This window comes from Lampetra planeri, chromosome 33 (assembly GCF_965212315.1).
Source record: "Lampetra planeri chromosome 33, kcLamPlan1.2.h2, whole genome shotgun sequence".
Taxonomy (NCBI): domain Eukaryota; kingdom Metazoa; phylum Chordata; class Hyperoartia; order Petromyzontiformes; family Petromyzontidae; genus Lampetra; species Lampetra planeri.
In genome coordinates, this window is record NC_136139.1 from 10,121,275 (window position 1) to 10,265,453 (window position 144,179).

General features: G+C 50.8%; 1 protein-coding gene across 1 annotated transcript; it reads right to left on the minus strand.

Moving 5' to 3' along the window:
* Positions 1 to 5,881: 5,881 nt before the first annotated feature.
* LOC144729776 (homeobox protein Meis1) lies at positions 5,882 to 100,363 on the minus strand. The gene is made up of 13 exons (XM_078610265.1): positions 100,266 to 100,363; positions 99,573 to 99,799; positions 97,763 to 97,904; positions 95,877 to 95,927; positions 92,631 to 92,681; positions 89,098 to 89,247; positions 68,936 to 69,050; positions 55,252 to 55,397; positions 37,548 to 37,624; positions 16,361 to 16,419; positions 14,219 to 14,308; positions 12,630 to 12,723; positions 5,882 to 9,099 (listed from the first exon to the last, which is right to left on the minus strand). Exons 1-12 carry the CDS (start codon positions 100,275 to 100,277, stop codon positions 12,665 to 12,667), a joined length of 1,179 nt encoding a protein of 392 aa, XP_078466391.1. The 5' UTR covers positions 100,278 to 100,363; the 3' UTR covers positions 5,882 to 9,099; positions 12,630 to 12,664.
* Between the last annotated feature and the right edge of the window lie 43,816 nt (positions 100,364 to 144,179).

The following is a 144,179-nucleotide window of genomic DNA, read 5'->3' on the forward strand; positions in this document are numbered from 1 at the left end:
AAACAAATATACGCACACTGATGAACACAAACAAATATACACACACTGATGAACACAAACACATATACACACACTGATGAACACAAACACATATACACACACTGATGAACACAAACAAATATTCGCACACTGATGAACACAAACATACTTACATAAATATACACACCGATGTACACAAAGCGCAAGCATATACATACGCGCTCATTTACAAAATAAAGACAAAGATCCCCCGTATAGGCTTATTGGACTGTTGAGGCAATTGCTGTTAGCGAGCACCTATGAAGTCCGGTACGGCACACGATGGGCTTGGTGGTCAGCACCACGCCCGGCCGCCTTTGTCTCCCTCGTGGCGATGTGTATGCATAGCACCAGCTACTCGCTTCAAGCTGAGTCGACCTAGGGGAAACTGAGTAGGACCAAGAACTGATTCAGTTAATTCTCACTGGTACTCGAACTCAGAAATCGCCGGGTTCGTAGCACAGCGCGCTAACCGCTACACTGCCGCTCCCCATATACACATACACGCATATATACATACACACGTACATACAGACACGCATACATACAGACACCCACGATTACACACACATAAGTGCACGACAAAGACCCCCCGTATAGCCTTCACACACCTTTGAGCAAAGTTCTGTTAGCGAGCACCATATGAAGGCCGGAATGGCACACGAGGTGACCAGCATCACGACCGGCCGCCTTTGTCTCCCTAAGCGGCGATGTTTACGCAAACGCAGTAGCTCCTCGTCTGAGGCCGAATCGGCGTTCAGGGAGGCCCCTGAACCACTTCAGAATCATCGTCGCTGATGTTGACGAGTGAGCCCGGAATCGAACCCGTGCGCACTCCACGCTCGCTCCCACACTGAGCCGAGTTCGCATGGACGCACGGCGCGGTTGCGTGGTGTGGTGTGTGCGGTTATTTTTTTCTCTATCTCTCTGTTACGCAGAAAATTGTATGAATCGACTGTGGAGCTTCCCCGCTGCTGCCGATGTCTACACGCGGAAACGTCCGCTACTTATGACAGTATTTATTATCCTCCACAGACTGTGAGACAGCCCATCCGCAACGCCGGGGCTTGGCGCGGAGTGTCCGAGGCCTCTTCTCGCGAAGTCCTCGCCGTGTTCTGAGCGCGCGCCAATCAATCCATCAAACCACGGGGGCCGTTCGAGCGTTTAAAAAAAAAATCAGAGATGGAAGACACATTTAAAATAGGATCATTTTAAAAAAACATGTAATTTGAAGCCGTGTAGTAAAATACATCTTACATTTTGACTGATAATATTTCGTAAGTGTGGTTTCGCAGGCTATCAATCATCTAAGCGTCGATGTAAATGTGGGCATATTTTAACCGACATTTCTTCGTGTAAAAAGCTTATTTTGCTGCATGTACGTTAAACTTTCTTCGCACCGTACGTAGTCAACCGTGCTAATTTGAGGTGCCGGGGGAACGACAACACGATGCTTACACGAGGGTAACTTTAATTGCGCAAAAGCAACGTGCGTTATCTGTTACGCGTTAGATACCATCGATGTGTAAAACGGACGTGATGGTGGTGTGAGTCACACGTTACAATAAATACCACCGCCATCCAACTAGAACTCTCGCACAAAAACAAAACACAGTCACGCACGCGCCATTCATACCACCCGCAGCAATCAGATCATCAGCATGACCATCACCGCCCGCGCAATCACATAAACGCGCATCATTATTTGTATCCGTAAACGACGAAAAACACCCCCAATTTGTGTTTTTGTTTTGTTTTCAAGAACGCGAGACGGCGGGGGCAACGGCAGAGCCTCCGTCGCCGTTCTCAACGCTCAAGCGCTGCGTGCGGAATTCTCCAAAAGAATTTGGACGCGGGGTGTCCATCCCGCCGTACCCCCCGACCGGTCCACAGCATCCATTACCTCGTGCCCCTTCGGTCTCCGCTCGGCTGCCACGCAGACGCATCGAAGCTCTCCGCGGCCGTGGGGCCTCCCCGCCCGCCCCCCCCTCCCCACTCCAACTCTTTCACAAAAGCCGATGTCTTAGGTGGGTGGATATAAATGTTAGGCACACATTTAGCTATTAAAAAAACAAACCAAACAAAACCACCTCCGCACCCCCGCCCGCCCCGTACACAAAGCGGACCACGCAAACCTCCTTCTTGCCGTTGGAGAATCGTCTGTGCCCCTTGAGCCGATCGCTGCTGCGCTGCGTCGGCAAGCCGGGAGCGCCGTGTCGGGCAAAAAGGACCCAGAGCGAGCGACGCTGGGAGGTTTGGACGGGACACGCACGCACGCGCGTGTGTGTGTGCGTGTGTATGCGTGTGTATGTGTGCGTGTTCACTGTGGAGATGTTTAGGAGGCCCCCCTTTTTTTTACCCGCGCATTAATCACAGCTATCATAAACCTGTCCAATTGTGTCGAGAAGCGAGGTGCCGTCTTCTTACGGCTTAAACCACCACCACCTTCTTCTCGGCTGCAACAGCGGAGAGAGAGAGAGAGACGGAGAGAGAGAGAGACGGACACTCGCCGCCTTGGACTTTTCCAAAAGGGTACGAGAGTAGTTTGGAAACGCGTGCGTCAACAAACACTGCCCTAAAAAATAATAATAAGAGTAAGACGCGACGTTTCGAGCAATGCCCCGCATCTTCATAGCAGAGAGATGATCTCGCTGACGTTTTTGACAAACGTGTCAAGCTTGTTATTTGTTTGTCGCTGTTACTTGCGCTTCCGCTGCCAATGCAGCAGCAGCAGCATCGGCAAATAATTGATACTTTTATTTTTTGTCAAATGAGTTCATTGGGATGAAGCAAGCGTGGTCGTTGACGCCGACCACGTGCGCGAAAACATTCACACACGGGCACGCGCACACGCGCGCGCGCATTCCCCATCGCGACAACGGAAAGACAGGGGGAGGATCGTTCGCTGTGCGCTGCAGCGGCACGCCGCCGTTCAGCTTGCCCGGGATGGTTGTTGAGTAGCGCAGTTCGCTCGCTTGGCTTGGCTTGCTCGCACAGATGGGGGGGGGGGGGGAGGTTCGATTCCGACTCAACGGGATGCGGCCTCCGTTCAAATGAACAGAGCATCCCCCCCCCGCACCCCCTTCTTACCCAACCGTGTAGCCTACACACGCTGTTGGGGCAAGTGCTGTTAGCGAGCACCTATTAAGGTTCGGAGCGGCGCACTAGAAGGTGTAGCCCAGCACCACGCCAGGCCGCCTTTGTCTCCCCACAATGCTGACGTGTGTTGTTTTTTTGCATACGGCAATAGGTACTAATTTAAGGCCGAGTCGAGCTAGCTGAGGTCCGTAATCGGTTCAGAAAATCGTCGTGGGAATCGTAACTCGGGTTCCTATCGGAGTGCGCTAACCACCGCACCACCACTCTTCGCTCAACATACACACACGCACGGAACGCACCTTAGCTAAACACACATCCGCACTCTGCTTAAAAGAGAGTTCGCCGTTACAAAACAGTCAGTTGTTACTGCCTTTCCTTAAATTCATTATTTAATGATTAATTAAAGACATACAGTGTTGTGTATTTAAATCGCTATGGTGAGTCTGCAAATGCATTGCGGGGTAGTCGCGTGAGGGTCACGATTGTAAGTGATTCATCTTGTGCAGTAGGTATATATGTTCGTAATGTTTTTTTTTTACATCTCAACGAAAGTGTTCATTTGTTCACAAATAACATAATTAAGCTTGTGCATCAACAACAGAGTTGACGTTAAAATGACACACAATTGTCAACTGACGCGCTCACACGGACACCTCGTGTGGTCTCCCCCCCTCCTCCGTCTTTGTATCCCCTTTGTGATAATAATCAGCAACACTCCAAATTGTCCAGCCTCTGAGCAGACCCAGTGGCCCTGATGCATCCCGTTACGGCACTGCCGCTGTGTTAATCCACTGCTGGATGAGGGCGTCCCCACGTCGCATCGGTGGTCATGGGGGGTGGGTTGGGTAGGGGCGTTTGACCATACTTCACCTTTTGCGGAGCGCAGGCCTTTGTATGACCTTCAGCCTCGCTGATCACGGATCGTAATAATGATGCACTCGCGTCATGGCGGGTGTCATCATACTTGCATTGCAATTAATGAACTGTTGTTGTTGTTATTGTTGTTGTTTTTATTCACGCAATGGTTGGAGTATCGATTAAAGCACCGTCTTATGAACCCAGCTTCCTCACATCGAGTCTTCCTCTCATTTCATCCACTCGTACTGACCAGCGCGGTGAAGTATGGCTAAAAATCCCGTAACCGACACGGTGTGGGGAGGGCCTTCACCCAGCAGTGGACTCAGACAGGCTTGTAAGTGATGTTTTAATAGTTAATGTAATTAACAGTGTCATGTACATACATCTCAACTAATGGAAACCAGCATTTTATCCGTAGCTGTCCACCTTATAAAGTTGGTGTTGCGTGTATAATGTTATTTTAATTGAATGCCGTGTTTTTTTTGCTCACGATATATCATTTTACATTGATTTTTAACTGTTGGAGATTGTTCTAAATACATGTTTATATAATTGATGCCTCCTCTGGCCTTGCTTAGACATGTGAAATGTAAGTGACTGTCCATGCACGGACCTTTTATCGAAAACATCCACTGCTCCCCCCATGCTATTTGAGTTAATAGGGGAGAGTTTAACCATACTTCACCAAGCTGGTACAGTGCAGGTTGGTAAAGGCGGGGAGGGCGGGGACAGCCATAGTCGAAGTCGTGATACTGTAATAATAACAACCTCTACTTTAGAAAGCTCCTTTCATATTGAAGAATCTCAAAGGGCTGCAAACACAAATGGAACTGCACTCACCCAGCGAGAGCTAACATCTACGCGAAATAGAAAGCTGATAATAACAATATCGACGGCTAAACTGGACGTCCCAATAAAATGAAGAACTATGATTTAAATAAAAGGGATACTGACGAGATAAAAAATGAGAAAAAAATCATTTTACCTACGTGACTTTACCGAAAAAAAAACCCTAAGAATATGAATCCTTGCAGTCACGAAAGCTTCAAATCTAGAAATAAATACTGACGAGATTTTGGGTACATGCTTCCCGATTCTGCGCACCACATTATCCCCAAAGGCTCATAGCGCCTGGTTATGCACGGTTCGTCAGGTCACCCCATGCAAGTTGTTATCCTAACTAAAAACCCTGCGGACAAAGTCTTTGCTGTTGCCAACAGCACCACCAACTTTGTAAAATTTCCCTAAAAACATATCCTGAAGCAGACGATTAGCGCTGGATGCATACAACCGCAATATGTAACTTTCATCCTTATCCGCCATGTTATCGACGGTTACATTTTAATGTGCAATTGTATTGAGGGGCTGTGATGTCGTTGTCTTGGTGTGGTCTGGGACTGTTACCCTTTGGTTCTTTCGGTAAAGTCACGTAGGTGTAAAATAAAATTAATTAAATCACCATTATTTTATACCTACGTGACTTTACCGAAAGAACCAATGGATCCCTGCAGTCACGAAATCTTCAGGTCTGGGACTGTTCTTGCTGTTGCTCCGTTGCCTTGCCCAAGCTTGTGTATTGGTGCACTTATGCAATTTGAACTCAAATAAAAATTGTAATTTGTTTACCTCTCCAATATTTTGCACTCCTTTCGTGTTTTTTGTTTGTATTGTTCGTCGTCGAAACTTTCTGACCCCCCGCCCCGCCCCTACTGGACATCTGTGGAAAAAAAGCTTCGTGGCCCACGCGATTCATCCAGGACAAATAAAGTTTCTAATTCTGATAGCGTCCGAGATGTGACAGAGATAAGGGGCGCAATTCCGGGTGCTTTGGTCACATGCTCTTACCTCGGTTGTGAGCGTCTTCCACTGATCGACAGCGTCATAAATGAGCACATTGGATAGGCCATTCATAGAACAAAATACGTTTATTAAATCAAGTTCAATTTACATTGCTGTACACGTCCAAAGTTTGCTGTAAGACGGACAAATTTAGTAAAGGTGTTATCTCGGGAGACCTATAGAAAACTGGAAATGTGAGTATGCACATGTGCAAGTTGAGTCTTCTTTATAAAAACAACGATTACAAAGAAAAGAGATGTTCTCCAAAACGATCGTTTCACTGCACGGGGTAGGGGGTGGTAGTGGGGGGGTAGTGGTGGGGGGTAGTGGTGGGGGGTAGGGGGGGTTCTGGTTGCTGCGAGGGGGGGGGAGTTAAGAGATCTTGAATTCCACATTGGCCACGTTTCTTTGTCTCTGCAGAGACCCACGGGAGGGAGGGAGGCACGCGCACTGTGTTACACAGACACCAAAAAAATATATAATAATCATCGCCAGCCAAGCCTATGATGCGGCAAACACATCGCACATGGTAGGGGGGACGGGGGTACACGTGGCGATACCTGTGGTAGCGCAACAAGACGACGTTGTCAGAACATCAACACCGGTGGCGGTTGGCCGCCGAGTGTGCAGGCGGTGTAACTGCCACCAGGGCCCGCCAGGTGCCCTGGGGCTACGGAGAGGCGTGGCGGACATTTTTAACAGGGTGGGGACGAGAGGATCGAATTTCATTCCTTGCAGCAGGGACCCATGTCCACCGCACTCCACCACCACCCTACAGCGCACGCATGGGAGCCGAGTACACCCCGTAGCTTTAGACCCATGGACCAATTTCAGCCAGCTGTATGTCTGGGTCCGCAGACCTGCGACATATTTCGCACGCCCGGCACACCACATCCAGTAACGCAGTCGACCTCTCGGCTCTGCTTACACCGCCGCACACGTGGCGGGAGTGCGTATGCAGCATTTCGGATGCACCTGTAAATACGGTGGCGTGAACTCAAGGTGTGTGTGTGTGTGTGCGCGCGACACACTTGGTGGACGGACTAACACCGGGCGCTCGTTGGGAGCACGCGGCAACGCACGCAGATAAGTTTGGCAGGCAGTTTGGAGAACGCGTGAGCCCGGACGAGATATTAATTTCACCCATTGGTACCATCCGACACTGCAAAAAGCTAGTTGCGTGGTTGAAAAGGTCGACACGGCGATGGATTCACATTTAAACGCACAAGCATTTGGAATGGGCGTCACACATTAATTAACTTTTATCGGCCAATTCGAGAAATGTTATACGACGTTTGCGGCAATGAAATCGGCGAGCGTGCCCGAGCCAGAGAGGAGAGCTTGGGCAGGGGCTTTCATCCAGGAGTTGATGGACAATAGCTTACATTGTTGATGGATGACGCTTATGATGATGATAATAATAATTTTATGCACTTTCAAAACCGTATTGAAAACTCATTTCTTTGCAACTGCTTTTTGTGTTTAATTTGTCGTCCTTCCCCCGCACCTCCGATTAGCACGGTTGGCTACGTACGGCGCAAACAAGTTCAACACACATACATACAATGAAAGTTGTGCCATCTTAGCTGGAACCAATGTCTTCCCTGGTCCGTGGACCAACACGGAGCCACAGGAAAATGCATTTTTGCGATGAAGGGTGAACTTCATGGCAAGAAGTCACTTCCAGTCTCTTAGGGTACACCTTTTCAACGAGGCCCTCCTCTCCTCTTCCTACGACCCTTGTTTTTGTACCTTGCCATCGCTCATCGTAGAAATGTTTGCAAATATAATTGCACGGTTTAATTTTTGCCAAAGTTCTCGTTCTAAAAAATATCGACGTATTGCAAATCTGCGAGGTCGTGATGTTTGCAGGAGCTTTTTGGCGACCGATGACTTTTCAAGGAACCTGCAGGTGCGACGCGCCAGGGGGCTCTGGGTGGCCACAGGGATCGGAGTGTCGGGGGGGGAGGTGGGCAAAACTCAGGAACTTGAGGCCCCCAATTTGCATTTCTTGCACCAGGTGCCCCGACGCCAAATCGCCGCCGCTGCGCAACGCCACAGCCCCCGGTGTCGTCTTTCTCCGAAAACGCGTCGTAAATTTAAAAAACACAAAAAGGAAAACCCACCACACACACAAACGCAATTCACAGCAGGCTGGGAATTCGGTTGGAAGCGTCAACAAGTAGAACAACACCATCCCTCGGATACGTTGGTAGTGTGCAAAAGGATCAGATAGGTAGCAAGGCTAAGTGGGAGGTCTGAGCGGTAAAAAAAAAAAATCTTTCACCGGCGGCAGCAGACTCACTCCAATGCAGTTTTACATTTTGTACACGTCTTTTTTGTTTCTTTAACTAAGAAATAATTTAACTAGACAACACATCCCTACGTAACTGTTTAAGAAGCATGCTATTAACAAAACAAAAAAAAACACTCTTCCATCTCTCTCTCTCTCTTCATTACTAAAGTGACATTAACTTGTATATTACAACAATTTCTCTCTCTCTCTCTCGGTTGTTATGGAGGGGGGTACAGGGCAATGTCACAGCAACACACATAGTGTGGAAACAAATATCTTTGTTTTCCTTTTAAAAAATCTGACGAGAAGATAATATGGACTACCGATCAGTAGGCTATACAACATCTCTTTATGACATTATACAGTAGTAAAACAATGTCCTTTCCCCCCCCAAAAAACCCCTTAAAAGTCATTTCTGTAGATACACGTTTAAAAAAAAGAAAAGTTGCGGCGGTTTTTTGTGTTATTATTCCGACGTGCAAGTAAGGAGGACTGAGTTGGTCCTTGGACGGTGCCCAAAGTTCCAGTTCCTCTGGTCGCCTCGTCGGCGAATCACATCGAAGAAGTCCACGCCCCTCCGAGTTCACCGTTACCGCTTAGAAAGATTCCACGCCGGCGCGACAGCGTGGCGCCACTGCAACAAATCCATCCAGACACGCCGAGGCTCCGAGCGCGAAGACTATGCCCAAGGTTCCCCCCGTGGTCGTTGTTGGTTTGAGGTTGGCTGGGAGAACGAGGAAGGTGGAGGATGATGAGACACGCACCGCCCACCCCCCACCACCGCCAACGTGGGCTGCAGCGAGAAGCAGAAACGAAACGAGACGGCGGTGGTACACCGCGTCCCGTCGACGACAGGTCCCGCATCGCGGAGGTGCCACCACCCCCCCCCCCCTTCTCCTCGATCCGCGAGCCGTGGTTGGATGGGGTTGGGAAGAAGCCGGGCGCCTGCGAATTCTCCACGCCCGGTCCTTGAGAAAACCTTGAAGGATCTGCGGAATAATGACGTCCACATGTGCGACCTGGTGCGGGCGTGATTTACGAGCCACTCTCGCAAAGATTTATGCCGAAACTCCTTAATTAACAACCGCTGTCCCAAATTGTTTTCCTATAAGCGTCGCGAAAATGCGCAGCCGCCTAAAAACGGCCCCTGGCCGATGGACTCGCGATCAGCACGTCCTTACCGAGTTAACACTTGTGCAGATTCAGGTTTTTAATGTCTATTTTTTTTTTGAGGGCCTACAAATTGCGATTTTCTGCACGGCTTAAGGAAAAAGTGATGAAAAATGAGCCAGGATGATGCAAGGCTCTCCACATCGTATACTTTTGGTATAAACGCGGCCAAGGAGAAAAAAACGCGATCGGCACGTTAATAAGACACAGGGCCAGACGAGATCCTCCCTTCGAGCTGAAATCGCCCATCGGAGCTCACATTTAACTTGGGAACACAGCTCCGCAGAGCCTCCGCAAACTCCAAAGCTCAACCAGTACCTTGAAATATTTACAATCTATTGAGTCTTCCCATGGCCCAGAAGGGAATGTGTTGCAACGCAAAGGGTAAATCCATCATTTTTTAAAAATTCTATTTTCATCCAAATGTTTTCATTCACGCAAGGAGTATAATAGTACATCAACAACCTTGCTGCTGTCATCATAATCCAGCCTTTTAAATAAGCAGCTCGGTTTTATGGAGTACACGTGCATATCGAGCAAACGAAATAATTTGCTCTCAATAACGCGACAGCTTTTTTGGGGCCATTCCAGTACCTCGTCAAGAAACGGCGACAGTTACGGACATTTCTTCAACTCCCACTCCCAATTTTTTTTCTTTTTCACGTCGCAAAAGCAAGAGGGCGAAACTTCACTCCCATTAATCAATAAGCTCGAGATGCGGATCATTCTAAAAAACACTTAAGCCGGTACTTTTTAATGCAAATACTCACGACGCACCCGCGAGACCTCCGCCGCCACTACGCGGAGGCGCAAGTGGTCTCGCGTGCCCGACGCGTATTAATATTCATCCATTTTTCGCTGACTCGAAAAGCCAAACCCATTTGTCACCCCCGCATCTTGATGGAATATTTAATTAAGATGGAGCCAATTAGCTACAAAACCGCGCTCACTTTCCTCCGCTATCCCTTCGCAACGGCAGGCAGCGGCAAGCCCCGGCCTTCCGCATAAACTGCCCCCCCCCCCCGCCTCCTCCTCCATCCCCACTCACTCCTCCGCTGCCGACGCAAGCCCCCTCTATTTTAATTAACGAGCAAAGAATACAAAATTACATGCAGGGCCATTTTGCAAAAGGATTACGCCCCTAGCTGGGCGCCGCGCATTGTGTGTTTACCCAGGAGTTTGTCTAGGCTGGCCGTATTATCCGGTAATAGAAGCAATGCATCACACGCCGGACGACAGATTTAAGGCACGTTTGGGACAAGCTCTTTCTTCTCTCGCCTCTAATACATGCGGTTGCCAAGGCAACTCGGTGCCCCCCTCCCCACCGCCCCCCCCCTCTCTCTCTCAAACCCTCCCTCGGTGTGAAGGGCCCCCCCTCCTCCCTCCCTTCAGAACCATTATAGGCTTTATGGAGCACTATGTTTAGCTTCAAACAAGGCCCCGTTAAATAATTATTGAATCAAACAATCAGTTGATTATGGACATAACGGAGAAGAATGGCGGGGGCCCGCCGCTAAAGCGTATGCCACGCTGCGCCAGATTTGTTTGTTGCCGTCCGCGGACGAGAGTGCGGAGTCACCGTCGCCACCGCCGCTACTGCCACCGCAGAATTGCCGCGGCAGCCTCGCGGTCGTCTCACTAGCCGCGGAGGTTTTTGGATGTTGTTGTTGTTGTTGTGGAGAGTCTCGGCCACCCACTGGACGCGGCTAAAACTCGTATCTCCAAAGGCGAGGACTCCCCCCCCCCCGCGCGACAATGCGCGCCTTTGTAACGCACCTCCCGACGACCCGACGGGGCCTTAGCCGCTCCAATGGATGTCACCGCCCCGATCACTAATTTCTCGGCCATGCGAGCACAAGTGGCTTTATCTAAACCTCTCTGTCGAGAAAAGTGAGCGGGGAGGTGGGGGGAGGGCATCGGGAAGGCGCACATCGCTGGAATGGGACACTTCGCGTTTGTTTGGTATTTGTCCATCGGTTAGAATCCGAATTCCCTACGCTCGTGATACGCGCATCGAACTGTGAGCGCCGGAGTAGATTGTTGACAATTGTCGTTGCGTGCGCGTCACGGGAAGGGACGCGCACGCAACGTCGATGGTGGAGACAGAGCGAGGTGCGAGATGGATTGCCATAATGCGGGATCACGGGGTATTGTGAGGGCTTGAGTAGGCCTTCCTCCAGGAGGTGATTGATACGGGATGATGTGGGTTCGATCCCGACCTTGACGCCTGCTGTATATTTGGAGTGTGCATGTTCTCCCAGTAGTTGTGTGGATTTTTTCTCCGGGTCCTTCGGTTTTTCCCTCCAACATTCAGAATCAACATCGCGCGTTTCGAGTATTTAGCTGCTACTATAAATTTCCGCGCGACGGCAAGCCACTTCGTTGAGCTATCATTTGTGACAGCCAGGTCTGCCTCTGAAAAAGAGCCATGTAGCTCAGTGGGGCCTTAAAAAAATAGTGAAGTTAAGTTTCCTTTACACAGAGAAATGGCATGAGGGGGGTGCAGGAGGTGGCTATTAGGGCACTAGAATTTGAAGTTGTTTGAGCCAGGCTGTGGTGGCTACGCTACACGTGGCAGCTGCCTGTAACCCAGCGCTGTGGAGGCAGCAGCGAGGGTTGGTGGACCACCGCACACAAATGTTGTTGTGAAACTCCCTTTCCCGCGGTTGTCCATGAGGTGCCTGAACCTGGCTCGCCAGGAGAAGGCAGTAGAGCAAGTCGACTAATAGCTAGCCATCTGTGTCCGTCTGTACGGGGATAGAGTGTTGCCCCCTCTCGCGCAAGGTGAGGGTTTTCTCGAGGTGCTCCGGTTTCCCCACACATAAATCATTAATTGGCTGAAAACATCGTGAAATGAAATCTCAATGCAGGATCCTCCTGAAAATAAAAGTCTGAGAACTCGCTGCTGCTCTCCTGGACAAATAACTAATAAAAAAAATCCACTTAATTGAACTAAGTTCAAACATCTTAAGTTGTATTGACATGTGACGAACACTGTTTGGCAGGGCATGAAAAAATAAAGTGAATTCAAAAGTAGTTCTGCGACATCAACTTCCGTGGCCATTCTCCAACGCATGGCGGCGTTACACCGCCCGTGACTTTATTTGATCGTCCGTGACTTCATTTCAATTACTGCTATGGCACTTTTAAATCACCTCGATTGAAAACTAATTTCTTCAAACTGCTTTTTGTGTGCTTAGTTTATTGTCCTTCCCCCGTACCGCCGATTAGCACGGTTGGCTACGTACGGTGCAAAAGAAGTTTAACGTACATTCATACAAAAACGCACAGAGATACAATTCAGAAGAGAAATACATGAAATACATAACGGAGAACGGTCGTGCGGTACCTGGCTGTGCTCCTTGTCTCTGCGAAGGGGGCACTCTACATGTAGTGCCACTGGCCCTCCATGCCCATGTTCATGCCCATGCCACCCATCGGCCCTGCAATGACAGCAACCACACAGGGCTTGTAACAACACATCAAAGCATCGCTTTATTAACGATCATAATAATAAAAACATTCTTAAACACTCATTAATTTCCGGAAAACATCTTAATGTTTATGGCTCCGTAGAGCTTGGGCAATTGTTGGTTGCGCCAGCTCGCCGCGTGGCTCCTGCTGCCTTCCAGCTCGTCTGTGGTTCCTCCTGGCGCCTTTGAGTTGTCCCCTCTCTCTCTGAGTCGTCCTCTCTCTGTCGTCCTCTCTCTCTGAGTCGTCCTCTCTCTCTATGAGTCGTCCTCTCTATCTCTGAGTCATCCTCTCTCTCTCTGAGTCGTCCTCTCTCTCCTCCGAGTGATCCTCTCTCACTCTCTGAGTCATCCTCTCTCTCTCTGAGTCGTACTCTCTCTCTCTATGAGAGCGAGCGAACGAACGGCACGTGCGACAGCGGAGCGTTGCGAGTTAGAATTTGTATTATTCCTACGATTATTAATACATTGAATTGATTCGTACGTGTAAAAAAAATCTAATATTTGTGATTCATACAAATAGTGGGAAATTGAGAGCGCTTACATGTTCAATGGGCGATTTCAACCCTTTGTAATTTAGTTGCTTTACATCACCTTACGTGCATGTCGAATGATTTCCAATCGCGCTGGATTTAAACAAAGAGCATAAACGTGCCCCCCCCCCCTTTAACCCCTGTGATGCACACTCCCACAATTTTATGTCCAGCGTCGTGAGTTGTGGTTGTATTTCGACAGTTTCTAAAGTTTTTCGTCGGCGATGTATCACAAACAGCGTGCTATTTCACGCATTCTGTTGGAACTTGCACAAACAATACAAACGGGATGGTGTAAAAACGAGTCGAGAGAGCGTCGAATGATGGAACGCATCGTGACACCGAATCGTGACAATCAATCTCGGGGCTCGGGGTGAATCGTTACTCACTAAAACCCGTACACAATTTGCGGTACGCCCCGGTTGACCCGTTAAAACTTGATGCCCTTTAAAACTAAACTAAACTAAAATATTATTTTATTTGACCAGGTAAGGCTCACTGAGCTATAGAGCTCTCTTTCCCAAGTGACCTGGCCACAAATGATAGCTCAAATAAGTGGCTTATCATCATGTGGAAAATTGTATGTAGCCAAATACTATGAACGCACGTTGATTCTAAATGTGGAGGGGGAAAAACCCGAGGACCCGGAGCAACATCCACGCGAGCACGGGGAGAACGCGCAAAGTCCAAATATACAAAAGGCGTCAAGTTCGCGATCGAACCCACGATCTCCTGAATTCCAGGTGAGGTAGTTAACATCTCCTAGCCACCGCGGTGCCCGATGTCAAACAGGTACACAGCAGAGGAATAAACAAATGGATGGACGAACGAGTGGATGGACGGGCGGGCGGACAGGAGGGATTGCCGCAGTCCTCTGGCTGGTGTGTTTAGAGTGCCATGCCGACGTGCTGGGGGTGATCTGTGCCACTCGTTACCGGGAGGACGCAGGCCCATGTGCTGCTGGCCGTCCATCACGAAGCCTCCCAGGTGCTGCCCGTCGGGGCTGTACCCGGCTCCCTGGCTCACTGCACAGCCGGCACCGCACCACACACACACATCGTTAGAGCCAACTCATTTAAATAGTAACAAATATATAAAAGCGTGCTTATATATTTTCATACATTCATATCCCAATTGTGCCAACGCTGCCATGTTACGAGATGAACTAGCCATTCGGATTTCTCGCAGACCAGTGTGAGTGAATCTGGCCACAGAAGTGGCTATCACAGAGGTACCTTTGAGATCTATTCAAGCACGCATTTGGGTCCACACAGTTTAGAGGGGGCGGCGCTTTTCCATCGTAGCACGACAGTCAGAGCTGGAATTCAGCCAAATTAAATGCAGAACCACATTTAATATTGCGGTGCCGAGCTGAGACCATCAACTGGCGACAACACGAGGACCCCGTTATAATTAACACAGCCACTAAGGGCTTCCCTCCTGCAATCCGCACCCAGGGTAGGGGTCTCAGCGGTGCCAGCTCGGCGCTCTGACCTCCACCTTCCTGAACCCGCACTTGTTTGTAAAGGATGCAGAGAGTGATCATAGTATTGTTGTTATTATCACCTGGAGCGTGCGGGCGCAATGCGTGCGTTACACCTATCTCTGCGCGTGCGGCCGCTCGTCTCCCAAGTGACTCGGCCAACCGTCATCTGGGTCTTTACAATGCTGGGCAGCGGCCAAGAAATAATCCTCTAACGCCTATTTCGGATTCATGCGGTGTAATTAGGTGCTTATTCTTTGCCCCGATCGCGTTTAAGAGCCTTTCATAATTGCCGTCTCGTGCCCCGAACATCTTTATGCGTGAGTGCGTTGCTAAAGGTATAGTTCCACGGGAGGCGGTCAAAATGTTTCGTAGAATAGGATGAGAGGAAAAAGATAGAAGCGGAGCCTTGATGGAAACCAACGGACAACGACGTCCCGTTACTGTTAATTAACTTTAAGCGCGTAGGTTTTACGGCGTGACTATATAAGATCGTTAAGAATTTTAAGGGAGGGCTTACGCAGGGTCCGTGGATAATTTTAATATCACTCTCAAGCCACTTTGACCACATTCCGTACGTCTAATTTTATTGCGTCACAAAGGGAAGCCGTGCGTGTGTGCGCGTGAATGTACCGCAGGGGTGGTCGGTGTGACTGACCATGCCAGTTCCACCCTGAACGCGCTTCCAAACTCAGAATGTTTTTCGTGATGCTGCTGCCCGTTGGCAGTGGCGCACGAGCACACGTAAGGAAAACTCAACACGTTCCTCGATAAACTAAACGATGAACTATTTTGTTAATTTTTTTAGCATGTAAGGCCCACTGAAGTGGCTTATCGCGTGGAAATGTATTGCAGCCAAATACTCTATAAAAGCGTGCTTCTCAATGTGGAGGGGAAAAAACCGGAGGACCCGGAGATAAATCCACGCGACCACGGGGACAGAGAACCCCAATACTGCGGCCCGAAAAAGAAACATATATAATAGGTGCCGTTAGGGGGATGGCTCTTCAATCTTTCATAGCCACAGAGATCGAGTGAATAACAGTTGGACAAAGCACTACCTACATAGACCACATACACCGCGTGGCCCTGACAGCAGGTTTCTTACAGAATGTTTCCAGCCGACGTTTTAAATCGGCGATATGAACGGTTACTCGTGAGCAAACGTTGAAGTAAAAAAAAATCCTTCCAGAGTATAAAATGCGAGCATGTGTGCATATTTTGACATTTGTTACTGGCCGTTAGACATTTTTGGGCTCTTGGTGCCTCCGTGTGTGCCTCAGCAAGGTGCGGTAAAAATCAACAAACCTCAACAATGCTCAATTGCACTGCGAACGGACGAAGTATTCTTTGTTGCTCACGTGTTTTTGTATTTTTAATGCATTGCGTGTGTTTGCGTGCAGATGTAGATACTCGGCAACCCGAATATGTGTTTTGCGTGCGGACGAAAAAAAAAATATCCATCGGAGAGGCTCGTGGATTTAGAGCGTAATTAGCGGCGAGGCCCGCTTAGCGTTAGCCCCGCCACTTTGCTCGGCGTCTGATTATTATTTTCAGATGTGCGGCGCGATTAGTGTTAATGTTCGACACTTGCCTGCTCGGTTGGACTGATCAATCATGGGCTGCACTATTCGGCGTCTTGCGTTAATAAACCTGTAAACGGAGAAGGCGGGCCCCGGGGGACCAGGGGGGAGGGGCAGGGGAGAGAGAACGAAAAAGAATTTTAAACACTGCCCATTAACTGGCCCTTCATAATGGGACCTCGCATACTTTTGTTCCTTCCCGATGTCTGCGAGACACAACACCAACAGAACTGACAGCACAAGATAAATGACCACCGGGGTCAAAATGTCAGCGAATGACATCATCGCCGTGTCGGCTAATGGGAAGGGACTCGGTGGTTTGGGTGGAGGGGGGAGTGTGCAGGGGAGTGGTTGTGTGGGTGGGTGTGTGGGTGGGGGGTGGTGGCGGTAGTGCTCATGAACATGTGCGTCGGAGTTTACGCGGCGGTGGTGGTGGCGGTGATCGCGGAGTGGCGGCTGTACGGCGACGCTTTTTAAAAACAAGTCACAGGCGAGAAGGCCACTCACGACGGCGATGTCGTCGTCGCTTGTGACTTGGGCCAGGAGCTGTCATTGAGCCGGGAGCAGAGTTCACAAGTTTCGCCTTTCAGTCGCCATTGTTATGTCAGCAGACTCATCAATTAGCCTGTCCCCGAGACTTTATCACCGCGGGCACCCCCCCACCTCCCACCTCTCTCTGGCCTGGAAGAAAAGGAGTCTGCTTTTTTTTACTGCCGCCCATAAAAGCCTGGGGTCATTGCGAGGTCGCGCCAGGTTTACTGTAACCTTTAACTTTCTCATTTTGGCAGCGGGTTTTGAAATATACAGCCAGCGGACATCTTATGAAAGCAATGCTGGAAAGTATTCCCTCGCATTCCACGGAGTGTGTGCGACCGACGCTCGGGTTGGATTATTTTTTTGTGTGTTCCTCGTCGTCATAAAAATGTAAGTCGCGATTTACGGCGAGCTAACGCCGCCCGCATCGTGCCGCAGCCGCGTCGCAGGTGGAGAAAGGCGCAGCCCCTGAAATGGCTCGCTCACGGAGCCCTGCTGGTGGCAAGGGGTCTCTCCACTCGAGGGGGGCCTCTATCGATGCTATTTTAGACCCGACGCTTTCCGCACGGGCCAGACGCCTTGCAAGAGGCGAGAGGAACCCACACTTTACCCCATCACACGCGGCTCGCCGGTCTACGAACTGCGGTGAACCCGGTAACACTGCTGAGCGGACGGAGGCGGTGGTGGTGGTGGGGATTCAAGAAGCTTTGCGCCATTGTTTCGACTGCTACATCGGAGGGGGATGGAATCGAATCGGTAACCTCTGGCTTCCAAGCCCAGAACGCCGTTGGCGATTACTCCTACTGTGGCAGCAATCCGAGTGGCTGAGCCGTAGCTCAAACGCACATTCGCTTTGACACGTTACAATAAACGGAATCATTACAATTAATTTGATCACGCAAACAAACACAAAAAATTCCCGACTGTCCGGAAAGGTGGTCGACTTGGTTTGTAACGAGTCGACGCCAACTCCGCTTCCAACTCAACGTGATTACGAATGGACGGCAATGCCAGGCACTGTTTTTGTCACGCGCAATCAAAGCCAAAAAACAAACTTGAGATGTCGCACGCCGATTGCCGCAAACGGGGCGTTCTCGCTTAAACGTTCCATTCAGCAAGCGAACGGATCGCGCGTGCACCCACACAGGCCTCGCCGGATGAGACAGCACCATGACGGGACTAGGAGCAGGGGGGGGTGTTCGCGTATCGTGAAAACCGATCACCCATCCCGCCCCCTCCCCTCCCGCCCTCCCCGCAGCGTTCCCCGTGCGCTACGCGGCACCGACAGGACGACCACAGCCGCCGCGACATCGTCGGACAAAGAAAACAAAAAAAATAATAAATCGGCCCCCGCTCTGAACAAACGGCACAGCGCTGCAGATACTTATACACAAAGTGGGTTTCCACAGTCCGAAGTGACGTTGCTACCACCCCCTCCCGCATCCCTCGACCCTCTAACCGCTTCCACCCCCAAGCAGGTATCCAGTTTGCAACGTGCTAAAGAGACTGCTCTGTCGCGTTGCTTTCTCACCTGGCGCGAAAGGAAAGCAACCCACGGATTTACTCTGACGGTCTCGAGACCGCAAAGTACATAATTGGCAGGATTTATTAATGCCGAGGCGAACATTAACATTTGGGAAGGGGGGGGGAGATGGAAGTCGTGTATTCAGTTACACTTACACAGTTTCTTTTTATAAGCATTATAAAAACAACAAACATAATGAAGTGCTTTATTAAATAACGCATGAGAAAATTTGTTCAGGATTTGATCCCCTTGGCTTCACTTTCTACATCCCACATTCACGCCTTTGGCTCGAGTTCCGCGAGGGGGAGGAGGCCACAACATCCAGCGGACTGACAAAGGCCGCTGTACACGTACAAGCCAGGAGGTTGTTGGGTCCAAAGCTTTAGTCACCGTTAACAACTTCACAGCACTCAACCGTCGCAGTATCCAAAACGCCACCAATGAACGAAGCGAGGCATCGATCGACCCCCAAACCACCACCAAACCACCACAATCAAGAAAACCATCACCAAACCACCACCACAAAATCATCCGCCACCACCACCAAACCATCACCACAAAAGCGAGAGTTCTCCTCCCACCACCTTTGCCTCCTCCCAGACCTCAACTCCTCACGTCAACCGTTTCCGACAACCCCGGGACGGCCCAGGCCATGGTGGTGATGAGGATGATGAAAAAGAAGACGACCGAGTGCCCGCCACCATCAACCACGCAATGTTTTCCCGTCTGACCCCTGTCAATGGCCACGCTCCCTCACGGATTAAGCCGGTGCCGATTGGGCATATCAATATTAGTAGTTTGCAGACACGGCCCCGTCCCACGCTCGCATCGTCTAACTGTTGTCGTCTGGACGCCAGTGTTTGTCCCATCATCATCATCGTCATCATCGTCGTCAGCAGCAGCAGCGCTCATGTGACAGCCACCGTTCGTCCGCTTCGGCCAACGGCAAAAGCCTCGTCTCCCTCCATACGTCGCCCGGCCGGCGGGTTAACGTCCTGTGCGGGGGCGGCCAGGGGGGTCACGCTGGGGTTGGCCGTGGGGCATTTTGGGGTTGGCGGGGTGGTGAAGGGGGGTCACACGGCGATGGGGGGTCGTGGTCGAGTTGTAGCCCGCGCAACGTAAACAGCTGTAAAGCTGCTGCTTGGCATGCGGGTGGCGCTGCTTCTTGGAATGGGGGATTAGGCGCGGCGTGACAGATACACTTCTGTGTTCTAAATTCCTACCTTGGAGTGATTTCTAAAAGTAGCGCCCCGGCCAAAGCCACCCTTCCCCCCGCCCCCAGAGAAGGCAGCTGAATATGCGCTCGTCAACCGATACCGTAAGAGATATGGGCGCGCGCATCTACGCGGGAATACGTCCACCGTCTTCGCAGATATCTCGTATTTTGATAAGTGCTGTCAGCACAGTTTTCTTCCCCGAGTGAGTTTAACTCGACGGAGCGTCCGTGAGCCTTTTACTTTTCATCTGGCGCGGAGCCGCCACCGTTTATCAATCGGCTTCCGTCGGGAGTGCGCACTTCACGACGGGACTTGTGTTTTTTTTGTTTTGTTTTACGAGACGCTTAGGGTAAGTTTCCCACGCATTTTTGAATCCATTTACCCCCGAGCGCTTGTTATAATTATACAAATAATCAGCGGGCCCGGCGGTTCTAATGGAGCAGGTGTTTGGAATCTGGCGATGAGGGCTTTTGTAAACTCAGATTACAGCAACAACCAAAAAAAACCAAAGCGCCGTTGCAACCACCACTGCACCGCACGCACGCGGACCCCAACCCGGAGCGAGCGCTTTCGATAGCGGAACATTTTAAGCGAGGAGCTGTGGGAGTTCATGCAACACACCGACGCTGTCGGACAATACGACCCACAACCATTCTCGGGATCCTTTAGCGCGTTGACAAAATGCTACAATACAGCTCGAACGTTCGGATTACTACGGAAGCCCCGATTCTTTGTCTCCCACGTGCTAATCTAATCATCGTTACCGACGTTCGGAGCGAGCGGCCGCAACGACGAGATGAATGAAGGGCACGGAAACGTTTGACTGGGCCCCCCACCCCGTACCCAACCACCCACCCCAGAAGGGGGGGTTGGTTAATGCACAGAGGTGAGATGACCCCGAGTCTCTATCACATGACGTCTCATGTGGCGAAGCGTTCCGTTCTTTTACATTTGCTTTGCCGCGTTTATCTTTGCGAGATTAGGCGTTGTGATTAATGGCCTCGATTTTGTTTTGTTTGCGCCCAAAGACAAATATTACACGCTCGACTTAAAATAAATATTCCATCACTATAATCAGCGTCTCAGATAACGTTGGCGGTGGTGTTTGAGCCGTTTATACGACTCCGCGTTTGCATTGTACTTGCGCTCGGGATAAAAGTAAAGTCGTGAGAAATTTAGAATAAACATTGCACAATCTCTGATGCTAACGTAATGGAGGGGGGGGGGGGTAATGCGTTATTTGGTCGTGCATTATATTTTAACAGCAATGCTACTTTCAACTACTCGACATAAAACGTAGAACACACAATAAAAAAGAACAAAAAAAAGATGCCAGCGAACAGAAGAACAGATCAAATAACCCAAGAGGTTTTCTCTACGAGACTCTTTAGAAAAAATGTTTTATTCCAAAATAAACTAAAATCACAAGCCGTGGTTTCGTGGTTACCAATGACTGAACGCTCTCTCAAGGGCCACAAATGATCACGTGCGCACCACTTTCTCGTCACGCAAACTTGGCAATATATTATCATTATTATGCACAGAATCTATACGTCGTACTAATTTGTAATTGTGTAGAAAGCTCAGTATGCAGCCTCATGAGGAGCGCGGGCTATCAATAATGAACGTAATGACAATACAATATTCATTTGCAGCCTATTCCTAGTCAATATGGAGCATTGGGGCAACATTGGGCACCCCATATTCGCAGGGTTGTCTATGTACGGTCCGAAAGAAGTTCAACATCCGAATCAGAATATTAATGAATTTCAGAATCAGAATATTTATATTGGAAGCATCCGATGAGCGATAAAGCTCTTGTTTAACAGATGTTTAGCAACGCATACATAACGGTTCTAACCACGTGACAACGTTGGCCACACTTGGCAGGTTGAAGGGGTTGTCTACCCATTGCTGGAAGAAGACCTCCCACACCCGTATAGGCCCTGGGTGTCGTTTGACCATACTTCACTACCCTGGTCAGTGCGGTTTTGGCGACGGCGGCAATACCCAAAGACCAGGTCAGCGGGTCACTCGCCGCCAACACAATGAGGGCATCGCCAGTGAGGAAAATATTACGGACGTGGAATTCGTCATTATCATCGTCTCGTCACCATCACCGCGAGTTGGTATCCATCAACTGCTGGATGAAAGCTGCCCCGAGGTGCGGCCATCTCTCGCGATTCTGTGACGTAACTATCCATCTCGCCGATGTCACCACGCGTGTGCGTGTGTGTATATATATAAAGATAATGCGTGGCTTCATACACCGCACATTTCGCGACAAATACACGTTCCCTCTAACGCCGCATAATTACACTCGACAGTAGAAAAGACCTCCAGCACGGTTGAAGCAACGTAAAACTTTGCCGAGTGCCGTTGGAAAACATCGCTCTCCAAAGGGCACTTTGGGAGAGGAGCGTGCGATTGTTACGGAGAGACCCGCGACGCGCCAGAGCCTCCGGCGGCCGCTGTCAGCGTGGGGCCGCGTGATCGTCACCTAAAGAGACAGCGGCTCCTCCTCGTGCAGTGGCCGGGCCGGCAGGGCCACGGTGCACAGCCACACGCGCCCCAAGCAGCACACACGCAGAGACATTCCGTTCGGTCCGCCCCACCGCCCTCACCACTCCACCACAACACCCCACAGCCCCATCGCACCAACACACCACTGGCCCTCTGCTCTACCACCCCACAACCACAACAACCCACCGCATCAACATTCTACTACACCACCACCACCCCACTACTCCACCACCGCACCACTCCACCCCACTACTCCACCACAACACCACTCCACCACTCCACCACCACACTACTCCACCACACGTGTGCCTGCCCCCTCATCCTCACCCAAGCACACCCTCACTCCGATCCCCCCCCACCCCCCCCTTACAAACTCACCACCTCCTTATCATCTCCACCACCTCGTACCCACCCACATAAAGACAAAGATCCCCCTTATAGTCATATAGGTTGTTGGGGCAAGGGCTTTTCGCGACCAACTATGAAGGCCAGAACCGCATCCCTATAACGGGGGTGGTGTGGCTGGGACCATGCCAGGCCACCTTTGTCTCCCCAGCGCTGATGATTAAGCACCACACAGGGTACCAATTGAATGCGGAGTTCACCCATGCTAGCCGTGGCTGGGAATCTAACTTAAGTGAACAGGTTCTTAAAGTACAATGTGCTTACCATTATGCCACCGCTCGCTCCACACACACTTACCCTGGGCGCTGGGCTCCGGTCCCCACTACCCACCCCTCTCCCCATCACCCCCCCCCCCGCCCCCCACATGCTGAGCCGACTACAAATTATGACAGGTCAGAAGCCTGAACATGTTTCTCCTTCGGGTGCTCTGCGCCCGGCAGCAGTGACAAGGCGGAGCCCATGTCTTGGGCCTTGGGAAAATGAACTCACACAAGGTCCCAGAGGCCCCCACAGCCAACATCACAACACAGCGGGGGGGGGGGGGGAAACAAAAATTCCACAAATGTAAGTTGAAATTATAACTTTTGTAAAAAAATATTACTAGATAACTTTGACTGATCGCAAAGTGGAACATTGTTCAAGCTAAAATGGAGAGACTTCTGTTTGTGGCAGCAGCTTCAAAATATAATTTCTTCTGTCAGCCGATAAAGCCTTCCAGGCTCATGGTAACCAGCAGCCCTTGCGTGGACAAGGTTTCAACCTTCTGGGCATCGTCAGCAGTGTCAGGTTTTGTTGAATGTGTCGGCTCGTAACGCACGCGTCAAATGGCGGGTGTAGGAATCGATGCGATTTGATTTGCATATGTGGCAAATCAAATCGCATCACATGACACCACCAGCAACTAAAAGGCCAGCGAAAGAAGTTCAACGTACTATAATACATTTTACGATGCAACAGCGTGTGAGGGAATTGCATTGCGTCTACATGCCACTGCACCACAAGAAGCTTCACAGAGACAGTGTGAACAATTGTTTTGTTTGGCAGTCAATCATGGGCAGAGGATTAAAAAAATGGAAGGTCTTGAGTCTGGACTTGAACAGGGGCAGGGAGCCAACAGCACGGATGACTGTGGGAAGAGAGTTCCAGACTACAATGGGCAGCAGAGGAGGATGAATAACCAGCCAACAAATAGATTTGATTTTCTTGAATAAAAATAGCAAACCCTGAATTGCAACAATCGAGACAAATTCTATTTTTTTGTACATTTTAAAGTAATACGACGGTGGCCTGAAACCCTATCACTGACATTCATCAAGAGTGTTGCACGGTATTCCTAAACATAAATGTTTATGCACGGGCAGTACTCGACGTTGCTTTCAATTAGCGCCGTTGCTTGTCCACAAAAGGACCGACCGACCGAGCCCCGTCTCATCGCAGCTGTCCCCGAATACGGAGAGATGAATCGGACTTTTATGACTTGCGTGTGTGAATCAAACCGGCATTGATGGGCCCTTGAGGTCAAGATATAAACCAGCCTATTATACCAGGCCAGAGTTAAACGAATACAGGAGAACAAAGGCAATGAGATCGACCGATAAACATTCACCGCAAGCGGCGCAAGTTTTTCAAGACGCCGCATACGCCATCGGTGAACCGACGCCCTTGATCCAGCCAGGCCAGGTGCTCGGTGCATTCTTACAGGGCAGAGCCGTGAGTCATGGCGGTGGCTCGGTGGTAAAGAGGGAGGGAGGGCTTCATCCAGCAGTGGATTGTTCACGGCTGACGATGATGACTCGTGAACGTGAGGAATAACCAGCGCGTGCCGGTGCTGCTGCTGCTGTTGCCGTCGTTTGACAAGTCTAAAGCGCCAGCTGGCGCTCCGGCACGATAACCATCTTCCGTCATCCGTGCCCCGTGAGGATGATGTTCTGTGGTATGGTGGCTTGGCGATTGACCATGGCTGATAATGACGATAACGACGACGATGTTGAACCCATCGAGAGTCGCTTTTCTTTTGAACGCATCGCAAACCGATCGGCTAAACCTACGCAGAGACGCAGCGACCTAAACCGCCAACTATCCGGGAGCGAGCGGTGAGGATGCGGGTCGACTGCACGCTCGGCGGTACAGTTGTTTATACACAAAACACATAATTTAATGGACTAACTTTGGCTCTGGAATCTAGTTTCCTCTTTCCTTTTTTTTCCCGCGTGTGTTTCTGCGGCTGCTGGTGACCCAGGGAGTGCGCGCATTCCAGCGCGAGTCTCTGCGGATGGTGGTAAATACGGCTCGGAATGCCGTCCGTCCTCCAGGTCCACACTCCCACACGCCGGCATCGTGCTGTCGCCACTTACACCCCCCACTCCACCCCCCGCCTTACCCACTTATTTATTTTTATTGTTACAATAATTTGCCAGAGCTGCGCGCATTTTATAAACAAAACTAAAATTGCCGCGACTAAAAATTTTCGGGCCCTGCGATGATTGCACGCAGCTGCTCTTTGCGGCCCATGGAATCATGGGGGGGGACCGAAGCGGCATCAGTTTAAAGATGCCGCGTGCCTTGCTGATGAATCTCAGTCTGGGTCAAAACCAGAGCGAAGTTGTCTTCCTTAAATAAACGCCGCTGGGAACGATTAATATGGAAGAAGGCCCAGACGCTGACAAATAAAATATATCTTTTTTTCAGTGACTTAACAAACCAACTTTTTCACTTATGTATTCTGGGACCGTCACCGGCGTCTAGAGATCAGCCGAGTGTGTCAGCGCTCGATACAAAGTTATGGGTTGCCTACATGTACAAACTTCCCATGATCCTGAGCATTTAAAAAAAGATAGGTAAAATCTAAGTTTCCTTCTTTGTGTTTTTCGAACACAAAGTAAAGTCATCGAGACGGTGCTCATCTCTCGATTGCAGTCCTAAGTGAGATGTGGAAATTCCTCATTCCTATGGCAGGAGCGAGTCTCTCCATAGGACCACCACCATTGACTTTCCTCACAAAGTGGTACCAATTTTATCTACCCCAGAGGGTTGACGGGGCCCCATTGAACCACCCCTCCACAGAACGTGAACTCGCTACCTTCCGATTGCAGCCGAGCTGCACACAAAGGAAATATACGAATGACAAAGAAAAATAATTTAAACCATAACGGCCATAAATGTTCTGCGGTCAGCGCCCGGCTTCCTGTGACGGGGGCCCACGGATTTCGTTGAAGAAAAAAATACATATTCTCTCTCTCTCTCCGGGCGAGCGCGCGCTTATGGATTCTGCAACGAGGTTGCTGCCCCGCGCGCCACCGCTGGCTCGGTTTCAAGCCGTGTCAGGAGACGCGCGCAGGCCCAAGGGTACCGGGGACGTCGCGCATTAGGCAGACACGGTTTTATTTCTCGGGCGATTTGGCAGGAGACTGCGCTCGTCTTTGAAGGCGCGGATGGCGCGTGCGTGCGTGCGTGCGACGGACGGGCGATACGGGAATGATGACGGGCGGAGGAAGGGGGGTGTCCGTCGGTTCGTCAGCCCGTCGATGGGAAACGAGAGAAGCGAGAGGTGCGCTCTCGAATAGCGAGCGTAACGCGGCGACCGCAGAACTCAACGGTCTCCCGTTTCGGGCCAGTGATTCAGCGCGCCAAAACTCCCAGCCGTGCGCTCTATTTGACACATTCAGTAACTTGGTATCGGTCAAACATCCCAATGCTGGAATATGACTTGCGTATATCTCGGTTGGGATTACAGCGTAGGGGACATCGGCCGTCCATCTACCGCAGAAAAAACTTGGCAGGACCCTCCTGAAATTGAGTGTTTAAACTCGGTGACGGCTTTCCCGAGTAAACAAGTGGAATAATGAATCACAATAAATCCTCCTGGACTGCCTAAACACGCAAAAAACTAAAAATTCAGCTCGTATTTTTCCGCAATTGTATCCCGTCATGGGTCGAAGGATCCATTCGAATATCTCAGCGCGTGGTGGAACCCTCCACATTAGAGAATAGCCCGCAGAAGTGGATAAGACGGAACTAATTCTGAGATCTTTTCAAGTAACCTCTGGTCCACAAACTTGGGGACAGTATTTGTCCGCCTGCCCTTGTGTAGGGAAGTAATATTTATCCTATGACACAGCTGGAATTTAGCAAAATTCAATGCAGAACCAAATTTTATTGATTTATTTAACGGTCATAGGTGGATGGGCTGAGACCATCAAATTAACCGGCTACTCGGCTCCGAAACCAGGTGCTTGGACCTTTGAGCCACCCAGCCTCTTCTCACGATCCACACTTCTGCTAGGTTTCTCAAACCGGCGGAAAGGTCCCCGTTACATCGACTGCATTCGAGAAAACTCCCCAATTGCTTTCCTGTTTCCTTACGCCAAACCAACTTGTTTCCTTTCTCACAAATCCTACAGAGGCCTTGCTCCTGCGTAGCGCTCTGAGCTCATTCCCCACCCCAGCCGCTCTCCCCCATTCCAGCAGAAAATACCGCCATGCAGCGTCTCTATTCATCACGGTCATTTCCACCGCCAGCCAAATTCTTGGGCCAACGGTCCTTTATTCATTCTTTGCCACTATTGACCCAGCTTTCAAAAAATTGCTACACCGCAGCGGAGCCGATTGACAAAATTTGCTTGCAGCAGGGTAAAGTGGGGGTACCGAACCCAAATCTGGGTTGCGCAGAAAATAAACATGGACAAACTTGCGCAATTAATTTTTATACTTTTTGCCAGCATTCGCTGGAAAGTTTTCAGATTTGCTTATTCTAATATAATGTGTCAAAACTAATTTGACATGTTCCTTCGGGCTTGCTCGGCAGCTGTTTGGAACAGCGAAAAATAAAAATCGAGGCTTCGGCAGACACGGAGCTGACGTTGGATGGGAGACGTACCGCGGTTTGAGCACGGGCGCGCGAACCGCGGCGCTAATTCGAGCGCCGTCCGACGCGATTATCCCACGGTCGCAAGCTGCGCCCAGTCACGTGCGTCACGTCGAACGTCGGCTCTATCCACATGGCTGGCGCGTTTCAATTTTACTTTACTTACAGCCCACTATTCATTACGGAGGCCGCTGCGGCCGCTGCGGCGTAACGGTTCGCGAGCGGGACTCGCGATCCCGAGGACGCCGATTCGATTTCCTTTGCAGGGCAGCGGAAAACCGTGGGGCAGGATTCTTGAATCCCGTTGCCCGTGTTTCTCCCAGCAGCATAAACGGGAACACCGATGGTTAACTGGAGCGGCGGATCTTGTGGGGCTGGTGTAAAGTGTCGCCAAGATATCGTCTAGAGGGGGCTCTCAATAGCTTCCTCTAGCAAAAGCCCTTCTGGAAGAGTAGGCCAAGGCACCTTCTAGAGAGGCTCGCTGGAGCTTCCTCTCGTAGAGGCCCTTATTTTAGCAGTGGCGTGAGCGAACAACCGCAGGGAGGAAGCTGTATCTGTCACACGGCGTGTGTGCACCGCAGTGTGCAGCTTGTAAACTCATTTCTTTAGAACTACGCTTTGTGCGTATTTCGTTGTCCTTCCCCCCGCACCTCCGATTAGCGCGGGTGGCCTACGTACGGCGCGAACAAAGTTCAACAAACGTACGCACATTGCCAGACAGGGGGGCAAGACGTGCACGCTGTCGCGACTGGTGACCGAAATTGCAGGCCAGACACAAAAGTGCGGCTACGCCACTCGCTGCCACCAACCCTCCCCCCTAGGGATGTTTCCAGGAGAAAACAGCCACAACCATTTGCCGATCTGGCAGTAATAGGATCATTCCTATCCTTCTCTCTCTCTCTCTCGGCCTCGCTCGCTCACTCGCTCTCTCACTCGATATATATTCTCTCTCTCTCTCGTGTCTCTCCAGCCGTCTTTAAGGGGCTGACATAAAGGAGGCGAGCGCACGGTAATGACGCTGAAAAACAACCTTCCTCCGCAAATGCTCCGACCGCTGCATTCCTGAAGGGGCGATGTCAGTCGCCCATGGTCCCCCATTCGGTTGATTGCTCTTCTCAAGACAAACAAGAATTGGGGGGGGGGGGGGGTGTGGGTGGGGAAAGAAAATGAAACCACCTTATTTCCGTTGCCACACCTTTGGCTTTCAATAAGGTGACAATCGAAGCAGGCTGGCCCCTCGGCAAGAATCAGAAACCTCAGAGTAAATGCCAGCAGATGTAAGCGAAACCCAACACTGGCGAAAGCGTCGCATTGGTTGGTCCTCCGTTCATTCTGGGGGGGGGGGGGTTGCTTTGCCAGCCTAACAAACGTATGCTACCTTCTTCATTGTTGTACAGAAAATATGGAAAATCGCTATAGTTCCCAAAATTATTATTTTCTTAAGGCTCCCACGTGTGCTCCCAGCTCCCGCAGCCTACCCCCCCCCCCACCACCCCCCCCCCCCCACTTTTGCACATGCTTGAAACGAAAAATGCGCAACAGTACTTACATTTATTTTAAATCATTCTTTACCCCCCCCCCCCTTGTTTTTTTTACACCATCATCTGAACGACGACGACGGCGGCGAAAACTAAATTGGGAAAAAAATATCTAGAAATCTTTCCCAGGCCGCCCCCCCCCGAGTGTTTTCTCTCCCCCACCTCCCCCCACCGTCTCTGTCCCACGCGCTTCCTTGCCAAGCGGGGTTACATTGGGTGGGGAGGGGGGGGAGTTCCAAACGGCACCATGGGAAATGCAAAAGATGCCGCACGCACGACAATCCACGAGTGTGTGCGGTAGTGTAGCGGTTAGCGCGCCGCGCTACGAAGCCGGTGGACCCGAGGTTGATTCCCGCTCACGGCCAAAATCAGTGACGATTATCTGAACCGGTCCTGGGCCTCCCCTAGGTCGACTCAGCCTCAAATGAGTACCTGGTGCGGTGTGTAGTAAACATCGCCACTGGAGAGACAAAGGCGACCGGGCGTGGTGCTTGCCAGACACCCCCTCGTGTGCCGTTCTAGCCTTCATAGGTGTTCGGTAACAGCACTTGCCCCAACAGTCTGTTACAGGATATTTTTTTGTCTTTATGTGCGTGCTGTTTGCGCATGCTGTGTGTGCGTGCTGTGTGCGCACGCGTACGTGTGCTGTGTGCGTGCGTGCGTCCTGTCGAGCCTCCCGTTGGCATACGGCACGATGGCTCTGGCGGACGACACTAAGGAACTGAGGCACAAAGCGCACCGAGCAAAAGGCTCAGGAGACCCAAGTTGCTCAAGGGCAACCGGATTCAGGAATAAAACACTGGGGGTCAAATGGATATCAGCAGGAATTGGCACTCCGGCTAAATAAATACACATAATTAGCTAATTGACATAACAAGCCAGTCTATCTAATGTCACTCTCTATCTTGTCCGAATGTATCTTCTCTCATCTCCTTTGTTTTCCTCTTACGCCCAACTCACTACGCCCACCCAACTCCGCTTTTGTGGTCCACATTTCTCTTATCTCAGAACTTGGGCTATCTCTTTCCTAAATCTCTTCTGCCATCTCACTCGGATTTTATTAATTGTAATCCCCTCCCCCACCCTCGCCACCTCCACCATCTCAAAAATATTCATGTTCCTGTTTAGAGCCTCCACACCATATGGACTTTGTACCACCAATGGAGCTAGTCCATGGATCCAGCTCAATCGTTTGACTGGCTGCTACCAGCTGAGTCGTACCAACATCTTTAAACCGCCAGTAGAAGTGAATTACGTAATAACCTTCCTCAAAAAAGTCACACAGTGCCGCCTGTACTCGCCAAATTACAGAAACTGGTCCCAATCACCATTTCCCAAACCCCTCGTGGCACCGACTTCTGCTGCGGCCCACGGACAGAGCTGGCCGTGGAAGCTACGACGTCCCCCTGACGTCCCCTTGGCACCCCCCTGTTCGGCGTGGGAGGCTTGAGGCAAATGATTGTGGAGAGGCCAGAAGGGTGGTCAGAAGAGGGAGGAACCCCCCCCCCCCCGGCGTTTGGGGTTCCTCCATGCGACCACCGCCAAGGTTTAATCACCCGAGCACGCCGCTCACGTCGCCCACGCAAAATAAAAAAACGCACTCTTGCACTGCACGTGCAACTTATTGGTGCTGTTTGTTGCCGGTGGCTTGGAGGTTTTGGTGGTTTTTTTATTTAGGGGGGGGGAGTCCACGTGCCTGTGCGTAGTAACCGCGAACTACTTATTTAATATCTCAAAGCTACGCGATATTATTGCGTTTACAGATACCTGCCGTACCTACACATGATGGGAAGTGGCACGGAGTGCGTGCGTGCGTGTGATCGGCAACGCCAACGCGACGAGTCATCTCCACCGTACAGAGTTGCACAAGAGCTCATTCTGGCCGTAAAAAACGAGGGAAGTATGGTAGTGATGATGATGGTGATGAGCTTTTGCGGGACATATGACCCCGTATGTAAAAAAAAAACACGACAGAGCGTTGTCGCGATACGCCGCTCTTATATATATGTTTAAAAAAAAACGTTTTAAAAATTGTTTCGCATTTCTATTATTTTTTTCATTTTTTTTTAGGTGAGAGTTGGGAATAATTTTTTTTTTGCAAAACGAAGAAAAATCTGGGTAACACGTGGAGGGGACTAATGCGGTCTTTGGAGGCGGTGGGGGGGGGCACTCAAAATCATGACATTTCATGGGGCATTTCCCAGTTTCTGTTTCGTTTAGAGAATTACTCATTTGTCCAAGGCATGTCTATAACCTGAAATAACTACCATACATTCGAATAACGCATCTGTTTTTCCACTTAAATTTCTTTATTTTTTTAAAGGGGAAAGAGCTGAGCCAGAATAATCTGTTTCATTCCTGGGCAATGCATTACCCCTCTCTCTCGCTCTCCTCTCTGTCTCTCTCCCTGTGTCCGTCCATTGGATACTGGACATCTGTGAAAAAGAGCTTCATCGCCCATCGGATTCCTCCGGTATAAATAAATATCCTGATGATTCTGATAACTGTTATAAAGGGCTAATATTTGTCTGCAAAATCCGGCACGGGGAGACAAGGAGGGCGCTGCCAAACTAAACTAAACTATGTTTTATTTACCAGGTAAGGCCCACTGAGCTATACAGCTCTTTGTCAGAAGCGACCTGGCCACAAATTAAAACTTAACGAAGTGGCTTGTCATGCGAAATGTATGGGAGCAGCCAAATACTCTAAACGCACGTTTCTAAATGTGGAGGGAAAAACCGGAGGACCCAGAGAAAAATCCACACGACCATGGGGACAGGGACACGCACACTCCAAATATACAGCAGGCGTCAGGGTCGGGATTGAACCCACGACCTCCTGCATACCAGGCGAGGCAGTCAGCATCTCGCCACAGCGGTGCCCGGACCGTTGCGACGATGCCCCTTTTCCTCCTCACCTCGCCCTGGGGACGTCTCGCGGCACATTTCAGGAGTGAAATGTTGGGAATCGGGGAGTGTGGGAACCCCAGGGGAGGTGGGAAAGAGGCGATCGGGCTGCCACGCAGGGAAGTAAAAACAAGCAGAAAATTGCCGCGTGGGACCGATGCGGTGGAACTGATTAAAGTGACTCACGGCCGAGTGAGCTTGCAGGGACGTTTGAGAGGGTGGTGGGATGGGGGGGGGGCATGGATCGGAGTCAAAGCTCAGCACAAAAACGCCAGGGTAGAAAAACACTCCCTGTTCTAAAGGCCGAAGTGCGGCGGCGATTGTTGGCCTCGTTAAAACGTCGTTAGATAGCTCCTCGATTTAAATCTTCATCATCGTCGTCGTCATCATTTATCTTCATCGGCCGCGATCTATCCGCTGCTGGACGAAGGAATCCCCCAAGCCGTCGCCATCCATCACTGTCGCGCGGAGGCAACAATAACACCTCGCACCTGCACGCGAGCTGATCTTGTTTGCTCCATCTCCGCGGTGGACGTAGCCCCTGGGGTGCATTCCGTCATTCGTGCCCCCCCCACCATCATCATAGTCCCCAACAACCCGGCCGTCGTTTCCATCGAGTTGAGGTGTTCTGCCCCAGATAAATCGATCAGTGCGATGTCTCTTCGCTCGCCATACGCTCTGTGATCAATATATGCGTTCGCGCATTAGGTAGTTAGTTAAAGCCCATCATGGGCTGCTGTGGAGCAACGTGTGCAGCACAGAAACAAACGGACCTAAAAAGTCCACCCATCACAAATGGTCTCTCCGTCCCGTTCGCCGATGGATGTTCCAGACGACCATCTCGTGGCAGCGCTTGTTGAAGGGCGGCAAACTTCTGGACCCGGGCTTCAACCCTTGCGGGTGCCATCAGCGCAGTCGGGTCTGCTGGAGCGACACTCTTACATTGCCAGATGTCACGAGGCAGAAGCCATTGACTCAAGCTCCGCGGTGTTTTGGTTTGGCTCATTCGTGGCAATCGACGCCAATTTGCTCGTCAACACCGGCGCGTGCGGTCGCGATGGCGACGCGTCAAAATAAACACGGGGGCCCTCCCGCGATTCATTTCAGCTGACGATGTCGATGTGCCTCGGCGACTTGTTTTCCTCCCGATCTCACGGCGACAAACGGCGACGTCCGACCCCCTCCTCCGACTCCCCCCGTTGGGGTCAAGAGGAGAGCGAGGCCCTGAGCCGCTGAGTACATCTCCGTCTCCATTACTGTGGAGTAATGAGCTAATACCCCCCCTCCTCCCCCTCCCCTTTTGGTATTGTCCGATGGTTTGTAAACACTTCAAGTGGTAAACTTCCTCAGGTTTGATCTTTTAAGCCGCTTTAGAGCCGAGACGCCCGGTCACCTCGAGTGTTTGCTCTGCCCTGCAAACCCCCCTCCCACACCCGCTCGCTCGAGACAAACACACACACACGCGCACGTACGCACACACGCCGACACACACACACGCACACCGACACACACACGCACACCGACACACACACGCACACCGACACACACACACGCGCACGTACGCACACACGCCGACACACACACATGCGTACGTACGCACACACGCCGACACACACACATGCGTACGTACGCACACACGCCGACACACACACATGCGTACGTACGCACACACGCCGACACACACACATGCGTACGTACGCACACACGCCGACACACACACATGCGTACGTACGCACACACGCCGACACACACACATGCGTACGTACGCACACACGCCGACACACACACATGCGTACGTACGCACACACGCACACCGACACACACACACGCACACCGACACACACACGCACACCGACACACACACGGACACCGACACACACACGCACACCGACACACACACGCACACCGACACACACACACGCACACCGACACACACACGCACACCGACACACACACGGACACCGACACACACACGCACACCGACACACACACGGACACCGACACACACACGGACACCGACACACACACGCACACCGACACACACACGGACACCGACACACACACGCGCACGTGCGACGGTTCGGCTCACCCCTTCGCCCCCCCGTTGAAGAGGTTCATTTTTTCTGCTGTTTGCTTTACGCGGTCCCTTTATTTTGCTCCAATCGCGACACAAAGCGGGAGCACGATAACATAACAATAACACAGCACGTGTCGTCACTTCTCTGAAGCGGCGGAGTCTTTTTGAGCACCTGTCACGAGGCGATTAGACCTGGCTGGCTGCCCCCCCCCCCCCGTTCGTGCGCTCGACAAAGGCACTCGGAAGTGAATAGTTTTGCTCAGGAAGCCCACCGCTATTTGCGGCGCTCTTGTCCGAACGTCGGTCACGCCGCCATCCGTCCAGAGAGTTTATCTTCTTCGTGACAAACGGCCGTTACCGTAATGCCGGCAGCGTGCGCGTGCGTGCGTGTGGTCGACTCAGCCTCATGTAAGCATCGCTACTGGGGAGACAAAGGCGGTCGGGCGTGGTGCCGGCCACCCACCAACCTCGTGTATCGTTTCCGGCATTCGTAGGCGCTCGCTGACAGCACTCGCCCCAACGGTCTGTCAAAGGCTATACGGGGGATCTTTGTCTTTTGTCTTTGTGTGTGTGCGCGCGAAGCCCTGAGCTTCATGCGATCGCGCGCGGGTCTCGGCTAACAAAACTACAAACACGACGACGACGCCATTAGAAGCCGCTTGTTTTTTTTAAATGAGCAAATTTTGTGCCGATAGAATGCAGGGGGGGGGGGGTTGTCCTTTAATGGTCAGGACCTAATTTCATCCCAAAGTGCAATAAGTCGGCCCGCAATAAAACAAAATAAGATCGGCCGAGCGCGAGGAATCGATTGCGAGGATGGAGAGTGGCAGCTGTCTAATGAGTGTTTGTCTTGGTCACCGCGATGCCACTCCTGCCCCCACCCCGCCAGCCTGTCGTGACCCCCCGTGGGACCAACCTGCATCTCATTTCGGGGCCCCACACCCGGTTCCCCCCCCCCCTACCACCGCTCAACCTCGGTGTGAACCGGAGCAGCCCCTGCCGCTGCCTCGTCACTTTGAGAGGCCGGTAAACAAAACGCCAACAAAAAAACCCACCCCCGGCTGATGAGAAGGGGAGATAATGAAAAAAATGAAGCTGTTCGAGAGACCCTTTCCAGAAGGCCACGCCATCGCCACCCGCCTGCCGTTCACAAGGAGAAGCGTTTCTGACACTCGTGGGGGGTGGGGGGGGTCACTCATCGCGTGCCTCTGGGTCGGCCACAATTAGATGGAATCGTTCGGCCGCTCAACCGGAGGCTGAACCGCGCCCACCCGATTGTTGTTTCTTTCAGCCCGACTGTTCTCGGCGACTTGGATGCTGTGTTCGTTTTCACGGCGCGGTGCGAGCATCCGTGGAAGGTGCCAACGTCTGTTTTATTTTGGTTATTTGGCTGCGATAAGTGTTTTTACGGGTGATAAGCCACTTCCTTGAGCTGTCATTTGTGGCCAGGTTGCTTCTGAAAGGGATGCTAATAGCTCAGTGGGCCTTACTTGGTAATACTGTATATTAAAAAAAAATTCGTTTTATTTGTATATATTTTTAAGTGATTTGTTGACCTTTCCTATACTTTGCCCTCCTGTCGTGTTTTTGTATTGTTTGTTGTTGTAACGTTCAGACCTGCCCCGACTGGACATCTGTGAAAAAGAGCCTCACGGCTGATCGGATTCCTCCAGTGTAAATAAATATTCTCATTCTGTTTCAACTTAGCTGCACGCTTGACTATTTCAATCAGTGCGCGGGCGAATTCGTTGGCGACACGTTCATGAACTGCCCACGGATCGCGTTTCGTTCTCTTCGTTTCGTTTCAAACCGAAACGCTCCGAGTGATCTTCGACGGCGATCGAAAACGACCGCAGCTGAGACACTGGCGAGCACCCAGGACTGACTTCTCAAATCCGGACGCGACGAGAAATCGCCGACGACGCCAATAGCGGACACGTGGAGGTTACGAGCGGTGAAACTCGCACGATACAATCGGCATATTACTGGGAGTGAGTGCGCATCGGTGGCGGCCAGCGATATCTGAACCGGTCTTACCTCCCCCCACCCCACTTCATCAGCCTGCACTGACCTTGTGGTGAAGTATGGTAAATAAAACCTCATGAATGGGGTGGAGTGGGGAGACCTTTATCCATTGGTTGATGGTCCAGGACTGCAACGTTTTTATTTTTATTTTAAGTGTGCGATTATAGTTCTACCTAACTCAAACTGCCTTCCAATTATACTCATTTAACATTGGACAATCCGTTTCTAAGGGACCCAGTATGATTGTTGAACTCTCGCTGGCTACTTTGCCTCAGAGTGACTATTGCACGACGGCCATCTCTGTCTACACCCTGTTTAGCGTTTGGGGTTTGACATGCCCTCGCATCCGACTTCTGACACACACGGAAACCACGCGGTAACCTACGGGCGTTACCTTTCAACAGGTGGTAATGTTACCCGAGATTTGTTAACATCTCATGCACAGCTCTCTCTGGCGTGTGCTAATAAAACCGCTCCGAGCCGCGTAACCCGGGTGAACCGGCGAGATAAGGGGGCGGCGGGCTTCTTTTGGGGCAATTATTCGGGTTCTGGCCTTGTAACCGGTGTCTGGGTCGGTGCCAGATAAGGCTGAAAAACTCCATAATTCTCCAGATGCGTCTCCTCACGCTGTGATACAGCAAATAAAACGGGATAAAAAATGAATGAGAGCAGAAGAGAAATCAATTGACCCCAGGCTGTGGATGGGGCCAGAAGGCTGATAAAGTTGTGCGGCTCAGGAATGTTTGTCTATCTGCGGCCCGCAGATAAAGGGCTCTGTAAATGAAACATCTCAGATAAATACGGCGGGGGTTAACTGTAAATGAAAGGGCCACCGTGTCATTTCTGGGAGGCGAAGCCTTGGATGGAATTATCGCAGATTGCTGTAATTACATTTTAGTGGTGGAAAAAAAAAACCCGTTTAATCTTTCCAAAAACCTTCCACCTCAATACGAGGAGTCGGTGCTATTAACCCTGTGAGATAATTGCAAAAAAAAAAGGGGGCTTTAGTGATTTGGGTCAAAATTTGAATTATAAAGAAGAAGCTGAATACAAATGTGCGGCTTTTGTTGCGCTTAATCTGTTCCAAAGAGACGGGGACATTCTCATTCTCCTCCTCCGAGCGCACGCGCGCTCGCACGTGCGCTGCCAGTCGGGAGTGATGTATCAATATGTTTACACCGTTGATTAAATAAATCGCCGTCCAATCTGCACCCTCGCGTGAATATAAAGTATCCCTTGGTCTTTGCAGAATTACGCTAACAAGCGGCATCTGGTTCAAACAAATCGTGAAGACCAGTACAGGCCTATGGACTGAACAATACGCGAGGTTATGATTGGGAGCTGAGTTCGGTCGGTTATTGAAGGCGCACCGGAATCAAAATTATGACACACACACACACCTGACGGATTCTCAGACGTACCCCCACATTTTACTTTTACAATATAGAGGGGGGAAAACGCGTCATAATCTGGATAATACAGTAATATAAAGTGGTAATACATCTAATAATGTTTTTTTCTCCCCGTGGCAGTAATATAAATACAGCACAGCGAAATAAAGTTGAGTGTGTAATCGCTACTCACCAGTTGTTGACTTGCAGGATGGTGAGCCCCGTGTCCTGCGCCAGTTGCTTCTTCTGCTCCTCCGAAGGGTACGGGTGCTGCGGAAACGACATCAAACACCAGCCTTAGGACCACCACCATCATCACCATCGTCATCAGCATCACCATCATCGTCGTCATTATCATCACCATCATCGTCGTCATCATCATCACCATCATCGTCGTCATCACCATCATCGTCGTCATCATCATCATCACCATCATGGTCATCGTCATCATCGTTGTTATCATCATCGTCATCACCATCAGCGTCATCATCGTCACAGTGAGTCTCTGCTCAAACGAGCATTGAGGCACCTTCTCTCTACGTCCCTGAGCCAGCGGCGGAAATTCAACGTTCCTATTTATTGCATAATTATGATTACTGTTAACTTCCACACAAAATGGTACCTATTTTGACCAACCCCCACACCCCTCCGAGGGAGATATGATGGGCCGAGTCAACTCTGATCCAGGATTTGAACTCCGCAACCTTCTGATTGCGAGCCGCTCGCTCTCCCCAACGGATTTGCCGTTGTCAGCCGTGGTCAATCCACTGCTGGATGAAGGCCATGCCACACGCGCCCATGTTACTGAATGACGTCGTAATCGCAAGGTAATACGCACACAGCACACATTGTAAGTAGTATTTTAGTGTGGTTTTAATTGCATAAATTACAATTAATTATTACGGTAATATAATTACACGTATATAACAGGTTTAGTAACGGTCAAATATCTTTAGGATTACTACACCATTAAAATAATTTTAATGATCTGTACTTGGTCATGAAATAGAGCACACACGCTCGCACGCACGCACAGACGCATGTCTAAAGCGCATATATATAACATCTTTAGCCAAAGCAGACTCTTCTCTTTAATTAGCGGGTCAGTGATTGATGATGGGAAAGGCTGTAAATGAGTACAGGCGGAGAGTATGAATAAATCAGGCCGGTTGCCGGGGCTGGAATTTTCAGAAATACTCCAGAGGACCATTTTGTGCGTTAATTGCGAAAAAAAAGCCAGAGTGCCTTTGGCTGGAAGAATGGCCATTCCGTTGCTATTATTTTTGCTAATGAAAACCTGGGGACTTAGGTAAGCATCCTCCGGTGTCTTTTCGCTCGCAATTAAAGACAATTTGAAAAAAAATTAAACTTTTTTTTTTGTGCCCACGACACACAAAGATATATTTAGGCAAAATGCACTTTAATTATTTTTTATTATTAAACCAAAGGCGCTTGTTCGGCGTGTGTCTTCTTTCACTTCGGGAAGGGTCGCCGGGTTTCAAAAGTTTTTGTGTGTGGGGTGGGGATGGGGTGGTGGGGTGGACGATTCGGAGCAAAGTTAATCGAGTCGACGCGGGAACCGGCACCCCGAGGCTGCACCAGAGGCACCCTCCAATTCAGCGACGCGACACGCGACCACGATGCGCACCGCACGCGCCCGCCCGCCCGCCGCTGTATTTGCACAAGGGCAGCTGCCTTTGTGATTATGCTCTCACAACAGATATTCCGCAATGTCCTACGCAAGCGGAAATTTTCTTCTCGAGCAAGAAGGAACCGTTCGTAATGATAAGTAATAGTAATAATATGTAACATGGTAAATGTGCAGCCCTGTAATGTCTTGCTCACGCCCACTGCTGGCGGTAGAGACTCCACGAGAGGGAGATCTGGAGAATTCCTTTCAAGCGAAATTTGGCCTACTCTTCCACACTGGGCAGATACCCCTACCCCCCCCCCCTCCAGAAGAGGGGGGAGTACCTGCACTTTACCCCACCGCATGCGACCTCGACGGACTATGGTGCCCACATTGATAGCGCTGCGTGGACAGAGACGTGGGGCTGGTGGATTTAAGAAACTCGGCTGAGCTGGGAGATCCAACCGAACTGGCAGACCTCTGAATAGCGCTCCCAGCGTGCTCACCGTTACTCTGCAGTGGCAGCATCCCAATAATAACGATAATTCGGACAATTACAAAATATTTTTTTTATTTTACCAGGCAAGGCCCACTGAGCTATGTAGCTCTTTTTAAACGATGTCCACAAATGATAGCTTAACGAAGTGGCTTATCATGTGGAAATGTATAACAGTCAAATACTCGAAACGCATGTTGATTCTAAATATGGAGGGGAAAACGGGAGAATAATCCACACGACCACGGGGAGAACATGCAAAATCTAAATATACAGGCATCCCCAGGGTCGGGATAGAACCCACAACCTCCTTCATACCAGGCGAGGTAGTTAACATCTCGCCACTGCAGTGCCACGACGAAGATGAAATGAATATAAAAATAAAATACTTAGCAGGAATATTATCACTGACTGCCATTCAGGGACTCTGGTCCTCGCGTTACGAGCCGTGTGCTCGCACACGCAGAGTGATAATAATAATCCCACACGGGCGATCGCGACCTTCCATCGGCGAGCGGCCGCGTGGCTTCGCGCCAGCGGGCCGAGCGTGGCCGAGCGCCACGGTTGCGCGGTGCCACGTCATCATCAGAGCCGGGGGCCGTGTTTACCAGCACCGCGGTGGCAACGGGCCACTGCCCCGACCGGTGGCGTTTGACGCGCCGGGTGGCACGATCCTCAGATAGATAACGGTTTACAAATGAATAATTCCGCTGCATTGCTTGTGAAAGAAGTTTTTACTCGTGGAGGGGTGAAATAAGTTGGGGGTCGCCGGGTGGTAGCGTAATCGTAACACGTGTGCCTCACTGCAAGAAGGACCTGGGTTTGATATCAAGACTCGGGAGGCATTCTGTGTGGAGTTTGTATGTTCTCCCCCTGCTCTGCGTGGATTTCCTCTGGGTTTTTTTCTTTACCTCCCATATGACGAAGTGGGGGGCTTGGGCAGAGCGCATTAGAGGGAGACGATGGCCCGGCAGTCGAGAATAACGATGGAATGGCGGGCAAATTAGGGAACTCTCACGTGGGGACATTACCCATGGAGACGGAGCAATTAAATCAGCTTATATTTGGGTTCTGCATGGATCATTGCATTGTTGGACATTGCGGGGTGGCTTTGGGGGACCGCAAACTAGCAGTGGATTGACCATTATGGATGATGATGTTATAATTAAAATCCAGCTGAACCTTTTACAAATTATCCTAAGATGCTGAATAATATATTTGTTACCTACAAAAACGGTAATGCTATAACTTTTCATGAATAAAATCAAGATTAAAAAAGGCAGAGGAATGTATTTAATACCGGAGTACAAATTAATATTTTAAAAGTCTCGAGGAAATTAATAAGTGCAATTTAGACAATCAAGTCAAGGTGTGATTATTACAAAATAGAAATATCAATGGACTCGTGAATCAAAATTAGTTTCTGTTTGGCTTCGATAATGTAGCTACAATGTTCCTATTTTTGAGTATAACTGCCCACCACCCGGCAGAGCCAGAGTGTTAAAAAGTAGCATTATACCCGTGCGCTCTAATGCAACAGGAAACGACTTAAGCATCATAGCATTGGAAGTGAAAGCACACAAATAAAATTAATCAACTTATTCAGGTCTCCGATTGGCTTCAAAAACCACCTTACGGAAATTAAAGCAATTCATTAACCAACTCATATTTTACAGCCAAAGGGAACGCAGCATTGAGTTGGACCCACATCAAGCAAAACATTCATAAGTCTAACAAAAACGTGAAAAATAAAAACAAGAAAAAGTATTTTTGGGTTATTGCTCCCAAAATGCGATGCGATTATTTATTTAATTCTTGCCAATAAAAAAAACTATCCTGCATTTAAAGCCCAGTGGCCTCCACCACCCCATCTCTGGGCAAACGTTGGGCAGATTTTCAGGTCTAACAAATCAAGCTGAGTTATTGGGCAGAGCTAATTCACAGCCAGGAACTCTGTTCCAGCTTCTAATATTTTTTTTTAGGGAGGGAAAAGGCTCTGTAGAAATTCCCCATTTATCATTCAAAGTGCCCTCATGGAGTGCGAGACATGTGGGCCTCCAAGAGTCCTGAACGCACGTATACGTGCATAGACGGACCCAAAAAAGCAAAGACAAAGATCCCCGTTATAAACTGAACAGTCTGTTTGGGCAAGTGCTGTTAAGCGAACTACCTACGAACGCCGTTACGGCACAAGAGGGGATGGGTGACCAGCACCACGCTCGGCCGCCTTCGTCTCCCTAGTGGAGATATTTACACACCGCACCAGGTATTCATTTTAGGCTGAGTCGACTTAGGGGAGGCCCAGGACCCGTTCAGATATTTGTCACTGATGTTGGCCGTGAGCGGTAATCGAACTCGGGTCCCTCGCGATCGAGGGCAGTGCACTAACCACTACACTACTACTTAGATGCACATGTACGTTACACTCACATGAACACACAGGTACATACAACTCACGTGCACACACACGCTAAACATTCACATAAACGCACGCATGCAACAGACATTTTACTGCAACACACGCGTGTAGATTGTTGTTTCGGTTGGTCATTGCTATTCAGCAAAAATGTGTGAGGTGTGTGTGTGTGCACAAGTGTGTGCGCTGTTGCCAGAGCGAAACAAGAAAAGTGCATCTATTGACAAAACACTAGCTTACAAAGCAATCTGAACCACAGTTGTTAACGTGTTAAAAGTTGCACATTGGCATGTTTATAGCAAATAAATAAATAACGGGCCAAACGCACCGCCACTGCCACACGGCTGCTGCCAAGGGGCTACTCCTGCTAATGGCGATTAATTAAACGGGGGAGGTGGGGGGGGACGATGTTTCCTCCATGCGGTCAAGGGGCCGAATTTCGCCAATACGTCAACGACCGCCGATGGTCGCCGCCGGGCTGACGAGCTCAAGTGGGTCCGCAGCGTCGATCCTCGCGGCCCCTCCTGGCGTCGCCGACATGGGGAGGGGGGCGTGGCCGAGTTTTCGGCACCTTCACCGCGTCGCGAAGTGGCGAATCGTCGAAACGCGAGCTCAATCGTCGCCCGGCGAGGGAACCGCGGGAGCAGCGAGTTCTTCCCAACGCTCTCCTGTTCTTCCGCTAGATTTTCCAAAGAAGACTGACGCGTCGTCCGAAGCGCAGGGGTCAGTGACGTATAAAGAGTGGTTGGCATATGCCCTGTGTTGCCATGTGAGGCCTCATGCCTCTTTGTAGCCTGATACCTGCCCCCCCCGTGGGCCTGTGAGTCCCGGTTGCAGTGGCAAGTCGCCTGCAAACTCACTTCGATATCACTACGCCGCAGCCTGGAGTCACCCACATAGCAATCATTGCCTCCTACTGGCGCACGCCGATGCCCCCACAGGCGGTCGCCCTTGCGAGTGAGACTCATCCCTGCTCTCTTGAGTTCTCAACCTTGCTTAGCAAAGATGAACTTTGAATCCTCAAATGTCAAAAGGACCCCCCCGCTCCAGGGGGCTGGGCTAAAGGGCTCAAAAATGGCAGAATTCCACCATCACAATACGAACACTTGGATTTACATGTTAAAGTATTCCCCCCCCCCCATCATCATGAATCATGGTCAATCCACTGCTGGATGAAGGCCCATGCGTAATAGCTGCACAAATGGCAAGGGAGGGGGGGGGTGCTCACTACACGTCAAGATTTTGGCGCAAATTCACTCGCAATGAAAGGCGTCCAGTAATGGCCCGGTCTTGAAGTGCATTTCTCTTCTTTGCAACCATGTGGTTTATTATCAGCATTAGCGCATACATAACAATCATTCGTGCATGCATTTGGAGTAACAAAAAAAAAGCGCTTTTCCTGTGATTTGATTTAAACCACAGCAATTTGTGACAGCAACAACTTATATCTGCTTTCCACGCTCATGCGAAACCCCACTCCCCCACACACACACACGCAGCTGCAACATTGCAAGGGGGCGATGATGTATTTTGTGTCCGGCGCCTTATCGGCCGCGATAGCGCGCACATCACTGCGCTCTGTGTTCAGGGGCCACGGTGCAAAGCAGGCCCCGTTGCACTCCCACACTGCCGTTTCAGAGCGAATGTTTTAGATAATTCCTCTCCAGGACATTCCGTGGCCAGGCCCAGGAGAGGCCAGGAGACGCTTTCCCGGTGGCCCCATCGGCACACGCGGGCAAGCAGAGCTCCTTCCTGGTGCTGGGTTTGCACGATTCCAGCGGCCGGTTCTAGCAGCCGGTTAGTGGTGCCCTCTGTGTGTCGTTAAACCCGCCACCACCCGACACAGCCAGTAAGGCTTGGTCACGTATAAAAACACACAGCAATTCGTTACTACGTCAGCACACCGGTGTGTTGGAGAGTAAACCCCGCAACATTTACAATTTTAGTAGGACGTTTCAAGGGCGATTCAAACAACCAGCTTCATCAGGCGACTTGCCAGAATTGTGAATAGGTGTTCCTGTTTCGGTCTTCAATAGATTAAAGATTACGTCGTCACTGTGAGTAAATCAGGTGCGAAGACCATTGGCTGTGTCGGATGGTGGCGGGTTAAAGGCACAAATATATTTACGAGATGTAACCCAAAATAAAAATATTCTTATAAATAACTAGCGTGTGTCCATGGACATTAACGCCACTTCCAGTGATACATTTCCCACTCAATACTTGACAGAATACTGCTAGGCTATGGCTTTGAGTAGGGAATTAATAGTGTAAGGCACTCCCACTAGATTACAAGTTCTGCCCACCTGGTATAATCTAATATTATTGTAACCTAACATTCCTGTCATTGCAGCCTAATATTGCGATAAAAACCTATGAACGGGGTTATAACATTACGGTAAGATGGATGTGGCATGCCAAAATAATTCCCAAAACAGCATTCTGGACTATTCCAGCTGAAATTGAGCACTAGTCACTTCTATAAATGTGACACAGTGGTTGAGGAGTGGTTCTCAAAATGGAATATCATGTTTTGTTTTATTTGTTTTTTGTTTAACGAGATTTTCGGAGAGAGAAAAAAAATCCGCCTTGTCTCTCAAGAGTACGAGCACTGGCTTACTGGCATCATGTCACAAAAACAAAGGATCCATTCAGAAATCTCGGAGCAGTGCACCCCGGCTGCCAAGGAGCGAATACAGAAGAGGTTTGCACTGGATACCTTCGGAGGAAATCCTTAAAGCAGAGTATATTTATCCTTTACACAGTAGGGGGCACACTTCCCTGCACACTCTACTATGAAATTTCATCGCAGTGTTGAAAACGTAGCCAAATTAAATTGGGGGGGGGATACGATTGGGGTTTTTTGTTTGTGTGTGTGTTTGTGCAGTCATTGGTGAACGGGCAGAGATCACCACCAACACGCTAAGCTTGAGAACTCCATTCAGTCATGGGTGGCTGAAACCCCGATTCAATCCCAGGATGCTCAGAGGAGCCGGCTCACTGCCTTGACCTGTCAGCTACCCGGTCACATCTTAGTAATTTTAAAAAAGCATATTCTAAACACGCATCATTGTCAAAGAGAGGTTACTCGATACGACTAATACAATGCGTTTGGTTCATGGTGTCATGAACCATTCATTCACTGATGCTATGCAACAATGTGTCCCTGCCAGGGCTTGCTACGAAAACATTGACACTGGGTGTTTTATGAATCAATCACTTCTACAAATCTGTTAGCGTGAAAATATTTTTTTTCTAACTCCACAACGGAACAGGAAGAAGAATAACAAAAAAACGTTAAAATATAGATGTTTTTATCCCTTTAACTCGTGCCAGTCAATCAGTACAGGACCGTGGCCCAAAAACAGAGCGAGCTCATTTTTCTCACCGCCCCGTAAGCAGATGCGAACGCAACATCAACAGTTTTATAAATGGGCCGAGACGTAAAATAAACAGATGCCTCCCGATACAAAGCGCTTATTTGTTCAAACGGGGAAATGTTGATGGACGGCTTCATTAAGCGATTGGCTGACCACAAACTGGGGGGGGAGGGAGGGGGCTCCTTGTTTTTTTCTTAATGGCTATGCAAACAGCAGGCGGTGGGTCGCAAGCAGCCTTGTGGATTTTCCCTTTGTCCTGGTACACAAAATGTTTCTACATTGAAAGGAATAAGGGCTAAAAAAAATTATCCACCAGATAGAGATGCCCATCGACGAACACTCTCGTTGGCTCATTCTCCACTGGGGTGGATTGCTATGACTTATAAAAAAAAGTGGAGAGAGGGGGGCGCGGAGTCAAGGCTTGATTCAACGCTCAAATAAGCATCGAGGCGTTGGTACATCGAGGCGTTGGTACATCGAGGCGTTGGTACATCGAGGCGTTGGTACATCGAGGCGTTGGTACATCGAGGCGTTGGTACATCGAGGCGTTGGTACTCATCCCCTGTTCATAAGCCTCTGCGGTGGCAGTGGCGGAAATTCCACATTTCCCATTGCCCCGGGGGGGGGGGGAAGTCTATGCATAGGACAACCAAAGTTGATTTCCCCACAGTGGTATTCATGTTATAACCCAGAAGGATGATAGGGCTGAGTTCAATCCCCCCAAAGCAGGATTTGATCTCACAGCCTTGTGGTTGCAGGCTACCCAGCTGAAATACATACAAATATATGATCCGTGTAAAATTATATAAGCCATTTGTTCTACACGTTTGGAGGTAGGGGTGGGTGTCCTCAAAACCTCCACTGTTTAACGAGTCACTAATCTGCTATTGAGAATGGACTCCAAAGAGAAATACGTACAATCTTCCATTGTGGAGGTGGTCACATTTTATAATTGGGAAATCTCTGCCTAGCCAACAATAAAAACAATTATGGTGGAGCCTCGCAATGACTTGCTCTAGCCAGCGCCAGGAGAAGGACTCCTTTAGAGTGTATTTGGTCTACTCTTCCACACTGACCAAACACGGGAAAAAGTGCTTCATAGCTCACCGGCTTCCTCCAGTCTTGATAAACATTCTAATGATTCGGGAACGTCTCGGACGGTGCATTAGCAAATATAGCAAAAATAGCGAGAGCAAAAAAACAGCGCAATGAAAACTTCTCTGTCACACGCTTGGGAAGGCATGGCCCAGAGAGAGCCCACACGACTGTTTCTTGTCCATTATCTACGATCACACAGATGGACTCCACTGGTTCACGGCTGACACAGAGAGCAATTCACCGGGGAGGCTGCCCTTCATTTGGATTGTCCTGGCCCCGGCTATACAAGTCAAATTAACTCCTTTGTACCGGCCAGAGCTCCGCGCTCCGTTATTCTGCTGCTCTGTATTCAGCCCCTCTCCCCCGCCTGCGAACATGCCTTCTGAGACTTGGGGCCAATTGACAGCGTTTGATTTGCTTAAGCACTTAATAACTACAGAGTGGATTAAACTTATTTGGTTAACGTGCTTTCACGACTTAGGATCTCATTGCCTGCACTTTCGAGAGCAACGCCAATGGCCATCCCCTGACCCCGTCGGCAAGACGGAGAAATTTGCTGTACTTCCGTCTTCACCAAGCCTCCCAGCCATTCTCCCCCTCCACTCCCCTGCCGACCCCAACCCCCAACTCCCCCACACACCCCACGGTCTCGCTTGCACCCTCTCCCACCGCCCCAACCCCCTCACAAGCCAGCCCCCCTATTCATCTCCCATGGGCCTGTCAAAGCCATGTAATTAATGATGCTGGGCACTGACCTGCCACACTTAAACAAAAATCTGCTTTCTAAATAATGCAGCTTCTTAAATGGACGAAGCGGGGAGGCGCGCCGCCGGCTCCGCTGCCGCCTGCGAAAACGGACACTTGCGTCGCGGACACTCCTCGCAAAGCGGATATTTGCGGACACTCGCAAAGCGGACAATCCTCGCAAAAGAGACACCCAAAAAGTGGACACTCACAACGTGGACACTCACAAAGTGGACACTCACAAAGTGGACACCCACAAAGTGGACACTCACAAAGTGGACACCCACAAAGTGGACACCCACAAAGTGGACACTCACAAAGTGGAAACTCACAAAGTGGACACTCACAAAGTGGACACTCACAAAGTGGACACTCACAAAGCGGACACCCACAAAGTGGACACTCACAAAGTGGACACTCACAAAGTGGACACTCACAAAGTGGAAACTCACAACGTGGACACTCGCAAAGTGGACACCCACAAAGTGGACACCCACAAAGTAGACACTCGCAAAGTGGACACCCACAAAGTGGACACCCACAAAGTGGACACTCGCAAAGTGGACACCCACAAAGTGGACACTCACAAAGTGGACACTCACAAAGTGGACACCCACAAAGTGGACACTCGCAAAGTGGACACTCACAAAGTGGACACTCACAAAGTGGACACTCACAAAGTGGACACTCACAAAGTGGAAACTCACAACGTGGACACTCACAAAGTGGACACTCACAAAGTGGACACCCACAAAGTGGACACTCACAAAGTGGACACCCACAACGTGGACACCCAAAATGTGGACACCCACAAAGTGGACACCCACAAAGTGGACACTCACAAAGTGGAAACTCACAACGTGGACACTCGCAAAGTGGACACTCACAAAGTGGACACTCACAAAGTGGACACTCACAAAGTGGACACTCACAAAGTGGAAACTCACAACGTGGACACTCGCAAAGTGGACACCCACAAAGTGGACACCCACAAAGTGGACACCCACAAAGTGGACACTCACAACGTGGACACCCACAAAGTGGACACTCACAAAGTGGACACCCACAAAGTGGACACTCACAAAGTGGACACTCACAAAGTGGACACTCACAAAGTGGACACCCACAACGTGGACACCCACAAAGTGGACACCCACAACGTGGACACCCACAAAGTGGACACTCACAAAGTGGACACCCACAACGTGGACACCCACAAAGTGGACACTCACAAAGTGGACACCCACAACGTGGACACCCACAAAGTGGACACCCACAACGTGGACACCCACAAAGTGGACACCCACAACGTGCACACCCACAAAGTGGACACTCACAAAGTGGACACCCACAACGTGGACACTCACAACGTGGACACCCACAAAGTGGACACTCACAAAGTGGACACCCACAACGTGGACACTCACAAAGTGGACACCCACAAAGTGGACACCCACAACGTGGACACTCACAAAGTGGACACCCACAACGTGGACACCCGCAACGTGGACACTCACAAAGTGGACACCCACAAAGTGGACACCCACAACGTGGACACTCACAAAGTGGACACTCACAAAGTGGACACTCACAACGTGGACACTCACAAAGTGGACACCCACAAAGTGGACACTCACAAAGTGGACACTCACAAAGTGGACACCCACAACGTGGACACTCACAAAGTGGACACCCACAAAGTGGACACTCACAAAGTGGACACCCACAAAGTGGACACTCACAAAGTGGACACCCACAACGTGGACACTCACAAAGTGGACACTCACAAAGTGGACACCCACAAAGTGGACACTCACAAAGTGGACACCCACAACGTGGACACTCACAAAGTGGACACCCACAACGTGGACACCCGCAACGTGGAAACTCGCAAAGGCCCCCGCCGGTAGCGGTGGCGGGGCCCTGCCAGAGGTTGTCTCCACCTGAAATATTGCCCGTGTCTGCCTAGTTTGCATTTTGCACTCGGATTTCATGTAGTCCCGATGTTCTTGACACTTTTTTTAATGTTTGGTGTTTTTTTTTATTAGTATGCATATGCGTGTTAAAAAAAAATCACCAAAATACACCTTAAAATAAATTGGCCAAACAGCACGGTGCAGGAGACTCGGTATGGCTTTCTAGAATAATCCAAATTGTCTTCATAATTATTATTATTTTACTCTCATGGGCGCAGTCGCTCACGCGACGCGCGATGAATCCAGCGTCCCGAGCTTGACTTCCAGCCACGGCTGACATCAGTGGGCAGTGATATCCAAAGCATTCCCTGGAATCCGTCACTTCACCAACCGGGGCTGACGAGCGTGACGAAGTCTGGTCAAGTCACCCCCATCACCAATAACAGTGCAGAGGGGAAGCCTTTACCCAGCAGTAGATTGACAAAAGGGCTGTAATTTATGATCATCGTTAATATTTCCTTCAGTCACTGTAACGAGAATCCCTGTCTCTCAGCACCCCATTCCATTCTTCTAACACACACATCAGCGACTGCGCTTTCACAAGCGGACGTGCGAAGAAGTGCACGGAGCCTTTTACTCCCAGGGTAGGCCAGTCTCTCCAAGCCCGCGGAAGACCGCGATGATTGAGTGCATTGCCTCTCCGTAGTCGCTCTGGAGTTGAGTTAATAATAATTAAATATGCGCGCGTACGTATGTGTGTGCGCGCTCACACGCGTGTGTGCGCGCGTAAAAAAGGCAAACAGACGAGGGCCTGGTTACACCGCCGCCAGTGACCTGTGAAGTCTTGCACAGTTTGACAAAAACAACCACGCGTGGCGGAGTCGCCGCAGGAAGGAGGGGAATCGCTCGCGCAGGCCGGAATCCCTCGCCGCAACTGAAGGTAAAGCGCTTCCACGCGCAAGCCATTCGGCTCCGGGTTTTGAAATCGGCCGATATTCTTAAAGCTAAAAAGAAAGAAGGGTCAAGGAGCAAGCACCTTCAAACTCCTGGGTCAAGCCACTACTCACGGAAGGCCCCCCCACCCCCTTTCTCCTCCCCACCGACCTCAGAAGAGCCCCCCCGCCCCCCCTCTGCAGAAGGATTTGTTTTATGATCCTCTTCCATGCCGGCCAAACGTCTTGGCGAGTACCCACACTTTACCCCGCCGAGCGCGCAACCTGCCGACCGTCCAGTCGGGGCGTACCTGATTAACCTGCTGGGTGAAGAACAGGGAGAGGGTGCAGGGAGATTTTAAAGAAACTCGCTCTGTCGTTTTAATCCGCCGAGCGCCGAGAGATCGAACCGGTGACCTACGGATTGTCCAGAAGTCCAGTGCTGCTAACCATTACACCAGGGCAGCTGATATTCAAATGGGTAAAAAAACACATTAATAAAAAGGTTGCTTGAATGCGCAAAGGAATAAATGTGTGCTTTCATTAATAGGCTATCTTGCTTGGTTCAAATTATCTTCCGGCGGCATTCGGTTCTCATTTGCGATTGAAGTGATTAACCGATGCGTTACGCTGCCAACATCCCTGGGGCATTGGGAGAAAAAAAAATCCCCCCGTGGAAAATTGAAACAGCCCCACGATTGCTGCTTACACCTGCAAAGTCACTACGAGGACGCGCGCATGCACACACAGTTGTCATTAGCTCTGGAACACACCACTTTTTGTGCAGCAGAGAGAGAGAAAAAAGGCAACGTGTGATTTTTTTTCGTCAATTCTCACCCTTGTTGGCAAAGCAAGAGCAAAAACTCGTGACAAAAGTGCGCACACATTTCTAAGCCTGACTTTAAACGATACACTAAACGAGAAACAAATATTTCTATTTTACCAGGTAAGGCCCACTGAGCTACGTAGCTCTTTTTCAAAAGCGACCTGGCCACAAATGACATCTTAACGAAGTGGCTTATCACGTGGAAATGTATAGCAGCCAAATACTCCAAACGCACGTTTATAAACGGCGAGAGAAAAACTGGAGAACCCGGAGAAAAATGCACGCGCCCACGGGGAGAGCATGGAAACTAATAAACAAAAAAAAACAATCTAACTGCTGCCGTCACGAGGGAGTAACTTCAGTCTGGTCCGTTCGGATCAGCGACTCGAAAAATATATCCGCACCCGGCACACCGCATCCAGCATACCTCTCGCGATCGCTGTGACCGCTAGTCACGCACCACCTACTCCAAAGCGAACCAGTGACCTCGACAAATATCTGAGAAAGAAATCAATCCCTCGCTTTTAATTGTGTTAGTGAGGTCATCTCCTCTCACAAGCGCTAGTCTATGCTCCCAGTTGGTGCCCATTTGAATACCAGAGGCCAGCGCATTAATCACACGCACGCGCACACACAATGTTGTTTGTTGCTACGCATTGATATAAGTATATTATGACTGCCGTGCGTTCTATTCCAGGATGAGCGGGCTCACGGACCTAATCTGTGCCTTGTATATCTGTGCCATTGGCATCGCTCCTATCTGCACACTGACAGCTTCACCCCTCGTCAACTATTTTGTTTTGACTCCGTGAGCCTCTGCCCGGGATGTGCCAGGTCAAATGAAGCATGTGGTCGGCTCGTTCGATGAACTCGCAACGACGTGAACTCGCGTGGGGTCTCCCATCGCTGCTGCTTCCCGCACACCCCCCCCACCGTCATCTTGGCGGCTTTGATCGGCAAGAAAGATGCAAGAATGGAAAAGCGAGTCGGAAACCAAGGGGGAAATGTGTTGTTTCGCGTGGACACTTTAGGGCCCACTCAAGGGCTCTGATGCAGTCGGAAAAGAACAGGGTGGGAGGAGGATTACAACAAGCTCCAAATATGGAGACTTGCTGTTGTGTCTCCCCCCCCCTCCCCCTGTCCCTTCCTCCTCCCACCCTGGGAACAGATCAGCCTACAAATGCCATCCTCCCACGTCCCATCGCGACGCGCGGGCAAACGAACGGAATTCGAGAGCCGGGCGCGTCCGGCACTCGCAGGTGCAATTGTGGGGCAGGAGAGCCGGCGGTCGTGAAACCAGGGCATCTTTAAACGGCGATAAATGCAACGGCAGGCTCGTAACGGTGCCCGGCCGTGCCAAGCTCGTGAAACGGGGAGGAAAAAAAACAGCAATTGAGCGTGTTTAACTACTGGGACACAATCTGGCAAGTGACGCATCCAATTAAAATGTCTCCGCGCAAGTTTCTGTCACCACCTGGCATCGGCGGTGAGCATAAACGCTCGAATCGTCGCGCCAGACCCTCAACATCGCCGGGTCACTAAAGGTGGCGGCGGATTCAGGGAGGCCCCAGCCGATTGACGATGACGACGATGCTGCTCGTGTGGAGTGGTCGGAAAAGACAGCGGTTTCTCCGTTGCCGTTGGGATATTTGGTGCTTTGGGTGACGTAACGCGGAGTGAAGAGGACGTGGGGGCGGGGGTGGTTTATTATTTTTTTAAAGAGCGTCTGGACGTGGCACACAATCCCGAGTTTAATGACTTGGCAAGCCCCTTTCGGATTCCCAGCTGAGCTGACGTGGGGAGCGCCACTCGCAGAGCAATTTTGCTAATGAAGAGAATAATCAGCACATTTCACAGTCTGACTCAGCTCTGAAGGCTTGACTGCCCCTCAATATAGATAAAGTGATTTAGCGCAGGCGACTGCCCAATTAGCTTGTAATGGATTTACAGCCCTTTAAATTAGTCAAGTATTTGTTCAGAACTCATTATTTTCTCTCCGTCTTGCCAAGCTATACACTTCTTGGTGGGATTAAATGTAGAGGCATGCCAAAACGGGTGGCATAAAAGCTATTAAATTGCTCTTAATTAAATATGTTTTGCAATGATTATATATATATATGCTATCTTGCATTTTTTTATCACAAATGTCGAACCTTATATTTCTTATTTCACTGCACGTGGTGAATTGGTTTCTGGATTTCTAGCAGGATTTTTTTTCTCACGTACGAATTTCTTCAAGGCATCGTAAGATAAGCTTAAGATCATAGCGCGTACGCAGTCAGAAAACACGGGATTTTTGTGTTGCTTGTGCACAACTGCTTCCTAATTTGGACTTTGTACACACAGTTGTAAACGTGTTTGTAAACATGTCAGAGAGATAAATATCCAACATTTTTTTTAATCCTACACAAATTGGAAAAACACCCCGGTGCGTGCACATGTCTACTGCCAGTGTACGACATCAAAACAATATCCAATCACATTTTTCAAACGATTATTTTCACATTCTCCGCACGATTTACCAAACAATTTGTCGCTGCAATGAACTCATCATCATCAAGCCATGATCAATCCACTGCTGGATGAAGGGGTAGGCTAACAAAACGAAAGTTGCTACATTCAACAAACAACCCTGGATAATTCAAGATATTGGAAAAATAATATTGACAATTATTAGCAACGGCAGCAGAGAACAAGCAGAGCGTCCCTCCTTTCCCGTGAAATTGTGGCCACCACACGGAGGCCGCACGTATCATCTTCGAGCACGCGGAGTGATCTAATATCACACGGCGCGAGCCCTGAAGTGCCTCTTTTATCACCCCCGTAAATCACGGAGCCCTTCCCTCCCCACACTGCACCCCACTGCCCCCCACACCTCCTGCCCTCCCTCTCAAACCCTCTACCCATTCCACAGACACAACAGCACTTGATTACACCGAAGCTCTTTTCCCCGATTGATACAGGATTGAGTGTCTCCAGCCATCTCAGCCGAGCTCTCCATCTCAAGACTTCCAAACTCAATTGGAGAGCGAGGCATTCGTTTAGGGATAATAGGTCCAATTCTTCTCTTCATCCTGTGTTTATTATGTAAGTGGAAATCACTTAGCATGCACGCTGGCGTCTAAATGTGCACAAGCGTGCCTGTGGGTGTACGTGCGTTTTCACCGTCAAATGTTAATCTACACATTGGCAATGTTTTTTGTTTAAATAACAACTTTACACTCACAAATGCATTAAAATAGGTAGACACGTGGATATATATATCTCGAATGACACGGCATACATTCCAGAATTATTTTGATGCTGCAGAAATGTTGCCAATTTTTTTGGAGAGCCCAGCTACCGTGGGCCCTCTGTTGTCACTCGGGGCAGTGACGCAGCTTCGGAGCTGCGCCACTGGAGAGACAAAGATGGTCGAGCGGTACTATCCACGCCACTCCCTTCGTGTATCATATCAGTCTTCAAAGGCGCTCACATGATTATTGTTCTGATGATGGCAGCACCAAACCATTGGTGGAAATGCCACATTCCTGTAGCGCTCATTCTATTGACCATGTAGTTATTATGACGATGAGCTGCGTAAATAAAGGCCATTATTATCATTTACAAAATGAGCGTGCACACACGTGTGTGTGTGTGAGTATTATTTTCTTGTTGTCTGTTGTTCTTGCCACAGCAAGGGCATTATTCAATCACATCAACCTGCAATAACAGCACCATCTCCGTGTTCTGTACTCCTGATTCCTGCACCGAGGCCCACCGCTCAGAGGGGCACCGGTTAGCAAGCTCCAAGTACTAGTCTGTAGACCCCCCTGTTGCTCCAGGCTCGGTGAGGTCATCATTGTCATCGTCATCATCAGGCGCGTCATAACCGGGCGTGCCTTTGGGGGGGGTGGGTTCCCACCTTCGGAGGTGGCCGTCATTTTTATGTACGTCGAACTTCTTCCGCACATGGTACATAGCCATTGTGCTAAACAACAAACTATAAAAACTAAACTTTTGATTTATCCAGGTCAGGCCCACCGAGCTTTATAGCTCTTTTTCATGAGCGACCTGGCCACAAATGGTAACTCAACGAAGTGGCTTATCATCACGTGGGAATGTAAAGCATCCAAATACCCCAAATACACGTTGATTCTAAATGTGGAGGGAAACACCGTAGGAGCCGGAGAAAGATCCACATGACCACGGTCCAGAAAGACACGCAAACTCCAAATATACAGGGCGCCAGGGTCGGGATCGAACCCACTGCCTCCTGCATACCAGGGGAGCTAATTAACATCTCGCCACCGTGGCACCGCTGTGCTAATCAGAGATGTAGGGGGTTGAAGGACAACAAACATTTTTAAAGGGGCCCGAGTAATCAACCACCCCGCAACAGGAACAAAATATGTCGTTTTTAAATCGACAAAAATCGATTTCACCTACGAGTCGACGCAAAGCCACGCGGGGTGCTCACCGTCAGGTGCTGGAAGAGCCAGGCCCGCATGATGTTGGTGGCCACCTTGGGGAAGATCCCCCGCTTCTTCTGCCTCTTCTTGTCCTTGTCCAGGTCGTCGTCGTCGCCCGTCCCTTCCGACGCCACGCTGTTGTCCATGCCGTCGCCTGCCACGGGGCCGGTGGGGGGGGAACAATTGATAAAATAAAGGTGTCAAGGTGAGCCCCGGTGGACACCGGTAAGTAGCAACAATGATTATAGAATTATTTACAGTTCTTGGACCGGTTGATACGCGACTGGCCACTGACATGGGCCGTGGACGGGAACGGAACTCGGGTCGCCAGGCGAGCCACTGTGCGGCAGGCTCAAGTGTGCGAAGGGAAAAAACGTTGCGGCGACAACATTCATTTGCATTCGTTAGGGTTTGTGATTAAGATAAAGGCTGTCGTTTGATAAAGGGACACGGTTTTAAAAAGGTTGTGTGTTTCACAAATATTCCGTATAAATACATCTTACTTGTTTTGATACATACAAAACAGTAATGGTAAATATTTTCAGTAATAATTAGCCCTTTGTCGTTTCATCGGTCGATGAATGCCCATCTCATGCTGCCGTTGTTCACCGGCGGGAGGGAGGGGTTATTTGACCGTACTTCGCCACCCCGGTCAGTGTTGGGGTTGGCGGACGTGCAAAACCCAGCGAGAACTTCAGGCCGCCACTTGCCACCAATGTTAGCCGTGGCCGCCAATCAAACTCGGCTCGCCCGGCTTCACGTCACGTGGGGAGGGGGGGGGGCGCTGCGAACCCTGACCACACTACCGAAGTTTACAATTATGAAAAAAAAACCTCACCGCACAAAGTTTCACCTGCCAATTAAACATCCTCCGCTAGCGCCGCAATCACGGCGGCGGCTCCTCAACGCCGGCAACAGCCGCCCGGTTGGTGGCGAGAGATAGCGGGGGGCGGGGGGGGGGGCAATCAAAGCGCCGCCTTGCATCTTGCCGCCGCCACCGCCGCTCATCTCTCTCGTTCCTTTCGTTTGGCGCGATCCTCACGGGGGTTGGGGGGCTACAGCGGACACCCCCGCCTGGAACGGCGTGCGAACGGAACGCCGTGCGTTGTGCCCTCGCCCGAGCGAGAGGTGCATTAGCGGAGGAGATGGGCGTCAAGGCCTGCCCCCGGCGGCAGCAACTTGCCTCCCCTAGCCCCGGGGCAAAGCCAAGCCTTGAAAGTGACTGCCTTCGGGCCTTCTAAATTATGGAGCAAACTCTACCCTCCAGGGAAGGGAATGGGCCCAGGCTGGCGTTCCCATAACTTTAACCCCCCAGCCCACAGTCGCCAAGCATGCTCCGCTATCCATTTAGGATAAATAGCATCACAGAATTAATATTTAACAGCTCGGGGTATTTTTTTCCTGCTTTAAAGATAAAAGCAGCCCTAGCCATGTGACAGGCTGAAACTTTATGAGGAAGGGGGCACAAAAGGCTGTTATGATGAAAGTATATGGTTTCGACATGAAAGTTAAAATGGATCTGCCTTTGGGACCGCGCAGACGATGCTGTCATTTTTGTCTGGAACTTTATTTTGTAATTTAAGATAGGGCGTTAATTAGGACAATACTCGCAAAGCCACGGAAAAGCCCAACGCATATAATCACTGCGTTGCTGCATACTTACGCCCTGTAGCCTGGGGAATAGCACAAACCACACGGCCCAGAATCCTTTGAATAACCAAAGGATAAGCCATCAAGTCACGCGAGAAAAATAAAACTCGTCCAAATATTGTTACTTCTGCTGCTCGGATCTGTCACGCCACATTATCGCACGAAAAACTTGCGTGTTTTTCAAACCCACCTCATCAAAAACGTGAAAATGTATTTTAGCAAAATCTTAAGGATTTATTTTGTTGGCATTCGCATTTCAAAGCAACATGTTGCCTATTGGTCACACTCATGAGTGTATAAATCATGCCTGCGATGCCTTGGTGGTTCGGTTTTTCATTTCTACTATTCTTTAATTCACACCGCACAACACCTATCCCCGGACGAACCTTAGCCCCGGAGGATGGGGTCCAGGCCTCGGTTGAAGCTAGCGTGGCTACGTGCGGGCAAAAAACGAAAATGTGGAGGAAGAAAAAGAAATTCAAGAGGCTCACGACGCCGCCTCCGCCTCCTCGTCCTCCATAAACAACTGTGGAGGCTCATTAGAGACGGAGGCGCGGGCGCGGGGACCCAGGTTTCCAGGCCGGGCTTAGATACCGCGAGGAAATGCCGCGGGGCAGGTCCACGCGACGGCTAATGGCTTCTGACGGCCGCCTGGAAACGTGGACGCGGTAACCCGCGCCACCGCCTCCGAGCCCCCCCCCCCACCACTCCTCCAACTCCCCCCCCACCACCCCCCCGCGCACCGCTTCCCTCGCGACAGGCACGGGAAATGTCAGAGTCTCTGCCCATGGGGTCCTGGGGGCCGCGTGCCAATTAGGGGCAGCAGCGGCGCAGCAGAGACACCGCGGGTGAGGGACGGCCGCTCACCCCTGCGGGCCCACCTCCCCCCCCGCTATAAAAAGCCGGTGCTCACTTGACACACAAACGTCAGGCCACGTTTGAATATTCCTCCATGCAGATTAACCCCACTTCCACTGCCCTTCCTTGCCTTCAGTCAATCAATCACTTGCTCGCTCGCTCGCTCAGCCGACCGCTCTCTCGCGGTTCTCTCCGTCGCTCAGTTTGTGGATGTTCATGTTCTCGTCGTGCCTTAGAAGGGAAATGACTCAATATCGAACGTGGCTGAAACGGAGCCGGAGTTATTCTGTGCGCCGTGCCCGTTACGCCGCGCGCGGAGTAAGTGAAGAGGTACGCTCGCGTTCAGCGGAAGTTTTGTTAACGCCGCCAAAACGCACGGAATACGCCAAGAGCCGACCGCTGCTAGACGACGGTAATCATCGCCGTTTAATTAATTTGCACGTAATTGCACGAGATCCCTGCCATTGCGATCGTCGGTTTAATTTTATTAAACAATTACGCGCGCCGTGCGTAACGCAGATTATTTACGCGGTTATCACACTCTGCCGCAGCGTACTGTGCGGACGCAGCACGGCCGTAATTAATATAGACCAACGATGAAAAAGAAACGTGGCGTCATGAATCTCAAAGAAATCATCGACAATTGTTTTCAATTCACTCAAGCGGGCACAGAGAAAACGACGGCGTTGTCGGTCGTTGTACCGTTGTGCGGCGTGCTCGGGCTGTACCGCACAACCTGAACAAGCTACACTTTTTTTGTTTGCCACCCCCACCCCCAAATATCCCCCCCTCCCACCCCCACCCCCGTCACAGTAGCCCCGCATACCGCATTTACAACCGGCGCAGCAGCAACTGCAAAGCCGCGTAAAATAAAAAATCTTTCTCAGGGCACCGGGATCAAACTTCCCCCGTGCCGGGCCAGAAGGGCCTAGGAGCGTGGCCTGCCCCGCCGCGGGCCGCTCGGGGGTTCGTGACCCTCTTTACCCCCTGGCCGTACCCCGGCCTCACAACACCGCAGGGTCCTTTCAAGGGTTTTTTTTTCCTCCTGCCGAGGATTAAACCCTCACTTTCTCCCCGTGTTTCATCCCGGCTCTTCGGGATCAAAACGGCGTTTATCGCATTCAGTCGGCGCTCAATGGGCCCAAATGTTGGGAGCAGCGGGGGTCTCCCCTTTGTCTGGGATTCCCACATTTAGCGGCGGTGGCGGCCGCAGGAGGAGCAGGCTGGGAGGACAGCTTTCCCATATGGTCCCCTCCGCCAGATTCCACCCTTGGCGTCACCGTGAACATCTATTACCCTCGCTCCACTCATGGGTGGTGTGAATCGAGCGCAAAGGCCCCCCCCCCCCCCCGTTGTCATCGTCACCACCAGCTGTGGTCACTCCACAGCTGGATGACGAAGACCTCTCCGAGCTGTCACCATCTCAGCACCTGCACGCGAGCCGCTTTGTTTGCTGCGTCTCCGCAGAAGGCGTCCCCCCCAGGATCCATTTCATTCCTTGTGTGCCACAGCGGATTCTTATTGCCATCTCGTAGGCCATCCAAGCCGCACTTTTACTTCTTTGTGAGCAGCCAGGATGATATAATTAACCTTCGTATGTTCACTAATCCACGGGTTCCTCTTTCTGTTCCTTCACTCACCTCTTCATTTGGATTAGACACATGCCTTGTTTTTTTTTGCGATTCTTCTTCTTTTAATCCACGTACTTTTTTTTTATTGGTTTCACATGTTTACGCACCGAAATATTCTTCTCCGTTTTTTTCTTTTCTTGCCTTTTTTCGCGGGCCGGAAGCCGCGCCCATTAAAAACGGTTCACCAAAAACGCGACGGCCGACGCGCCGTTCGGAAACAGCGGGCCCCCCCCCCCCGGTTCCTTCTCCAGCGCCCTGGACCGTAGCCATCGCTCCGCGGGACTCGTGAATCGCCACATTTATGGGGGGACGTGTTTACAAACGTCAAGGGGTGCGGGATGCGGCGATGAAATAAATGCATAACGAGGGCCCTAAATAAACCGCCTAAAGTTTAACGCAGTGCGGGGAACACTTGGTGGTGGAGACACATCAAAACACCGGGAAAATGTTGTTGATCAACAAATCAAGCGCCGGAACGGGGGAATGTGCCCGGGTCTCTCATTAGGGCCTAACCGCAGTGCTGAGTGTAGCCCGCGGGCACGGAGCAATGAGCTGAACTGATTGCTGCTGCGTGTGCCTTCTTGCAGGCCCCCCCCCCCTCGCTCGCTCCTAATGAGTCTACCAAAAAAGCCAATTCATCTCCCATTAACTCCTCGATGTTTTTAAATACTACCATCACAGCAATGGGGCGTGCAGGCTTAGGAACGGCACAGGAGGAGCAGCAGCAGCAGCAGCACCGATGCGAGATCGGCAACGGTTTACATCTGCGCCGCGTTTAAAGGGCACGCACGCAACACACGCACGCAACGCAAGCAACGCACGCAAGGACGCCGAACGTTGTCACAGGACCGCTGGCCATAGAACAGATTACAGTCGGCTTTGATGCTGCCTCCATTTATTTTCTTTCTTTTTATTATGCGACGTGGGGGGGGGGTGGAATCTGTTGTTTTGTTCCGGTCGAATCAGAAATATTTTAAGGAGGATTTCTGGCCAACACTGCTTGGCGGTAGAGCGGGCGGCTCACAGTCGGAAAGTCGAGAGTTCAAACCCTGGTTGGGCGGTTGATTTAACCCCATCATCCCTCCGTGGTCGATAAAATGAATGCCACTTTGCGGGCAAGCCAACAATGGTTGTAGTGGTTGTCCCATTGTAGTGGTTGTCCATCACAGGAATGTGGAATTTCCACCACTGGGTCAGGGGTTCAAAGAGGAGATTGATACACCACTTCACCACTCGTTGGAGCAGAAAATCACTGACTTTTTTTGTCCCGACACAAATAATTAATTTTGTTCCGATACAAAAAACAGCACACTGGCTCAAGCCGGGGAGTCTCTGCCATTGGAACCGACACACGGCTATTAAGCAGCTTGCCACACACAAAAAAAAATGAGTCAGCGAATCTACAAAAACTTGCAGCTGCACAGTGATGACAGGCCAGGCATGCGGAGGCAAAGGCCTTGCTATATTTATTTGTATCGGGCCGGGAGCAGCCTTGCGTGGGAGGGCACGCGGCCCCCAGGACAAGTAGCCGGGCTTCTCACATCTTTCCCCCCCGAGACCCCAAAACAAACCGTGGGATCAGACGGATTAACGCGGCACCAGCTTTCGCAGCCATGCCACGACCATTAGGCAAGCGCTGGGGCGCAAAACGCCACAGCGGCGGCGGCGGCGCTTGCGGTGTCGGCAGTGCGGCGCTGGGTCTCGATTCCCAGAAACGCTCCGCACGCCGACCTTTGTAACTGGCGTCGCATTCGCAGCCGAGGCCGCTCTGCACGATAATTCACAATCACGGAACTGGGTTTGTGGAACTGGGTTTCTGGGTTTCAGCTGCCGTGATTGCAACTGGGGCTCTCGGAGTTGATGGCTTCAGCACGGTCCAGCAATGACTCATTATGGAGACGCCCCACAGGTTCACGTCGCGAGAGCCGAGAACTCGCACAGACAGGGCTGCGATTAAATTGGGCTCTCGAGCACGGCGAGTTGATGGTGTCAGCCCGGTCACCAATGGCTGCAGAAAAAAAAAGTGGTTTTGCACTTAATTTGGCTAAATTCCAGCTCAGAGAAATAAAAAATAATCTGTTTGACTATCAAGCGGCGAGCGTTACTCTCCGTGGCAACGTGGGTTGGGAAAGCGCTTACCCCGACCGTGTGGATCAGGGTGTCACTTGAAGCCATCTCAGAATTACTTCTGCAATATCCACTTCCGCAGGGCATTTCTCCAACACGATGGTTGGCACTGATCTGCGTCAGTTACGAACGGATTCGCCGTTTCAGGACGCGCGCCGATAGCTAGATTGGGATAAAATCTTGGGGGGGTGGGTGGGGGCGAGGTGGGGTGGGGGGAGGGAAGTGAGAAAGAAAACTATATCGGAAGCCAGCGCCCCCCCCTTCCCCAACCTCCGCCCCCCATTCAAACTCAGAAATGACGTAACACACTATACATTAATCCTGGCAGGATGGGCAAGACAAGTTGTAAAAGGCTAATATGTTTCAACAATCAGGTCAGTCGGGAAAAGTTATTACTTTTATAAAATCATGACCATGTAATGGGAAAAAATTCAGTCCGTTCTTATATCTTGTTCTCTCGCTCCCGTGCCCTGCCCGGGGTCAACCCAACTTTGCAGCCAAAACAGCAAAATCAATGGGCAGATAATGGAGGTACTGAATTGCTGGCAGCTCATCTGCTTCCCCCCATGATTTATACCACTCTGTCTCTCCAACCGCCCCGCTGCAATTTCATTAATCGATTCTTCAGGAGGTTTACTAGAGAGCCTCATAAAAACGGCGGCGTAAAACACCACAGACCCCCAAAAAAAACGGCTGATTGCGGCGCGATTTGACGGCAGGCCGAACCGGGCCGAGCCAGGCCGGGCAGGGGAAAGGGCCCTAGCTAGATTGGCGAAGGGGCCGCCGGCATCTGCTAGTCCGAGTGGGGCTCCTCGCCACCGTTATCTCGGCGGGAAACGAGGGCAGGTGATAAAGTGCCAGCCTGGCTCCCGCCGCTCTTTGCCGCGCCGGTGGTGGCGGCTGCAGTCGACGGCGTGCTGCGCAAAACCGCGGTGATTATAGGTGGCTTGTTAATGCCGACGCGTGCTGTTTTGTTGTGGAGGAACCCGCTAATGGACGAACGAACTCGCTGGAGAAATTTGCTCAACCACCCCCCCCCCCCCCCATTTGAAGAACCCTTCCCCTCTCTCCACACAGAGCCTTTACCGTCTCTTTGTTTCGGCGGCAGGGCTTGCGCCCCCCCAGTGCCCTCCTTGCCAACTTCTCAATCTCCTCGCGAGCTCGAGTTGCCCTACCCCCACTGCTGCAGCGTCCCTCGCACAGACAGACAGACAGACGCGGCCGAGTGTTGCCGAGTGTTTTACCTCGTTCGCCTGCCGCTGTAAAAACGCGTCGCCGGTGAGGTCAAGAAGGGCCTGTCGGAGGAATGTTTTTTCTAGGCGACCCCGAGATTTGTTTGTTGTTTTTTTTGTCTTCTCCCCCCCCGCCCCGCCGGGTTCAGGCAGAGTTCATCGAAGGATCGGGTAGAACACACACACACACAAAAAGGATCCCCCCAGCTTCAGCCATGCCTCCCACGGACAACGAAACCTGCTAATAGCCTCCGTTATCTTGTCCGTCCAGCTTTGGGTCCGGAACATCCACTGGGCCTTTTCTCTCGACAGGCCGCTGATGCCATTGTGCCCCGTGCGGCCCCCTGCGACCAGCCTCACTCCCCACCTCCAATCGCTAACATTTCTACAGCTGCCGAGCTCCCCCCCCCCCAAGCCCCCACCAACACCGCCCCCACGCAACCGACCGCCGGGCCAAGCCACCACCGCCCCCACCGCCCCCACCACCACTGCCCGGCCCAGCTACCATTTTGAAATTGCGATTTTCCCCGCAATTTGTTTCCCCCTCTGCCTAATTTGTCCGAAACTCGACGAAATTGCACCGGTGATGGTCACTTGCGGGTCGGGCTTCGGTGGGTCAATAGAATTTTCCCCGAGTCTCATTTCGAGCCATCTCACACACCCCCCCTCCTCCCTCCATATATTGGTTATTTCTCGGGCACCATTAGAAACGTATCGTGCGTGGCGGGGATCGTGGTGGCAATGCTGATGATTCACAAAGGCGATGTTCACCCGACGTTGCCCCGAGCAAACGACAGGGGTCTGCGTGTGGCATGGCGAACGGAGACTTTTTTTTTCCCACGGCGATCGAAATTTGAGGATGGCAAAACGCCACAGGGCGATGATTTGACTTTGGATATTGAAAATTGACAATCGGATTCATGGACATGCGTTCAGGTTATGTTTTAATGGTTTGCATTTTGCAATTACTTTTTCAACCAATATTATGATTCGAAAAAAGGATGTTTTTTTTTTTTTTGGGGGGGGTGGTTAGATCGTGTAGGTATAATATATTCTTTTTCGATTTATTTCTTCGCCTGAGGACGGCTGCTTGCGTTGTGGCCGAAACGTCGTGAGAATTGTTTTATTATGTTTTATTTTTATTATTTTATTACTTCCCTTCTACGTGACTTTACCGAAAGAACCAAGAAGATATAATATATTCGTACATAATTTATTTTTAACTATAACCCTCCACCACCCAACCGAGCCAAACCAAATCAAGTTGTCTCATCGTGGGAAAACGTGCCAATTGTTGTTTTAGTTTTTCAGCAAACTGCCAGAATGTTGAAAATCCCAAGCAACACTGTCAAAATGTCGCGACAACTTCATTTCATTGGCTCTGTCGGGTATGTATGTACGTTGAACTTCTTTCGCACCGTACGTAGCCAATCGTGCTAACCGGAGGTGCTGGGGATGGACAACCAGCATATGGTTAAATACAAAAACTGAAATAATATTCACACAATCTACTCCAAAATAATTATGCATCATACACTATATTTGTTTAAAGAAATACTGGATTTCTAAGAATGTCAAATTATTTGTTTTGATCACGAATATTATGCTAATCTGATAATGATAAATGATGCTGTAGCAATGTATGCCTGTATACTAGGATACATAAATAGGCATATGGGTGTTCGTCCAAGTACAAAAAAACTAATATTTACTCCATCAGCACATGACCTTGCCAGACTTAGTGTTTATCCAGCAGCAATTGTTTAAAAAAGTAAACTCTCTATTTGGTTTAGACCTTTTGGGCCTCATCAATAGCTATAATGTTCGCCAATAATATAATCAGTACAAATATGCGTCAAGTCCCCATCTCAAAATGTAACTTTGCGATTAGTAGCTACTGCTACACTTGAGGGACAGAAAAATGAACAGATAATTTGGAGGACTTATGCAAGTTAGAGTCATCATGCAGTTGCTGTTAATAAAGTAAGTGGGGCTTGCACAGAATGTATCATGGCCAGAAGGGATGATGGCTGGTGGTTGGGTGCGTGCTTTACGAGATTTTATTTTCCTCGCCTGGTATGCAGGAGGTCGTCGGTTCAATCCCGACCTTGACGCCTGTATATTTGGAGTTTGTATGTTCTCCCCATGGTCGCGTGGATTTTTCTCCGGGTCATCAGGTTTTTCCCTCTACGTTTAGAAACATACGTTTAAATGATTTGGCTGCTATAAATGTATCCATGATAAGCCACTTCGTTCCGCTATCATTTGTGGGCAAGTCGCTTCTGAAAAAGAACTATGTAGCTCAGTGGACCTTACCTGATAAAATAAAAAATATATTTTTCAGTTTAGGTTGAGACCAACACAGAGTGGCAGCCAAGGGAGGGAAACATTCCGGCAAAAATGTTCACTAGAAATCGAACAAAGAACTCAGCTCAGTGTGCAGGTGCTCGAATGGGTCACTACATCGCAAGGCCGTAAGAGATGGCGGTGGGCATGGTGAGGCCTTCACCCAGCGGTGGACTGATCATGGCCAATGGCGATGTTTTTATTAGAAGTTTATGTAAGTGGCTGCTCAAAGGGAGTTTCTGCGGCGTAACCTCGGCGACAAGTCCCCGAGGTTACGGCGCTTTGACGAGCCACACTTTCCGGGCCCTCGCCGCTAAAAATCAACGCCGCCAAAAAAACAACTCGGGGACAATGACGACGGCGGCGCTCGACGGAGCCAAGAACCCGCGGGACACGCTCGGTATTTCGGAGGAATGGTCGCGGTAAATCCCGAGCCAGGAGAAACGCACGCCTGAAGACGCGATTGGCGCGTAAGCCTCACCCCCCCAACGTCCCGCCTCCGCAAGCCCCCGGGCCGATCGGCTCGCAGCTCGGCCGCTCCACCTGCTAAGCCGCGGCGGTATGGAGGCCGCGGCTAATCCGAACACGGTGATCGACAAAAACAATGGGATCAGATCCCTGAAGGCAGGTGAGAGCCTGCGTGATCCAGCCTGCGCCTAACCTTGATCTTCCAGCCCGCGTATGAACCCATGGACAACGGGATTAACTGTGGCCGTTTAGGGGGGGGGGGGGGGGACGGCGAGGCGGCGGTGTCTACGGTGGATGTGGAGGCCGAAGACTGGGTGGAGGTGGGGGGGGGGAACCAGGCGAGGGATGCGCCGACGAGACTGCGAGACAGCCGGGGGGGGGTTGGGGGGATGGTTGGCGGGTGAGGGGGAGCGCGGGCGGGTGGGGATTGTGTTAGAGAGCAGAGCGCGGGGCTGGAATTTTGAGGTTTTTCTCGCCAGTTATTGGTGATCTCAGTGTCTTTACCACCGCACGCTGCCGGGATTATCCCCTCGGGGTTGTTGTTTTTTTTTATCTTGCTTCGCATGAGCCAAGCGTGTTTAGAGACAGCGCGGCGGAGCTGCCGAGGCATCGCGTGTCGGAATATGTCGGTGCGCGACAGCGTCGGAGCCGTTCAGGCGTTGGCAGCTGGAGCAATTCCCGTGGCACAGAAGCCGGTGGTCACTTTCCTGGGCGAGTTTAACAAAAGCCTGCGGCACGACGAGCGTGCCCAGGAGGCCAACCCCTTCGCGCCCGTGTCTCGCTCGGCATCCAGCAACACGGACACCGTCGTCCGTAGGGTCATCTCCGACGACTTGTGCACAGCGGTGAAATATGTATTCATAAAAACCAAGAGAGAATCGTGCATTGCTGGCAAGCAAAAGAAAAACGCCAGCAACGTACCAAAACCGGAGACTCTCACGGGTTAAAAAAATTAACCCGTAAAAACAAAGTTTTTCACTATAAATCCTTTATATGCGTGGCGGCTAGAGTCCTCTCGTCCTCTGGCTTGAGATGGCTGCCACCTATGGGTCAGATGATTGCCTGCCACCATTAAGCAATTGGTAATTAAATATTTAAAAAAAATTCCTAAAAAGTGTAAAATTTCGGAAAAAAATTTTCACGAAAATAAATTGTCACGCACAACGAGTCTGTGTGCAAAATGTCAGCTCGATTGGATCACGGGAAGTGGGTTAAAAAACGACCGAAAGATTTGCACGGTCGTAAGCGCGCAAGCAAGCAAGCAAGTGAACTTAATATAAAGGATTTAAAAACAAGACTCTTACGGATTAAAAGCATATTGTCCACATAGCCCTGGTGCTGACAGCGTAAATGGCTTGCAAGAGTTGGGGGCTTCCATTATGTCATCAATTAAGTTTGTATCTGCAGCTTCCAGTAGCCAAGAGCAGGGGTCTTGGCATCCATTGCGATGCCTGGACTTGCAAACCTCTGTCGTACAATCATTGGAAGGAGAATATTTCAAAATAACAGCAGAGGGAGGAACTACATGTACATGGATTGTCTTGAGTAGTCTATTATTATTATTCTTACACAACTGAGAAAAAAAACCTCCAGGACTAATAAATGTCCCGGGAAGATGTATGGATTTCCCCAACACAGCAGGTGCCTGCACAAGAAGCGGATGATCCTGATTAAAACCAGGATCGGTGGCAGCCCCAGCAATGCCGTGAGACAGCCATCGGGCCTACAAGGGCTTGGCAAACCCTTCTCTCCCTAAACCCAGAAAGGAGACTCTCACATTTCAGGTGGCTCTATCCCTCGACGGTTCCAATTCCGAGTTGGCCAGCGCAGCGCACGGACTCGGTGTAAACCCAGACTAAGGCACCCCGCCGGCGCTGCGCGTCTCTCTCGCCGTCGACCTCAATCTCAATCCTTCGCTCCCTCTCACAGAGGTGACTTAAAGCGGGCAAGGCCGACGCAAAGCCACGCTGGGCCTGCCGAGTCGTGAGCAAAATCGCCATGGTGTTGCCGGCGGGAGGCTTCTAAATGGCAGAGTGACATCTGGGAATGCGAGCCTCCGAAGCCCGAGGCCTACCATACTCGTGGTAAGGTCACCGGCAGGTATGAGACCCGACCGGTTTCAAATGTCCAGGTGGAGCTTTCCGTACGATCGGCCTTCAGGTGTGTTGTGTCTACCCTATGAAATTCCATCTCGGGCAGCTTAGCACCACCGTTATTAGTTTTAGGGCGAAAACTATTCAAAACGCTTTAAGTGAGGATTTTCCAGCGGCACATTGTTTTTTGGGGCAAGATACCCTTGAGCAAAAAAAAGGTCGGCTGCTGGTCTTAAGGGGGAACAATGCAGGAGCCCTGCAAGGGCAAAACGCAGTTTGCAGGTAACCCTAGCAGCTGCGCAGGCATTGGCAGAGAGTTATTTTAATTAAAACTAAATGCATGTTCCTTTTCTGTCAGGCCAACTCCCCTGAATGAGACGCACAAACGGGATTTAAGCTTTTGTTTCACTGTAGCGCAAGAATTCGGTTCAAGTCGATGCGGTGGTTCTTGTTATAAATTTAAAGAAAAGAAGAAGAGAAAATCCAAACAAAAAAGTTAATTTATTTAAGTCTTTTTTTTTGCCGTTGAGCGGCACTGAAGGAGCTTTTTGAGAAGCGGGGGGGCGGCGGGGAGTGTTGGGAGTGGCGCTCGATCGGAACGGTGGCGCAGCAAGTCAGCTGCCTGACAAGTGTGCAACCGGTCACCACTTCCAATAACCACACGGACAAAACCCATCGCGTTTCACTCATGATCATGATGATGACGATGAAAAAATTCCAGCTCTGACAGTTGCAGCATCTCCGTGTGATTGTCACGCAATGTAAGGTACAAAACAAATCTGACCCTAGTGGTGAAGGCGGGGAGCATAGAAGTGCAGTACAACAATGGAGTTTGCTACAGTGCCCCTCTGACACCCACTACGATGTCCCCGCAAGCCCTATGACAACCTGTTTGTGCGTGGTGGTTGGCAGGGCTTACTTTCTGACTGAATATTGTACGGATCGCTGGTAAACTTGAGTATGTGGCACAGAACTACTGGTAGTAGTATCCATAACACCAGTTGGAGGTTTACTGGATGTGGTGTGCCGGGTGTGGAAATATTTTCTGGGTCGCAGGATGAAATGGTCACCCATCCAAGCACTATCCAGGATCAAACCTGCTCAGCTTCCGAGATCATGTGCATTCAAGTTGTCGTACAACAAAGGCCATAAGCTGTGTGCGTGCATGCGCGTGCATGTGCGTGCATGTGCGTGCATGTGCGTGCAATGTGCGTGCATGTGCATGCGCGTGCATGTGCGTGCATGTGCGTGCGTGCATGTGCGTACGTTTTGCACGGCACAACGGACCTTGCTCGCTGCTGTTGTCGCCGCTCTGCGAGGCGAGGCCGCCACTCGAGGGCCCCGGAGTTCCGCCGGAGTGCGTGGAGAGGACGTCATCGTGGTCCCGGTTCCACGATTGCATCTGCGGGAGCGTGGGGATGGCAGAGGAGCGAGCGGAGGGGGGCGTTAGGGCGCGTACGCGTCCTCCGAGCTCCATTGCTGCAGGTCGGTCGACTGCTCGGATTTTCTTTGTCCACGAGCTTATATTATTTTCTTACATCCACTGTTATGTCATTTGTATATCTAGGGACTTGCATAGAGACCCATACACATACATAGACTTATAGAGAGATCCATAGACTTAAGGAGCTTCTCCTTAGCCGCAAGTTCCAATATTGAATGGAGTCAGCTGGTCAGATTTGTATCTCTCCGTGAGCGTCGATTCTGTCCCTCTTCTCTAGTCCGCATATTTCATTCCGAAACTTCCTCATATCTCACCCTGGGTCTCTCCTCCTTTTGCCCCCCCCCACCCGTCCTCCGTGACATACTTCACCGTGCTGGTCACTGCGTATCAGTGAAGCGGATGGTCGGTGAAGTGAGCGACTGGGACTAGTTCAGATATCACTCGCCGCTGACGTTAGCTTGAATCGGGAATCAAAACTGAGGTCGTCACCCGGGGAACATTGGGCAGCACGTGAACAATAGCACCACCACTCCCGCCATACACAATGAACTCGATTTTAAATCATAAAAGATTGTTCTTTTTTGTGTTAAACTCTTGGGAAAATATGGAGAACTATTTAAGTGGGTTTGTGATTTTTTTGTTGTTGTAATAGGCCTTATTTTTAACATAATTTCCACTCGTTGGATAGAACCCCCCTTTAGTTTTGTATCCTTTCAAATCTCTTTCCTTGCAGCCTTTCAGACTGATCTCATTAAAATTAATTCCTCAAATATGCCAATGTAAAACATTCAATCAAATTATCTCGCAATTAGGAGCAGACAACACTGGCGTAATTGGCGCGTCTCGTTTAACCTTTGGCACGCGGGCGAGAAACCATTTAGGAGCTGAAGGATTCCAGTGCAAATTTGATGTTACTCGCTAAACAATTTGAGCAATTTAACAACGAAAAAAATAAACAAGGAGCGAGTAACCAGATGAATACATTGATGTCACATTACTTAGACGACCCCGCCCCCCGTCCTCCCCCACCCCCCCCAACAACACTTCTCCCGTCATAGCCCACCACGGAGCGAGCGCGTTTCGTAATTAGAAGTGGGAAGAAGAGATGATACACGGTATTGTGCCGGTGTTAATGGTATACAAACAATCTCTCCCCGGATCACACCCCTCTCCAATACCCAGATGTGAATGCCCTCGCCCCAACACCTCCGTTTCCACCAACTGAGTGCACACGAGTGGCACGGGGAAAGTGTTTTTGTAACAACACAACAAGGACAAAGATCCCCCGTGTAGCCTTCACAGACTGTTGGGGCAGGTGCTGTTAGCGAGCACCTATGAAGGCCGGCACGGCACACGACGGAGTGGGTGGCCAGCACCACATAAGGCCGCCTTTGTCTCCCCAGTGGCGATGTTTACACATCGCACCAGGTACTCATTTGAGGCTGAGTCGACCTAGGGGAGGCCCAGGACCGGTTCAGATAATCGTCACTCGTGTTGACCGGGAGCAGGAATCGAACTCGGGTCGCTGGGTTCGGAGCGCAAGCGTGCTAACCGCTGCACAAGGTTTCACGCACACCACACACAAAACAAAGACATAGACATACACACACATAGAGACACTACACGACAAAGATCCCCCGTAAAGCCTTAACAGACTGTTGGGGCAAGTGCTGTTCGCGAGCACCTATGAAGGCCGGCACGGCACACGAGGGAGTGGGTGGCCAGCACCACCCCCGGCCGCCTTTGTCTCCCTAGAGTGGCGATGCTTACATACAGCACCAGACGCACACACACACACAGACACACACACACAGACACACAGACACACACACCAACACAAACACAGACACACACACACAGACACACCGACACACACACAGACACACACACCGACACACACACACACACACGGCGCACACACACACACACGGCGCACACGCAACAGACACCGTGATCGCCGCCGACGTTCTCCATCAGCTCGCGATCATCATTCGCGCTTTCGCAACTTGCCAAAACACAACGGGAAGCACTCGGATGTGCTCGCGCAAGGATTTGCTTTGGCAGTGGTGCAGAAGCGCAGTGCACAACAACAACAAATCAATACATTCGTCAATAACACTGTGATCTTAAACATATATAGGAATAATAGGCGACGTTTTGGGTCATGGCCCTTCTTTATGACATTATTACATGAAAGTAGAATTTACAGCCCTTTGTCAGTCCATTTCTGTGCAAAGGCTTCTCCGTGCCGTGCCACTAATGGCGGTTGTTTGACCATACTTCACCGCACTGGTGAGTGCGGACTGACAAAGGGGTCAAAGGCGGCCTGATTTTAGGCGTACCCCGGGGGGGGGGGGGGGGGAATCGAACTCGGTCTCTCCGAGTTCACAGCGCAGAGCGCTAAACCATCGCACCGCCACTCCACAAATAGAGGACAATACCCGACATGGAAAATACAACGGCGACGATCGGCGACAGTTCGGCTAAGGCGCGCCGCACCGCGGAGCGGGACACGTGTGCCGGCGGCGCGCTGTTGCGGAGTTTTTAAAATTTACACGCTCGGTCCTCGCCGCTCGTTTGACATTTGCTCCCCTTAGTGACCGCATCACTCACAGCGGCGAGGCCTGCCCCGACACCGCGCAGCCATCCGTCTCTCTCTCGCTCGCTCGCTCACTCTACGCGGCAGCAGCAGCAGCAGCATCTTCAGGCCCACTTCGAGAATCAAAGCGTTTCCTGCCAACGGCCGCCGCTGACAATTAAATTATTAAAACCGTTAAGCCGGAGTGGTTTTCTGCTCAATTGAGCGCGGGTGCGGCGCCCATCTCCCGCTTGCGGCCCCTCAAGCAGTGGTGGACATTCGACATTCCTATGGCAGGGGTGAAGTCTTTTTGCGTAGATCACAACCCCTGTTGACACCGCTACAAAAGTGGTGGTTACCGAATTCTCCGGATCATAAGACGCACCCCGAAAAAAACCTGTGCTCGGTTTCAATCGAGTTAAACAACATCCGGTCACAGACACACACACACATCTGCCGGATCATAAAACGAATCTCACAATTTCTGATTTAAAATATATATAGGGGGCAAAGGGTGCGTTGTTCTCCACAGAATAGTCTTCACTTGACCAATCTCGGAGGGATGAATGACGGAGGTGACCCCCGCGACAGGGATTCGATCTCGTAACCTTAACCTTCCTACAACGAGTCTGTCGCACTCAAATGCTGCGCTCAAAGCAACCGAATCATTAAGCCACGCGCTCTGCGTTTAATTCACACTGCGGGGCGACTGCAAACACGGAGTCATGATTGACCTCGGAGTCCAAAACAAATTTCGCCTGCCGATACCTGTCGCCAAGACGGGTTTAACCAGATCGGTGGAGCATAACCTCAACCTGCCCCCTTAAACCGGTGACTGAGAACCTTTGACAGCGCGACCCCAGGCAAGCGGGGACATCGGGGTGGGTGCCCAGAGGGGGTCACGACCCCGGGCTTACGAGCAGCTGCCTTAAACGCGAGCCTCGAGTGGCGACGGGAGCCGTGTACGATATAAATATATATTTTTTTGTAAACGCCCAAAAATTCACGCTTGCCGATCAAACGCTGCGATGCGCCGCGGCCGAACAAGCGAGAGCCGTCGCCGCTTGGAGCCGGCGCGATCACTCGGTGAAGTCGATTCTTGTTGTTGTTGTCATCGACTGCTCGGGTGCGAGATGTTAACCGCCTCGCCTGGTATGCGGGAGGTCGTGGGTTCGATCCAGACTCTTACACCTGTATATTTGGCCTTTGAATGTTCTCTCCGGGTCTTCCGGATTTTACCGGCACTTTTAGAATCAACATCAGGCGTTTAGAATATTTGGCTGCTATAAATTTCCACGTGACAAGCCACTTCGTTGAGCCATCATTTGTGACCAGGTTGATTCTGAAAATGAGCTACGTAGCTCAGTGGGCCTTACTTCCTGCCTCCCAAAGGGCGGGGAAGCGTAGATGTGATGCTGTGGAAGCAGAGTCCAACAATGGGATTTGCTCCACGGTATTCTGCTGACCGCAATGCAGCATCCGCAGCAGCCTATAACGACTTGTTTTGTGCACGGTGGCTAACCATCCATGCACTGTCCAGGCTCGAAACCTCTCCTGCTTAGCTTCTTAGATCCGACGCGAGTGATCGGGGTGTATTTGGGCGACCATGCCAGTTACCCCCCTGAATTGTGACAATTCATTCATTCGCGTGGACAGGGGGAATCATTTAATTTCAACCAGTTATGGAAAGGAATAAAAAAAAAATCCAAAAGATTAATAAAAAAAATACCCACTACGTTTTCATCTGTAAACCGCACACAATCTGCGTGAACGTTAATAAACATGCATTTTAACTGTACTCGAATTCCTTATGCATTGCCGTGCAGCATTGTGGGCGAAGGCATATACCTAACTGCATAATCTGAACTCCAACTCCGTTCTGTCTCCACATACAAATATGTTTTAAGGCCATCAGCCTGTTGGCTTTCTCTCGTGGTCTTATCAAGCAGCGGGCATTTGTTCAAACCAGCACAACTCTGGATTGAGTGTCAACCTTCTGGGTCTCATCAGCAGAGACGGAGCTTATTAAACAAAATGCTGCTGGGGTTACCAGATGTTATTGGCAAGAGTACTCCATATAAACTACGGGGAGACCCACCCATTCGACGGGGAATCTCTATAAACACATCTTTTCTTACTCGGGTTACTGCCAGAAAACGTAACGCTTGCCTCCCTCAGTCTCTGCATGGGGGCCCTGCTGCAAAAACGCCCAGCCACTTAATTACCACCAGCGACGAACTCCAGCGCAAAACGGACATGTGGTGGGGCAGCACTTGAATCGCGAGTCCTGCCACTGTGTGTTTTCTTTTTTATAGGAATATATTTTTACGTCTCGTGGCCGGCTTATTGGCGTTGCAGCAAGCAAAGCTAAGAGAGCAATAACTCCCCCCCCTCCTCCCTATCTCTTTTTGTTGTTGGTCTGCTCCTCCTTAATTGAACGAGCCCTAATGACGGCTGTGCCATGCCGGCTTAATAATAGTCGGGGCCTCCGTGCAAGAACGGACTTGCCCGCACCACCGTTCGGCCCAGGTACATTTCCCATGACAATGAATGAGCTGGGGGGCACGAGCCAGAGAAAATTGCAGTCTCAATCCACAGATGACAAGGGAAGGGGCGGTGGACGTGGGGCAGGGGGGGGGGTGGTGGGGAACGTGGGGGTGGCGGGGAGGGGGGTAGCTTGCGTTGGGAGGCAGCCAGAACACAGAGAGCCCGAGCAAGCAAAAGAGGCGTAGAGAGAGAGACGGAGCGATAGAGAGGGAGAGAAGGCGTAATAATGCAGGGGACACAGCGTGGACCGCACTGCCAGCCGACTGGGGACGCGTTCCCAGAGGAGCCACGGGGCCTATTTGCCGGTCCAGAGATGCATAAGCTGATAATGTACGATGTAATTAATCTGAAAGCCAGAAACAATATGGCTAGGGCTTGCTGGGGCTGTCACCAGAGAGCCATGATCTACAGACTTCATTTACCTGCCAGTCCCGGGTCCACAACTCATTAATGCACCCACGGTGCCAGTTGTTACTCAACGGAGATGCGGCGCAGCAGATTAAACGCCATCATAAACCGCGGACGTTCCCAGCCCCACCGACGCAATGAGTGAATAGCCGAGACTTTCCCAATTGTTGACAAACTCGGGAAGAAATAAAGGGGCCGCATTTGCGACGCGCAAAAAAAACAAGAATTGCCTTCCCCCAAACGAACGCATAATAATGCAGTTTGGCAGCGGCTAAATGCGAACTAGGGTCGAGCAACTGTTCAAGCAGCCACCCCCCGCCTCCACCTTCTCCCCCTGCCAAGTAATGGCAATAGCAGCGAGGCGACATTGTTTATGTAAGGCACGGAGAGATGCTTGGGATTGCATTGAGTCACAGGCAGAAAGGGAAACGCACAGATTGTAGAATGTACACAAGATCAAGATGTCACGACCGACCTTTGAGGAAAGTCGTCCTTGGAAGGGATGATGGCCCGCAGTGGCCGAGACGCGACGCGAGATGACGACAAAGTGGCAGCCCAAAAGAGGGAACACTCGAAACTATTTTTTATTTTATTTTACCAGTTAAGGCCCACTGAGCTAGTGTATGAAGCTATTTTTCAGAAGCGACCTGGCTATCACAAATGATAGCTCAAAAAAGTGGCGGCTTCGAAATGTGGAGGAGAAAACCGGAGGACACGGAGAAAAATCCACACGACCACGGGTTGAGAGACTCCAAATATACAGCAGCAGGCGCCAGGGTCAGGCTCGAACCCACGACCTCCTGCACACCAGGCGAGGTAGTTAACATCTCGCCACCACGACCATCGCAGTGATGGAGCGATGACATCAGCTCGTGTGCCAGGCGACGGATGGATCGTTGCTTCGCAGGGCGAGATGGCTTGGGGGAGAGGAGGCCTTCACGCAGCAGTGGACAGATCATTACTGTTCACGGGCGTGACGACGATTGCTGGCGTATTCAGAACACGGTGTGAGCGGAAGAGCTCCTCTGTGCCCAGTGACCTAAAGAAGATTTTAGTTTCCTTTTGCTTGCTTTATTTATTTACTTGCATATTCGCACGGACGGAGGATGCCAGCCATAGTGCGCACCCCCCCGTCCCCCCCGCTCTCCCATCCCTTGCAGAATAATCAAGCCATCCCGGGAATGGTTTGATCCTCCTTAATTTAGCGTGAAGAGATTTTGCCTCGTGAGCTTCCACCGGGCCCATCCTCTCCTGCCAGGCCTCGGTGCCCCACATTTCTCCCCCCCCCCAGCTCAGAGTGGCGAAAACAGCGTTCCATTCCAGAAATGAAACGGACTCGAATGAGTTTGAAGGAGGTTTCTGATGGAACTGGAGGGAAAATGGGTTCTGGGGGGGGGGGGGGGGGAGAAAACCCCCACTCCCAACCTCAACGCCGCCACCACGTACCAACAACGTACTTATCATTTTAAGCACTATACATATTACATGGGGTATTTACGCTCTTGGCATTTGTGCTATGAATTATGAATATGTGAACGCACGTTTGCATGCACTGTATGTATGTGTTATGTATAACGCACGCACTGCATTATGCATGCAGTGCGTGCGCGAGTAGATGTGCGGCGTCAGCGTGCATGTTGTGGCATAAGGTGTGCATTAAATAAATACAGTATAGATATACTGTGCCGTTAACGCACGGAGTCCTGTCATATTTGGGGGGGGTGGGGTGCGGCTTTTACGAGCGTAACATTTATTATGTATGATTTGTATCCCACACTATTTTCCATTTCGTCGTTATTTATAGGCGGTCCCGGAGAAGTTAGATCATTGGCTAGAAAACACAGGAGCCGACGGCGTCATGCCATCATCGTCTCCCCAAGTCCACCGATTATTCATCTCCGGGCGAGGCCCACCGCGGGATTAAAACCTCAACTCGGACGCAGAGAAAAGGACGAAACGAAGGTCTGGCCTGTGCCTTTCCTGCCTGCCTGCCTACCTCCCTGCCATCCGTCTGCAACGCGTGCCCTTCAAAGCGAAACCGTGACACGTTCATATTTTATCCGGGGACGGGCCCCCCCCCATCCCCGCCACCACCACCCCCAAAAAAATATAATTACCGAGCTGTTAGCACGCTCGCCCAGGCGCGCATCGAAATACGAGCGACCTACGGAGCGGTTGGGGTGGGGGGTGCTGCCTGATCATCCCAGTCGTGCCGCACGCCGCACCCTGGGCGCACGGCGCAGCGGGGCGGTTCGTTCGTGTTCTAGGAGACGGCGGCGATTCGCTCACGGGGCAAGAGGAGGTGGGGGGGGGCGAGGTCGGTTGGCAGTGGCCGTGGGGCCGTGGTTACGGTGCGAACCCGAAAGAGGGCTCTCGTATCAACCGGCCCGGTGTTTCTTTTTAAATCCTTTATATTAAGTTCGCTTGCTTGCGTGCTTGCTTGCTTGCTTACGACCGTGCAAATCTTTCGGTCGTTTTTTAACACACTTCCCGTGATCCAATCGAGCTGACATTTTCCACACAGACTCGTTGTGCGTGACAATTAATTTTCGTGAATTTCTTTTTCCAAAATTTGACACTGTTTAGGGAAAATGCTTTAAATATTGAATTACCAATTGCTTAATGCTGGCAGACAATCATCTGACCCACAGGTGGCAGCCATCTCAAGCCAGAGGACGAGAGGACTCTAGCCGCCACGCATATAAAGGATTTAGAGTGAAAAACTTTGTTTTTACGGGTTAATTTTAATTTTTGGTCTTGAAAGAAGCGAATGGAGTCTGCGTCAGAGCTAAACTCATTCAGCAGAACCGCTTTTTGTGTTTAGTTTGTCGTCGTCGTCATTTCCCCCCTGCACACTCCCGATTTGCACGGTTGGCCTACGTGCGTTGGTGTGAAAAAAGTTCAACGTGTATCAACAGTCGCGCCATCGCGTCACGGTATCTCCAGCGATGCAATAGCCGGTGGCAGCGGCTTTGTTTATTTTGTGTTTTACTTGCTTGAAAAGGGCTCAAGGCGAAAGTCGTAATTGCCATACTCGCGTCGTATAATATTTCTGCTGTGCAAATAATATAAACTCACAGTGATAATGCTATCACATGTCGCAGTAGTAAGAATGAGGATGCACGCAGGATAAAGTGTCAATAATTATTTCGAGATTAAAGGCCCCTTAGCAAAATAACAAATGTATTATCGTCTGACGTAGGATGGTGATACTATTAGCCAGCCGATCTCCTAGTCTAGTGAATTTTGAATCAGCACCATAACCGCAAGGGTTAGATATCAAGACATTGGGATGATGACCAAAGAGAGAAAAACATCTCTCATTTCTGAGTGTCCTCCAATAGACTTTCGGTAGTAACAATAATATGCCTGGCAACCTCTTCGTCTAACTTCACAAAGCAACCCGCTCACCACGAATGACTAAAATAAACAAACAAGCGTGCACCATGGAGTATATCCGCGCGCCGTTTCAATTCGCGTCGGCAAGTCGGTTCGGAAAACGTGCCCCAATTATAACTCACAATTCCCAGCGAATTATACAACATTGCGTACAATGGTTATGTTTCCCCGCCGAATATTTTCTCGGGGTGCTTGTAAGACTTGCGGTAGGTGGACACGTGAGCGGTAGCCACAGCCAGAGCGAGAGGGATACTGGATGTGAGCGTGCCGGGCGTGGAAATATTTTCCCGGGTCGTCGACCAGGAGAGACCCAGCGGAAATGAAGTCATCGTTGCAACACTGGTGGCACTTGGCACAAACAAAGCAGCAGAGTTAGGCTCCAAGGAGCTCAAGGGGCATGAACTTCACGAAAAAATATGGGTGCACCAAATATGAGCGCAAATTTAAATCCTAATTAGCATCACGCGCTAATTAACACGAAACATCCAATTCATATCTCTAATCTCTCTCTGGTTATCGTTAATCTTATATTACATCTCCGTATCTCTATGTATAGAATTCAGTAATATCACGACATCTCTGTCTATTGTTCATATCTCTTTTTGATATTTCATTTATGATTTGTATTCAAATGAAAAGGATTGCACCCCCAAACATCATTTTCTGAATAAGGCCCCCCCAATACCACCACCAAAACAACAAAACTCAATTCTCAAGTGCAGTATACCTTTCGTTAATTCTGACCAAGTGCGCAAGGCATTCACGCACCAGGCCACTGCTGCTGCTGCTGATGATAATACACAAGCCATCAAGTTTACAGTTTTAGAACTGCGCACGCTGGTCGGTTGACATTTACCACTCATTCGCCGCTTGACCTTTGTGGGTCGACGCACATCCGGGGTTCAATGAGTGGCGGACTATTTTTTTTTTACTTTTACAGATGCCCAGTCACACACGCACGGCCATACCCGAACAAAGTTAGACATGCGAATCGAACGAGCGGAGATCATCGAGGGAGCCAGCCCCGTCCTGCGAGCCGAGCCAGGGGACAGTGCCCCATCGAGTTGCCCCTGGTGGATGCAGCAGCAGCAGCAGAAGCCGCGGCAGAAGCTGCGGCTCTGGGCATTTGCATGCTCGAGTGGCTCTGACCGCGCGGCTTTCTGGATGGCTGACTAAAACATGCTAACACCGACTGTATTAACGGTCGACGCTCGCTCCAGATAAACCTCCGACCTGGGCGGGTTTTTTAACGGCTCGTGCTGAATAACCAGGCAGGGCCTTGCTGAGCTGTCCACGTGTGGATGCGGAGGGGTTTGAGGAAGGGGGGGCGGTCGGTTCCGATCCATCTGCCACAAAGAACATTTCATCCCTCCTTGGTGTTGACACCAACACGGTGGTATTTAACGTACACACACGTGGTTAGCCGGGGTTTCTTGTGTCACAAACATGTTTAGAGCGCGGCTCGTACGCACGAGCCACGTTCTGCTGTGACGTGGCGACGTGACGGAGATCTGTTCGACGTCCTTTTTGTCATGTGATTGCGTCGCGTCATTTTGATTCCGTGGCGTGAATTTGTCACACAGTTCACACGCACCTTTTGGCAACATTTACGGTGTGTTGGAGAGCCAAGCCACAACATTTACAATCTGAGTACGACGTTTCGCCAGTAATTACAACTAGCTTCATCAGGCGGCAGCCAGATTTGTGGAGAAGTCCACCTGTTTCGCTCCTTATATAGAGGCGTAGATGTGTTGACCACGCTTCTGAGCTCTTGCATGTTGTGGCTTGGCTCTCCAACACACCGGTGTGCTTTACTAGTGACGAATTGTCACGTTCTGTTTAACGTGGCAACCCTTACTAGTTGGCTGTGTCGGGTGGTGACGGGTTTTAACGACACATTGATATATTTACGCGATCTAACCCAGAAACCTCTATTATGGATGATATTGGTCGCGAAAGCCTATGCGTTAAACCAAAACGTGGTTCGCTTCGTCTCCTGGATAGAAAAAAAGAAAGCGCCCAAAATGCTCCAAGGTTAAACTATATTTTTTACAATTCCCAAAGTGCACCGCTCAGCCCAGTGCACGCCACAACACGTGTTTGGTTGAACTGTTGTTTCTGCGCTGAGCTATGCCGTCTCTCTGGGAGACGTAAAAAAAATACACGGCTTTCTATGTCGCCGCATTTTAAATCCGGTGCCAGAATATTTTGATGCGACTGCGACCAACAATCAGGAAGCGTTTGAAAAATATTACACAACCCTACCCCCATAATCTCCTCTACCCACCGCCACCACCACCAGCAAAGACAAAGATCCCCCGTATAGTCTTTAACAGACTGTTGGAGTAAGTGTACTGGTAACGAGCAGCTATTATAATGCTGGAACGGTACACGAGGGGTGGGTGGACAGCACCACGCCCGACCGCCTTTGTCTCCCCAGTGGCGATGTTTACACACCGCACCAGGTACTCGTTTGAGGCTGAGTAGACCTAGGGGAAGCTCAGGACTGGACCGAACTCGGGTCACCGGGTTCGTAGCGCAGCGCGCTAAACCGCTATACTTCGGCTCCCCACTACCACCACAACCATCCCACCTCCCCGTTCACCCCACCGCCTGGCACCCCCCCCCACCACTCTACCATGACCTCCCCCCAACTCCCTCCCTTCCGTCCCAACCCCCCCACCACCGCCCTCTCAACACGGCACAGCCACCCCCCTCGCGCAGCTACACGGCCGTACCCGCTCAGGGCAATGTCGTGATGGTGAAGGCATCGGGTGACGTGGCTCATCTGCGCATAACTAAATCGGCAGTCTGCTCCTTGCGCTCGCAACAACGGCGGCGAGGTTGCACTGTAGCCCCCGCTCATCACCACTCACGTTTGCAAGCGGAGGAGAGGAAAAAAAAGAAGGCAAACCACAAGGGCCGTAAATTACGGTGATCATCATCAGCCATCCCGTGCACCTCGCAAACCGCAAAGCGCAGGAGGAGTCGGGGAAAGGGGCGGTCGAGTGGGGTCGTGCTGGCCGGCCCCGCTCGCCCGGCCTGGCGAAGTGCTTTGAGCTGACAAAAGCTTTTACAGCTGCTTTTTTTTTCGAAAACGCAACACACACACACAGGCATTAGTAACGTGTAAATAATATTGATGGCGCGGCATAACCGATAGCGCGTTTTAAACGGATCGGCTTTAAGGGAAAATCTGTCCGCATTTAATTTTAGCTTTCCGTGGTCATGTGTGCATAAAGTGACTTGGGGGGGCAGCACTGGGGGGGGGGGTGCATGTATAAAAATAAACAGCTTATTCTAATGAGTGTGTGTAACACTTATAATTGAAAAATCCGCTGATATGTATTAAAATATCCAGCGGATTTTTTTTTTTGGCAACGGAGCCGCGCATTTGTACTTGCTGCCATTAAAAAGACATTTGTGCTCGGCAATTATCCACCCGATTGAGCTCGTGCGGCAGTGCTGTGCTCGCTAGCACAATAGCTGTGCAATATTTTAATTTCAGGTTTTAATTTAATGGCGTAAGGGGCTCAAGAGACTGAAACGATGTAGAAATTAACAAAGCGTAGCGGTATAAATCGGAGCAAAGCAGAGGATTACATTCTGATTTATGAGCCCGAGCCACCGCGAATGTATACGGTTTCACTCCGAAATAATCCAAACTCTGTTTCTTGCGCCGTGAAAAAAAAACACACTCGTCGAATCATGCTCCGGGTATTCCTGTGCGGTATAATGGACGCTCGCGTCTGTCGCTCGGGACAGATTGTGGCACGCAAGAGTTACGCAAGAATCGTTGCAACTTTGCCCGTGTGTGTGTGTGCGTGGTGCTTGCCACCCACCCCCTCGTGTGCAATGTCGGCCTTCGTGGATGCTCCCTAACAGCACTTCCCCCTATAGTCTGGTAAGGCTATACGGGAGATCTTTGTCTTTGTATGTCTATAGAAATTGTAAATCCTTTTTTTAAGTCATACAAACAATGACCCATTACAAAATATTCATTTGGAAAGGTACTTTACAAAGAGAGTAATTAAAGTGTTAATAAATGACTCACGCCGAACTTGGGAGAATACTTTTGAGCTAGTTGTTACAGACCCCAATATTTGACGTTAACCTGTGCCTTAAAAGCAGCGGCATTGATTATTTTCTGTCACCAACACACGACATTAGAATGATCGTACCTACACAACACTGCCCCGCCCCTGTAACATATACCCCACGCACAGGGGATTTCGAGGTAAAGACGCAGCCATGCAAGTGCTTGCTCATATCCCACTGCTGGCAGAAGGGCCTCCACTCCATCTCTTGAAGGTATTGGGTCAACTCTTCCAACGTGACTCACTGCCGATAGTTACCCACTAATACTGCGTCTGGATGGACAGAGACGGAGTGGGGGCAGCAAGGGGGGGGGGGAGAATTTTAAGATTTTAGAACACTTGACCCGTCGTTTCAACTGCCGCCATTGGAAGATGGGGTTGAACCGGCGACCTCTGCATTGCAAAGTCCGGGTGCGCAAACCGTCACCACCACTGTGGCAGCTCCCCTCCACGGGAGGCATATTATCCACTAAATAAAAATAGTCAAACTCAATTAGAAAATGATCAAAACAATATTGCTGCATTAAGAGAATCCATTACAAAGTAGACTTGTGGGGGTGGGGGGCGAGGGGATTGGCGGCTGGAAATAAGGACTAATTAATGAGGCAGGGCACTTCTCTGCGGAGGCTTTAATGGAACATGGCCTGGCCATGACTGGCTGGCTGGCCCTGAGAAGCCTCCTCTCTCCATTAAGCCAGCGTGAGCTAATGGACTTTCTGACTAATGGCACAGCAAATGATGAACCTCGCAGGCCGGGCAATGATCCCTGCCAAGCCATCACAGCCTAGGCGAAGAGGTGAGGTGGAAAGAACAGGGAGGGTCGGAGGGTGTCGGGGTGAAGGGGACGAGGGTGGGGATGGGGCTATGGTCGCAGCGCAGAAAGAAACTCATACCAAGCAAAGTGCTCGAATTGCACAACCACTGGCTCCACGACAAGCTAGGGATGAGTTTTGCATTTTTATTATTTCGGATCTTCAAGGAAAATTTCAAAGCCTCTGTCAGAGCTTCGGATTTGTGTTGTCGGGACACGATGCGTGTTCGGGCTTACGAGAGAGATGTCACCCAACGCCACGTGACTGACACCTTTGGCAGGAATACGGCGGGAGTGACATCATATTGGTGACGCCGCAACCGTGACGTCACTTACACTTTTCCGAATGATCCAAAACTATTTTTTATTTTATTTCGTCCGGATCGTCCCAAATGTCACATCTCGCGGCCTGACCTTTGAATTTATCGGAATAATACGGACAAGAAAAAATAGGGAGCGCATCCCTACCAAACAGCTGCCCACGTAAAGGGCAGAGAGGCAGCATTCACTGTCAATAAAAATGAGCTGGGCGGAAAGACAGCAGGCGATGAGGACCCCAACCCCCCGGCCGACTCCTCCGCTGCTCGAGTTTAAAAGAATGCCAACGAAAATTATGCCAGAGTGGCAATTTGAAACGCTATGCACGGGGGGTTTGGTAACGTAAGCAAAACTGTAACCTAAACATTTTAATCCAATTCTATGTGCGCCCGTCTCGTTCAGTCGAAACGGTTTGGCATCACGTAAACATCAGTCGCGCAAGCTGCCAGATTAAGGTGAACAAGTTACGTGCAATAACCCGTCAATCCCCAACAAACAAACAAAAAAATATATAATGAAAATAAAAACAATCCTCTTCACGAATACAAAATCCAATGCTTGGACCTTGCCGCCAATTTGAGACTACCTTGAAACGGATCCATTAAGTGGCACGGAAAACGCTCATGGCTAAGTGTGTCCCCCCCCCCCCCCCACACACACACATGATGAGCTGAGCGAAGGGAAGGCCATCGACTCGACCGATCAGGCCTCTGAGAGTACCGTAAGCATCTCCTCTTGCCGACAGAGAGAAGATGGGGCTTGTGGTCCTCACACACCAAAGTCCATGCCGCGCATCTGCCCCGAGTAGCCAAAGCCTAAAAACCTGCAAGGGCTCCAGCTCCGTGGCAATGCCTTCGGGCTGTACCACGTGCCGTTCGACAAACGAAGGTAGCTCGGAGGTTCGGTTTAGTTCCTTAAGAAGCTCCCAGCACGTGGAAGGGAAACCTTGAATATCAACACGCGGAACGAGCCGAAAGCACAAATCGCAGAGCTGTACGGCACGACCGCGAGAGACTGCGGGGCAGTAGCACAGAAAACTAGTCCGACCTGAACAAATAACATATCTTACATATTCTTGGATCTTTCGGTAAAGTCACGTAGAAAGGAAATAATAAAATAATAAAAAATAAAACGTAATAAACTCCTTTGTCAAGGCGCTCTGCTCCTCCCACCCAGCTTAAAATATGCTGCCAAGCTTAGCAGTGTTCATTAGGACGCTGTCTTTCCGACAGCTCTGTTCTTCACCTGAGGACGGGCTGCTTGTGTTGTGGCCGAAACGTCGTGAGAATTCTATTATGTTTTATTTTTATTATTTTATTATTTCCCTTCTACGTGACTTTACCGAAAGATCCAAGAATACGAATCCCTGCAGTCACGAAAGCTTTGAATCGAAAATATCTTACGTTCACTTTCTCCGCATCAAAATTAAATATGTTCGAGTCAGTTGGCCTCGTGGATTTCAAGCAGCAGTTGTGTTTTTAGACACGCACACGCCGGATTGGTTTCGCTCTCTCAGAGGTCATCAGCAGAGCCAGGCTTGTGAAACAACAAACACTGCCGCTTTAGCAGATGTCATTGGCCCTGCCTTGGCAAAAAGTTATAAGTTGAAAAATATAAATGAAATGCTTATAAGGCTGGAAGGTCATAACCAAAGTCAACATCGACAGGTACAAAAACATAACGGGGGTTGCCTTAAAACAGCGAACTCAACGCACAAAAGCGGCAGATACTTTTTTTTTTAAACGCTACAAAACGTATCGAATAAACACGATGCGCATACTTGTTTAAAACGCAGAGAAACCAAACCCAAGTTTCCGCCACCCCCCCCTATGCCCCCCATGCCCCCCCCAACTCGCCTTCTCCTGGTGTGATTTTTGGTTTTTTAAAACGTAAAGAATACTTTTGGATAAGTGGGGGCAGGAAAAGGGGGTTACCGTTTGCCTAAAGTGGGAGCCCACAGGGTTGACCGACCGTTGCCGCCAGTAACTTGACACAAGCAACACCACTTGATTTTTTCTGCATCCCCAATTAGACCCCTTCTCGAGCCCTACAGTAGCCAAAATTCCACTGGCAGAGGGAGAAGAGACCCTTATTTCGTGCAGCCACCCGCTTCCCCCCCCCCCCCGTCACATGAGCTACAGCCGTTACACAATTTGTTGTTGTGTTTATATATATATACACACACTTGTATGGCCCCTTTTGTCGATCCACTGCTGGATTAGGAAGCCACTGGAGCGATGCACTTTAAAATTCTAAATTGAAAACTCAATTCTTTAGTGTTGTCCTTCGCCCGCGCCTCTCCATCAGCACGGGTGGCTACGTACGGATGCTAAGGAAGTTCAACGTACAGGAAGGGTTGGGTGTTGGACCACACTTCACCACCACGCTGATCAGTGAGGGCTGGTTGGTTGGTGAAGGAGCAAATCACTCACCGCTGATGTTGGCCGTGGCTGGGATTCAAACTCAGGTCACAGGGCTTATAGAATGAACTGCGCTAACCATTGCGCCACCGCTCCACCCCAGCTGTTATGTAAGGAGTGATATATGTGCGTATGTAAAGCCGAGCGTATGAGCAAATCACTCGAAATAAGCCCATTAATTCGACAACTCCCGGAAATTAAGCGGGGTTGAGCCTGGATAGTGCTTCCATGGGTGATCGATGGCACAATTCGTCTCGTTGTAACTTTCTCACCACCCCCCACCCCCTTCCCCCCTATTGGACATCTGTGAAAAAGAGCTTCATAGGTTATCGGATTCCTGCTGCAGTCTAAATAAAGATTCAGATCTTGATTCTGCATGTCAGGTTGATGTGACGATCAGCAAGCGGGGCAGACAGTGTTGGACTTTACTTATACGGTCCCACGTCTATGCTTCCCCGCCTTCACCGGCATGGTGAAGTATGGTCATGTAACCCCCCCCCCCCCCCCCCCAAAGACCAGCACGGCATTGGGAGGCCTTTTTCCAGCAGTGGGTCTGTAGCAGCTGTGCACACGTCACCTCCACTCGCTTGTGCATCGCAAGCCAAAGGCAATGCACCGTCTGGGGTCTGTAAAGTCTCAAGTCCTGTGCCGTTGTTTGGTTTCTAAACAGATCCACGCTGTTTACCGCAACAGTGGCATTACGGGGCACCAAATGCACACGAAACGAGCACCAGTTATTGATCAATAAATTGAGTGAAATCCCTATGTATGTGCTTCACGCATACAAATCACTACGTGTGAATTAGCCAAATAACGAATTAACTAGTTGACAAAATTATTAACTAACAAAACAAACACATTAGGTAACTAACGAATGCACATACAACTACCACTAGTCATTTTATAATAATAGTATTTTTTGTGTCTCTGTACTTTTCAACAAAAGTCGCTCGTACATTTTTGAATAAACTGGCACACCGATCTAAATAACCAAAAAACTAATGAGCGAAACAATCTAATCAACTAACTATATAAAATCGTTCACCAATAAAGTAAAATATTAATACACAGACCCACACATACACACACACACATGCGCGCGCACGGCAATTCAATATTCACTTACGATGATAATAGCCACGGTGTGGTTCGAGAGGCCCTGTAGCGCAAACGCACTGGGATCACTCAAGCCAGATTGAATTACTCGCCATTTCAATATCCACGAGTCGCCAGCGGCCACCGCGTTCACTTTCATTTGGTTCTATCCACCGGCGGCGATAAGGAGGGACCCCCTGCTCCAAACCCACGTGGGGGCCCTGCTCGTCTCATCCGCGGGACCCTCACAGCAGCGGACGGCCGGGGAGTTCCCGAAGGTCTTCTCCCCCCCCTCCCTGACCAAGCCAAGGTGGCCCCGAGCAAAACTCAAGAATGTCAAGAGGGCATCACTCACTTGTATGTACGTACTGTATGTTGAACTTCTTTACCACCGTACGAAGCAAAACCGTGCTAATCGGAGTTGCGGAGGAAAGGACAACAAACTAAACACAAAAAGGAGTTCGAAATAAATGAATTTTCAAAATGTATTTAAAAGTGCGCAGCTCCCAGTGGCTTTCTAATATCAGAAGGAATAGAATTCCAGACCGCCGCAGAAGCGCACCCGAAAGCGCGCGATGCGGTGACCGCCTTTGCTCGATTGACCAGCCAAAATCCGCTGCTGCGAGGATGACCGGAGTTTGCGTGATGGTTTATATGCTCCTCGACGAGATCACAGCAAGGTGAGCTGATCCCTCACCTGGCTGGCTCTGTGGCGTTAGGGTTGCCCCACCTGACCTGCTTTTAAGCAGACTCACCCCCCCCCCCTAGATGAGCGATGGTAGCCGTTCCCCTGGGAAATGTTGTAAGTCTTCCCGGGAACGTTGCAAATCCCAGTTAATGTCAGTCGCATTACAATAGCAATGATGGTCCTGTACATCCGGTGATTAATTTCAGCTGGAAGTCCGGAACGTTGCTTTGGGAATCATTCTGGAATGCCACATCGATATTGCTCTGCTTCGTCCTCATATATTTTCTAAACCTCTCAATATAATTATAGGAATATAGGTTACAAAATATATATATATATCATTATTACGTACTCTAGTGGTACTGTCCCCGAGTCCATGCAAGCCGAGCAGGAGTGTTTCGCACTGGCCAACTCCTCCTCCTCAACCCCCTCTTCGGCTGTTGTGAGATATATTCTTAGGTTTTTTCGGTAAAGTCACGTAGGTAAAACATTAAAAAAGTAAAATAAAATAAAAATCACGACGTTTCGGAGGCAACACAGCTGTCGTGGCTGTGACGGTTCCACCTGAAGACGGAAGCTTGTGTTGCCTCCGAAACGTCGTGATTTTTATTTTATTTTACTTTTTTAATGTTTTACCTACGTGACTTTACCGAAAAAACCTAAGAATATGAATCATTGCAGTCACGAAAGCTTCAAATCTAGAATTAATGTTGTGAGATAATCATCTTCAACACGAAATGTCCCGGTTTTGTGGGACCTCAGGTGGCGACCCGAACCTGTAAAGTTGGCTCACACACATCTGTCTTTTAAAAACCTAGTTTGAAAAAACGAATTTCTTGACAACTGCGCTTCTTGTGTTCAGTTTGTTGTCCTTCCCCCGCACCTCTGATCAACACGGTTGGCTACGTACGGCGCGAAAGAAATTCAACATGCATTCAAAGACAAAGACCCCCCTGTATAGCCTTACTTTACAGTTGGGGCAAGTAATGTTAGCGAGCGCCTATGAAGGCCAGCAAGGCACACAAGGGGGTGGGTGGCCAGCACCACGCCCGGCCGCCTTTGTCTCTCCAGTGGCAAAGTTTACGCACTACACCAGCTACTCATTTGAGGCCGAGTCGACCTAGGGGAGGCCCAGGACCGGTTCAGATAATCGTCACCGGTGTTGACCCGCATTGCCGGGTTCGTAGTGCAGTGTGTGAACTGCGACACTACCTCTCCCCCACAACATGCATACATATACAAAGAGTTGACCAGTCCGAAGTCGGGTGAGTATTTCTACACATACATACGTCTGACCCAGAGGTCGGCAAAACTAAAATAACAAAAAAACGAACTCAATATTTTAAGTGCCGCCGCAATGCGCGTGAACAGAAATCACACGAGGCAGTCTTTGAAGGGCCGCTTGCAGCTTCGGAGTCGCAGGTTTGCAGGCCGACCCCCTCTGGTCTAGTTCCTGAAAGAGCTTGCCCACCTGCCTAGCCCCCCCCACCCACCCCCCCGAGGGAACTCGTTTACCCGAGCCGCTCGCTCGACCCGCTCGTCTGGTCAGCACGTCACGCACACAGAGCACCACGCCGGGGGGGGGGGGGGTTGTCAAAACCACCACAACCACCACCACCATCATCATCACCACACCCCTCGCACCTGTTCGGCGAGACTGCTGGAGGAGGGTCGCGAGATGTCGTCGTCGCCCTTGGTGCTTCCGTCCCGGTCGTCGATGACCAGGTCTATGGGCATCTTGCCCTTGAGGCAGCTGATGTACCGGTGGCAGAAGTTGTCGCAGAGTTCGTGAACCTAAATGGGACACGGTCGCAGATTCGTCACCCATCGTCGTTCACGACGGCGTCGTCGGCGGCAACGTTTTTTCTTTTCTTTTATCGAGCGCCAACAAACGGTGCTCCGCAACTTCGCGACTGGCCGCTCGGCATCTTTGAGGACCTGTGGCTCTGCGAGGACAAAAAAATATTCTACGTGAAGCTCCGGATGCCGCACAGAGAGTCGGATATTCACATTGGCTTCGTGAGAAAACTCTCAGGGCCAATGGAGAGATGAACAAGTATAATACTGTGCAGGCATTTCTCAATCCACTGCTAGATGAAGGTCTCCCACACAGCCTGCGTGTCAGGGAGGTTGCGGATTGAAAGCAGGGGGGGGGGTGCCCATAGAAAGACGTTGGAGCATAGCAGTATAGTACAACAATGGGTTTTGATGTACTGCCCCTCCGCTGTTCGTCGATCACGTAATCCCGAAGCCTATAACACCTGTTTCAATCCTGGTGGTCCCTCATCCAAGTACAGTCAAGTTCAAACCTGCTTAGCTTTCGAATTATGATGTATAGGCATGTATACGAAACCATTCAGGGTTAATTACGTTTGTCGAATAGGCGTGTATACAAAAACGTACACACACAAAACTCACATTGAGGTATATACAATGAACAGGTTTCAAAAGTATCAAACACTCGTGTTGTTAGCGAGCACATATCGAGGCCGGAACGGCGCATGAGGTTGGCATGTGGCCATTTCGCCACGCCTGGCCCGCCTTTGTCTCCCTCAGTGCTGACGTCTGCGCACCGCACCGATGACGGTGCTACACTTTAAGACTCTGTCACGGCCTGGAAGACTTTGCAGTTTTTTCCTGGATTTTTTCTGTTTGCGCATAGTCACTTTAAGATGTTTTCTTGTTCATGTTTTTTGTTTGTTGCGGTTGCACCCGATTCAAGAGCCGAATGGCTCACAGGGCTATACCAAATAAATGAAACTGAAAACTGAAAACAGAAACCAATGTTAACCGTGGCTGCGAATCCAACTCGAGATTGCCGCTGGCATCGATGTATGTCTACGTGTATGACTTAATTAGGTACGGTACACGTTAAACATGAGAATATGTTTCACATCGCTTACTACATAATACAAAGACAAAAATCCCCCGTAGCCTTGATAAACTGTTGGGGCAAGTGCTGTTAACGAGTGGGTGGCCAGCAGCCGCCTTTGTCTCGCCAGTGGCGATGTGAACACACCGCACCAGCTACTTATTTGAGGCCGAGTCGACCTAGGGGGGGGGCCCAGAACCGGTTCAAATAAACGTGGCTGGTGTTTGCCGTGAGCGGGAATTGAACTCGTGTTGCCGGGTTGGTGGCGCAGCGCGCAAACCGCTACACTCCCGCTCCCCACATAAACCGCGTGCGTGTGTGTGAGGGCTCTACATGTCGCTGGGAGGGTTTTATGGTCGATGGTCCAGAATAAAGACGGAGTGGCAGTGAAAGGAGGGAACGCGCTCCGATAGGTCATCCACCGAGGAGATGGAGCGATGGAATCAGCTCGTGAGCAGGCGCGAGGTGGATTGATCCATCGCGGATTGTGGAGGGATTGCGCCGCCTTTGTGGGAGGCTTTTTCGACCAGCAGTGGATTGACCCTGGCTAACGAATAAGACATACATATATATGTATACAGTAAATGCATGGTATCAGTTAAAAATTTGACTTGGAGTCTCAATTGGCTCTCACCTGGCCCTAAAGATCAGTCTCTCATATATAACCTACTTATACTGGCTACTTTCACGCGATATGTACATACTTAGGCTACGCACAGAGGCCGTATATAAAAGCTATAAACACATACACGTCGGGTGCGCACATAGCCTGACGTACACACACAGAGGGGGCCACACACGCACGTGTACTACGCGTGTAGCCATGTGCGCGCGCTGATGCGCACACAACTCGAGCAATGATTCCCATAACGCCACACCGCCACCCAATCCCCTGGATCTCATCTCTCCGTATCGCCTCCTCCTTTGGCCGATCGACCGCATTCATGAGACCGCCGCAGGAGGATGGAGTTGGGGGAGGGGGGTGGGGGTCCCTTTTGCCATCCCCTCTCTCACACCAACCCCCTAATATGACGACCACATTAAATATTCTGCGACCGATATTTTTTGTTTGAAAATTGGGGCAAAATTCATTGTCGCGCAAGCAAACTTTGTCGAGGGTGCGAGCGTGCGAGCGAGCGAGCGAGTGTGTGGTTGGTTTTTAGTGTGCGGCACCAACAACAAAAAGAACAGGGGCCGCCACCACCACAACCACCACGCCACCCGCGTTTGTCACACCGGGGACAATTAGCGAGGATGAAGGGGGGGGTTAGTAGGTACAGGCGGCGCTGTCGTCGAGTCGCGCGCGAGCTTTAATTGCTCGAGTCGACTCGTGGCGGGTAGGAGAGAGAGAGAGAAAACTGGTTTCGAAGTTAATTATTAATTAATTAAGTTAATTATTCAGGGGGACGATGCCCCGCGCGCACTCTCTCGCGCTCAACCCCTCCCCTGCCGTGCGGTCGCGGTTCCGCGCATTTGAAATAAAATGAAATACATCGTTCACTTTATATATATCGGTTGTCATAAAACAACGCGCGCCAGGCTCATTAGTTTAAATGGTCGTAGCAGTAATAATAATCATCATCGTCGTCATTATGATGGTGACACCAGCGCGGTGCGCCAATCACTGGCGCCACCGCTCCACGTGTCTGTGTGCGCGTATTCGCATCTGCACGTATCGATTGTGACCGGTCGTTGTTCTCTTCACGTTCGTCGGGATGTTTTCCCAACGTCGATTCAATCGTCATGATACTAACAATGAATAGCAATCACGACGGTAATTTGCAGGTGTGTCAATCCACTGCTGGATGGATTAAGGGTCTGGGTGTGGGGGGCTCCACCTAGGTTGACTCAGCCTCAATTGAGTACCTAGTGGCGATATGTAAAAAAAACATTTCCACTAGAGAGACAAAGGCGGCCGGGCCTGGTGGTGATGGCCACCCCACCACCTCGTGTGCCGTTCCAGCCTTCATAGGGGCTACTCGCTAACAGCGCTTGCCCCAACAGTCTGTTAAGGCTACACGGGGGGAGGGGGAGGGGGTGGGAATGAGGGTATTTGGTGGGGCAGAGTAGGTATCACTCGCCACTGATGTTAGACGTGAGCGATAATCCCAACTCAAGTTGCCGGAGTTCGTAGCGCAGCGCGCAAAGCAATGTGCCAAAAAACACAGCAGCGAGAGAGCTACCGAGATTATTACATCTACATTGAATAAAATATATAGACGACGATAAATATATATAGTGTACGTCAAGTGTGTGTAAGCGACGGCGACGTGAAAACTTGATAAGCACACGGGGAATGACGTACCTTCTCCAATTCTAAGAGATGAAACCGTAATACTTGTATCGCCTGGATCATCTGCAACAACAACAAAAAACAAATGAACATTAAAAAAAATTCATCGATTAAGCGTGACTCGTGATCAATGGGCCAACTATGGCGGAACGCGTGCCAAACGTCCTCATTGTCTCCTGCCTGCCCGTGTCGCCATCCAATACCAGCACGCTCCCTCTTCGGCCGGACACGAACGCGGCGTGCAAACGACAGACGACTCCCATGTAGCCTTTAAACAACAGGCTGTAGTAATAGGGGGAGGGTGACAAGTTGCTGCTGTTCGCGAGCTACCTCTATGAAGGCCGCAACGGCACGACATATGAGAGGGAGGTGTGGCAAGCAACCACGCCCGGCCACCTTTGTCTCCCCCAGTGGTGATGTTTTACACCAGATATTCGTAACTGATGTTTTGTTTGTTATCGTAAGCGGGGAATTCGAACGCGGATCGCCGGGTTCGTAGCGGCCAGTGCGCTAATCACTGCGCCACGCGGCGTACACACAAGACAAAGACAAAGCTCCCCGTGTAGCCTTCACATAGTGTTGCGGCAAGTGCTGTTCGCGAGCAGCATCCTCTACACATATACACACATTATTACAAATAACCGCAGTATTGACAATTGGTATATTACTACACATTGCCACGCAAATATAGTATGACGCACTACAGTACGTAAGAGTGTTCCAATTGAACACGCGTGAATGTATATGTGCAATATATAGGACAAAAGCAGGCGCTAACTTGAAAATGATTGAAAAAAATGTTTTAGGATAATTTGGCGTTTTGGACAACTGCCATTCATGAGCGTTCATAGGTGCAACGTTATTGACACAGTTGCACGCATCAGCTGTGTATCTGTTTGTGTGTGTGTGTGTAACTGTGTGCATCAACTGAGTAACTAGTGCGGTGTGTAAACATCGCCACTAGGGAGACAAAGGCGGCCGGGCGTGGTTCTGGCCACCCACCCCCTCGTATGCCTTACCGGCCATCAACAGACTGCCCAAACAGTCTGTTAAAGACTATGCCGGGGAATCTTTGTCGTTTGTTTCTATACAACAAAGTATGTGTATGTATATATACACACACACAATAGGTGCTCGCTAACAGCACTTGCCCCAACAGTCTGTTTCAGGCTATACAGGTGATCGTTGTCTCATATCTATAAACAGGGATTCATTTCAGCCAAATGCTGGCCGGGTGGGGAGACCCGGGAAAACCTTTCGATACGCGGCACACCACACCCAGTATACCACGCGATACGGGCTGTGTGTATTTACTGTGGTCACGTTGCCACCGATACTTCAGGCTGCGAGCGACCCCGCAACTATTCAATTATCGATTATGCTCCACGTACGCACACACAAATACACAAAAGGTCCCCAGTATAGCCTTCAACAAACTGTCGATCCCAAGTGCTGTTTGCGAGCACCTATTAAGGCCGGAACGCTACGCGAGTACGCGGGTGACCACCACCACAACCGGGCTGCCTTTGTATCCCCAGTCATGAGGATTACATACCGCACCAGATACCCATTTAGGGTTGAGTCGACCTAGAGGAGGTACAGGCGGAAATCGAACTTGGGTGGAAATCGAACTCGGGTGGCCGGGTTCGAAGCTCAGTGCGATAAGCACTGCGCTTCCGCTCTCCACTACACTAGCGTACACACAAACATATACACACACACACATATATATACACACACATACATATACACACACCCACATATATATACACACACATACGGGGCATTGCAAATAGACATAGGTATGTATCTATACCGTCGAGGAACACTTTACAAGCTACAGTGTCAATTCCGATCGACTCTCTAAAATTAAAATCAACAAGCGACGCAAAATAATGACGCGGCTATGTTATACCAAGTCAAGCGGACTTTCATCATCACCAGCAAGCAGCATCGCCAATACATAACAACTCAACAAACTCGCCGAACAGTATCGTTTTACAGACTTTGGGAGAGTGAGAGAGAGTGGGAGGATCGAGAGAGAGAGAGCAGAGGGATACTTAAAAAAAACATCTCGCAATTTGGAAGAGAAAACGGGAGAGCGCAAAGTTTCCGCACACATCTGTTTCAATTAGCGGCCAGCGCGCGCTGCACGGAGGCCAATTAAAATGTAAGAGGCACCCCCCCCCCCCACACTTTGATCTTCCGGCAAAAAAAATCCGGCACGCGGGCATTAGCGATCATCAAGCCACCAACAATCGCCCTGTGTGTTTGTGGTTTTTTTCTTCTTTTCCCGATCCTTCTGTTCGGCGGATTAAGCTCAAGCGCGTTAGAACACAAAAGCGATGCTTTCACAACACGAAGGCTTAGCGATCGGTGTGCTGCCACGGTTCGGGCATCCCCGTGCGCGCGCGCTGTGTCTCTGAATAATAACAATGATGATGATGCTATTGTTGTTTGCTGCTGCTGCTGCTGCTGCTGGTGCCGCTCACGTGCACACCACACACGGCACCGCGCGCACCGAAGGAAAAGATTCCGCCTCCCCCCTCTCCACCTGTCCACCGGCCCCGCGTAGCCGCGTTAAAGAATATTCATAAGATGGCTGTTGGGGGGGCTAAGTGTTGCGAGTGAGCCGCCGATGAAGAAATGGTCGGTCGGAAGGGCTCACGGCACGAGTGGTGTGGCCAGAAGCAGCGCCCGGCTAACCTGTCGCCTTTGTCTGCACACTGCCGATGTTTAACAAACCGCGCCGGGTTACCACCAATTTGCGGATAAGTCACATTCACAATACAAAGATCCCCCGTATAGCCTTAGACTGTTTGGGGAAAGTGCCGTTAGCGAGCACACACGAGGGGTGGTGGGTGGCAAGCACCACGCTCAGCCGCCTTTGTTTTTCGAATGTAGTAGCGACGATTACACATCGCACCAGGTACTCCGTTTGAGGCTGAGTCGACCGAGGGAAGGCTCAGGGCCGGTTCGGACAATCGCCACTGGTGCACGGTCGTGAGCAGGCATTGAACTCGGTTCGCCGGGTTTGTAGGGTAGCCGCGATAACCACGACACTACCGCTCTCGATAAAATATACTCACTCACACGCACAATCGCATGGATACAGGCCTGTGTGTGTGTGTGTATCTGCAGGAAATGTCATCCGTTGTATGAGTGTCTCGAAACATGACAGCAGTGCAACTCGATCTGTGGTGATGAATTAGAAGTAATTGATGATGATGATGATATTCATCACAAAGAACTACTTACCAAATTATCCAGCTCCGGGTTGGATGAAAACAATGGCTTCTCTGCTCTCACCTGCAGCGAATGAAAAAAAACACACAAATTAGCCAGGTGTGAGAGCAAAAGTAGACGATTAAGCAAGTGACACACCTAATTGGAACGTCTTAATATTGATAGCAAAAACAGGATATGTGTTTATATACTTTAAAATATATATATATAAATAGAAATACTAAGATGCTTATAATACATACAACTGTAGATAATTACGTGTGCGTATATATTTACAGACAAGCCACGTGTACCAGCGTCGATTGGACGTTTGTAAATTGATCCTCCGTGTTGTTTCGTAAGGCACCATACGTTGCTATGTTTGTCGCACGATGTGGTACAATCGCACGGCTCCTATAAATCATGTAGCATTTAGCCGCGTAAAAGCTGTTACGCATACCGTGGATCATATTTTCATGATAAATTACGATACACATTCAACCATGTGTGTGTATGTCTTCACACACATGTTTTTATGTGTGGGGAGCGGTAAGTGTAGCGGTTAGCGCGGTTACGCTACGAACCCAGCAACCCAAGTTGGGTTCCCGCTCATGGCCGACACCAGGTGACGATTATCTGAACAGGGTCCTGGGCATCCCCTAGGTCGACTCGGCCTCAAATGTGTACCTGGTGCGGTGTGTGAACATCGCCACTGGGGAGACAAAGGCGGCCGTGCGTGGTGCTGACCACCCACCGCCCCCCCCTCCATCCTGTGCCGTGGCGGCCTTCATAGGTGCTGCGACTCGCTAACAGCACTTGCCCCAACAGTCTGTGAAGGCTATACGGGGGATCTTTGTCTTATGTGCGCATAGCTTTGGACAGCCGCTATATTAAGCTGGGAACACGCCGGTTCATTTGTCGCGTGACGTCACGAGCCGGGATCATTTATCTTGCAACGATTTACATTTTAATTGATGGACGATCGATTTATTAATTGCACGATTTGTCAGCTAAAACGCACGTTAATTAATTAATATCATTCTGTTTATTATTATTACTCTACAACTCCGGAGGATATTTGTGACCAGGTCGAACGCGAGTTATGTCGTCCACACAAACACAATGTGTAAGTTACAATTCCTACATTACTTATATATGTAAACTCGTTCGTGTATTTCATAATGTAATTGATTATCTGGTTACCCAAATTTGTCTTGAGTAATATTTGGATCGCGTCTGTCTCTACGGTATTGCAATTATTCACTTATACCACAATACGTGTACTGTGTGTATGTATATATATAAACACACACACACACACGCAAGGCTTATTTGTCTTAGGTGAGCAAAAGCGTACGCAAATTATTCGGTGGGAATTAATTAAATTGCAGGCAATTAACGCATTCATTGCGAGAGCAATAACACAGCAGCTGCAGCCTTGTTAACATCACAAGAATAAATATTCACGCTGCTCGCTTTAATTCACCGTTGCATTTTCAAATTTAAGTTAGACACAGTTAGACACACTTCCACAACACATGACGCCTACAAGCTATAATAGGCATAATATTAAGTAATTATACCAACAGCCACACTTGCTGCATTACAGTAATATATTGCACTGCGCGGTCACGATGTTGCCGCAAATAGTAATTTAGTAACGATGCAAAACAGCGATTTAGCGCAAATAACAATAGGTTTTAGGACAATTACAGGAGTGTTCCAACAATGTTAACGACACGGGTAAAGGTGTGTTTTAATAACAATACTTACTTGCCAATGGTAGTTCAAATAATTATAATCAATACGACTTCGTGACCGCATGTCGCGTAAGTGTGTTGGTGATGGCGCCGCGCGTTTATTCTCTACCCCCCCCCCCCCGTCACCTTCCACTTGACCATACTTCACCATTCCCGTACCTGCTTGGCGAACACGGCGATGTCCTCGTTGAAGGAGTCGGAAGAGCAAACGTCTCCCCCCGCGACTCCCGGCTCCCTCGGGGTGCAGGTGGCCAACTCACACTTCTCAAACACGAGGGCCAGCAGCGGGAACAGCGGATGTCTGCATCACAGTGGGGGGGGGGGTAATTTTTTTTAGGGGGAGGGAAGCTTCATCCAGTAGTGGATAGATAATGGCATGATGATAATGCGAGGACGTGGTTGTTTTGTTTTTGGTGTGTGTGTATTTTCTGGGACGTAAAATAAGTGTAATTATTGTGCGTAAATTGTATTGCTTTCAAACCATGTAACTTTGTATGAATGAGTTTCATTATCCACGTATTGCTTACACACGTATACACAACATACACCACCCACACACATATATATACAGACACACACATACTGCACACGTGTATACACCAGACACACGAGATGTACACATACCGCCAGACACAATCCACACACACGTATAGTGTGTACACCAATTACGTACACAACACACGCATACACACCACATGTACACACACTACAAATATATATACTACACTAGACACATTCATACACCCTATACTACACACCACACGTATGCACCAGTCACAAACACCGCACACGCGTCACACATATATACACACCCACTCCAAATACATCGATATACTACACTCGTCGCATGCATTACGCACGATGAACATATACTCCAACACGCACACGCCAGACGCACACACACACACGCGACACTCGCGGACATTACACACGTGCACACGCTAAACCCGCAAACTAAATATCCCGATTCACGCTCATCATAACGCGCTTCTTATTACTTCGTATCGTGTCCGTGACGTGCCGTCACATTGGGCCTGTTTTTTAAAAATCAACACACAAATCGCATCGTGCTCGCAGGCGATGGCATTCCACGTGCACGCGCAGAGCACGTGGACGTGCGCACAGGGGCACACACGGGACTCACGCGTTGGTTCTTTCGGTAAAGTCAGGTAGAAAGAAAATAAATAAATTTCATAGAATAAAACGTTTCGATTGCAACACAAGCAGTCGTCATCAGGTAGGACTACATTTGAGAGAGAGAGAGACAAAACACAGATACGAAGACACACAAACAGACACACAAGCAGAGTGAGAGAGAGACAACACAGAGACACACAGAGAGACACACAACATAGGGACACACACTGGACTCCTTACAGGAACACGCCGGCTATGCTCATAATTAAACGATTGTCAAAATAAAAAAAAAGTGTCCGTAATTGGCGCCCCAACAATCGAACGGAAATTGCGCATTATGAAGACGCTTGGTTAAATCGGCTTCTCTTTTCTTTTCTCCCTTTCAAAGTCACTTTGCCAATAGGTGTGCAAACCCCCCAGAAAAAAACTCGACGAGCCTTCGCTTCAAAGTAATTGCGAAAGTAACGCATCCAGCCATTGCGGGGCCTCCCTCGGCCGTTCCTCGGCATGTCGACGTCTCCGCTGCGCTTGCGACGCGACTCGCGTTACGTTCAGCGCGCCGCCCGTACCGCCCGCCGCGAACATTACGGCCGCTGCAATTTTAACACGTCGCACTAACGCCGTCGAGATGATGATCGTGATTATTGATAAGGTGTCATCCGCATGATTTGGCACATTCATACCGCACGTGTTCCAGGTAAAGTTGCCGAGTCACTTCCCCCCCCCCCCCCCCCGTAGCTTCTGGTGTCAATGTTGCTGCTGTTGTTGCTGCTGCTGTTGTTGCTGCTGCTGTTGGAGTTGTTGTTGCTCCTAAGCTCGTCGGAGCCCGTACCCGTAAATGGAGTCCTTGTCCCTCTTGAGCGCATCGTTGACGGGGGAGCCCATCCCGGCTGACATGACGCCGGCGTGCGCGGGGTGCGGGTACTGGTGGCCGTGCAGAGGCGGCCCGTGGTTCAGGTGATGCACGGGCTGCATGGGCCTCGGCGCGTGCGGGTCCCCGTACATGGAGGCCGGCACCCCGACCCCGTCCATGCCGCCGTAATGGCCCAGCTCATCGTACTGCATCAGACAGTAGGCACAGCGCGCGCGGGGAGAGAGGGAAGAGAGATGGAGAAAGAGACACGGAGAGACAGAGAGAGATAGCCTGTTGTGTGTGTGTGTTTGTTTTTCCGGCAACTCGCTGTTCGGGCGGTGATAACCGCGGCGGAAACGGCGACGGGCAGGAGGGCTGCCGAGCGGCCGGCTATCGTCACGATCTGACGCCGCCAACTGGACGTGTCAGACACGTAAACAGGGTCTATCTTTCATCCGCCAGAGCCGAGAGGGCACCGCTGAGCCGCCATCACGTCACAAGTGCAGCGGCGGCGGCAGCAGCGGCGGCGGAGGCTGCGAACCCCGACAGCTGCCGCGAGCCGAGAGCTTGCGGAGCCGAGCGCCCGGGATGCGAGCACGCGTGGTGCGTGCGAGAGAGAGACGGGGGGGAGAGAGAGAGAGCGAGAAGGGTGAGCACTCCGGATGAACCTACCCTCTGCGCCATGGGTCCGCGCTCTCGGGCTCTCCTCTCCCAGCCGCCTCCGCCGCCGTCAAAAGCCCGGGCCGCTCCCAGCGCCTCCGCTGACGCCGCCCGCCCGCCCGCCCGTCTCTCCCCCCCCGTACGTCGGCTCCGCGGCTCCCGCAGCCGATCCCGACTCGCAGCACCCCCCCCCCCTCTCCCCGAGAGAGACGCGGGACTCTCCCCGGTCGCAGCGGACGATCCGAGGCGGGACCGAGCGCGCGCTCGGGCTGCGTGAAGCCGTCAACAGGCGCCTCTCCGGAGCCGAGCGGGGCTCATGGCTTTTTGCCACTCCAGCTGTCAATCACCACCGCGTTGTCAAGGCACTGAATGAGTGATGATCCGGCGCGCGATTCGACTGGTCGCCGCGCGATGCTTGGCCTCGGCAGTGCAGGCAGCGCGTGGGGTTTCCGTGGGGCTCGGATATGTCACCTAGAGCGGCGATTTCCCGTGGCAGCAGTAGCAGCAGCAGCCGCGGGAGTGCAAGACACACACACACGGAGTGGGTTCAAAGAATCTGAGCTCTTTTTTCCAATGACGGATACTCGCAAATAGCGGTGGCCATGCCTCGTGTTTGGGAGTTATACAGGGCCGGCGGACTGTTTCAAGTGGTGGGGGGTAGGGGTGGTGGGCTCCTGGGTTGCGGTGGAGGAGGGGGGGTGGGTGGATCGTGCGAGCGCTCGGCTGAGCCCAATGCGCTTGGGAGCAAAGGGAAGAAGATACGCGGTTCGTGCAGACGCCGCAAGCCACCGGCCACAAAGCTCGGAAATAATAATTAGCGCCTCATTGTCTTGTAAGATTCGCTCTCTTTCTCAGGAGCGACTAGGGAGTAGAGCGACACGAGGGCAGAACGACGACAACAACAAAAATCGTGCCGCACACCAGGTCGGGGGTTGAGCGCGCAAGAGGAGCGCACGCACGCGGCCGCGCGCGTCAGGATTCGAGGGCGCGATGCGCGCACACACACACACTCATCGTGCTATGCCGGCCGTCTACCGCAGTTCGCGAGTTGCGTTATGTTTGCTATGTTTGCCTGTTCGTGCAGTCGCTAACAGCCGGGGCTGCTGGATCAATCGCGGGTGACTCGCGCGTAACTAAGTTTACGACGAGAGTATGAAGCAAATGACAATGAATGTCTGTCCATTTGTTCGAATTGTTGAACTGAAATACAACCCGGAAACTTTGACATCCCCCAGATTCAGATCGCCTTTTTCCAAGGACCTTTTCTCGCCGGTGAGGGGCGGAGAGACGGGGGGACGGGGGGTGGGTGCAGGAGGAGGGGGGTATGCTATGAGTGCATTAGCAAAAGCGGTAACTTGAGAACGCACGGAAAGTCGCACTTAGCTCCCGCAGCCGAATATTCATAACAGAAAGGCGCCTGGCTCAACATGGGCAACGCTTCGTTTTTATATCCTCCGTCTCTCTCTCTTGCCCTCTCGCACACTCTCCTCTGTCTCCTGCGTTTCGCGACCAGCACGGTAAACACACCTTCGAAAGATCACATTGGGAGCATGAATCACGTTGGCTCTCTCTCTAAGCAACGTCGCGACACCAGTGAAACACGCCCGATGATTGTGGCCATAAATTTGCGCGTTAACCGGAGTCGCATAAAGAAGGCAACTCACGTGCGCTTTGCGGAGCTGTCGCGAGCTTTTACAGCTTATGCGTGCCAATGGAGCGAGCTCTATTCACAAAACACAGCCGCAGCAGCAGCAGCAACCCAACCACCACCAACAACAACAACAAACATCAACGGCTAGAAAACAAATATTAAATACTAATACCAGCCGCCCGGACAGAACCTCTCGGGATATTGATTCGGTTATTGCAAATGAATCGATGGCTGCGCATTGCACAACAACATGCGCCGTACATCTCTTGCGGGGGGGCGAGCACCGTCACGACGTCGGTAACTCTTAGCAAACAAAACACGTCACTTTATCGAGGCGATCATAACCAGCGCGCCCGTGCGGACGGCGCGACACAACCGGCACACGCGCAGAGACGACGCAGCCGCCGCGGCCGCCGCCGCCGAGAGTCCGGAGCTTGGGGTGGTGGCACGGGTCTGGGGGTCTGGGTCAGGTCGGGTCCCGATCCACGTGTCGGCTAGGAATTCGGGAGCTAAGTCGGGTCGGGGTCTGATCTGGTCGAGGGTCAGGTCGGATCGGGTCGGGTCGGTGGGGCAGTTCGACGCTAATAGTGACCGCGTGGTGCACAGCGACCTGGCCAATTACAGCGATCGGGTTCAATTATAACATAGCATGAAAGTCGCTTGCTGTTTACGTCGAAGAGAGGAGATCTTTCTCAATGAACGGTGGCGACTTCTGCCGCTGTTGTTGTTATTGTTGTTATTTTTGCTCCGGTGATTTTTGTTTCGCCTGGTTGTGTGTCACGCGTTAAGGGCAACCCTGCCGCGCGCGTTGCGCAGCCGTCGCTCTTTCCGCAACGGTGGAGGCGAAACAACGCTGGCGTGTGGCGGTGAGTGCGAGCGACGCGTCGCGCCATCTCTTCCACGCAAGAAAGCCTCGGTTCGGCACAACGACGTCGCGCTGGACTGCCGCGCGCGCCCTAAGCGACGAGCGCTCTTCGCATTGTATCGCCCGGGGGGGGGGGGGGGTTGGCGGGGGTCACGGGGACCCCGGCTATAGCGGGGAGGAACACGTGGGATCATCAACAGGCGCGCGCGCACACACACGGAGTGATCCATTCGTAGATAGCCCACCGATTTAGTCCAAACACCGTCTTACTTTCTGCGCAACAGGTGATCGTGGCAGCGATGGCTTCGTATCTTATTACGGAGGAAAGTGTGAACATGTTTAGTAGGTCGTGTTGAGGTTGGCTGGAGACGGGGAGAAGGGTTTTTAACATAATGATGTTTTCTATGAAATGTCCCTTCCCCCCACCCTATTATTTAGGAGGGTATATATAAAAGGATCACTCGGCGTGTGTGTACATATATATGATTGTACGTAGCTATGAATGGCCATTGCCCGAAACGTCGCCTGTTATACAATTGTATTTTAAAGCCACTAACGGACGTCTTGACTTGTTGTTGTATGCGTGCGTGCGTGCCTGCGTATATATGTAGCCTCATTGATATATTACACGGATTGTGGTATCCCTCATCCAGCAGTGGAGTGACCAACCAGTCGCGTGCACGAATCTTCCCCTAGCCCGAACGATCGGCGCGCCTCGGCTTATTTGACAAACTAAATTGTTTGGATAACAGAACGCGCAACAAACGCTGCGTCGCGCCGACTAAATGCGTAAAATTAATAGACTGTACGCTGTTTCAACACGATGTGATAAGTGTCTTCATTGCGTTCATGAATATTATGATCGCATTGAAACTACTGGCATGTGCATCAACGCTATTATAATATTCTTGTTACTATCATTGCGTAACGTGCTTCAGTATGACAGTAACAAACATTGAGTACAATAACCGATGGACGTAATCGTATAATCACGCAAGGTACGTGTGATATTTCAAGGACAGCCAACTCTCGATTATCCGATGTCAAGGGACGATCCGGTTGATACAAATACACGGATAATGCCAACGCTCGTGTAAACGAGTCTATCAATCGTATTTACTGCTGAGCTATCTATCGCGGGAGGGGATGTAAGGGTGTCAACGTGTCGAGCGTGTAATCTGTTAATGTGTGTGGCTTTTAATCGCTTATTAACGTTAATCGGTTTACTTCTTTCCGACATGTTTGCTGCGGTCACGTGGTCGCCGAGTCACTGACCGTCGACGATTGAGGAGCACGCGGTCCGATAGTTGAACCGTGGAGAGAGATTCTCGGTAAATCGGCAACGCGTATATTCCGCCCGCGATCAATCGAGTGTTTCATGTGTGCCGTGTTACGAAAAACATTGCCTCTGTGATGTCGTTCGATGCAATGAGGTGGCCTGTGTCCCACCCCCCCCCGCCCTCCCCGGCGTGGAATTTCATCACGCCTAAGGTTAATAAATGTGTACATCACGTGGGGACACGAGACGTGTGTTTGCTTCATGTTTGTTGTTTTTATGCACTCGTGTAGAAGCAGGTTGTGTATGCGCGTGTCTGTGTAGAACTGTCACACACTTGTGTTGTATACATATATGTGAGTCTGTGTGTGTGTGTTGAGCGGTAGTGCATCGGTTAGCGCGCTGCGCTATGAACCCGGCATCCCGAGTTCGATTCCCGCTCACGGCCAACACCAGTGACGATTATCTGAACCGGTCCTGGGCCACCCCTAGGTCGACTCGGCCTCAAATGAGTACCTGGTGGGCTGTGTAAAGACATCGCCACCGGGGAGACAAAGGTGATCGGGAGTGGTGCTGGCCACCCACCCCCTCGTGTGCCGTGCCGTCCTTCACAGGTGCTCGTTCGCAGCACTTGCCCCAACAGTCTGTTTAGGCTATACGGGGGATCTTTGTGTTGAGGTTACAATAAACATTGGGAATTCGCCTACACAAGTTGACTTGTGACCCACGCACCTGTGTAAGTGTGTATATGTTTACAAGTGCAGATATTCACTGCGCCCATGATAATAACGGGTGTCAATATACGTGTAGCATGATGTCTATTGTTGGGTTTTAGAAAATGTGGTGTATTTGTTTACATTGTCAAAATGCTGTGTTTTCACGGCTCGGCACAACAAAGACATTTATCACCTATGAAGGACCGGTACGGCACACGAGGGGGTGGGTGGACCAAACACCACGCACGGCCGCCTTTGTCTCCCTAGTGACGATGTTTACACACCGCACCAGGTACTAATTTGAGGCTCAAATAATCGTAATTGTTGTTGGCCGTGAGCGGGAATCGAACCCGGGTGGCCAGGTTTCGTAGCGCATCGAGCTCACCGCTACAGAGCCGCTCCCCCACCGCTCCCCCACCGCTCCCCCACCGCTCCCCCACCGCTCCCCCACCGCTCCCCCACCGCTCCCCCACCGCTCCCCCACCGCTCCCCCACCGCTCCCCCACCGCTCCCCCACCGCTCCCCCACTGACAACCTCGTATCTATTTAAACATACACACGTGTGTTTTGTTTGTTTACAAGAATATCAAACAATTATCTCGTTTACACAACAGCATTCTGGTCTCGATTGAAGCTCTCGCTTATATTTGCGTGCACATATTTGTTCTGTTCAAATTAAATAATCGACGAGCTCGTTTTTGTCACCACTCCAAAACGCCTTTGTGACGCCGATGCTTACACGGCTCGTGACGCGACGCAGGATCCGTGTCGTTGTTATTGTGAAGCATCAAAGGGGTGATTAATATTGCCCCCCCCCCCCCCACTGTACGCGACTTGAGCGCGTGTCTGCACGCGGGCGCGTCACCAGCGGGTCTGTTGATCTGCTGTCGGTAAAGAACGTTGGTTGATTCCCAAGGCCCATAGGCTGATGGACTGAGACAAATAGCTATATATATATATATCTTTGTTCACTTCGTGGAAAGGAATTGCCGTTGCATGTTCATTTAAATCGACATTGCAACATTGTCATCAGCCGTGATCGACGCACTACTGGATGAAGGCCTCTCCAACGTTGATGTAATGGCGATTAAATTGAGTTAAATATCCGATGCGATGCCAAATTACATGGACATCATTTTAGCTACATATGTGCATATATCATGATATGTAAAAAAAAACAGTTGCGTTAATAATATTACACATCCGCACTGTGTATACACTGCATCATGTAGACTATGCGTGTGGTGATTATCATTGTTGTTGTTGTTGTGTGTGAATGCACAGAATAATAAATAATGGCAGTAAACGGTGAAAGGGGATAGTTGATGTTTTGGGCCGATAAGGCAGTCGCGATGCGGGTTCCATGAAATAAAGCACCGTGGGTCCTAGCGCCGAGGTGGTCAGGCTCAGACACGTGAATAGTTACCCAATATCTGCTAATAATCTAACTATTCATACGCCAATAAAAAAAAACTGGCATCAGGATTGTTTTTTTATGTATTTATTGCCAGCCACCCATGGTGTAAACCAGTGCAGTCTCCAACTCTCATTATACGCTGTCTCTCGACTGGCCTCTCCGTGTATGTGCTGTGAGCAATAACCATTACCCGAAACATCGCCTATCATATAGATGTTCATTTTTAAGAGCCACAGTGTTATTGACGAATAAGGTGAACACGCTTTTAGATCTCCCTCCACTATTGTATCCCCATAGTTTGTATTGTCGTGTTACTCTGTCTTTATTTATTGTCATGTACCATTGATTGCTGGTCATGCCGTTGATGCGACAAATAATATTGCCGCGTCTGTGAGCGCGTGCGTGTGCGTGGGGAGCGGTGGTGTAGCGGTTAGTAGCGCTGCGCAACGAACCTGCAAACCCGAGTTCGATTCCCACTCACGGCCAACACCAGTGATGATTATCTGAACCGGTCCTGAGCTTCCCTTAGGCCAACTCAGCCTCAAATGAGTACCTGGTGCGGTGTGTTAACATCGCCACTAGGGAGACAAAAGCGGCCTCGGCGTGGTGCTGGCCACCACCCACTTGCGTGCACAGTCCCCGCCTTCATAGGTGCTCGCTAACAGCACGATTATCTGGACCGGTTCTGAGCATCCCATAGGTCTACTCAGCCTCAAATCAATACCTTGTTCGATGGGGGAAGGCATCGTCACTCGGGAGACAAAGGCGGCCGGGCATGGGTGTTGGCCACCCACCCCCTCGTGTGCCGTTCCCTCGTTCATTAGGTGCTCGCTAACAGCACTTGCCCCAACAGTCTGTTAAGGCTATACGGGTGATCTTTGTATTTTTTTTTGCGTGAAGAGGAGCCATTGCCTGCCGGTTCTGTGAGTGTACGAGGAAGACGGTGAGTTTGTGGCTGCGTTCTTAACGCCACTGCCACCGATGTGACGTCGTATCTTTATTGGTCCTGGCGTGCGTGTGGTCGTGCGGGAGTGCTGTGGTGCCAGCCGCACATGCGAGCCTCCTTGGAGCGCCGTTCCGGCCTTAATAGGCGCTCGCTAACATAAATGTCCTGCTGCAGCTCAGCTGTCTGTGCGACCACGCTGGAGGGGGTGAAATCGTCGTCTTTGTTCAAGTGACTCGGTGCACACGTAACAATTGCATGCCGATGCGTTCGAGTTTTTGATTCTAAAATTCCCCACGAAAAAATCAGATAGGTATCAAAATCCGGCACGGCCCTGCGTAACCGGGCAGTAGAAGACACTGGGTTCGTGGTGGGGGCGGGCGGGGTATTTGGAGGGAATGCGAGTGAATGGATGGAAGGTGGATGGGGGGGCATTGCTGATTAAGAGTGATGGGGGGAGTGTGTTGAGGGGGGAAGGAGTGAGTGGGGGTGATGGGATTGGGTGGGGGGGGGCAGTGATAGGGGAGGACAGTTGTAGAGGAGGGGGGAGCAGAGGTCAACAGTTCACGGGGGATCACCGCCGGACCCCTGCGCTGATGACTGCGGGGGTGTAACAGCGGGCGGGAGAGAGGAGAGGAGGAGAGAGATTGGGAATAGTGGGGGGTTGAGCAGGGAGGGGGTGGATGGGTTGGGTAGGAGGGGGGCTCCATCACCTCCTCGCCTCCCCCCCTTTTCCCCCGCCGCGGCGGGATGCACCCACGCCGCGGGCGGTAGGGGAGGCGAGGGGATGAGAGTCGGGGTCACGAGAGGGTTACGGTGGGAGCCGTGCTCCCCCCGACTCACCAACTGGCCAAACCTCCACCCCCCCCCCCGCCGCCACCACCACCACGCGTCGCAGCTTGAAGCCGTGACACAGACGCTCACGCATTGCGAAGTCTTTACACACGGAACCCCACTGTGTGTGTGTATAAAGTACAGTGCTGTGTACACGTAACAATATCACATCATGATAGGGGGAATTGCGGCACAGTGATGGAGGCGGTGGTTAGTGCGCATCGCTGTGAACCAGGCGCATCTGACACGGGAGTTCGATTCTCGCACACGGCTAACATCAAGTTGGCTAGATTATCTCAACCGGTTCTTAGGCATTCCGCTCCACCAACATGAATTGGACCAGAGCAGTGAAGTATGGTCAAACACCCTACCCTCCCCCCAAAAAACTGAGACGGTATGGGAAGGCCTTCGGTGGATTAACAAAGGAGCTTTTAAATATCCATATTTTTTTTTAAGTAAAATAATTATTCATTTGGAGGAGGAGCGGTGGTGCAGTGGGTTAGCGCACTGCTCTATGAGCCCAGCGTCTCGAGTTCGATTCCCGGCCACGGCTGACATCAGTGGCGAATGACATCTGATGAGACTGGTCCCTGACCCGCTAACTGTGAAGCTAGGCACACCAGCATGGCGAAGTGTAAGTTTAATTCCCCCCGCTTTGCAACGCACAGTTCGCTGATGCGTTCAAACAAATCTCGCTTGTAAATTGCAATGCAACGTCACGCTCCCACAACGTGCAGTCTATAAGTATACTGTACGCACTGTTCAAATGTCACCATCATGAGCAATATCTACGTTAAATAAAAAATAACTTTGAGTTGTCAACTTTTTTTTTGTTCAAAGTTTTAGCTCTCTGCTCTGGAAGAAGTTCGGAAGTAGTAGTAGCAATAATAATAGCAACACCGACGAGATGGGAGGAATGAATAGAGAGATGACTGACCAAGGTGAATGTTTAAATCGCTCTCACTATTGAATTAGCACTCCTATCAATGTCATTCTTTCGCCGGAATATTCTTTAAATTATAGATAATATTTTTTTAAAACGTAACAATGCATATCAGATTGCCATTTTATTACGTAAAAAAATCTGATTACATTTATGCTCCGTGATGATACAAGTAATACGAATTATTGCGGCGTCAATTCGATCTGTTTCATTTTGCAGAAACGAAACACTGAGTCTCAGGATTCATTTTGTGGAGGTTATTGCTGCATCAGCGGGGTTTCGCCAATTCCAGAATGAATGGATAATTGACACGAATTACATTCGAGTGCTACCTCTAGCTAAACTTTGCGCTTGATAATCCTTGCGCCGTGTATTGTGTTTCGCATGCGAACCCGCATACGGAAAACAAAAAGAGAACGACAAAGATCTCCCGTCGAGTCTTTCACAGTCCGTTGGGGCAAGTGCTGTTAGCGAGCACCTATGGAGTCTCACACGGGGCACGAGAGGGTGGGTGGTCAGGATCACGCGGTGTGTAAACAACAGCACCGGGGAGACACACGGACGTGCATAATATACACGTACGCACATTTTACAAAAAAAAACATATACGCCCCCTATAGCCGTATCGACTGCTGGGGCAGGTCGCTGTTATTAGCGAGCACCTATTAATGTCAACACGGCGCACGAGGAGGTGGTGCGTGGCCAGAACCACGCCCGGCCCCCTTTGTCTCCCCAGGGCTAGGTGATCATTTGAAGGCAGAGTCGGTTTGGGAAAAGTCCCAGGATCGGTTCAGTTATTCGCCACTGATTGTTTGCCGTGGCCGAGAGTCGAACTCGGGTCGCAAGAGTTGTAGCGCCGGGAGTTCGCAACTGCAGCACCCCCAAAGTCCACTGTGTATAAATACGACGCACAGACACACGGCTTGAACGCAAATATAAAACTAAATCAACACATTCCTAAATCACACAGCCCTTAAAGAGGGACATTTTATAATAGGCGACGTTTAGGGCAATGAGCCTTCTTCATATCAGAGAGGCCATGATCACGTGTCGTGTTTCTTTTCTTTATCCTACAAAGACAAATACCCCCCCCCCCCCGTATAGATTACACAGGCTGTTTGTGTAAGATATGTTTTCGAGCACCAATTTTGTTATTTAGATACAAAAGACATCCCCAGTATAACCTTGAACGTCTCGCCACCGTGGGGCGCCACGGAGGCGAAGTGTTAACTTTCTCGCCCGGTATGCAGGAGGTCGTGGGTTTGATCCCGACCCTGACGCCTGTTGTATATATGGAGTTTGAATGTTCTCCCCGTGGTCGCGCCGATTTTTCTCCGGGTCCTCGGATTTTCCCCTCCACATTTCGAATCAACACGCATTTAGCGTATTTGGCTGCTACTATACGTTTCCACGTGATACGCCACTAAGTCGAGCTGTTATTTGTGGCCAGGTCGCTTCTGAAAAACAGCTATAGAGCTCAATGGGCCTTACCTGGTCAAATAAAAATGGTGTAGTTTTTCGTTTAGACTGTTGAAGTAAGTGCTGTTAGCGAGCACCCATTCAGTCCGCCAGGGCATAGGAGGCGGGTGGGTGGACAACATCACGCCCGGCCGCCTTCGTCTCCCCAGTGCTGAAGGGCCCAAAACCAGTTCAAATATTCGCCACAGCTCGTCGTCGTGGGAAGCGGACATCGAACTGAAGATCGGCGGGGTTCGTAGTGCAGTTGGCTAACCACCACAATACCGCTCCCCACGATTAGAATGTGTTATATATATGAAGACAAAGTTCACCCGTATAGCCTTTAACAGACTGTTGGGGCGAGTGCTGGGGAAACGCTCTTAATATATCGCGCGCACGTCCGTGCGCACGTGCGCGAGGGTACACGCGCGCGCTCGCGGCTGGCAGGGCCGTATGCGTTCTATCGGTGCGCATTTACATGACCGCGTCGACTGCATAAATAAAACAAATCAAAGTCGCCGTGACATTGTCGTCGCCGTATCTTTCGCGCGATCGCTGCCGCCGAGCGAATCCGGCACGGTGGAGGAGGGGAGGGTGGGGGGCGAAAGCAATTTACTGTGTCAGCGAAAAAAAAAACGCGATTGCAGAATAACTCATCAAAACGCGAGCGACGTTCGTCATTTAAATTCGCGCGGCGCTCATCCTCGGCGGGAGCGTGGCACCTTCCGTTATCGAGTTTAATCCCCCGTACATGTAGATGCGTATGCATGCATGCACGTGCGCGCTACGTATACGTGTCCCGTGCATTGCGACGAAACTGCCCGGCGAAATGAGTTGGAATAAATTGAGTAACTTCACGAAATCACTGGCGCTCGCCGGGCCACACGCTATTCCCGTTAGCTGGCGTATCGCACGTCGCTGTGTGTCACCCCCGCACGTTGTTGAACTTTGCACGCAATTGCTGTCGTAAACCAAACGTGTGCCCGCGCGTGAGTGCGTACGTGTGTGTACGTGTGTGTACGTGTGTGTACGTGTGTGCTGTCGTGTGGGCATCTGTGCGCGCGTGCGTCCGTGTGGCGTGTGTGGTGGTGGGGGGGGTGAGAGAGAGGTAAGTGTAACGGATAGCGCGCTGCGCTACGAACCCGGCGACCCGCGTTCGATTGGCACTCACGGCCAACCAACACCGGTGACGATTATCTGAACCGGGGCTGGGCCTCGCCTGGGTCGACTCAGCGTCAAATGAGTACCTGGTGTGGTGTGCAAAGATCGCCACGCGGGAGACAAAGGCGGCCGGGCGTGGCGCTGGTCACTCTCGTATTCCGTCCAGGGCTTCGTAGGTGCTGGCAAACAACACACATCTCCTCCACAAAGCCCGTCAAGGCTATACGGGGGACCTTTGTGTGCGTGTGGTTCTGTCTGTCTTGGGGGGGGGAGCGTTCGTGTGCAATGGTTCGCGCGCCGCGCTACGAACCGGCCAACCCCGCGTTCGATTCCCAGCCACGGTTATCTGAAACAGTCCTGGGCCTCCCTAGGTCGACTCAGCCTTAAATTAGGTACCTGTTGCGGTTATCAAACATCAGCGGCCGGTGGTGGTGCTGGCCACACCACCTCGTGTGCTTTTCCGGCCTTGATAGGTGAGCACTTTCCCCGGCAGTATGTTTATGTCTATACAAGGGATTTTTGTCTCTGCAATGTCTGTGTGTGCATATATATGCATGTATGTGCGCGCGTATATGTATGTATGTACATGTCCGTATGCATGTGAGTATGTATCTATATGCTTGTGACTATACGTGCGTGATGTGTAATTGTATGCGTCTTTATCTGCGCACGTGTGTGTGTGTATATGTGTGTGTGTGTATGTTGGGGGGAGCTGTAGTGCAGTGGTTAGCGCGCTGCGCTGTGAACCCGGTGTCCCGAGTTCGATTGCCGCTCACGGCCAACACTAGTGACGATTATCTGAATCGGGCCTAGGCCTCCCCTAGGTCGACTCGGTCTCAAATGAGTACCTGGTGCGGTGTATAGTAAAACATCGCCGCTGGGGAGACAAAGGCGGCCGGGCGTGGTGCTGGCCACCCACCCCCTCGTGTGCCGTGTCGGCCTTCATAGGTGCTCGCTAACAACACTTGCCCAAACAGTCTGTTAAGACTACACGGGGGATCTTTGTCTTTTTAATATATGTATGTATGCGGGCGTCTGTGTGTCTATGGATATGTTATGCATAGGCGTGCGTTTCCTCTACGTGCGCTATTTTGCGATGGTCATTCAACCAACGTGTACGTAGATTGGTGGCGTTAGTGTGGCACGTGCTACGACGGTGGCAATATATAGTCTAAGGTGAGAATGTGTAGATTAATGAATTTAATGACTCGAGCAAGAACAGGTTAAGAATAGCCGCTGTATCTAATTATCGCGCCTTGATAGCGAGGACTTACGCCAACTTGATTATCATTGGATTATATATTTAGGGGCCAGCGTTGAAGCGACACGAAATTAATTTGGATCTGCCAATATATGTGATGCAATTATGCACAAATCCGTGCAATATATCTATAATGTAAACATAAGGCTAGTATAAAGTGGTGTGTACATCGTGCTGTGTACTTCCATATAGGATGTACTATGTGCTGTATTTAATTGAATGCGAGTTCGATGACGTTTATTCATGCTCTGCAGCCAAGGGTGATATGGGAATTTTGAGTCACGCAGAGATTAATGAGTTACTGTATGTTATGCAGTTTATATGCGTAGTAAGGTACAGCCTGTGTGTCACTCCACTGCTGGATGACGGCCCTGCCCACGCCGTGTCGGTCACGAGGGCTTGTCTGAGCATACTTCATCACGCTGATGACATTAAGTGGGGGGGGGGGGGGGTGTGGGGGGGTGTAGGGGAAGGTCGGCCCGGTTCACGCTATCACTCGCCACTGATGTTAGCCGTGATTCGGGAATTGCACGCATCTTCCCGGGTGCGTAGCGGCGGTGCGCTAACGGCTGCGCCACCGCTCCGCCCTTCATGCACTTTTCTGTTGCCACGAGTCACTTCCAAATGTCACATTTAGGTAATGGCATCCGGCGCACGATCACAATGGATGACGCGGTCAATGCAACTGTGCGTACGATATAAGTAGACAAAGACCCCCCCCCCCCCCCCCGTACAGCGTGAACAGACTGTTGGGACAAGCACGTTAGCGAGTAGCATCTATGAAGGCCGGCACGGCACACTAGGGGGTGGCTGGCCAGGACCACGCCGGGCCGCCTTTGTCTCCCTAGTAGTTATGTTTACACTCCGTAGCAAGTGCTCATTTGGAGCTGAGTCGACCTGGGGGAGGCCCAGAACCGATTCGGGTAATCCGTCACTGGTGTTGACCGCGAGCCGGGAATCGAACTCGGGTCGCCGGGTTCGTAGCGTGCTAACTGCTCCGCTACCGCTCCCCACCAAACACCGTTGGACACACACAACAACAACAACCGTCATTCGCCACTAAGTGGCGGTGACGTCACCACGACGCTTGTGCCAGGCCATGTGCACCTTGAGGCCACGTGAAGTGTCGAACGACCGCTGGCAGGAGGTCACGGGGCAGATCCAGGTGCCACGGGTCGACTGACTGAGACGACTGGCTGATGCACCACCTGTGCCCCTACTGTGACAACTTGCTATGCTTTAGCCTCCCGGCGCTCCGCTCGTTGTTGTGAGCGTCGCTCCTCCGCACGCACAGATATACATACACACACAGACGCAAAAGACACGTTACACGGACGGACGGACAGAGAGCGAGAGAGTGATTGAGCTCTCTTCCGGGCGACACCAACAGGTTCCACGCGCGCGCAAATGAACGCGCCCCTCTAACCAAGCGTGCGGCTACATCAAGCGATGACACGCCGTCATTATGCCTGGAATTGCTTTCAAAGATTTTGTGTCACTCCGACGGACGCTATGTCCGATGACACGACCAGCACCGATAATTAAAGGGGTGGAAGGGGGGAGGGTTAAGTGAGGATTCCGGCCATGGGATTCGCGAATTTTTTGTTCTTCCTGTGGGGGGGGGGGGGGGACATCGAGTGTCGTGCGTCGCCAAAATAAAGAATGAAAAGAAACGAAACAAGCGGTGGAGGGGCATTTTATAATCGGAGAGTCGCAGCAACTTGTCCGCGAGCACGAGCAGAGATGACGATCAAAACAACAGAATACAGATCAAAGTTTACCACGACAACAACAACAACAACGAAACAACCACAAATCCTCCACGCCTTACATTAGCCCGCATTGATTATTGCAAAGCGATACAGAGGATAATAAAGGGGGATGGGGTGGGGGTGTGGTGGGGGGTGGGGTGGGGGATGGGGTGGGGTGGGGGATGGGGTGGGGGGCTCTCGTGGAAAAGTACGAATTGTAAAAATAGACCGGCGGCGTCTGAGCGCCGTCAAGATAGCGGCACAAACCCCCCCGCCCCCCCCCCCCCCCGTTCCACCCCCCGCCCCCAACCCCTTCCCCCCCCGCCCCCCCCGCTGCGTGCACGGCTGCCGGAGTCATTTATTTAAGCGCAGAAGTTGGTAATAATTGGGAATTGGCTCGGCTTTTTAACCCTCAAAGCGCGCGCCGATCGCGTGCGCTGGCAAGGTAAACGAGACCCCTGATTGTTTGTGCGGTGGGCCATTTGGATTCATTTTAAACTCGCAACTTTGTTTATTGACGGTTTATTTTTTTAAACGGTGGCTACTCCACGGTAAGAATAAAAAGAGGGCATTCGAGTCAAGCGGTTATAATGCGTGACAAAGAAAAAGGGAACGGGAGAGGGAAGAGCGAAGATAAATAATTGGAAAAGTAAAAGAAAAGATGGTTGGAAACGGAACGGAGAAAATGGGAGCAAATGGTTCGGGAAAGATGAGGAGGAGGGGGCGAGGGGGGGAAGAGGAGGGGGCGAGGGGGGGGAGGAGGAGGGGGCGAGGGGGGGAGGAGGAGGGGGCGAGGGGGGGAGGAGGAGGGGGCGAGGGGGGGGAGGAGGAGGAGGGGGGGAGGGGGGGGAGGAGGAGGGGGCGAGGGGGGGGGAGGAGGAGGAGGGGGCGAGGGGGGAGGGAGGAGGAGGCCGCGAGGGGGGAGGAGGAAGAGGAGGGGGTGAGGGGGGGAGAGGAGGAGGAGAGGGGGGAGAGGAGGAGGAGGGAGCGAGGGGGGGGCTGCATCAGGGCATTGACGCTGCTGCACGGAGCGGCGTGCGTTTTCACAGGGGGCGTGGAGAGTGGGGAATGGCCACACGGAAGTCGCGTGATTGACGGCAGGCTTGAGCTCATTTCGCCACGCAGTACACGCGTGAGCGTTCTTGTGTACGATGCGAGGTGACGCTTGACGAGCCGGTCGGAGCACGTGCCGATGTTTTCCATCGACGCGTCGAGCGGCGGCAAATCGTCGCCGCCGCTCGATGATGAAAACGACGTGGAACAAAAGCCGAGGGGTGTGCAAAAGGAGGCACGGGTCGTAGAGGTGCACGCCTGCTTGGAGTTTTCGCTGACACACACAGAGAGACGAGAGTGTCAGGAGGCGTAATCACGTGAAATATTTAGACGAAAGTAAGCAAAGCAGCCTTTGGTAGGTCGCCAGATGCAACGGCGGTCTTTGAGCCGGACTAACGACTGAGTGGCAGTGGGCCAGCGAAGGAGATGGAGCCATTGGATGAACTCTTGTTGCCAGTGACGGGTGGACTGTTGCATCGCAGATCGGCGAGAGACGGTGACGGGTTAGAGAGGGAGGCCTCAATTCAGCGGTGGGATGATCATGGCTGATGATGACGATGCTACAACCCAGTTTGCGGTGTCCGATGTTAGGTTTTATTAAAGAGAGAGGGGGGAGTAACGGTACTTTAAAATGTACCACCAAACGTGCCGCTAAACCGTCGTCGCCCCAATTGGCGCATTTAAAAGCTTTTGATGGGAAGTGACGGAGCAACCTTGCTGGGAGTCGTGACAGAACGACGACTCAACTCCTCCGCCGCAACTTTAAATGCAGCTTTTTTTCTCTCTCTCTCTCTCTCATTTCTCGCCGTCGCATCAAAAAACACATTTCAAGACCCGTGCGTGCCATTCCGGGGGACCACGCATCCTCCTCTCGGTGTGGCCACAGGATAAGGACGGCGGTCTGTTTGTGTGGATTGTATATTTCTGGTCGTCGGCAGGAGGAGTTGGTGGTGGTGGTGGTGGGGGAGAGTAGCGGTTGGTTTCCGTCGTTTTATTGTTCCTTGTTGCCGCTGCTCTAAGAGAGTCGAAGAGAGTTGACTTCCCGCACGCTCATCACAGCCGGAGCGGCGCTGTAAACGCCTCTAATGAGGACGCGGGGGCTCCGGGCGCGTTCCGCGTAATCCACGAAGTGTCGACGCGCGCTGTGCACCGCTCGCAGTGGCCGGGGCCACAGTCTGTCGGTGATCAGCCGCCACACATTCTCTCCATGGAGGCGGTGCGCGATGTGCGCTTGCGTCTCTTGTGTGTTCGATGGGCAGCGGTGGTGTGCCACGGTGGCGAGGAGATACGTCGGCTGGCCTTAAGCTGTTCTTGCTCGAGTCATTACATTCATGAAGCTACACATTCCCACCGTCGTAACACGCGCCGCGTTAACTCCACCAAACCACGTACACGTTGGGTGAACGGCCATCGCAAAATAGCGCACGTCGATGGAACGCGCGCGTATACGTGACGTATCGATAGACACATCCACGTCGGCATACATATATCAAAAGACAAAGATCCCCATATTGCCTTAACATTCTTTGGTTCTTTCGGTTAAGTCACGTGACTTAACCGAAAGAACCAAAGAATAATTCCTGCAGTCACGAAAGCTCCAAAATTAAGATTGCCTTAACAGTTTGCGTGTCTCTCTCCCAGTTGTCGCGCGGATTTTTCTCCGAGCCCTCCGGTTTTTCCCTCCACATTTAGAATCAGCACGCGTTTAGAGAGTTTGGCTGCTATACATTTTTACGTGACTAGCCACTTCGATGAGCTATCATTTGTGGCCAGGTCGCTTCTGAAAAAGAGCTATACAACTCAGTGGCACTTAGCTGGTACTTTTTTTTTCATAAATAAAATAGTTTAGTGTCGCGGTTATTATGCTGCGCTACGCACTTCGGCGACTCGACTTATATTCCAGCTCACGGCCAACAACAGTGGCGAATATCTAAACCGGCCCTAGGCCTCCCCTAGGTCTGCTCGGCCTTAAATGAGTACCTGGTTGGATACGTTAAACATTAGCACTGGAGAGACAACGGAAGCCGGGCGTGTTGTTTGCGACCCACCCCCTCGTGTGCCTTGGCGGACTTCACATGTGTTCGCGAACAGCACTTGCCCCAAGTGTTTGTTAAAGGCTATATGGAGTTCCTTGGCCTTTCTATCGTTGTCACTGTCTGTGTCGATAGGGATGGGCTGGAGGGGGTGAGCCGAAACATCTCACGAGGGCACGGTGTGGCCAGAATCACGCACGGCCACCTTTATCTCCCCACCTGCCATGTTTGCTCGCCGCACCAGGCATTTTTAAAGCGGAATCGTTACTCGTTAAAACAAAAAAACACTTGCCCGAAAAGCCTGTGGAATGCTATATGGGGGAGCTTTGTCTTTGTAAAGTGGTCCACGTTTACATCTATGTTTACTGAGTAAGCGTACACACACACACATATCGAACCCTTAACGTGGTTCCCCTTTAGAGGAACACCTGCGCCGGCTTGAAACAGTCTGGCCTGTCTAGGATACATCCTGGCTTTAGCCAGGCTGGATTACTGTGTGGAGCCCACAGATCCTTGAGAGATCTGGACAACATCAGTGAGCTCCTGGGGCAGTCAAGGCTGCGTTGGCTGGGTCATGTAGCCCACATGCCCAACCACCGCATGCCCAAGCAGCCTCTGTTTGGCCGGATAGTAGGGGCTAAACGAGCGCGGCATGGGCTAGAGAAGAAATTGGATGATGTGGTACGGGAGGATTTGGAGCTGAGTGGACCTGCCAATGACTGCTACCAGTGATGTCAAGATCGGCCTCTGTGGAGGAACCTGGCTAGCCTAGTTCAGTTCCCAGCCACGGATAATGAATGGTGAGTGGCGGTATCTGAATCTGCCCTGGGTCTCTAATTTAAGTTGACTCCGCCGTAATTGAGTGCCCGGCGCGGTGTGTGAAAATCACCCCTGCGGAGACAAAGGCGGTCGGCCGTGACGCGGAGCTGTGCCACAGGACCACTCTCGGCTCGCCGTCCAGCCCTTAATAGACGCTCGCTAACAGCATTTGCCCCGTCATTCTGCTCCGGCCATACTGGGATACATTTGTCTGTGTGTGTTGGAGGGTTCGGGGAAGGGGGCAGCGGGGGCTGCCGAGGATATTGGAACGCGTCCCATTGTCCATCCACCACACTGGCGGAGCGATGGTGAACTCAGCCCGCGTGCACGCAGCAGCTGGGTGGCATATTGCATCTCGGGAAGGCGAGGGGCAGCGAGGGCTTGAGGACGCCTTCATCCAGCAGTGGATTGATCAGGATCGGAAAACGTCTTGATACTGGAGGAATCCGATGAGCAATAAAGCTCTCTTTCACAGGTGTCCAGTAAGGGGCGGGTCAGAACGTCACAACAACAATACAAAAAATACGATATGAGTGCTAAGTAAAGGAAAAGTAATAAAATCAGTAAAAAAATGCTAATAAAACTAAACTATTTTTTTATATATTCTTGGTTCTTTCGGTAAAGTCACGTAGAAGGGAAATAATAAAATAATATAAATATTTAAAAAACAATACAAATTCTCACGACGTTTCGACTGCAACACAAGCAATCATCATCAGGTGTGAAATCCACAGCAAGAAAATTTACGTTTTATATCACCAGGTAAAGCCCACTGAGCTGGACAGAACAGAGCTGAAGATTATTATGAACTTTTAAACAATGTAAACTGTGTTTTATTTTACCAGGTAAAGTCCACTGAGCTTTGTAGCTCTGTTTCAGAAGCGATTGGGCTACAAACGACAGCTCAACGAAGTGACGTATCATCACGTGGACATTTATAGGAGCCAAACACTCTAAGCTCGCGTCCATTCTAAATGTGGAGGCAAAAATTGGAGGTCCCGGAGAAAAATCCACGCAACCACGAAGAGAGAGAGAGATACACACACGCAAACTCCAAATATACAACGGGCTTCAGGATCGGGATCGAATCCACGACCTCTTGTATACCAGGCGAGGTAGTTAACGTCTCGCCACCGTGGCACATGTGTTTCGGCAGACAATCCGCCCCGCGACCCCATCCCCCCCACCAGTGGACCGAAGTGGTCACCCTTTCCTTAATTTGCATGGCTACTGCGGGGGTGTCGTGTTGTGCTGCTGTATACCTTGACACAGCTGGCTCGAAAAAATACAAAGATCCCCCGTATAGCCTTACTGGACTGTTCGGGCAAGTGCTGTTAGCGAGCACCTGTGAAGGCCGGCACGGCACACGAGGGGGTGGGTGGCCAGCAACACGCCCGGCCACATGCATCTCCCTCTTGGTGATGTTTATATACCGCAGCAAGTACTCATTTGAGGCTAAGTCGACCTAGAGGCGGCCCAGCGCCGGTTCAGATAATCGTCACCGGTGTTGGCCGTGAGCTGGAATCAAACTCGGGTCGCCAGGTTTGTAACACAGCGCGCTAACCGTTGCACTGCTGCTCTAAAGACAAAGATCCCCATATAGGCTTCCTAGACTGCTCGGGCAAGTGCTGTTAGCGAGCACCTATGAAGACCAGAACGGCACACGAGGGTGGTCAGCACCACGCCCAGCCGCCTTTGTCTCCCCAGTGGCGATGTTTACACACCGCACCAGGTACTCATTTGAGGCTGAGTCGACCTAGGGGAGGCCCAGGGCCGGTTCAGATAATCGTCCCTGGTGTTGGCCGTGAGCGGGAATCAAACTCGGGTCGCCGGGTTCATAGCGCAGTGCACTGACCGCTACACTACACTGCCGCTCCCCACACACACACACGTGTTGTGCTGTCCACGCTCCTAGGCAACTCCTTGTTGTGTATCTCCGATGTTAAGCCGTTTAAATTTCCTCCGCGATGTTCCACTTATTGTTAACCACCAGATTGGGCTGGGACACTTGTGAGAAAGAAAAAAAACTTGATAGGGAGTCGGGTTCTTCCACCTTCAAACGAATTGCCTGCGACTGGCGCAGTCGAAAATTAAGTTTGTATATGGTATTGCTTTTTTGTCAGGTTGAAAGAGGACCCCGCCGTTTAAATAGCGTGCCCTTTTCAATAGCGTTGCGTAATTCAGCAGCAATTATTTAACAAGTCTGACTGCTGATGAGACGTCCGAGTTCGAAACCAATTTATACTTTACTTGCTGTAAATAATATTGGTATCTAAAGCCGCTCAATACAAGCAGAATTTGTTTCAGTTGTGCGGAGAGACAGAACAGAGTTTAGGCGTGCATTAGCTTTTACGCAGCATGCTCCACGGTAACGTGTAACGCGCGCGCGCGTGTGCACGTGGGCCACTTTACAAAGGGTGGTGGCGGTAGTTGGGATGGAGAGGGGAGGCGTTGGACGCGAGTCTGATGTTCTCTCCGTGCGAGCCGAGAAGGCGATTCCGGAATAATAAAGGGGAGCCCTCTAGCGACGGCGTGGGCGCTGCGAGAGAGCGGCGAACGGCCACAATTGCGACCGCGACTCGTGAACGGTGGGGCCATGAGTCACAATTGCACGAATCTCCCTCTAGCCCAGGGGTTCTCAGAGTTGTGGTGCCCGGTGCCACCGATGGGTCCGCGACACAATTGCACGAATCTCCCTCTAGCCCAGTGGTCCTCAGAGTTGTGGTGCCCGGTGCCACCGATGAGTCCGCGACACAATTGCACGAATCTCCCTCTAGCCCAGTGGTTCTCAGAGTTGTGGTGCCCGGTGCCACCGATGAGTCCGCGACGGTCCTCCGGGTGGGTCCCCGGGGCTGTGATGACAATCGCAGGTTGATCCGGACAATAATGACGATGTTGATTACACCTTTCGTTTCGGACATTGATTAATATTTTACTCATGATATTTCATTTAAAAACGAAGTTAGGTAAACTACCCCGATTTAACTACCTATAATCCTGAGATCTCCATCCCCCCCCGCCCCCTCCCCCCAAAAAAACCCTGATAGCTGGGTTTAAGAAAAGCAATGTATTATATTACAGTAACATGAATCATTTAGTATGAGTGGTATTTAGAGAGAGATTAATGCGTTTTGTCATCAAGTGGTCCGCGGAAATGTTTGCATCGGACCGAGTGCTCCGCGGGCCAAAGAAAGTTTGCGAAACACCGCTCTCGACCGGTTACAGTCACGTGACAATGGGCAGCACGCGTCACGAGAACGAGTGACGAGAAGCGAACACGAACCACAGAGTGGAGACCCACGAGAGAAGGCGGAGCAGAGGGAGATATGGAGCGGGAGCAAACGGCGGCGAGATGAATTTCACAGAGTTCGGAGACCACGGCTGGGCACGAGCAACTCAGGAAAGGAAGACGGACGGAAGAGGATGGGAGGAGTTGGAGGGCATTTGCCGAGCAGAGGAGGGGAGAGGTACAGACTGGCAGCAGTCAACAGCTGATTTAAGAGGTGGACGGGATCAGGCTGGAGTGAGTTTGGAATGCTCAGATTGGGTAATGAAATATCAAGTACAACACCATGTTTTTCTGTCAGAATGTTGTTTATCAATGTCTGTCAACGCGCCGTGACAATGTGGATCGTAAACATGATCGTGGAACAAAAACGAAAAGATGCGCAAAGCAATGAAAATATGCGCAAAGCAATGAAACGATAATATCGGGAAACAATTACAACCGGCGAACTGCTCATCGCGACAGTAGCCATCGTGAAATGTAATAATGTTTCGTGAAAAAACTAAATATATATCTGATTCGCGGCATCCCTAGTTACTGAGACATCGGTTTGACTATTAATCAAGGTAAGTGGACCTGGGCAGGACACGTCATGGCGAGCAGGAAAGTGGCTGGGCCGGTGTTCGAAACTACACTACGGAGTGTGGCAGACAGAGAGGAAAGCACCAAAACCCGCACTGACCATCGTGGTGAAGTATGGTCAATCAAACCCCCATGATGGACGGTCTACACGGTGTTGGAAGGAAGAGCTTCACCCGGCAAGTGGGTTGATTAACAAAGGGGCAGAAACATCCTTTTTTCTAATCCGAATATAGACTAAACTAACTCAACTTTTGTTTTACCAGGTAAGGTCCACTGAGCTATAAAGCTCTTAAATCTTGACTTAAAGCTTTCGTGACTGCAGGAATTCATATTCTTTGGGTCTTTCGGTAAAGTCACGTAGATATAACAATAAAATAACGAATGCTTGTGTTGCGATCGAAACGTTGTGATATTTTTTAAATTATGATTTTTATAGACTTTATTTTCATTTTTATGTGTATTATGTTATTGTTCTATCTGCGTGACTTTACCGAAAGACCCAAATAATATAAAGCTCTTGTTTCAGAAGTGATAGCTCAACGAAGTGGCTTATCACGTGGACATCTATAGCAGCAAAATACAGGGTGTTTTAAAAAGCTTCACCCAATTTCAAAGCAGTATATTTCACGATGGCAACACGTTACAATTACACAAAAAGTTTCAAAAGGTTTAATGAGTTATTAAGTTTTACTAAACATTTTATAAATGCTCTATGTGCCCTCCACCTGCTGTACGGACAACATCGAGACGATAGTTGAATTCGTCCCAAACGCCTCTCAAAGTGTTTTCTTCCACTGAAGTCACCGCTGCTGTGATTCTGTTTTTTAGGTCATCCAGATTAGTCGCTAATGGTGGCACAAAAACACCACGGGTCTTTGACGCATCCCCACAAGAAAAGTGGCAGGGTGTGATGATGTCTGGGGATCTTGGGGGCCAAGAGTGTAGCGCCAAGTCTTGGGGTCCCGTGCTACCTATCCAACGTTGAGGCAGCGCGTCTCGCGAATGACTGAGGCCAGGGGATGTTTGTGCGCTGGGAGAGGCATCGAGCAATAATCATTTTAAACTCTACGCCCCGCCCTTTCAAGTGGTAAGAGTTTCATTCATGGGCGGTTCGTGGTTGCAGAGATATAGCGATTTCAAATCGGGTCCATCATTTTAAACACCCTGTACTCTAAAACGCACGTTGATTCTAAATGTGGAGGGAAAAAAACCGGCGGACCTGGAGGAAACATCCGCAAGACCACGGGAAGAGAGAGAGACACCGCAAACTCCAAATATACAACACGCGTCAGGGTCGGGATCGGGATCGACACGGACCTCCTGCATACCAGGCGCAGTAACTAACATCTCGCCACCGTGGCACAACACTCCCGGTGCTCTTTTTCTCGTCTTCCATAGCGGCGAAGCGAAGCGCGGTTACGCCCAGGGTCATTGGGGCGCCCGACGGGACACTTCAGCGGCGCGTTGCGTTCCGTGCGGAAGAGATGCGCGAGATTCGTTGCTCCGTGTCGAGGACTTCCACCCACCCAACCCCCGCCCCCCCCGTCGCAGCAGAGCCTCGCTAATGCTGCCGCATTGCATACTTGACCGCCGCGGTGAGGTGTGGTCAAACAAGCCCCCATTATCTTACGCGGCGCTGGAGGATCTTCACCCAGCAGTGGGTTCTCAGAGGGAAGGACATGCCACGTGTATTCGGGTTGTACCTACCGCGTGTTTTTTTTTCCCGCGCGGATGTCCGACGTTTCGGTCCACCGGTGCGAACGTAGGTCCTGATAACAGTTGCCGGCTCGTGCAGCGAAACGTCGCACGGCATGAGCAGTTGAAGGAGCAGCGGTAATAAAATATGTTACCGTATCCACACGCCTTAATTCGTCCGGAGGTGTTGCCCAGGTAGGTGAACCGGATAAAATGCCTTTACTCCCCCCCCCCCGGCACACCACATCCATCATCCCCATCGCCACGCCCTGTGTATACTGCGAGTCATGCACCAACTACTGCAGCATGACGGGCGCCACAGTGGCGAGATGTTAACTATCTCGCCTGGTATACAGGAGGTCGTGGGTTCGATCTCGACCCTGACGCCTGCTGTATATTTTGACTTTGCACGTTCTCCCCGTAGCCGCGTGGATTTTTCTCCGGATCCTCCGGGTTTCACCTCCACATTTGGAATCAACATTACGCGTCTCGAGCATTTGGCTGCAATACATTTCCACGTGATTATAATAAGCCACTTCGTTGAGCTATCACTTGTGACCAGGTCGCTTGCGAAAATAAAACTATACGGCTCAGTGGGCCTTTCCTGGTAAAAAAAAAATAGTTTGTAGATCCTCTAGGACTTCCTACGCAGAAGGATTCACATTTGCTATATCCTTTGTTGACACGAAGCTAATTGTGGCACTCACGCACGTTGTGTATACGTGTACGCGTGCTTTACACCAGGAATGTCATCGGAGTGTTTTATCCGTGCGTATGAACCCACTCACCGCCGTCGCACCCCATTATTAATGCACTGAAATGAGTACTTTAATGTTTTTGTTGAATTTGAATACGTTTTATTTTTGTTAAAACATATTTTTTACGGTGAATCTGTGAGCAGCGTGACTATCCCGTCCATTAAACATTTTGAAACTTGCAAGCTTCTCTTGATCACGTGTCTGGAACTCTTCGTAGGTCATCGGATTCCTCCAGAATAAATAAACATTGTCATTCTGATACACGTGGTGGTATTATTATTATTATTGCACGGTGGTAAGTTTGCCATGAGCGCACACGTATCGTGTGTGCTCTAGTTTAAAGTTTATTTTGCTTGGTGAGCATTCAAGAGACCAGGATGAGTCTCATTTGCAAGAGTGATGACCCGGGGAATCAGTTTGTCAGTGGCGGGCGATGGTTACCGCTGTGTGCATGGGGAGCGGTTGTGTAACGGTTCGCTCGCTGCGCTACAAACCCGGCGACCCGGCCACCCGAGTCCGATTCCCGGTCACGGCCAACACCAGTGATGAATACCTGGACCGATCCTTGGCCTCCCCTAGGTCGATTCAGCCTCAAATGAGTACCTGGTGCAGTGTGTAAACATCGCCACTGGGGAGACAAAGGCGATCAGACGTGGTCCTGGCCACCGAACCCCTCGTGTGCCATGCCGGCCTTAAGAGGTGCTTGCTAACAGCATTGCTCCAACAGTCTGTTAAAGGCTTATACGGGGGGATCCTTTGTCTTTTTGTGGATAATCCCAATCGAGTCATTTACGCTGTGATGTTCGAATTTGAAAAAAAAAAGTTGAACCGTCGACCCCGCTGGCACACAGCGACCCACTCTTGCGAGTGACGCCACGGAATCTCTAACGTCCACTGTGAAGCAGACAGCGCTTAGTAGCAGTAGCAGTAGTATCATGATGATGATTAGTACTGCTACGACTACAGTTAAAACACGTGGCGGTATTGATCGGGGGCCACCGCTCGATTGGAACCGTGAAGCTCTGCAACGAGCGGCGAAGGGCGCTGTGGTAAAAACAAAAGCGGACTGCCACGGAACCACCGATCTCGCGGGGGATATTAGCCAATCAAATGAAGGGTGTTACTTGTCACATCATTGCTGGATCCACACGGATCGAAGGGCGATTAATCGACACGGCGATTAACCCGCAGAATTACGATTAACCCGGTGTTTTTTTATGTTTGTTTGTATCATGGATCGACTGAGCGAGATCGATACAATTATTCTCGATTAACGATCCACAGTAATAATACTTTCTTGTTATAGAGCGTCATCCATGCAATTGCGATCCCACAACGCTGCACATCAATTAGCCGGTACCTTACACTGATATAAAAAACACAACCTTCACTGCTTAGCAAATCAAAAACTAAAAAGATGAATACATAAATAATGAGAAAGAAAAAAATGCACCCATTATACAGGTTTTTGTTGGGTTAGATTACGTGAATATAAATGCGTCGTTAAACCTGCCACCACCCGACACAGCCAATTAGTGAGGTTTGTCACGTAAACGGACCGTGCCAATGCGTTACTAGTACAGCACACCGGTGTGTAAATGCACAACATTTACAATCGTTAAAAAACACAATGCACGTAACCACATATGGACAAAGACAAGCCCCTTCAGTCAAAGCCACGCTCACTCTCTTCCAAAAATGGACGGGGGAGGGCAAATCTGTGATCGATGATTTTGTGAGGTGTACGAATTTGACCGCTGCTCTAACTACAGCACCACCACCACCGGACCGTGTCACCGGGCCCTGTCACCGGGCCCTGTCACCGGGCCGTGTCACCGGACCATGTCACCGGGCAGTCCCCAGTTACAATGATGACGCTATAGCGTTGGCAGCAAAGGCAGTGGGAGCTGGGGTTCAAACCTCACCTCGAGCGGGAGTGGACGACAGCTCCCTCCCAGGGCAGGAACCACCCTGAGTGTGCCGTTGTCGTCGCTGCTCTGCCACCCCACATGAGTCGTACGCAGGAATAAGGAGTGCAGGATGAAGATGACCCGCCGCTCCTCCGCCCACGACCAGTGCCGGATTAAGCTAGTGCGCGGGCCTGTAGCATATGTTATAAAGGGAGGCTAAATACATAAATAAACACATAAATATTAAAACACATACATTTATTACTTGCATAGTAAAGGAATTGTATTTTTTCATTTGCTATACAGCCAGATAATATGACAAATCGCTAACCCTAAACACCCAGTCGTTCATAAAGGTTGAAGGCGGTATAGTACTATAGTAATAGAGCAAGTGCAGAATCGCTGAACCGGAATTGATAGCTTGAAAGCATTTAGCACGGGGCCCTTGAAAGTGAGGGGCCCGCAGCATGTGTAGCTACTTTTGCTACTCGGATAATCCGGCACTGCCCACGACTTATCCTCATCCAGCAAAAGGGCTGCAACACCAAATTCCGCACCGTTTGTTGAACTTCTTCAAAGAGGTTCTTTCAAGAAGTTCAACATACACGTGGCCTTAAAGTGCGTAAGCGCCGTGGTGATGTCAGCCACCGCCACTTAGTGGCAAATGACAGTTGTTGTTAAACTTCTTTCGTACCGTACATAGCCAACCTTGCTCATCGGAGAGACGACGCCACACTTCTTCTTCATCTTCAAAAGTCCTTCCAGTGGCGAGCGGCGCACCTCAAGCGCTGCGAGGGTCTTCGCGCAAGTGTCCGAGGTGCCCTTCCTCCAGCAGCCGGGCAGGGGGGGGGAGAAGTGTCGCGACGGCCTTCCCTCTCGCCACGGTGGCCACAGCTGCCGTGCGCGCCGCACGTACCGCTCGCTGTGGCGCGCACGTGCTCGCGCCGTTCTGAGGTGTCGATGCTGACATCGCGGCCCACGGGATCCATTAGACCCCCTTTGTTCCACTCACAACTCGTTCGTAATTTCATGAAGAGCGGTGGCGCGGCGCTTGGCGTTAGCGCGCTGCGCTCATGAGGTCTGCCATCCTCAGATCGATTTCCAGCACCGCCCTGAAATCTGACGTACACCCCTCACAACCCCCCATCCACTTCACCAATCCGCACTGACCAGCGTGGTGAAGTATGGTCAAACCACATGGTCGACGTGCCGTGTGCAGAGGCTTTCATCCAGCAGCGGACTGACAAATAGCTGTTGCAGTATTTATATGTAAATGCAGAGTGGGGTAGCGGTGGTGCAGTGGTTAGCGCGCCGCGCTATGAACTCGACCTACCTTATCTAAAACCATTCCCGATCCTCCCCAACTCTGACCCGCGTGGGGATGTACGGTCAAGCGTGGGGATGTACGGTCAAACAGTGGGTAATCCTACACACGGTGAGTAACTGTGAGCCCCAGTTCGTGGAGGTTGGTGAGTGGCGGAATCTCCGCGGTGCACAGAACCGTGTCGCCGAACCTGCTGTGTCGCCACAGCGGCTGTGAGACTTTGAGACAGCAGTGGTGGCGGTGCAGTAGACGGGATACGCCGGTTTTCACTCCCACGGCGGGCGACCCTTCACTCACCCCGCCCATCAGTCGCTTTGCTTTCTTAAAGTCTTCGTCATTTTCCGTCCGGTTCTATCCCCCATGGCGCCATCGTGGGTCGCGTCACCAGACGGAGAATCCATTCGGATCTCTCGCAGAGCAGTGCAAGTAACAATTCGGCGTGAGAGAACGGCCCACGGAAGTGGATATCGCAGAGCTGCCTCCGAGATCCCTTTACGTGACCTCATCGTAGAGGTCAGAGCACTGTTACACGCGACCCGCTCACAGAGTGCAACGTTCGTCGAATATTTCCGTCATTTAAAAAATCCGGAATTTACCCGAATTGAGTGCGGAACCAAATTGAAATGTGTGCGGTAACTTGGTGACCAGGGCTGCGACCATAAACTCACTGCCATCTGAGAACCCGGTTTATCCACAGGACAGCTTAACCTGGATTTGAACCCAGAATCTAAGCGCTGCCAGCTCGAAAGCTCTGGCTCTGCCCTCTGAGCCACGCAGCCAATTCCAGTTCCCGCACCTCTGATTAGTACGGTTGGCTACGTACGGTGCGAAAGAGGTTGAACATACATACCGTTACGTTTATATTGAAAATTCGGCATCTCCGCTGCTGGAACGAGCGATGATGGCGATGATAGGGTGCTCGTCTCTCGCGGACTACGGATAGAGCCGAGTGGCTGGCCTTGCTAGGAATGTCGTGGGAGGAGAGGGTGAACGACTTTGAAGTTCAGAATAGACCGTGACACGGACGATTTGCAGACGCAATATCGGGAAGTGGAGGAGTCGTGATGGGTGGGATACGCCCGCTGCAACATATAGACGAGTGGTTGAGGCCACTTTGAAGTTAAAAATAGAACGTTGCCAGGAGAAGGTTGCATCTTAAACTGCATCAGGGAACTTGTTGTACCTGACTCCTGTTGTGCTTAAACGTACGTTGAGCTAGAGCCTTGCAACAGACAACAGGAGCGAGCGGAGAGAAAGAAGGCAAGCACTGGCGGAGCAAATGGGGGGGGGGGGTGGCACGTGCTCCCCCAATGATCCGATCGAAATCCCTAATTTCGATCGGATTATTGGGGTTTATTAGTAATAAATCGGCATTTTGCAACCCCCACTGCCACTGTGTAGCTATATTATTACGTGCCAGGGACTCTATGAGATGATAAGACAATTGTCTGAGTCCATCATTGGCAATAAGTAACGGCAAAGCAGTTATAAGCGACTCACAGAATTGTGTGCAGTTGCGTATACAGTACACGACTTCCCTGAAGGCATTCACCTTCAGCGAGCGTGTTGCCGATCACACAACGCGGTTCGAATTCGACCCTCGATCGATGGCTGCTCTATCGCCGCACACGCGTCGAATAAAAAGCAAGGGACAAGTCCTTACTTACTAACAACTCCTCTATCATGTTTCATTGCTGGAGGGGTTGCCCCCCCTCTACCTGAAAATCTTGGCTCTGCCATTGGTGGCAAGCCGGTGTGTTGGCACCAACAGCATTGGCCACGATGACCTCTTGACCTTGCTTGGCCTCTTGTATTCCACAACCTTATGAGTCAGAAGTGTACATTCCACATTCCCATGGCGGAACAGGGGGGGGGGGGGGTGGGGGCGGCATTCACACGAGAGTTGAGGGACGTACCTGCCAACAATTGCCGTTGACCTCCGATAGAAATCGGTATGTCCTCGGTGCACGGTTTATCCACCCCCTGAAACACGCCCGGACAGTGGGGCTCAGGAGACGTCTCTACGTCCTCGTAAATTTCATGAGCAGTGACAAAATGAACATCATCCTAATTTCATTATTTCGTCTATTTATTTTTTTCACCCCCCCCCCCTCCGTTAATGGGGATTACCGTCGTCTCGAGCTCTCGCTGCTAAAAATGCAGATGTGGCCTCTAACAGCAGTCTGCAAGTGCATGCTCAAGCACGACTTTAATACGAAAGCTTTAAAGGGATGTGGGGGCGGTGGAGGTAGTGGGGGGGGGGGTGCGGCGATGGTGGGGTGGGGGTGACTAATAGAAGCAGGAAAATTGCCGAATCGTTCCTCCCAGGTGGAGAGAAAGCAACTCAGTGTTGGCAAAACATGTCAGAGTGGGGGTGTGGTGGGAGAGGGGAGGGCATGGGGGGTGGAGGGGTAGGAGGAGACAGCTGTTGTGCACGCAGCTGTAATTGTCTCTGATAGGTAACTGGGTGACGCAATGGGCAAAGGGCAGAACACACCATCGCTCGGAGCGGTGCTTAATTTCGGTCGGAAGAATCCGCAGCGGCTGTTTCGGGGCAATTATTTTGGCTCTCGGCGGCATCCATCTCGCGTTATTGTGTCCTTGTAATTTGTCTAAACCTATACTCTTTGGTTCTTTCGGTAAAGTCACGTAGGTATAAAATAAAATGAATTAAATCACGACGTTTCGGGCGCAACACAAGCGTCCGTCATCAGGTGGGACAACCGCAGCAAGAAAACAATTGCTGTGGTTGTCCCACCTGATGTCGTGATTTAATTTATTTTATTTTATACCTACGTGACTTTACCGAAAGAACCAAAGAGTATGGATCCCTGCAGTCATGAAAATTCCAAATCTAGATTGTCTAACCCTGCTCGTAGGACGCACAGGGACACGTGCTGCAAGACAACGACATCGTCATGGATAGACGTACTCTGTATCCCAGTGGCAGTGCCTTGCACCGATCATAATCCCTACTTCAAGCCAGCCTCGCGGTGTTCCGAAATATATCGAGATATTAATCGACAGCCCACGATGGCCTGTGGTGCAGTTGACGCTGGATTTAAGCACACCTAATGTAAACCCAGTTCTGACAAAGGTAGGAATTTGTGATTGAGATTTAACCCTGATATGTATGCATTCGTTGGACATTCACACAGCATTGCTGTCTCTCTCTCTCTGCAGTGATTTGACGAATCGTTATGATTCGTCATCGCGATTCGCAGCCAGACACCACACGTGGCATACCGATGACTCCTAGCAAAGATGAAACTGGTTGGACACCTTGACTCATTGTCATACCGTTGCCTGAAATAATTCGATGACCATCATGGGACCTCCCTTGCCAGTATCAAATATAAGAGTATGTTTTACTATTTCCGGCAATAAAACAGGAGGTGTTAAAATGTTAAAACACCAAACAGAAACCTTTTTGCAATGAATCATGTCTGCATTAACCACATATATACCTGTGGTGAACATGCAAACAAAAAACATGCTCTGGTAGTATATGATGCATTGTCTTTGAAACTGATTGTTCCACACCAGAGACAGCTTCCTTTAGAGGCTAGTCTCAAACAGTCTCAGACCAGAGGACCCCAAAAGGCCGACAGCACAAAGACAATGCCACTATCAGGAGCATTGAGAGCTCGGGGTAACAACTGTTCTATTGCCAGAAAGGGTAAAACCCATTTCTTATAACACGATGACCATTTGGCATCTGGGGGGTCTAAAACAAGGCGGTGCGCGTTGTAATTGTAATAATTTCAACTTGGAACGCGCCGCTGCCCCACGGCGTTTGCTCGCTCACGAAGGGAGAGGTGACCCCTCAAAGAGGAGCAGGAGAGGCAAGCACCCCCTTCAAGCTCTGCAATCCTCGATATATGAAGGTGGTAACGGCCTGTCAATGAGTGCTTACATTCGGGAGGGAACTGGAGCACCCAGACAAACAAAACAAACCCCACGCATGCGAGGGGGCAACGCTCTATGGCATAGGTCAACATTTTGCTGTGCCACCTTCTTCTGGCGAGCCCCCCAGGGTATGGCACCTCGACAGCCACGGGGAGTTACACAACAACCTCCACCAACCCTCGCGGCCTGCACAGCGCTGGATTAGAGACGTGCATCGCCATCACCACCATACCCGCGGTACGGTGGTGTCACGGTGGCGAGATGTTAACTACTTCGCCTGGTATACAGGTGGGGGGGGGGGTTGATCCCGACCCTGACGCTTGTATATTTGGAGTTTGCATGTCTCTCTCCGCATGGTCATGTAGATTATCATTTTGTAATCCGGGTCCTCCAGTGTTTCCCTCCACATTTGAAATCTGCTTGAATATTATTCAGATAATTTCGCTATTCATTTCCACGTGACAAACCACTTCGTTGAGCTCTGATTTGTGGCCAGGCTGCTTCTTAAAAGGAAACTAATAGCTCAATGGGCTTTACCTAAATGTTTTTCGTGATTTTCTTACCTTTCCTATACTTTTCACTCCTGTCGTGTTTTTGTATTGTTTGTTGTTGTAACTCTCTGACCCGCCCCTACTGTATGGCTCATCAGATTCCTCCGGTATAAATAACGATTCTTGTTCTGATGTAAAGCATGATGGGAAGACCGATCTGATGGTCGTAACATTTTGTTGTCTATACAACATTATTGCTGTTATTTGTTTCCAACTTGCACGCACTGTCCTGTGTGATAAGTTGTTGTTGTTGTTAACGTCCACGTAAAACATCACGCGAACTCCTGCAGAGGCTTGTGGCTATCCATCGGACAAAGACGGTCTCCGCATCGCGCGCTTTCAGATGCGCTTGCGACATTAGGAAGTCACTGGAGCCGCGCGCTTTCAAATCTAAATTGAAAACGAATTTCTTTAGAACTGATTTTTGTGTTCAGTTTGTTGTCCTGCACACCTCCGATTAGCACCGTTGGCTCTATGTACGGTGCGAATTGAAGTTCAACGTACATACTTACATAGCCAAGAGCTGTTGTGGCAATACAACTGCTAAGACGTTCAAACACCAAATACGTACCTTATTCAAGGAATGAAGTCTGCATTAACCACGCGTGCTTGTGGCGAACACGCAAACATCCTCCGATTATAATATCTGCATTGTCTTTGAAACCGATCAGCTTACACCAGAGACAGCCTTCTTTATGGCCTAGTCTCACCAGTCTCAGACCAGCGAACAACGCCTAAAGGCGAACAGTACACACACAATGCACCTGTTTTATTGCCGGAGAGGGTAAAACCTATTCTTAGTTTTCATACTTTGATAGTGGGAAAAAAAGGTCCCATGATATAGCTGCTCGTAGTGTGGGCTTCATCTCAGCGCCGTCTCGCTAACATGCGTTGCAAAATAGAGGAGGCTCAATGGGCAAGATACATCGGAAGCAAGCCGCCGGTCGCCAGCAATCTTCACAGCCGATCGTTGCCCGCACCACCGCCATCGTCGGTAACTGAACCTCCTGTTCGGCCCTGAGCAAGGGAAAATCTCCTCTGATGGAGGCAGTGAAAATCCTCCCGAGCCACACCACCCCCCCCTCCCCCACTGATGTTCTTTTTACATCTCTAAGTCAGTGGTGGGAATTCCACATTCATACGGCGGGGCTGAGTATATCCATTCGACGACGGTTGACTTCCCCACAAAGTGGGTAGGTATTTTATGCAGCCCAGCAGGAACGTGAGCCGAGCCAACCGCCAACGGGGATTTGAGCGAGATTGGGAGCCGCTCCCTCGCTCTGCCACTGAGCCACCTGGCCGGACGGACAGATCGTGAAGATTGCCAGCGAACAGTTTCTACAGGAATGCTGGAGTGTATCGAAGGCCTTCAGAGACCCCTTCCTGCGGAAGACCGAGAGGAGAGGCCTGCATCATTGACGACGCCGGTGTTTTGCCGTCGCGTTCCGAACCGAGCGACGCTTACGTAGATCTGTCGGCAATGCGAGCGCTCCGTTAAGTGTGAGAGCAACGTCGCAATGTGGCTGGGACGCCGCGGCGCATTAACGACCCCTCCGCGAATCGAATACCGACCGCTGCCACCGCTTAACGTCAGGGAGCACGACGACGACGCCCCCAAAATCGCTCCGTCGGCATCGGACGCGACGCATGGAGAGCGCGCGGACGTAAGGTGACCGCGCCCGAACTGTGGCGGCGGCTGCGAGAGCGCGCAACACAACGTCGGCCGCAAATAAATCACGCTTAAGTGCGAATGTGACACCGCCGTAAAATATGACAGATTACCGAGGTGGAGCTTTTTGGACTCGGAAGCCAACGCGAGCGTTTCAACTGTCGCCAAAGGAGTATTCTCACTCGACACGCACGCGCGCGTACGCACTTCAGTTCCGTTGAGGTTTGTTTAGATTTTTTGTTTTGTCTTAGCTTGTGGATGTTTTTTTTTCTCTCTCCCGTTCGTATCCTGCCAGCTGGACTGACTGAGAGAAAGTGGGGGGGTGGGGGGGCACAACGCACCTTCACCCTGACCCCGGCCAGTCTCCCCGAGCCAGCTCAGAGTCTCGCTCCGGCCCTCCCCCGCAACAAATCCCACCGAGCCTTCCGCCACCCCGTGCGGCGTGGCAGGAAGGCCGCCTCTCCCCTCGCGCGCGGCTCCGCTCCGCTCCTCTCCTCGCCGAGAGCCGCCCTACCGAGATGGACAGGTGTCATCGCCGGGCGCGGCGCCGCCTTCCCGTGCCAGCTCATTAGCGGCGCTGGAGCGAGGTGGCCCTTTGAATATTAAGCGCGGCACCGTTCTGGCGAGATGGGCACACACGCGCGAGCACATGTGCGCACACACACATGCTCACACACACACATGCGCACACACACACATGCGCACACACACACCAACATGCGTTCACCCACACATACATGCACACACACACACACACATGCGCACACACACACACATGCGCTCACACACACGCACACGCGTGCGCACGTACGACCGCGCGCGGACGAGAATGCAGTGGGGGCAACCGTGCCCCACTGGCAGCAAACCAAAAAGAAAAGCTGGGAGTTTGAAACCAGAAATGTTTGAAGAGTCTGAGCACGCACTCGTGTACGTGTGGGTTCCTTTGCTCTGTACAAATGTGTGGGTACGCTGTGCACACGCAATGGCAAAATGACCCGGGATATGCCCGATTTTTGGAAGTTGAGCCTGGATATAGCGGTGATTCGGCCGACCGTCTTGCACTCCAAGGTTGTCATTGGTGGCTGCGGGGCTGTGCGTACGCGATGGGCAACAAAAGGAGAGCGGGGGGGGGGGAATATCTTGCTGTAGGGTACTTCTATGCTCCCCCACCTTCACCAACCCACACTGAGCGGTGTGTTGAATTGCTGGTTGAACGAACCTGCCCCCCACCCCCTCCCCCCGCCGACGACAACCCCAGTCGGCGCAGGGGAGGCCCTCATCCAACAGTGGATTGGCGGAAAGTGCTGACCGTGGAACTTTTTAAGTAAACGCTCGAAAGAAATAAAAGGCAACAATGCGCTATTGAAGTCTCAATCATGTTTAAAAACCGGTGAAAGCTGTATCTATGAGAGGCGTAATTGAACCTGACAATTTTCAACATGCATTAAGAACGGCGAGATAAGGGGGGACCTACACCGCGGTGCGTTATATGAGCAGCACTCGTCAACGTTCGGCCCCTTGCCAGGGAGAGCATTAGCAATTTGTTCCACGTGTTGCGAAATTCACCCCCGAAAGAAACCGCCACGTTTTCTTTTTTTTGGACAGCACTCGAAAAATCCCGCAAGCGGAGAACGGGCCCCTTAAAACGACAAGGGATACGTTAAATGCATTTTTTTAAATGTAATACAAAAAAATATGCCGGCAAAGAAAACGTAAGAGGAGACGAACGTAAGAAAAACGAAAAAAGTCAAGTTGAGTTGCCAAACTGCAGGAGGGGGGCCGTGGTGGGGGGGGGGGGGTGCGGAGCCGGGAACTCAAAGGGCCAGGACATCAGGGCCCATCGCCGCTCGGGGTGGAATTATACCAGTCCCGACGCCGGAGGACGTGCGCTCGGGGGGCGGCAGGCTCCCTCTCTTTGACGCCGTTCCCCCAACAACAGTTTGACGTTGCTCTCGACTGACATCGCCGCTCCCCGACGATCTCTCTGTGCCGGCGGGAGCGAGGGGGGGGGGTGCGGACGGCCCTCCGGGAAGCGGAGCGCGATCAGCCGCAGCTAAATATAAAAATAATTATAATCGTTCGGGCTAAAAAAAAAAAATTAGAAAAATTATGTTTACATTGCAGCGGTTGTTATTTTTTGTTAATTATGCGTAAAAGCATATTTATATGTTTATTTATTGAGTGAAAGAATGAGGTCAACCATGCATGTATATATTTATACATACACATGTGATGCCTCTGCGCCCAACGTGTTCCTCCTGCCAGACATGCTACTGCGCTTGCCTTCTGTCTCAGCCAGAGGGACTCCGGCTCTCCCCCGGCTCACCGGGATGCCGCTGGTCTTAATTTGGACTGCAAATTAGCCTGATGGAGCTTTTGCATAATTGAGAGGGGGGGGGGGCAGCTGATTGATGGGAAGGCGGGCGAGGCATCCGTCAGGGTGACGCCTCTCACCGGGGCCTGCTCGGCGTCACGCCCCGGCCCCCGTCGATAGCACCAGCGAATGACGCCTCGTGCCGGCACAGGCGCTAAGATGTTCAAAAGCGTGTCGCGTCAATATTACGACTTGCGTAACATTGTCCTCGTCTTCTTCTTCGTCATCGTCGTCATCGTCGTCGTCGTCAGCCACCATCAATCGACTGGTGGATGAAGGCCTCCCTGAGTTGTCGCCATCTCTCATGGTTCCGCGATGTGATGATTCGCCTGCTCGCATGCGGATTTCAGTACTCCATTTCCAGGGTGGACCTTCTTTCAGATGCATAACTAATTATATTGCGTCAATTGTCGAGTGCGCATGATCAAAGTGGCAAAAATGTTCCCAATTTTGTCAGATCTCGGAAGCTTTAATGAGGCTTGAGCCAGGTTGGTGCACTTGGATGGACGACCACCATGCATCACAGGTGTTATAGGCTGCTTCGAATCTACGTGTTGGAGAGCAGAGAGCAGTGCAGCAAAATCCATTGTTGCATTGTACTTCTATGCTCCCGCATCTACGCTCCGCACCATCACCAAACCGCATCGTCTCTTGTCTACATTCCTCTCATTTCTCTCCACATCTATTTTGGGTCCGCATTTCACCTCGGCCTCGTGTCTATAGCTCTTCCGTCATCTCACCAGGAGTTTATAAGTCGAAGGAGAGGGCCACTCAAAAGATCACATTGAGCCGTCGCTCGTTTTTCTGCCAACGGCACGGGCCCAGCCCAAATCCTTGACTTGCTGCTTCCACCAGAGATGACAAAACTTGAGTCGCACTCACACCTCTAAATAACCAACTGGAGTGAATTGTGCAATAACCGTATTTGTTCCACGTGTAATCCACCTTCATCGGTCGTGAAATAACAAAGTCGTAATGAAAAGTTGACGGTGTGGCTCGGCACATTGCTCGCTAGTGCCACTGCTGGTTGAAAGGGGCCTTTGGCAGAGCGAACTCGAGAGAGTGTGTGGTCTACTCTTGCACGTTGACTGGACGTGTTGGAAGAGCCGGGTGTATCCACACTTTACCCCTCACCCCCCCCCACCACCACATGCTCTCTATCGATCGACAGTGGTGGGTGGTGGTGGATTTGAGAAACCCGCACTGATGCTCCAACTGCTGTGCATGGAGATCAAATCGACCTTTGAATGCGCCCACCCATCTCACCCCTGCGGCAGGCATCTATGTGGGCACACATATATATTCGCAGAGGCTGGTATCGCTAACATATTTGCCACCTCGAGAGCGACCGAATTCTGCTCTGGCCCACGGACCTAAAAAAGGGCCCTGTCCATCTATTGCGTCTCAGAGCAGCTGGCAGGCCAGCGAGCACGGTGGGTGGCAAATGCATGTGGCGATTGCTGGGGTGTTGGGCTGGCTGGAATGGAGAAGAGGGGGTGAGGTAGGGGGGGGTGGCGAGGGGGGGGGGTAGCTACTCTTGTCAAGGGTTTGAGTTGAAGGTGTGGGGTGGGGGGGGTAGGGGTGGTGGTGAGTTGATGTGTACGTACACGTCCGTACGTGTGTGCGTGTGTCAGTGCGTGTGTAGGGTTTTTTTTTGTTTTACCCCCGGCAAAGGAAGCCACTTTGAGCTTAATAATAACGCCTTTGCACGCCTGTTAATTACTGTCTTACCACTGGGTAGCACCCTGGAATCGGACATAAATGAGATCTATGGCCTTGCTGATTCCCGTCCACAGCTGAACCGGGTGACTGCGACGCGTGCTCATTTGCAAATCCTGCTCGGCGCGGATGAGACGGCTTTGAGATGGGCACACGCTTTCCGTCAAACGATCGCACCCCTCGCCTGCCGTAGATCTCCTGCCAACGTTGTTGTCTGCAATAGCAGAAATTTGCGGTCAATGGCGGAAATTTAATGACAACCACAACAGCAGCAGTAAAAATAAAAAAAATATACGTGGATAAGCCACAGAGTTGGTGTTATTATACAAATGTACACTTCAGACACCATGGTTTTCTGGTTAGATTGAATTGACGGCATCACATTTTTCCCTCTATTTAAGACCGGAGCAGGAGATTTCTCCACAACTCCGGCAGTCCACCCGATAATGATGGTCGTAATTACTGGCGAAACATCGTACTCCAGTTGTAAATGTTGTGGCTTTACACTCCAACACACAAGCGGTGTGCTGAACTAGTAACAAATTGGCATGTTTTGTTTACGTGACAAACCTTACTAATTGGCTATATCGGGTGGTGGCGGGTTTACCGACAACATTTATATTCACTCGATCTAACCCAAACACCGCTATTATGGATAATATCGTTCGCGAATGCCCACTGCGTGTTAAACCAACTTATATTGTCGGCCATCATTATCATCGAGAGCATAATCGCAATCGTCAGCCGTGATTAGTCCCCTACTGGATGGGGGGGCCTCCTCGAACCGTCGCCGTCACTCATGGCGACGGCGACGATCCACGCACGCACGCCAATTTCACGGCTCCATCTCCGCGACCTAAAAAAACATTCTTAAAATCTAAACAAAAAAATGTTCTCCGACAAAACTAATAGAAACAATAATGACTTATTTGTTGTTGTTGTTGTTGCACATTTCATTATGTGCGAGCAACATTGATAAAAACAACAGTTACGAACGTTGCGTTGTCATTTCAAAACACAAGCACTTCTACTCCACAACTGCCAACACCCTGAACACGTGCGCGCACGCACGCACGGAGCGAGCTTTCGATTTTCTCGCCGTTTCTAAGAGGGGCGTCCGTGCCCTGTAAGTGATCCGGTCAGACACTCGGCATGGGACGGACTTCCTAATGAGCTAAAAAGGCCGGGCCGGGCCTTGAAGAGGGATTACGCACGGGGAGGAAGAGGAGGAGGAGAGGAGTGCGCGCGCGCGCGACCTCCGAGCGGAGAGTGCGCGAGCCTCCTCTCGGCGGGTCTCAGGCCAGGCTCAATCCCAGCATAGGCGGCGACCTCGATCGCCCCCCCCCCTCACCCCCCGCGACGGTGACCCCGTAGCCCTTACACACGCACACTGTGCGAGCCGCCTTACACACTCCATTGTGCCTCTCGTGTTCATTGTGCCTCAAGCGATTTACAAAAAGCATTTTAACCTCTCGGCTGCAAAACTGAGCTATTTTTTTTGTCCAAGGCCCCCCTCCGCCCGCCACCACCACCCCACCCACTTTTTTATTCTCCCGCCCCCCCCCAGACTCCCACGCGAACGCCACAAACCCCAACTGAAGTCATCTATGACGAACACAAACTCTACGCGTACGTAACATAGAGCGCAAAGTGCCGTTGTTGATTTTCAGATTTCGAGCTTTGAAAAAAAAACGACGGTTCATGTTCAGCTCTCTTGTCAACGCACCGCTCGATTAAAGCTTAAATGCCCCCCCCCCCTGCACGCACGCACGCACGCACGCGTTGGGTCACGTCCGTTACTTTGACCATACTTCACCACGCTGGTCAGTGCTGCTTGACGAAGGTTGGGGTGCCCAGGAGCCCGGCTCGGATGTCAGTCGCCAAGTCTGTTCACCATGGGCGAGATTCGAACTCGGCTCACGAGAGATTTCGAGCGCACGGCGCTAACCACTGCACCGCTGACGTCGACAGTAATAATCGTATGTGTGCAGCGTCCATACTCGCGATTGTGGCCTTCCTTCCGTCTTGCTCTGTCCGTGGTGATTACTCAACAACTTTGCATTCGATACTCCTCCGATTAGCACGGCTGGCTACGTACGGTGCGAAAGGAGTTCAACGTACGTACAAACATTCGATTTTTCGAACTGCTTTAGCACTTAATTCGCTCTCCTAACAATAATCAATCTCAACAGCAACAACAATAATTATACTAATCACGTCAAATATTTATCTGAGAAGGCCACACTTCGGCCCGGGGGGGGGTGGTGGGGGAGGCTCGTGCATTATCTGGAATGGAAGTCCGTGTTGCCGTTCGCGGCACGCTTGTCAGCGGTTGCCTCTCAGAGATTAAGCAGATTTCGATGCGTGCCGCGCGCGCGGCGCGCTGCTGTGCCGAGGCGGCGCTGCGGTTTTTCGCTGTCACTTTGCCGACATCCGATCCTGTGGGCTACAGCGCGGCGGGCTCCCTATCTGTGCATCGCAGCGCGGTGGCGGCGGCGGCGTTTTGCAGGTGCGCTTCGGAGGCGGCTGACGCCCGGCGAGTAAACCCATGCGGGATTTTACGAAGCAGCAGCAGCAGCAGAAGAAGAAGGAGAGAGAGAGGGAGAGAGAAAAAAATCCAGCAACTGCGGGGGAGCTGTAAAAGCATTTAACGGAACGAGCGTGTATTTTTGTGAGCCGCTCGTAATGTTACGATCGTGGTGATTCACAACAAAAAAAACGCTTTACTTTCGGTAAATATTCTCCGTGCGCTATAAGGTGACGAACGCGCCCGTGATACTCATCAGACGCACGCCTTTCGGTTGGCATCGACACGGCCGCTAAAGCACGGCGAATAACAACAACAACAATAAAACACGGCGCGTGAAAAATAAAAAACGAAAAGCGGCATTTTTGTAGAAATATATATATTTATTCCTATACATTAGGCCCAGCACACAGCCGCGTGTATTTTCGAATCTCAGTTGTCGATAAAGCACTTGTCCAATTTGCCGATAACGCAGCTGAGCATCTCGGTTGTGTCATAAAAAGGCTGGCAGGGTGATGGATGAGTGGCCGGAGGCTGGGAGGAAAGGTCCCAGGGGCCCCCTCGAACAGCCTGGCCAGCCCCAGCCACCCTCCCCGCCACCCCCCCCCCCACCCCCCCTTTTTGCTTTCGCCAGAGCAGAACCTGAGTGGAACCTGTGCCAAAAGCGACGGCACCAGTGAGCCACTCACCGCTGCTCACCGTCGCTCACCGCCGCTCACCGCCGCCGCTCACCACTCCTCCACGCTCCTCCCAGAGAATGAGGGTGCCCCCACGAACCTCGGACCCGAACGCCAGCGAGCCGTGGCACGGCGGAGTCAGCTACGTCTTTCAGAGGCCTCCCCCCTCCACTGCCCCTACGCTGGTCGCACAGAGCGTGTCCCGGAAACGTCCATCGGCGCGGTGACGCCAGTGCTTTCTGCTTGAGGTGGCGTCACTCAAGTCGAGGTCCGACCGCGTGGAAAAGATTCCTTGTGCGAAAAACACGCGCGCACGCGTCTGGCGTGAACGCAACCGGCAGAGTGGTCGCTAACTTCATCGTCGTCATGGTCATGACCATCAATCATCATCACCAGCAGCGGCGGCGGCGGTGGCCAAGGTATATTTACTGTCGGATGATGGCCTTCCCAAACTGTCGCCACCACCAGCAGCAGCCATGGTCTATCCGCTGTTGGAAAAGGGCCTTCCCCCCAAGCCATCACCACCATGGTCACCAATCAAAGTAATTATCGTCTGCCATGGCCTATCCACTGATGGATGAAGGGTTCCCCAATCTATTCGCCGGTCTCTCATGGTCTGCTGGTCCAACGATCCACGTGTCTCCTGCACACGGGCTGATAAACTCCATCACCATCCAAGTGTTTGGGGAGATTTAAAATGAGCTCAGCAGCACGAGTAAGTATTGCTACATCTTGTAATGCTATTATTGGTTCTTTCGGTAAAGTCACGTAGAAGGGAAACAATAAAATAAGACAAATATAAAACAATAAAATTGTTTTACATTTTTATTATGTTTTTTTTTTATTATTTTATGGTTTCCCTTCTACGTGACTTTACCGAAATAACCAATAATATGAATCCGTGCAGTCACGAAAGCTTTAAATCAAAACATCTTGTAATGGGTTTTATATATAATACTTTGGTAGAGGATGGTGGCCCAGTGGTTTGCGCACGGGGCTGCAAACCCAGTGGACGAACGTTTGAGTCCCTGTCGAGACTAAGATCAGTGGCGAGTGACATCTAAACCATTGCTGGGTCACCTTCCCCCCCCTCCCCCCACCTTTCGTCAACCCGCACGGTCCAGCATGGTGAAGTATGGTCAAACAACCTGCATAACCGGTCCGGTCTTGAGGAGTCTTTCATCCAACAGTGGATGAATCAAGGCCCGTGTCTTTAGCGTTTGTTGAATATGTTTGTGGTGATGTGTTTTCTCTCTCTTTCTCTCCGTCCCTCTATGTGCCAAGGCCTTTTTCAAAGACATCTACAATCGCGGCCCTCCATTTAGCTCTGTCCATCATGATATTCACTCAATAATATATTTTTTTTACCGCTGTACAATTTAAGAATTTGCGACGTTTTAACTGACGCCCGATTACATTTTTCCCAATTCATTGCCAAAAAACATTAGCTCATCCGTTAAAATAAATGTAAACGGCCCTTTCTTTTTTTCACACGCGCCATTCAATTTCTTTATACATATGCAGATGCCAGCTTTGTCGCCAGCCACAATGAACACCCCGGCCCCGCAAACATTACTCTTTCGAATGGCAGCCATCAACAATTGCCGCGACTATCATTCGTCTAATTCTTCACAGCTGAAAGGATAAACAATCTCTTGTAAATTACACCTTGGCAATTCTCAGCCAAATGCCGATTAATCCATACACGCGAACGCATGCACGCGCGCCAGCGCACACTGCATTCCAGTACACCCTAAGCACTCTTCATTTATCCAAATAGATGATGCCCTTCGTAGCGAAAAAAAATAATTGCGCTTAAAAGTAAAGCATATACTTTGTTTTTAGCTTGAAAGAATGCACAGATTGACGTATTAACGATGGAATAAAAAACACATTTAAACGCACATCATTCCACCAGCAGTCCCCTATTCTCCCCGTAACGATCCGTGATGCGGTCTCGAGAAGTGAGAGTTGGGGGCGGCGGGGTGTGCTGGGGGCGGGTTTGGGGGGGGGCGGAATGCGATCGTGGTTGCGTTTGTCACGCGCGGTCTGTACGCACGTACGCGCGCGCGCGCGCTCGCAGCGCTACATGCCTCGCCGTTAAAAAAAAACGGAGAAGTTCGGAATGCCGCCGGTGACACCGAGCGCTGTGTCACGCGGTCCGTGCGACAGCTCGAACCGGGCAAAAGCGATGCCCACATGTGGGCGAGCGTGAAGCTCGTGTGGATAACGCCGCTCCCTGGTCCAGCGCAAACCCCTCCCGTTCGCTTCTCCGTCTCGGCGTTCGAACTTTTTTAGGCTTATGCGCGTTTGCTCACTCGCTCGCTTGTTTACCGCGCAAAAAAATGTTGACGATCAAATCACTCTCAATGCGCCCGATCTTGTCGTACCTCTGAAGCTAAGGAGGTTTTATCGCAGACATGCACGCAGATGGGCGACCACGAAGTACGTCCGCTTTCTGTAGGCCTCCGTGGCGACCGGAGATTAAAAAAAAACGTCGTTGTACCGTACTTCGATGCGCTCCCCGCCTACACCGCCCCAGCGATCTGCGTGGCATGGCGGAGACCCTCGTCCAGAAGTGGATTGAGAGAGGCACGTACGTACACTTGTAGATCTCTCCCCACGGTTTTATGTACAGCATTTGGAGATGCAGAGCACACGCCTACCAAAAAAAGACAAGCGGCCAGTTACAAAAGGCGCTGTTAAAGTTGTAAACCACTCTTGAAGACACTGCATTTATCCAAACTGTCGCGAACTGCAACTT

Excerpts from the sequence above, each read along its gene's own strand:
- LOC144729776 (XM_078610265.1), bottom strand. Across the intron at positions 16,420-37,547 it reads ATCCTGCAAGTCAACAACTG|GTTTATTAACGCAAGACGCC; the intron begins GTGAGTAGCGAT and ends CTCCGTTTACAG. Across the intron at positions 14,309-16,360 it reads TGATCAGTCCAACCGAGCAG|TGAGCCAGGGAGCCGGGTAC; the intron begins GCAAGTGTCGAA and ends CCGGCTGTGCAG.